The sequence below is a fragment of the Neovison vison genome, chromosome 1, assembly GCF_020171115.1.
Source record: "Neovison vison isolate M4711 chromosome 1, ASM_NN_V1, whole genome shotgun sequence".
NCBI lineage: Eukaryota > Metazoa > Chordata > Mammalia > Carnivora > Mustelidae > Neogale > Neogale vison.
In genome coordinates this window covers 117,118,929-117,263,107 of record NC_058091.1, presented here as the reverse complement: position 1 = coordinate 117,263,107, position 144,179 = coordinate 117,118,929, and the positions used below count along the sequence as shown (strand labels likewise).

The 144,179-nt window shown below is 39.6% G+C and overlaps 1 protein-coding gene and 1 non-coding gene across 3 annotated transcripts; both read right to left on the bottom strand.

The window, feature by feature from the left end:
- Nucleotides 1–23,896: 23,896 nt before the first annotated feature.
- Nucleotides 23,897–138,712, bottom strand: FKBP5 (FKBP prolyl isomerase 5). Of its 2 annotated transcripts, none has more exons than XM_044254840.1 (12): nucleotides 138,618–138,712; nucleotides 131,614–131,712; nucleotides 79,074–79,203; nucleotides 75,302–75,446; nucleotides 61,158–61,300; nucleotides 60,099–60,213; nucleotides 45,682–45,838; nucleotides 39,733–39,823; nucleotides 37,287–37,370; nucleotides 28,961–29,146; nucleotides 26,835–27,074; nucleotides 23,897–26,153 (listed from the first exon to the last, which is right to left on the bottom strand). In XM_044254840.1, exons 3-12 carry the CDS (start codon nucleotides 79,176–79,178, stop codon nucleotides 26,049–26,051), a joined length of 1,371 nt encoding a protein of 456 aa, XP_044110775.1. In that variant the 5' UTR covers nucleotides 79,179–79,203; nucleotides 131,614–131,712; nucleotides 138,618–138,712; the 3' UTR covers nucleotides 23,897–26,048. The 2 variants fall into 2 exon arrangements, with proteins under 2 accessions (XP_044110775.1, XP_044110770.1); XM_044254835.1 differs by having other exon boundaries at nucleotides 79,074–79,200.
- LOC122897965 lies at nucleotides 116,076–116,181 on the bottom strand. The gene has a single exon (XR_006382749.1). It is a non-coding gene; the product is annotated as a U6 spliceosomal RNA (small nuclear RNA).
- Nucleotides 138,713–144,179: the final 5,467 nt, after the last annotated feature.

Genomic DNA, 144,179 nt, shown 5'->3' with positions numbered 1-144,179 from the left:
TAACCCACTGAGCCACCCAGGTGCCCAGCAGGTAAAGTATTCTTAATTGTAGGTTGAATATATTGTGTCATTTTCTATTGGCTATAATGTTTCTGCTAAAGAATCAGCTGCTAATCTTATCGGTGTTTCATGTGTTTAACTAGTTGCTTTTCTGTTGCTATTTTTAAAAAAGAGTTTATTCATTTATTTGTTTGTCTATAGAGAAAGTGAGTGGGGGGAGAGGCAGAGTGAAAGAGAGAATCTCAGACGCCATTCTGAGCACAGAGCCCAACACAGAGCTCAGTCTCATGACCTGAGCTGAGATGAAGAGTCAGATGCTTAACCAGCTGAGTCACCCAGGCACTCCCCTTTCTGTTGCTGTTTTTAAGATTCTCTCCTTATCTTTAATTTTTGATTTTTAAAATTTAAATTCAATTAGCCAACATATAGTACATCATTAGTTTCAGATGTGATGTTCAGTAATTCATCAGTTACTATAACAGTGCTCAACTCTATGGTCGACTAATTCTTGACATTTAAATTACTGTGTCTTGATGTGGACATCCTTTTGGGGGCCCTCTGTGATTCATGAACTTAACTATTTCCCTTTGCAGGTTAGGGAATTTTTCAGCTATTATGTCTTCAAACACATTGTCTTCCTTCCTCTCTCTTTCTTCTTTCGGGACTCCTGAGATATGAATGTTAGTATACATTATGTTGTCCCAAAGGACACTTATTACTATCCTCATTTAAAAAAAATTCTTTTTTAAAAAAAGATTGTATTCATTTGACAGAGATCATTAGTAGGCAGAGAGGCAGGCAGAGAAAGAGGGGGAAGCAGACTCCCTGCCGAGCAGAGAGCCCGATGTGTGGCTCAATCCCAGGACCCTGAGATCATGACCTGAACTGAAGGCAGAGGCTTTAACCCACTAAGCCACCCAGGCACCCCTAAAAAAATTATTTTTGCTATTTTGCTTGAATGATCTTTCAGTACCCTTTGTTCTAGATCACTAATCTGTTCTTCTGCATCTCTAAGCTGCTCTTGATTCTCTCTACTGTATTTTTCATTTCAGTTATTGTATCCTTTAACGCTGATGGATTCCTTTTTATATTTTCTCTCTTTGACAGTTTTCACTCTGTTCATAATTCTCCTGAGTTTGGTGAGCATTTTTTTGACCATTACGTTGAACTCCTTATCAGGTACCTTGCTTATCTCCATTTCATATCATTCTTTAAAAATTTTTTTTGTCTGTTCTTTCATTTGAAGCATATTTCTCTGTCTCCTCATTTTGCTTGTGTTCTGTGTTTGTTTCTATGTATTAAATACCCAGATATCTCTACTGGTCTTTAAGGAGTGGCCTTATGTGGAAGGCATCCTGTGGGATTCAGAAAGCAGTACCTCTGGTTATGAGAACCAGGTTCCCCAGATGTATCCCTTTGTGGGCTGAGCTGTGATTGCTGCCAGCATGCTGGTGGGGCTTGCCACAGCCTGGGTGGCTTTGAGGACCACCTGTGATTTTACCATTGCACTGGTGGGTGGTGCTTGTCCTCCCTGAGGGCAGGAGCCACTTCAGTGGTGCACCTGCCCTGACTATGGGTTTGGCAGGGCGACAGCTGCTTTGGTGGAACACAGTTTCTGGCTGTGGCTGCTTCCTGGGTGTAGTGGATCAGTAGCTGCTGAGGTGGGGCTCTGGTCACTACTGAGGCCACTTGCTGGGTGTGTCAGGACATGATCTACTTTGCAGGGAAGTGACTACTTGGATGCACGTGATAGGGAGGGTGTGTCTACAGGAGAACATTTGAGTGAGGTGAGTCCACAGAGGAGGGAGTGGTGCTGGTAATATAGACGGAGAGTGCTAGAACCGGCATCAGGGCCCTTGCCTCATTTAGCTTTGAGAACAGGGACAGCTGGACTCCCACACCCCAAATCGGAAGTGGGAAAATCCTTCCCTGGGGAAATGGACCAGCTCAAGAGGAAGGAGCTATAGAGACTTCCTTATAGGGGATCCCAACCATCTTTTGTATGAAAAGATGCTCTGCCTCACCTGTAACCAGAAAAATGCAAACCAAAACAAAAATATGGGGCACCTGGGTGGTTCAGTAGATTAAGTGTCCAACTCTTGATTTCGGCTCAGGTCATGGTCTCAAGGTCGTGGGATGGAGTCCCTTGTTGGGCTCTGCACTGGGCAGGGAGCCTGCTTGGGATTCTTCTTCTTGGATCCTTGTTGGGATTCTCTCCCTCTTCCCTCCCCCCACTCATGCTTAACAAACAAACAAATAAACAAATACATAAAGTCTTTTAAAAAATGAGATCTAGGGGCGCCTGGGTGGCTCAGTGGGTTAAAGCCTCTGCCTTCAGCTTAGGTCATGATCCTAGGGTCCTGGGATCGAGCCCCACATCGGGCTCTCTGCTCAGTGGGGACCCTGCTTCCCCCTCTCTCTGCCTGCCTCTCGGCCTGCTTGTGATCTCTGTCTGTCAAATAAATAAATAAAATCTTTTAAAAAAATGAGATCTAATGTCCTATAAGATGGGAAGACATTAAGGTGTGCTAAAACCAAATGTTGGAAATATTTAGGGAAACCTGAACTGGTACACACACTACTTCGAAAACTGTTCATTAACAGTAGAAGCCCATAACCTACATGAACTTTCAGTGTGGATACAGAAAGGCAAGAATACAAGGAGATGCTTTGTGGCAGTTTATAATAGCAAAACCATGGAAACAACCTCATGTACTCAAGGAATGGGAATAAATAAATGTACAATTTATACCATGGGATAGCATGAGAGTTAAAATGAATGAATCATGTAGGGGAGGAAAATTTTCCCCCTTCTTTTTAGGTTCTTTGTCTGGTCTCATAATTAATTTTACATAAGGCAGGTTAACAGGATAAAAACCAATTTCATTTTGTATGTATGGAAGCTTCATAAAAATATGAGTCAAAGAAATGACCAAAGCAGGAAGCTTTTATACCTTGTGGACAAAGAAACAATACGTTCATCTAGAATTGACTGAACAGATGGGTTTGTGTTGGGGCAGTAGGTTGGTGAACTAAGAATGTTTGTATAGCCATTCTCAGCCCTTGTTCTTTAGTATCTGGTAATGAGTGCCTTCTACCTTCCTGGTGCAGGAAGGGTACCTTCCTTCCTCCTCTCCTCCCTACCCCTCCATTCCCCTCCCCTCTGCTTTCTCTCTCTTTCTTTCTTTCAGATTTTTAAAATTTATTTATTTATCAGAGAGAGAGCACATATGCACAAGTCCGGGGAGACTCAGGGAGAGGGAGGGGGAGAAGCAGACTCCCCTCTGAGCAGGGAACCTGATGTGGGGCTCAATCCCAAGACCCTGGGATCATGACCTGAGCCGAAGGCAGAGGCTTTAACCCACTGAGCCATGCAGGTATCACGGAAGGGGATCTTTCACGTGGGATATTTATCTCCTATTTTCAGGGAGACAAGGGAGGGTCAGATGTCCTCCTTGCTCTGGTTGTTTCTCGAGTACCTTTAGTTCCAAATAATCAATATGCCAAAGTGGCATATTTTGGAGTGGCATATTCTGTTCCCTTTCCGTTCTATATATCCCTTTGAAACTTAAAAAAAAAATGTTGAATGAAAAAAATGAATGACCAAAGTATAATTTTCAACCAGGTTCTTCACTGGAAGCAACAGAGAGTGCTTCTGACTTAAGCAGGAAAGGGTTTTGTTGAGGAGCTGACAGAGTCTCCAGGAAAGCTGGAGAAGCAGGGTCCAGAACTGAAGCCCCTGGTGGCAGCTGATCCTCGGGCTCCCTTGTGGGCAATGCCCCCACTGTCAGGGCCAGGGGTGGCTCGCAGCTCCCGTGGTCCTGTGCTTGCCCTGAGCTGCAAGCCTGCAGGCCAGCTGGGAGGGTGGAAAGCTGTCCTTTTTAGCTTTTATGGTGGAGGGGACTCTTCCTCCTCCTTGGAAGGGGTTTCCAACCCTGAGCAGCCAAAGGAATGAAGAATGGCCGCATTGCTGTCTTTCACATACAAGTTACAAACACCCACAGCCATAGCCCAGGCTGCTTGGAGATAAAGACTCAGTGAAAGGAGGAAATCATCGGTGGGGTTGGTGTGTACTGACTCTGGGGTAATAGAGGCCTCTGAGGAGGAAGGTAGGGGAGAAGATGGGGTCCTTCAATTGGATCTAAAACAGCTTCTTTCTTTTTTTTTTTTTTTAAGATTTTATTTATTTATTTGAGAGAGAGAGGACCTGAGCTCAAGCAGGGGTAGGGTCAAAGGAAGAAGCAGAAGAGGGAGCCTGATGTGGGGCTTGCTCCCAGGACCCCAAGATCACGACCTGAGCCCAAGGCAGACACTTAACCAATTGAGCCACCCAGGTGTCCCAGAACATTTTATTTCTTAAAAATAAAATCTCTGAAACAAAGACAGTAAAGATGTTAAAATCTATTTATGCTTGGTGGTGGGTTACAGGGGCATTGTTATTTTCCTCATTTATCTGTACGTTACAAATATTTCCTGATTAAAGTGACTGCAATAGGGGTGCCTGGGTGGCTCAGTCTTTAAGCCTCTGCCTTCTGCTCAGGTCATGATCTCAGGGTCCTGGGATCGAGCCCCACATCAGGCTCCCTGCTTGGCGGGAGGCCTGCTTCTCCCTCTCCCACTCCCCCTGCTTATGTTCCCTCTCTAGGTGTTGCTTTCTCTCTGTGTGTCAATTAAATAAATAAAATCTTAAAGAAATAAAGTGACTACAATAAATCTAAAGTATGGGTCAGCCACTCTGACCCACAGCAGGAGAGGATGGTTTTGCTCATTAGCACCCACCTACCTTACCATGTTTCCCTTGCTAGGGTGCAGCCTCCCCATCCCCCCCCCACTGCCCCCTCCATCAACTGAGAGCTGGCAGGGCTGCTTGGTGGAAATTGTGAGTCTTAGTAAGGCTTGGCCTGGTGTTCTTCACAGGGAAGGAGTGATTCATGTCATGATGGAAATCCTCAGCCCTGGAAGCTGCATCCCAAGAAGTTATCTGGTTTGGGAGATCTGAGACAAAAACTTGAAGGGAGAACGAAACTCTTAGAAAAGTTGGAAAGGTTTTCCTAAAAAAAAAAAAAAAAAAAAAAAATTTCAGACACTGATTCATTGATTCTACTCTGGCCAGTGGAAGTGAGTTAATGTGTCTTTCTATGTATTTTTTCTGTATAGATAATTTTCTAAATATAATTTTCTTTCTTTTTTTTTAAAGCTGATTTTTTTTAAGATTTTATTTATTTATTTGACAGACAGAGATCACAAGTAGGCAGAGAGGCGGGCAGAGAGAGAGAGGGGAAGCAGGCTCCCTGCTGAGCAGAGAGCCCGATGTGGGGCTCGATCCCAGGACCCTGAGATCAAGACCTGAGCCGAAGGCAGAGGCTTTAACCCACTGAGCCACCTAGGCACCCCTAAATATAATTTTCTATATTTTTTCTATCATTTTTCTATATGTAGTTTTTTCATAATTGAGACATAATGGATATATAACATCATACAAGTTTCAGGTGTCCCTTTGGGTGGATTCAATACATTGATATATGGCAATATGATTACAACCACAGCACTAGCTAACACCTCTATCTCATCACATAATTATCCTCTATGTGCATGTGTGTGTGGTGAGGACATTTATGATCTAGTCTCTTAACAACTTTGAAGTATATCATATATAATCAGTAAGCCGTGCATTCGATCTCCAGAACTGATTCATCTTCTCGTTGCAAATGTGTACTTTTGAACAACATCCCTCCGAGTCTACGCATGCCCCCAGCCCCTGGTATCCACCATTCTATTCTCTGTTTCTATTAATTTGACTTTTTAAAATTCCGCATGCTTGAGATCACACAATATTTGTCTTTCTCTGTCTGACTTAGCTCACTTAGCTTAAAGCCCTCAAGTTCCATCCACGTTGTTGCAAATGACAGGGTCTTCTTTGTCATAGCTGAATAATATTCTCTACCCCATCTCCATATCCGTTTATCCACTGATAGACCCTCAGGTTGTTTCCATGTCTTGGCTATTGTGAATAATGGTGCATCCAAAATAATTTTTAATAACAGGACATCAATTTCTCCCTGTCCCTCCCCACCCAAGTAAATGGTTAGCAAACATGTAAAGACTATGGGTTTGAAAAGATACCAAATTGTTAGCCTGTCAGTGTTCTCACCTGTCCAAGTTTGGTCTTTCACAAAGTTTCTAGACTATAATGTGAGCTTAAGAAATGTGAGGTATTATTATTCAACAGCAAAAAAAGCAAATAACCTGAATAAAAAAGGGACAAAGGACTTGGATAGATATTTCTGCAGAGATGATACACACAAGGCCAGCAAGCACATGGAAAAATGCTCAGCATCCCTCCTCATCTGGGAAATGCCATCTCAAAACCACAATGAGACATCACCTCACACACATTAGGGTGGCTCCTAATCAAAACCACAGAAAAGAGCAAATCTTGGCGAGGAGGTGGAGAAGTTGGAACCCTTTCTGTTGGTGAGATCGCGGTCTGGTGCAGCCTCGATGGAAAACAGGATGATGATGCCTCAAAACATTAAAAGTAGAATTACCATATGATCCAGCTGCTGGGTCTCTATTCAAAAGAACTGAAAGAGCATCACAAAGAGAGATTTGCACACCCCTGTCCCTAGCGGCATCATGCACAATCGCCAAGAGGTGGAAGCAACGAAAGCATCCATTGGTGGATGACAGACAAAACGTGGTCAAGACACACAATGGAGTATCATTCAGCCTTCAAAAGGAAGGAAATTCTGACGCTTGCTACAACGTGGAAGAAGCTGGAGAACATTGGGCTAAGTGAAATAAGCCAGACATGAAGAGATAAATGCTGCGTGATTCTGCATGTATGGGGTATGTAGAGTAGTCAGATTTGTAGAAGCAGAAAGTGGATGGGAGGTTGCCAGGGCCTGGGGGAGAGGAACGGAGAGCTGTTGGCTGATGGGTATAGAGTTTGCGTGTGATGTGAAAAAGTTCTTGGGGCACCTGGATGGCTCAGTTGGTTAAGTGCCTGGCTCTTGATTTTGGCTCAAGTCGTGAACTCAGGGTCGTGAGATCGAACCCTGTGTGGGGCTCTGCATTGGGTGTGGAGCCTGATTCCCGCCCCCCTCTCTCCCTGGGTGTGGAGCCTGATTCCCGCCCCCCTCTCTCCCTCTCTCCCTCCCTGCAGTTCGCTTGAATACCTGCGCACGTGCTCTCAATCTCTCTCTCTCTCAAAAAAAAAAAAAAAAAAAAAAAAAAAGAAGGAAAATAGACCCAAGGGCATAGCTATTCCTTGCTCCTCGGACTTCTGCTTGGAGCACCTTTTAAGAGAAAGCCCTATGTCAAGATTAAGATTCTGCCAACAAGACAGGACCTAGGGCAAGAGGGCTGGTGTGGCTCAGGGGGGCACTGGGAGTATTCCTCATCAGTGAGGGCACAGTTTGCAGCCCCGAGGCCAGGAGAGGAGCTTGGACAGGGAATGGTGGTCAGCTTAGGGAGCACAGCAGAAGGGCACATGCCTTTAGTGGGTCTGGCTGTCAGCTGTGGGGCGGGCCCTGGCTGTACTTGGCCTCTGCCGGGGCTCTGCATGAACAGGAGAGCTGGAGAGGCAGAATTAAGCTTCCCGCTCTTTCCCTCAGGTTTTGAAGGCACCAGTAGGGGATGCAGATGCTCTGCGGTGGTCCAGTCATCTGCACGCCTCATTTCCTCCTTGCGAGCTGCTCAAGCACAAGGGACCCTCTTTGCCCCTCATGGAATAGTACCCAGAAGGGCCATAAATGTTTGGGGACTGGTTGCTGGGCTGACAAGGGAGCCAGCGCGAGGGGGGTGGTCCTAGAACTATTTCTAAGGAAAACGCTCTGTTTTTTTTTCTTTCTTTTAAATACATCCACGTGTTGTACAGCACCATCTATCTCATGCCTTTTTTTTTTTTAAGATCTTAAAAAATTTTTATTTATTTGAGAGCACAGGCAGGGGGAGCATCAAGCAGAGGGAAAAGCAGACTCCCTGTGGAGCAGGGAACCTGATGACACCGGGCTCGATCCCAGGACCAGGATTGGGATGTGAGCCAAAGGCAGATGCTTCACCCACTGAGCCACCCAGGAGCTCCCCAGAAGTCATTTTATCTTGTAAACTGGAAACTCTAGCACCCATTAACCAACAACTCCCCATCTCCCCTCGTCCCAGCCCTTGGCAACTACCATTAACAATTTGTCTTTATGATTTTGATGACTCTAGATGTCTGCTGTAGGAAGAGTCATACAGTGTTTGTCTTTCTGTGACTGACTTATTTCCCTTCACATAATGTCCTCAAGTTTTATCCGTGCAGTAGCATAAGTCAGGATTTCCTTCCTTTGTTCAAGTTGAATCATATCCCATTGTAAGTATAGACCACATTTTGCTTTTCCATCCATTTACCAGTGGGTGCTTGGGTTGCTTCCACGTGTTTGCTCTTTTGAGTAATGCTGCTCTGAACATGGGTGTACGAACATCTCTTCAAGATCCTGCTCTCAGGGGCACCTGGGTGGCTCAGTGGTTTAAGCCTCTGCCTTCAGCTCGGGTCATGGTCTCAGGGTCCTGGGATCGAGCCCCACATCGGGCTCTCTGCTCAGCGGGGAGCCTGCTTCCCCCTCTCTGCCTGCCTCTCTGCCTTCTTGTGATCTCTGTCTATCAAATAAATAAATAAAAATCTTAAAAAAAAAAAAAAAGATTCTGCTCTCAGTTCTTTTGAGGATCTACCCAGAAGTGGGTTCGCCAGATCATAGGGTAGCTCCAGTTTTGCTGTTTTGAGGAACAATCATTCTGTTTTCCACAGTGGCCGCCCTGTTTTACATTCCCACCAACGGTGTTTTCTATTCCCACCAACAGTGGCAATATCCCCGCCAACCCTTGTTTTCCCTTGTTGTTTTCTTAAATTGCGGCCATCCTAATGGGTGTGAGATGGTATCTGGTTGTTGTGATTCCTGTTTCCCTGGTGATCAGTGATGGTGAGCATCTTTTCGTGCATCTCATGGCCATCTGTGTGTTATCTCTGAGGACATGTCTGTTCCGTTCCTTTGCCTGTTTGGGTCAGTTGTTTGTTTTTTGTTGTCGTGTTTTGGGAGTTCTCTACATAGTCTGGGTATTAATCCCTTACGGAGTTAGGATTTGCAAATATGTTCTCCTGTTCTGTGAGCCTTTCCACTCTGTGAATAGTGTGGTTTTTTCCTTGATTTTCCTGCTCCCCCACCCCTTGTATTGAGATCTAATTAACACACAGCACCATGTACAGCTAATGACTTTCCCACATTGTGAAGTGATTGCCACAGTAAGTTTAGCTAACACCTATTATCTCATACAGAAAGAAAATAAAATTCTCTTCCTTTTGATGAGAATTGTTAGGAAATACTCTTTTAACAACTTCTGAATAGACCGTACAGCCGTGGTACCTGCAGTCATCCCGTGGCACATTCCGTCCCGAGGACTGATTGATAGTTCTGTTTTAAAAATTTTGTTTATTTATTTATTGACAGACAGTCATCACAAGTAGTCAGAGAGGCAGGCAGAGAGAGAGGAGGAAGCAGGCTCTCTGCAGAGCAGGAAGCCTGATGTGGGGCTCCATCCCAGGACCCTGGGATCATGACCTGAGCTGAAGGCAGAGGTCTCAACCCACTGAGCCACGCAGGCGCCCCTTGATTGATCTTTCAATTGGAAATTCATACCTTGTGACCACTTTCATCCAGTTCCCCCGTCTCAGCTTCTGCTAACAACGAATCTGATCTCTTTTTCTAGGATTTGGTTTTTTGGTTTGTTTTTAAGATTCCACGTTAAGAGAGATTAGACAGTGTTTGTCTTTCTCTGACTTATTTCACTTTGCATAATCCTCTCAAGGTTCATCCATGTTATCAGAATGGCAGGAGTTCCTTTTTCTAATGTCTGAATAATATTCCACTGTGTATATATATACCACGATTTTTTTTGATGGATACTTAAGTTTCCTTGTCTTGGCTAATGTAAATAATGCTTCAACGAGCATGGGTGTACACATGTCTCTTTGATAGAGTGTTATTATTTCTATTTCTAGAGGTGATAGTGCTGGATCATATACTAGTTCTATTTTAAATGTTTCTGGGCAACCTCCTGTATTTTTTTCCATACTGGTTGCACCAATTTACAATTCCATCAGAACTATAAGAGAGTTCTCACTTCTCCAAATCTTTGCAGTGTTTGTTATCTCTTATCTTTTTAATGACAGCCATTCTAACAGGAGGGAGGTGATACCTCATTATGTTTTTGACTTAGATTTCCTTGATAGTTAGGAATATTGAGTACATTTTCTTGGTACTTGTTAGCTATTTGTATATCTTCCTTGAAAAACTGTCTATTCAGGTCCTTTGCTCATTTTTAATTGGATTATTTTTTGTTTGCGGGGTTTTGGTGGTTTTTTTTGGTGGGTTTTTGTTGCTTTCCTATTGACTTGTGTGAGTTCTTTTAATGTTTGGGATTTTAACCTTTTATTAGATATATAATTTGCAAGTGTTTTGTCTCATTCCATAGGTTACAGTTTCATTTTGTTGATAATTTCTTCTGTTGTGCAGAAGCTTTTTAGTTTGATGTAGTCCCACTTGTTGATTTTTCATTTGTTGCTTGTGCTTTAGGTGTCCTATCCAAAAAGTCATTGCCAACATCCATGTCAAGGGCCTTCTTTCTTTTTCTTATAAATATACTTTTTAAGAGTTTATTTATTTATTTGACAGAGATATCACAAGTAGGCAGAGCAGCAGGCAGAGAGAGGTGGGGAGGCAGGCTTCCTGCTGAACAGAGAGCCCAGTGCAGGGCTTGATCCCAGGACCCTGGGATCATGACCTGAGCCGAAGGCAGAGGCTTAACCCACTGAGCTACCCAGGTGGCCCGGACCTTTTTTCTTATGTTTTCTTACAAGAGATTTATGGTTTCTGATCTTACATTAAAGTCTTTAATTCTTGTCGAGTTAATTTTTGTGAGTGCTGTGAGATAGGGGTCTAGGTTCACTCTTTTCCATGGGAATATGTAATTTTATTGAAGAGACTGTGTTTTCTCCATTGAGTGTTCTTGGCTCCCTTGTCAAATATTAGTTGACCATATAATGCATGGATTTATTTCTGGACTCTTGATTCTGTCCCATTGGCATATGTGTGTATTTCATGCCAGTACCACGCTGTTTTGATTACTATAACTTTATAACATAATTCAAAATCCAGAAGTGTGATGCTCCAGCTTTGTTCTTTATCAGGATTTTTTGGCTACTGAGGGTCTTTTGTGGTTCCATATACATTTTAGGATTGTTATTTATACATCTATTAAAAAATGCTATTGGAATCTTGATAGAGATTGCATTGAATCTATAAATAACTTAGTATGGACATTTTAATAATATTAGTTTTCTTGAGAAACCATAATATTTTCATTCTAGTTCCTTAATAATTATAGGTACTTTTATTTTTTTTTATTTTTTTTTAGTTACTTTTATTTTTTTAATTGAAATGTAGTTAACATATAATATATTGGTTTCAGGTGTACAACATAATTATTTGACATTTATATACATCATGAAATGCTCAGCACAATAAGTATGGTTACCATCTGTCACCATGCAAAGTTATCACAGTATCACTGACTGTATTCGCTATGCTTTTAATTCCTGGGACTTACTTATTTCATAACTAATTTCATAATTAATTTCTTTATCATAACTATTTCATAATTAATTTCTTTATCTATTTTGCCCATCCGTCCCACACACTACCCCTCCAGCAACCATCAGCTCTCTGAATTTGAGTCTGTTTCTGTTTTTTTTTTTTTTGTTAGTTTTGGTTTTTTTTAAATTCTACATATAAGTAAAATCATATGGTATTTGCCTTTCTTTGTCTGACTTATTTCATTTAGCATTATACTTTTTGGGTCCATCCAGGTTGTCACAAATGGCAAATTTCATTGTTTATAGTTGAGTAAGATTCTACTGTATACACACACACACACACACACACATAGTGTATATATATATATATACATTGTGTATACACATATACACACATATATACATGGTGTATATATACATACGTATACACACGTGTGTTTTTATACATATATACATTGTGTGTGTGTATATAGAGATATATATACACACACACACTTCTTTATTCATTCATCTCTCAGTGGACACTTAGGCTGCTTCCATATCTTGGGTATTGTAGATAATCCTGCAGTACACATAGGGGTGCATATGTCTCTTTGGATTGGTGTTTTTGTTTGAGTAAATACCCAGAAGCAGAAATACTGAATTATATGATAATTTTGTTTTTAATTTTTTGAAGAAACACCATACTGTTTTCCTTTTTAAAAATTTTTTAAATTTTTAAATTGCTTTTTAAAAGATTTTATTTGACAGACAAAGATCACAAGTAGGCAGAGAGGTAGGTAGGGGCAGGGAGCTGTGCAGAGAGCCTGCTGGGGGGCTCGATCCCAGGACACTGGGATCATGATCTAAGTCGAAGGCAGAGGCTTTAACCCACTGAGCCACCCAGGTGCCCCCACCATACTGTTTTTTTAGTGGCTGCACCAATTTACATACCCACCAACAGTGAAAGAAGATTCCCTTTTCTCCACATTCTTGCCAGCACCTGTTATTTTTTATTGTTTTGATACTAGCCATTCTGACAAGTGTGAGCTGACAGCTCATTGTGATTTTAATTTGCATTTCCCTGATGGTCAGTGATGTTGAGTATCTTTTCATGTGTATATCTTCTTGGTAATTTGTATGCCATTTTGGGAATATGGCTATTGGGGCCCTTAGTCCATTTTTAATTTTAAAAAATATTTTGTTTATTTGAGAGAGAGCGATAGAGAGAGAACGAACAACAGCAGGGAGCCTGACCCAGTACTCAATCCCAGGACTCTGGGTTCATAACTCGAGCCAAAGGCAGATGCTTAACCGAGCCACTCAGGTGCCCCCATTTTTATATTGAATTGATTTTTTTGTTGAGTTGTATGAGTTCTTTACATATTTTGGATATTAACACCTTATCAGATAAGACATTTGCAAATTCTCTTCCTATTCAGTAGGTTGCTTTTGTTTTGTTGATGGTTTCCGCCCCTGTGCAAAAGCTTTTTAGTTTGATGTAAGCCCAATTATTTATTTTTGCTTTTGTTGTCTTTGCTGGAGAAGACAGATCCAAAAGAATATTGCTAAGACTGATGTCAAAGAGTTTACTGCTGGGGCACGTGGGTAGCTCTTTTGGTTAAACCTCCAGCTCTTGGTTTCAGCTCAGATCACAATTGATCTCAGTGACTTGAGATCAAGCCCCCATTCTGGCGCCCTGCTCAGTGGGGTCTGCTTCTTTCCCTCTCCTTTTGTCCCCTCCATCGCTTGTTCTCTCTCAAATAAATTAATCTAAAAAAAAAGTTTACTGCCTATGTTTTCTGGTTTTTGTGGTTTTTTTTTTCAGTTTTATGGTTTCAGGTTTTATATTGATCCATTTCGAGCTTATTTTTGTATATAATGTAAGAAAGTGGTATAATTTCATTCTTTTGCATGTAGCTATCTGGTTTTCCTGTCACCATTTATTGAAAAACTCTTTTCCCCATTGTATATGCCTGCCTCATTTGTCATAGATTAATTATCCATAGAAACGTGGGTTTCTCTCTTCTGTTCCATTGATATATGTGTCTTGTTTTTATGTCAGTACCATACTGTATGGGTGACTATAACTACATTGTAGTATAGTTTGAAATCTGGGATGTGATACATGTAGCCTTATTTTTTCTCAAGATTTGCTTTGACTATTTGGGGTCTCTTTTGGTTCCATACAAATTTTAGGATTGTTATTTTTACTTCTGTAAATAAATGCCTGTGGAATTTTTTTTTTTTAAAGATTTTATTTATTTATTTGACAGACGGAGATCACAAGCAGGCAGAGAGGCAGGCAGAGAGAGAGGAGGAAGCAGGCTCCCCGCTGAGCAGGGAGCCCGATGCGGGGCTCGATCCCAGGACTCTGAGATCATGACCTGAGCCGAAGGCAGTGGCTTAACCCACTGAGCCACCCAGGCGCCCCAATGCCTGTGGAATCTTGATGGGGATTGCATTGACTCTAGATGGCTTAGGTAGTGTGGACATTTTAATGATGCTAATCCTTCCAATCTATGAACCCAGGATACCTTTCCATTTATTTGTATCTTCTTCAATTTCTTTTCTTAACATTTTATAGTTTTCAGTGTAGAGATCTTCTATCTCCTTGATTAAATTTATTCCTAAGTATTTAGTGGTTTTGATGCTATTGTAAAGGAGATTGCTTTCATTTCTCTTCGTTTTTAATTTAAATTCAATTAACATATAGTGTATTATTAGTTTCAGAGGTAGAATTTAGTGATTCATCGGTTGCATGTAATACCCAGTGCTCATTCCATCAAGTATCCTCCTTAATACCTGTCACCCAATTACCCCATCCCCCACCGACTTCCCCTCCAGCAACCCTCAGTTTGTTCCCTGTAGTTGAGTCTCTTATGGTTTGTTTCTCTGTTTTCATCTTATTTTATTTTTCCTTCTCTTCCCCTATGTTCATCTGTTTTGTTTCTTAAATCCCACATATGAGTGAAATCATATAGGATTTGTCTTTCTCAGACTGACTTATTTCAGTTAGCATAATACCTCTAGTTCCATCCATGTTGCAAATGGCAAGATTCTTATTCTTTTCATTGGCTGAGTAATATACCAGTATATATAATTATATATAATGTGTATTATACATTAATATTATATAATTATATTAAGAATATTAATACACAGCAAATTCCATTGCTTAATATTCTTAATATAATTATATATATAAATATAAATATAAACATATATATATCTTCTTTATCCATTAATCTGTCAGTGGATACCTGGATTCCTTTCTTATTAGGATAATTTGTTGTTAGCGTATAAAACTATTGATTTTTTATGTTAATCTTGTGTCCTGCAACTTTACGGAATTCGTTCATTAGATCTAACAGTTTTTGGTGGCGTCTCAAGGGTTTTTTACACATAAAATCATGCCATCTGCAAACAGAGGCAATTTTCCTATTTCCTTTTTTTTTTTTTTTTAATTTTATTTATTTGAGAGAGAGTATATGAGCCAGAGGGAGGGGCAGAGGGAGAAAGACAAGCAAACTCCATGCTGCACAAGGAGCCTGTCATGGGGCTTGACCCCAGGACCCCGGGATCTCGACCTGAGCTGAAGGCAGATGCTTAATGGACTGAGCTGCTCAGGTGCTCCCTTTTTTTCTTTTTGTTGCCTGATTGCCTTAGCCAGAACTTCCAATACTGTGTTGGATAGGAGTGGGTGAGAGTGGGAATTCTGTCTTGTACTTGATCATAAAGAAAAAGCAATCAATGTTTCACTATTGAGTATGCTATTAGCTATGGGTTTGTCATATATGGCTTTTTATTATGTTGAAGTACTTTACTCCTATACCTAAGTTATAGAGTTTATCATGAATGGATGCTGAATTTTGTCAAATGCTTTTTCTGTCTATCATTTTATTAATGTGGTATATCATATTGATTTGTGTATGTTGAACCACTCTTGCATTCCCAGAATAAATTCCACTTGATTATAGTGAATGATCTTTTAATGTGCTGCTTAATTTGATTTGCTAATATTGTTTAGAATATTTTTAGGTCTATGTTCATTCATCAGGCATATTGGCGTATAGTTTTCTTTTCTTGTAGTAGACAATAATGCTGGCTTTGTAAAATGAATTTGGGACTGTTCTTTCCTCTTTTTTTTTTTTAAGACTTTGAAGGATTGGTGATAATTTTTCTTAAATTTTTGGTAGAATTCATCAGTGAAGTCATGTGGTCCTGGTCTTTTCTTTAATTGGGAGATTTTTGATTACTGAGCAATTTCCTTACTAGTAATTGATTGGTTCAGGTTTTCTATTTCTTCTTGATTTAGTTTTAGCAGATTGTATACTCCTAAGAAATACTCATTTCTTCTAGGTTGTCCAATTTGTTGGCCTAAAATTTGTCATAATAATTTCTTATGATCCCTTGTATTTCTGTAGAATTGGTAGTAATGTTCCCTTCTGATATTTGTAGTCTGAATCTTCTCTCCTTTTTAAAGTCTTAGCTACCTGAATATTTGTCAACTCTATTATATTTAAAAATAAGTTAAGTTTTGGGGCGCCTGGGTGGCTCAGTGGCTTAATCCTCTGCCTTCGGCTTGGGTTGTGATCTCAGGGTCCTGGGATCAAGCCCCACATCGGGCTCTCTGCTCGGCGGGGGGCCTGCTTCCTCCTCTCTGCCTCCTCTCTGCCTGTGTCTCTGCCTACTTGTGATCTCTGTCTGTCAAATTAAAAATAAAACCTTTAAAAAAAATCTCTCAACCCCATTTATAAAAAAAAATAAGTTAAGTTTTGGTTTCATTGATTTGTATTTTTTCTATTGTCTATTTCATTTAACCCTGCTATCATCTTTATTTTCCTCCTTCTGCTAGCTTTGGCTTTAGTTTGTTCCTTTGCTCTTGCTCCTTAAAGTTGGGTTTTTGATTCAGGATCTTTCTTGTTTTTTGAGTACCACATTTGTTGTAAAAGTGTGTTTTTCCCCCCAGTTTTGTGAATTCCCCAGTTTTCCTTTTTATTGACTTTTTAAAAAGATTTTTTATTTATTTGAAAGGGAACTTGCGAGTAGATGCATGAGTGGCAGGTGGGGAGGTGGGAAGGGGAGAGGGAGAGGGAGAAGCAGGCTCCCCGGTGAGCAGGGAGACCAATGTGGGGCCTGATCCCAGGACCCCAGTATCATGACCTGAGCCGAAGGGAGACATGTAACTGACTGAGCCACCCAGGGGCCCCTTGTTATTGATGTCTAAATTTACCCCATTTTGATCAGAAAAGGTATTTTTTATGACATTTATCTTTTAAAATCTATTGAGACTTAATTTGTGGCCAAACATGTAGTCTATCCTGGAGAATGTTCCATGTACACTTGAGAGGAATTCATATCCTTTTGTTCAGTGGATTCTGTATGTATGTGTTAGCTCTAGATGGTTTATTGTGTTAAGTCCTTTATTTCCTTATTTTTTGTCTGGTTGTTCTATCCATTCTTGTGAGTGGGGTATTAAACTCTTTAACTGTTATTATAGAGGAGTATTTCTCTCCAATTGTTTTTACTTCACATATTTTGATGGTCTCTCATTAGGCACAAAACTTCTATAGTTGTTATACCCTTTTTAAAAAAGATTTAATTATTTATTTTAGAGAGAGTGAGAGTGGGGGGAGGGGCAAAAGGAGAGGAATAATCCTCAAGCAGGATCCCTGTTGAGCATGGAGCCCGATGTGGGGCTAGCTCTCACAACCCTGAAATCATGACCTGAGCCGAAATCAAGAGTCGGATGCTTAAGCCACTGAGTTGTTCCGGTGTCCCTAGTTGTTATATCTTAATGCATTGAAACTTTTATATAATGTCCTTCTGTCTCTTAAAATCTTTTTGAAGTCCTTTTGTCTAGTGTTAGTGTAGTCCTTTTGTTGTCTTTTGGTTTTTATTTGCATGGAATATAGTTTTCCATCCTTTCATTTTCAACCTATTTTTGTTTTTGACTTTCAAGCGAGTTCCTTGTTGGCAGCATATAGTTGCATCATGTGTTTTCATCCGTTCTGCCAATCCCTATCTTTTGATGGAATTTAATTCATTTCCATTTAAAGCAATTCCTAATAAGGATGGACTTACTCATCATTGTGCTATTTGTTTTCTATATGCCCTATAGCTTTCCTTTTATTTCTTGTATCCCTGTTTTCTTTTATGCTTTTTTCTTATTGAAGAGATTTATTTATTTTAGAGAGAGAAAGAGAAAAAACAGAGGATGAGTAAGGGGGAGGAGGAAAGAATCTCAAGCAGACCCTGTGCTGAGCATGGAGTCCCATGGAGGGCTTGATCTGGGATCCTGAGTTCATAACCTGAGCTGCAACAAGTCAGACACCCAACCAACTAAGTTGCCCTGACACCTCCATTTTTTTTCTTTATATGGTGAAATGTTTGAATTTCTGACTTCCTCTTTTGTATATTCTATAGCTATCTTCTTTTTGGTTACTGTGGTGATTATATTAACATAAAGTTATAATATTCTAACTTGAATGTATAGCAGCTTAACTTCAGTAACATAGAAAAATTACTCCATTAGAGCTCTGTCCCCAACATTAATTAAATTAAAATTACAGTTTTATACATTGTGTGCCCAAATACATAAAATACTCATTTAAGTGTATTAGTCTCCTAAATTATGTGGAAAACAAGATTTGGAGTTAAATACCAAAGTTACAGTAATACAACCTTTTACATTACTAATTGTTTTCCTTCTTTAAACGTATTATTCTCTTAAATCATGTAGGGGCGCCTGGGTGGCTCAGTGGGTTAAGCCGCTGCCTTCGGCTCGGGTCATGATCTCGGGGTCCTGGGATCAAGTCCCGCATCGGGCTCTCTGCTCAGCGGGGAGCCTGCTTCCCTTCCTCTCTCTCTGCCTACTTGTGATCTCTGTCAAATAAATAAATAAAATCTTTAAAAAAAAAAAGTACTGTCACTAACCATTGTTAAAATAATAATAGCTTTTAAGTATATTTACCTTTATTTTTTTAAAAGATTTTATTTATTTATTTGACAGAGAGAGATCACAAGTAGGCAGAGAGAGAGAGAGAGAGAGAGGAAGAGAAGCAGGCTTCCCGCTGAGCAGAGCGCCCGATGCGGGGCTTGATTTCGGGACCCTGGGATCATGACCTGAGCCGAAGGCAGTGGCTTAACCCACAGAGCCACCCAGGTGCCCAGTATATTTACCTTTAATGAGACCTATATTTCTCATGGCTTCAGGATATTATCTAGTGTCCTTTCATTTCTCCTTGCTGGTATTCTGAGCATCTCTTTTGGGACTGGTCTCAGGATCACCAGCTCCCCTAGCTTTTATCTGTGAATATCTCAACTTCTCTGTTTTTGAAAGACAGTTTTGCCAGACAGGACCCTTCATTGACTTTTTTCTTCTTTGCCCACTTGAATATATTGGCCAACTATCTCCTGGCCTCCAAATTTTCTGACGAGAAATCTGCAGATAATCTTTTGAATTTCCCTTCTATGTGATAATTTGCTTCTCTTGCTGTTTTCAAGATTTGCTCTTTGTTTTTTGCTTTTGGAAGTATGATTATAATGTGTCTAGTGGTGGGTCCCTTTGAGTTCATCTAATTTGGAAGTTGTTGAACTTTATGGATTTTTATGTTTATGTGTTGCACTAGATATAGGAAGTTTTCCTCTAAGTTTAGGAAGTCAGGATTTCTTTTACAGTTCTCTTTGCCCCCCTTTCTCTTTCCTTCTAGGACTCCCATGATATGAATGTTGGTCAGCCTGATGGTCTCCCACAGGTCAATTATACTCCGTCTGCTTTTTTCAATTCTTTTTCTTTCTGCCCCTCAGTTTGGACCATTTCCACAGTCCTGTCTTTAAAGTTTGCGAATTCTCTTCTGCGGCTCAACTCTGCCTTTGACTCTATCTAGTGAGTTTTTCATGTCTATTATTGTGCTTCTTTGCTCAAAAAATTTTTTTGTTTCCTCTTTATTGATATTTCCATTTTTATTTACACAATTTTCTTTCTCTAGATCTTCAACTTTTTTTTTAAGATTTTATTATTTATTTGACAGACAGAGGTCACAAGTAGGCAGAGAGGCAGGCAGAGAGAGAGGAAGGGAAGCAGGCTTCGCTGCGGAGCAGAGAGCCCGACGTGGGGCTCAATCCCAGGACCCTGGGATCATGACGTGAGCTGAAGGCAGAGGCTTTAACCTCTGAGCCACCCAGGCGCCCCATCTTCAATTTTTTGAGCATCTTGAAGATTGTTTTAAAGTCTTTAAGTAATATACCTTCCATCCTTTTTCAGGACAGATTCTGTTTTTGTTTTTTTCCTTTGAATGGCTGCACTTTCCTGTTTCTTTGTATGCCTTGTGGTTTTTTTTTAACACTAGCATTTGAATCTAGTAATGTGGTATTAAGTCTGGAAATCAGTTTCTCCCCCTTCCCCAGTGTTTGCTGCTTGTTATTGGTTTTAATTGTTGTAGGCTGTCTCTGTGCTGAGGATCAAACTGAGGGGCAAATGTAATGTCTTTAAGGTCTTTCCTGAGCCCTTTCCTAGCCATGTACTGTCACTTGCTAATTACCCCCAATATTCACACTTGTTTCTGAATGTTCTAGTCTTTAATGGCTCAAAAGGGGAAAATGTGAAAAATGAAGAGGGGTGGGCAAAAAGGTTGCTGACCCTTTAAATCTCCCTGGAAGTCACTTTCACCAGAGTGGGAAGAGCTTGCAACAGGGGTAGGTGAAATGACGCTACCCACCTTTGCACCTCAATGAACAGAAGCAGCCATCAGGAGAATGTGATCCCCAATATTCAGGGGCAGAGTGCTTTTTGCTGTGGAAGCTGCTCCAGAAAAACCTGCAGAGCTTCCTGCCAGGCTGGGGTGGCAGATGGGTAAACTGCTATGGTGCTAAGACTTGAAATTGAGTGAAACTGACTGCAGCTTACCATCCATGCCTTCCTTGGGAAGTTGCCTTTGGTCTTCAACAGACCCCAGAGTTGCAAAATAGTTATATTAGATTCTGCCAGTGCAACTGTTGAGGGAGTACGGAGAGATTTCTGGTGCCTCCTCCTCTGTGGTCTTCCCAGAATCTTCCTCCCTGATCTATTCATGATGAACTCTTGAGTTATCAGTGTGACTGGAGGCAGATTTAAAATCAGCATAGCCTGAATACACAGATCCATTTTGCAGTTATGCCCCACCCTCTCTACTCAAGTTGCTGCTGGTTCACCATCTCAAGGACTTTAACACCAAAATCAGGTTGTAGGAATTGCTAGGAAACCACATGGTTCTGGCTTCCGTATTATCAAGACAAGTAAAGGAATAAAGGACCACTGAGATCGAGGTGTGGGGCTGCTGTATGAGAAAGGACAGGAAACTAATTTATTGAGCATCTACTGTGTACTAGATTGGTGATGGTGTACTAGGTACTGAGACAGTGAGGAGTCAAGGAATAAGTGAGTTCCTGGATCCCTCAGTGGTGGTCACATGAGTATTAACTGGATGTCCAGGCTATGTCAGACTTTGGTGTCTGTAGAGGGTGAGAGTATACATGTAGGCTTAAATTTTTAGACTGATGAGATCAGGAATTCTCAGTGGGAAAAGATGGCTGTGAGCAGACATCAGATAAGTTAACAGAGCAGCTAGAATTGGACAGGACATCCCCCAAAACCAATCATTGGTTCATTGTTCTTTCCACCTTATCTCCTTGGTCAAAAATTTTAAGGAGATAAAGGTGCAGGTCCTCCAAGTAGGAATATTTAAGTGTCTGCTCATAATGAGCAGAGTCGAAAGGAAAACCTTTGCATTTTCTTGCTTCAATCAGACTCCAAGGTGGTGGGTTGTGTTCTAATACCCAGAGAAGAAGATCTGAAAAAGAACCTAAACACCAAAATTCCTTCTCTCAACCCAGAGCATTTTCCTTTTTCTTAATGGTTTACACAGTTTTATTCAGGGTAACTTACTACAGTGGGGGGTTGGAGGAAGGATGTTCCGTGGTGGCTGTATAGTTGTTCTCTGCAAGATCCAGACCTTACCCCACAGATTTTAGGGTAGGGGGACAAGCTGAAGGGCACTGTAGCGAGACCAGGGGGTTCACATGCACCTCAAAGCGTGTACGTGGACCTAACTACAGCTAACTTTTGATCAGATCTTGTGGCACCACCTGTGCATCAGAAAGGAACAGATAACGATCTCGAACAGATTCACGGGAGGCCAAAAGAAGCCCCCCCCATCGCCTTTGATGAGCATTTCTAAGGGATGTATTAACCTCCGAGACCCAGAACACACAGCCCCAAGAGAGGTTTCTGAGCAAAGATGAACATGAGGGAGGGCTAAAGATGAAGTCAGTATTGTCAGCACTCCTATACTGTATCATTGAAAATATTTGTAAAGTATCATTTTACTAACTGTAGAATACACCACTGATGGAATGCTTCATTATACTTAACCAATCCCCTTTTATATATACTTACTTCCTATTACTATCTTAGGACTAAATCTTTGCATACATCTTAAGTTATTTCCTTAAATTACTGCAGAATTTCTGGAGCTGGGTAGAGTATTTTATCCATACACTTAGATTTATAAAAGAACTGCAAAGATGGCATGGAAAGTTCTTGAGTGCCCTTCGACCAGCTTCACCAGAGCATTCTTTAAAAAGCAAAACAAGCCTATCCTTTACATACTAGTGCATTTCCCCTATTTTCACTCCAAAGTAGAATTATGAGGCCTATGGCTCTGCTGCCATTTCAGGTTTACCAAATGCTTGGTAAATCAGCTCATTCCAGTGGTCAGGACATCCCACAGACTAGAAAGACTTACTTTGGAATTCTGAGAGCCCATCAGTTGACCTGGATGACTGTGGGTGGCCGCTTCACCATTCTGGGTCCTCCTCCACTTGGTTCTCCAAGAGCCTTCAGGAATCCCTGTATAGGGTACTATGCTCCAGTTGTCCCATCTGTAGGTAGTGGTTAGCCCCAAAGGGATGCTAACAAAGGTCCTCCTGGGAGTTACCCTCTGCAGTGTCCCTTTTCTGCAATGTATTGCTAAGGTCACACGTGTACCTGATGTGCAATTATCAATCGAGATAAATTATGCAAAGAGCAGTGATGAAATTATTGAATTATTGAATTGAAATTATTGAAAATTACTTTCTTAGTATTCTGTCCCCACCCCCCACTCCGAATGTCAGCAAAGTAGGAGAAAAATATGAAAGAAAGCGCTGAATGACGGTCCCTGAAAACTTTCTCAAGCCATGAAAGAATGTCCCTTTATGTACAATTTTGCCAGTCATTGCTATTCAAACACATAAGCAGCCAGTTGATGGAAATAATATACAGCTAGGTCAGGGAATTTGGAGCTTTGGGATTTTGACTAAACAGCTCAAATTCAATGTATTTTGTCACAAATGTTGGCGGGTCCCCCAGCGCTGCAATCTGAGAGAATACATCCCAGTGCACTGTGCTTAAGAAGGCTGAACAAGTGTGGACAAAGGTCTTCACGGATACTCCTCGTGGTCTGGAATGGACACAGACTGCCTTGAATCACCCAGGTCACAAACTTACAGCTGGGAAACTTTCTCTGGCTATCCTTAATAGCCCTACTATGATCGCTATTTGCTTAGCAAACACATGCAAATAAAGGGAATTATTTCATTCCCAGGTAACTTAGCAGCAGAGGGGTAGGAGTCGAATTCAACCTGGAGATGAAGCAAGGAATTCTGAGAGACTCAAAGGTAGCGGCCGGAGCCCACCAGGGCCGTGCGCAGGTGCCAGCGGTAAGAACTAGAGGCAGGTCGCTACCAGCCCACAGCTGTGTCGCCTTTCTTCTGCAGTCTAGGTGGGCTCTCCTTAGGACTTCAGGGTGTGTAACTATGAGTATCTGATGAAATATGCCACTTAAGGAAGAGGAAACACATGCTGAACCCAGAATATCCCTGCCACGTGTTCATGTTTTACACAGAGAGGGCACAATGAAACCTCTTCGTTTCCCAAACTGAACCTGCCTTACACAATCAGTTAACGTGGTGGAATAACCTACCAGCGGACGAGAAAACGAATTCCTCGTTTTTCTGGTGGTTGGGTTCATTTGAACAAAGATGCATCACTCCTTTAGCCCGATGCTGAGTTCCAGGTCTGCCTCAGAGCGAGGAGGACCACACTGTCTCCAGCCAATTTTCTGAGGTCGTATTTCTTCAGCTTGGCCCACACTAGTTTTCCAACGAAAACAACTTTGCCTGAGGACTATTTAAACAAAACCCAAGAATAATGGGAAATCACATTTGGTTGTTTAAGGAACACAAAAAAGTGCATCTGAATGATTTTTTTTTTTTAACAAGTTTTTAATTCATCATATGCTGCCTCAGCGCTCCAAATGCAGTCTGAAAGATGGTTCAGAGACATCTGCTGGTTTCCAGACAAATTGAGATTACTGGATTTGATACAAGAATATACGAAGTTTCTTTTTTTTAGTGGTGATGGGCACCTCACCATCCTTTGCTTAGAACCACCCGCACACCCCAGCTCTCCCCTGCCACGAGGTGACCCGTAATACACACCCAGGAGTCAACTGGCTGGGATAATCTAAGATTTGGAATCATTTTTGGGTTGTTACCTGCAAAAAGCTAACTGGCCTTTCTAGGATCAAATTTCAGTATTGGCCTCACTGGAGTCCTGCTTTAGTCAACAGAGCTACAATTACTAAGGAGTCAAGCAAACAAAGCAAAATTGACTTCTGCTTTTCATGTTTACTTGGCGAGACTGGGGCTTTTTAAAGAAATCTTATGAAAAAAGACAAGAATGGGAAATTAAAAGGATTCTAGTTGTCAAAGGAGAAACAATTTAATTTTCATTTGTTCTATGTAGAAGAAAACTGGTATAAATGGAATGGATTTTATTTTTAGATTTCGATGTGGGTCCTAACCTAACAGTTGAAGTGTTTTGCTAAAACCACCATTAAAGTAAAAACTAGTAATTGCCAGTGTTCTTTAGGATTTTACCAAGTGAGATGTTCCAGGTTGGAGCTACTGTTTCCTTCGGTTGCAAATGTGGGCCTGCAAGTGCTTCTCGGGCCGCAGGGAGAGAAAGCCACGCTCAGTCTCGCTTACCTGTGAGGACCAAGATTCCACTATGTGTATGTATTTTAAGACTTGCCCTGATTCCATGCTGTGGGACTGGAGCTTTTAGGTGAGATGTGTCTGCATGGGAAGCGGTTTTCAATTCTTTTTCACAACTCACACCAGAACAAAGAAGCCATTGGCAGGGAAAGAAAGCTACTGCGTGCCAAACCTGTGAGGAGAACCCTTAATGTACAAGAATACCACCACCTTTTTTCAACTCCACCGATACTGTTTTTAAAAAATCAAGCTACTTAGTAGTAAAAAGTCAAAAAAAAATTTTTTTTGCATGATAGAGGAGTGTAAGTAAAGTTTCATAAACCAGTATACATGTTTATGAGCCGGTAATTTTTTAAAGACAAAAAAAGAAAAAAAAAAAAGCTGCGTGGATCCTAAATGGATATGTAAATGAATCCACCCCAGGTCAGAGATATTGTAAGAACAGATCTTCAAATCTTAATAGCAAGGGTTAGAATGGTAATAGGAAACGGAGCAGCAGCAATGCTGGCCGGCAGTACTGTACTCAACATTACAATCCTACAAGGGACAGAGGAAGGGAAAAAGCACAATTCTGATTACTCTTTTCACATTTCAGCATCTCAGAACTTCATCGACAGCAGGGAAGCTAATCTAGAAACTCCCTCTGCTCATTATCATTGCTGAAGAACGTTTTGGGAAGGAAAGACTCCCTCCTCCAGGGCCAGGCTGGGTGCAGAGAGTCCCACTCTCCCAAGCAGGCTGGCTTAGTGAGGGGGGAGTTCGGCTAAGTCAGCAAGCAAGTGACCGCTGAGATTCTGGCTTTTGAGTCTGGTGCTGCCGAGGACCTGAGGGAATTCCAGACCCCTCTCCCCAATGGGTTCTATTGGATAAAAATGCTAACACTTCAGTCAATTAAAAAACAAAACCTCCTCCTCCTCTCCCCCACCCAACGGCAGGAAAGGAGAAAGTCATGAAACATTTATTTTTAGGTTTCTGCAGTGCTATTAAAGTTCAATCAGATGTAAAACCTAACAGATAGCCTCAAATTGTTAGGATTATCTCAAGGGACCCTGAATTAGATATTGAAAGTTGACAGAAACTGAAATGAGCTGGACTTAGCTGTTGGCTCAATCTCGCCACACCAACAGTCATCTCCATTTTGTTCCACCTGGAGTGGTCCCATGCCACCCCCTCAAGGAGAGCACTGGGCAGCAGCAGGGTGGCTGTTTTCTGGGAAGCTACTGGTTTTGCCATTTGCTTCCAGACTCACACAGACTCTAACAAACTTTACATTAAACACTGCTTAGTCCTGAGTTGGGTGAAAGCCCATGGAGGAGGGGGCCGAGTTCATTAGGGCTCTTCCCTCCTTTGCGTGGGGTCATACGTGGCCTCCAGCTTTTTCTTCCATCGCTTGACTTTCTGTTTCCTTTTCGTTGGTGACCCCTTCTAAGGTCTTCTTGCCCATGGCTTTACTGGCCTCTTCCTGAGGAAGAAATAAGAAATCAAAAGAACTGAAACATTCAAATAATTCCTGGCTCCTGCTGACTGCTGGCCTGGCCTCAGACAGCAGGAGAGCATGGCGCATACTGCGCCAGGCCTGCCTGGGTGGCTAAGTCAGGGCAGTGCTGCCAACAGTTAGGAGGGGGTAGCTTTCACTTTTCTTTGGTGAACGTGCCTGGCTTGGTGGAGGGAGGAGGGAGTGCGCGACTAGAGGGCTGCGGAGTGGAGGATGAGTTCAGGACCAGAATACAACTTTGCTGGAGGGGGGCTGACAATGTAAAGGTGGGGCTTCCCCATGGTGGCCAGTTTCCTGGGAATATGGGAAGTCTCGACAAAGAAGCATTATCCGAAAAAATACTTGATGTGTTTGCTTTTTAAAAACTAGCAAACTTTAGTACATCTCCAAGGAACATCCTTTTCTCCTCTCTTCCATGGACATGTCAGTGCCTCCCAACTGTGTATGTCTGGTGAGCAGAATAGCCTGTTCTACTTCTGGATCCAAACCAGCCTCAGATCGGGTCAGAAATCATCCTGTCCACTCTTGTGCCTCTTGGGTTGTCTACCTGCCTGTGTACCCTATGCTTAACCTTCTTGACACAAAAATCAAAGGGGCAAGGTCAGTTTTTGACATACCCGAAGGCAAGGTGGTTCTGTCTATACATACCTTCGCATCCTGCTCTGCAAACTTCTTGAACATGTTGGCGTATATCCTGCGGTCCCGCTCATTGTGCTCCTTAGCCTTTTTCTGGCACATGGAGATCTGCAGTCGTGCGGCCTTATTCTGGGGATTAACTTCCAGCACTTTTTCGAAGTCACCCTTGGCTGACTCAAACTCGTTCATGAGCAGCTGGGCTTCCCCCCTCCTGTACAAGCCCTTCTCATTGGCACTGTCTAGTCCAAGGGCCTAGGGACAGATGGTCTACATTTTAGAAAGCATGAATATAATTTGTGGACATTTCAAAGAAGTTCAGTATTTAAATGACTTACCAAAGCTTTCTGGCCAAGGGGACTAAAAAAAGTGTATTAAAGAGATAAGACTCAAGGTAGTTAAATACTATTGATCAAAATACAACTAACTATACCCAAATGAACTTCTGTATTTAATGCAATTTCTATAATGATCCCAAGGGGACTTGGGAGCGGCCTCTGTAGAAGTTCATTTTAAAATTCAGTGGAAGAAGTAAATGCCCAAAATGGCAGAGAAAATTTTGGGGGAAAAAAAAAAATAGGAGGGGACTGACCTACCACAAGGTAAAAAAAAACATTATGAAACCACTGAAATTAAAAGTTTGATTGCTAGTCTATGGGCAAACAGTTCCATGGAACAGAACAAAGCATTCAGAAACAGATTCCTGTGTATGTATATTAAAAGATTTAAGAGGGACAAAGGTGGGAATGTAAATCAGTAGGGAAAGGATTAACTTGGCAATAAATGGGGCCGAGACTGGCTATAAACATGAAAAATAAGAATTAAATTTTTACCTCATATCAAAACACGAAAGATTCTAGGCCAAATACACTTACATGCAATCTCCCCCATCAAAATATAATAGGGTTATTTTTTTAATCAGTTTTTTAAAAAGCACACCTAGTTAGAGTAGGTTTTGCAAGTACTTAACAGTATTATTTTTATCATCTTAGGTGGGGGAGAACTATCTAGTTAGAAAGTAAAAGATCTGACAGATATTAAAATATTAACACTTTTCTTACAAGTGAGGAGAACAAGGTTCCTACTGGCAGGCAAAGGGTTAACAGTAATAATGTACAGACTGCCTCAATCAATATAAATCAGACAAATAATCTAGATGAAGCATATGAACAGGCAATTCACAGAAGAAATGCAAATGACTAATAATGAAAAGATGTATGATTTCATTAGTAACCAAAAATAAAAACAAAAACAAGAATTTTTTTTGTTGCCAATAATAATGAGAAAAAAATACATGGATAATATTCAATAATTCTAGGTTTTAACTCTGTATTTCCATACCTGGAAATTGAGCCTGTAGAAACAATCCCAGAAGTATATGGAAGTGGCCTGTGTACATCCTCTATGGAAGCAGCTGCAAGTCTATCATACTTAAGTCTTGAAATGCTTAAGTTAAGTCTGTTCTTATTACATTGAACCTGAGGAGTTCTTATATCCAATATCAAATACCATAGATTTAAGGAAAGTCATAGATTGTAAGAACTTTTTTTTTTTTTCTTCTAAAGTAGGCTTCATGCCCAATGTGGAGCCCAATGTGGGGCTTGAAATTAGGACCCTGAGATCATGACCAGAGCCGAGAGCAAGAGTTGGATGCTTAACTCCCTGAGCCACCCAGGCACCCCAATTTTAACAAAACTACTCATAATATATTATAGTCTATGCATCAGAAAAGCCTCACTGTGTGGTGTCTGGGTGGCTCAGTCAGTTAAGCATCTGATTGTTGATTTTGGCTCAGGCCATGATCTCAGGGTTGTGGGATGCAGCCCTGTGTCAGGCTCCTTACTCAGTGGGGAGTCCGCTGGAGATTCTCCCTCTGCCTCTCCCCTCCCCCACTCTCTTGCGTGCGTGTGCACTCTTTCCCTCTAAAAGAAATAAATCTTAAAAAGAAAAATCTGAATGCAATCGCAATTTTTCTGAGTTTCCCAATTCATAATGAGAAACAAATAATCCTAAGTAAACAAGTGAATATAGGAAAGCAAAACGAAAAGCCCTCCACCCCTTGGCTAAGAAAAAGTAAAAGACGACCAAGTATGAAGATGGAGAAAAAGATCTGGAATATCTACATGCACGTCACTCGTTACCTTATCACAGCATTCCACAGCTTTGGTGTATTCTCGAAGCTTCAGGTAGCACATGGCCAGGTTCAGGAAGGCAGCAAGCAGAAATGACTCAGAAGCTTTAGACTCCTTTTCTGATAAGCCATATTCCATCTCTAGCCAGGACACGATCTTCCCATATTGAATCACTGCCTGCATGTACTTGCCTCCCTAGGAGAAAAAAAGCTAGGGATTATTTCTTGTAAAGGCTCTGGAGGGGATACCCAAGAACTGTAAGCTCAGTCCTCCCCGAGACATCCTCCAAATGAAACAATCCCCTCATACTAACCATGATATTTGATCCTTTCTTTCTGCTCTTAGGAGACGGCCATGCAGGCCCCCTTTCCCATTCTCTCTGCAGTGCCAGTGGCCTCTGAGCTGGTTGAGGACCGTGCACTCTACAATGCTGTTTGTTCTCCAGCAAGTACCATCTCATCCTTTTCCGAGGGGACAGTTCTTCCAGCAGGAGGGCGTCAAGGCTTTGGGCGACATTCTTTGGTGCTAGTGTTTATCACACTCTCATAAGGCTGGTGAGTAGTTTTAGACTCTATCACTAGTTTACTTGAAGGGTAAGTTATTTTTCCCTTTTCTCCTGACGATCAGCACTCCACAGTAGAGACTACGTGCTGGTAAGTGCAGTCACAAATACAGAAAACCTTAGTTATCTAAACCAGGAGTTGCCAAACTTTTTCTGTAAAGGGGCAGATAATAAACATTTTAGGCTTTGCAGGCCAAACAGTCTCTGTTGCAACTCGGTCAACAGTAGTGCAAAAGCAGTCACAGACAATATGTAAATATGTTTGATCCCTGAACACGGGGCTTTGGGCTGTGACTCCCCGTGTAGTTGAAAATCTGTGTAGAACTTATTTTAAATGATTTAATTACTTATCATTTTATTAATTTTTTTTTATCATGACAAGGGTACTCTTTCATTCCCCTCACCTGTTTCACCCATCCCCTCACCTAGCTCCCCTCTAGTAACTGTCAGTTTGTTCTCTATAGTTAAGTCTGCTTCTTGGTTGGTCTTCACACCCCTGCCCTTTTCTCATTTGTTTTGTTTCTTAAATTCCACTTGAATGAAATCATCTGGTGTTGTCTTTCTCTGACTTATTTCACTTAGCATCATACTGTCTAGCTGCATCTATGTCGTTGCAAATGGCAAGATTTCATTCTTTTTATGGCTGAATAATATTCTACTATATATTTACGCTGTATCTTCTTTATCTATCATGTACTGATAGACACTTGGGTCCATATCTTGGCTATTATAAATAATGCTGCAATACACATAGGGGTGCCTGTATCCCTTTGAATTACTGTTTTTGTGTGGGTAAACACCTACTAGTGTGATTACTGGATCACAGGGCAGTTCTACTTTTAACTTTCTGAGGAACCTCCACACTGTTTTCCACAGTGGCTGTACCAGTTTGCATTCCCACCAACAGTACGAGGAGGTTCCCCTTTCTCCACATCCTTGCCAATAGTTGTTGTTTCTTGTGTTGTTGATTTTAGCCATTCTAACAGGTGTGAGGTGATATCTGATTGTGGTTTTCATTTGCATTTCCCTGATGATGAGTGTTTATATAATTGTGACTTACCCCAAACTTTACTCATAGTCTACTGTTGACTGGAAGTTTTATTGATAACAGACAACTGAGCAACACATTTTACCTGTTATTTGTATTATATATGGTATTCTTACAATAAAGTAAGATTAAAACAAAATGTTATTCAGAAAACCATAAAAGAAAATACATTTATGATACTGTACTGCATTTATCAAAAAAAGTCCGTATATAATTGGACTGGTGTAGTTCAAAGCCATGTTTCTCCAGGGTTGCTTGTAAGTGTATGTGGCTGTGTCCTAGCAGAATGTTACTTCCTAAAACGGTGTAGTCTGCTGACCTCTGATCTACAGAGATCTATAGACAATGGAAATACACATAGTTGAACAGCATACAACATAAATAACTAAGACACAAATCACATAGAGGTCAGTCGGCAAACAATATGAGAAAAATCTCCTACCATATTTTTGCTCTTACATGATTGGTAGAAAATTAACAATTATGAATAACAACTATGTAGTTAATTCATGTGAATTAATTATATATATGCTCCATGCAAGAAATTATGGGGCCAGGACAATGTGTTTATTGCCATTTTAAGATGAAAGAAGTGACAGCTGGTAAATACACAAATAAAAAGGGAGTACAGGTGAGGAATCTCCTCTGAAGGATTTGACTATAAGCCTGAAAGCAGATGACACATCCTACCAGGTGGCAGAATTGTCGCCAGATCCGTCTGACCCATGAGCAGTGTTAAGATCATGTTGCTAGGACTTACCACAGTCAAAGCAGTGTATATCCCTCAATGTAGAGGTTTCTCCCCATACTCCAAAGGTCACCCAAAGACTAAGAAGAGAGAAACCCGGAGCAAATCTACGAGAATGTTCCAGTTACAAAAAACTTCAAGTGGCTGGTACAAGAAAGGAGCTCCTCTTGATGCTGATTTTTGGTGATGAGGATGGGGCAGACCAGTTCCAAATGGAAGGTCTAAGTCCAAAATAAAGGAAAGCTACATCCCCCACTGAACATCCCACTTCACAGGTGACTTGTTTAGGGAACAGAAGACTTACAGCACCCACAGGTTCTGCGATAGAAGGGCAGTGTGAAAAAATTCTGAAGAGTTTTGAAGGAAAGCGTACTAAAATCAAAGTCTATTATCCTCTTGGCCTCAGACATTTGTTATACGGTTATTTATAAGAAAATGAAATCCAGGCCCTTTTATAACAAATGCTGAAATTTTTGAGGAAATTATATTATGCATGCTATGGACTGAACTGAGTGTCTCCTGTGCCCCCAATTCACAGGGTGAAGGCCCATCTCTAATATGATTGTATCTGGAGATGGGGCCTTTGGCAAGTAATCAGGTTTCAGTGGGGTCGAGGATGGGGGCCCTCATGATGTACTTAATCCTGTTGCAAGAGACACCACAGAACTTCTTCCTTGCTTTCTCCCCTGCCGCTAGCACCTAGGAGAGTTCATTCAGGACACAGCAAGCAGGCAGCCATCTGGAACCCAAAGAGAGGACTCTCACAAGACACCAACCCTCCTGGCATCTTGATCTTAGACTTCCAGTCTCCGGAAATGTGAGTAAACTCCTGTTCTTTATATCACCCAGTCTACAAGATGTTGTTATGGCAGCCCAAGGTAATGAAGACAACACTTACATTTTATCAGAGCCTGAGGCCCACTACTTTTTGGGGCACTACAGAGAAGAAAGTCCTGCCGAGTTTCAGGGTTTGTCATTTCTTTCTTTCCCTGTCTTTTCTCTTGCTGGATGGGGAGCAACTGAGGATAGGAATCATGTCTTATTCCTTTGGAATATCCAAAGATACTTAGCACAAAGAAGCCCTAGTAAAGATCTGAAGAAATATTAAGGTCAAAGATAGAACTATGCAATCAAAACTTTCTCTATCATGGGGAGCAAAAATGGAGAAGTGCATAGAAATGAAAGGTATCATTTTATTTAGATTAGGTAAGGAGGACAAGTATTTTCTCTGTTCTGCCAGTTGCTTCTTTCTTGTCCACCTCAAATGTACCTGTTACCTTTTCTTTTTATCTCCTAATGTATTATCATAGGGAAAGAAAAAAGCCAGGGAGGACAATGACTCAGATCTTATAATAATGGTAGGTTCTGGGGTACCTGGGTGGCTCAGTCGGTTAAGCACCTGCCTTTGGCTCAGCCTGTGACCCAGGGTCCTGGGATCGAGCTCCACATTGGGCTCCTTGCTCAGCCAGGAGCCTGCTTCTCCTTCTGCCCATCCCCTTGCTTGAGCACTTTCCTGTTCTCTCTTTCAGATAAATTAATAATAATAATAATAATAATAATAATGGTAGGTTCTAAATAATCAGAATGGTAGAGGGCTATGGTTTCAAAAAACAAGCAAACAAACCAAAAAGCCAAAACCCAAAAAACCTAACAGACTTTGTAATAGTTCCTTTACATTTATACAGCGTTTTAATTTCTTGAAAGCTCTTTCATCTGTCTCTTAACTGTACTTGGAGCTCAACTTCCAACGAACAAGAATCTCGTTTTGTGGTATTTCTGCTTCTAATGTACTAAAACAAGAGTTTTCAGCGTGGGGGTGATTCTGCTCCCTGGGGGGCATCTGGCAATATTTTGTCACAACTGCAAGGAATGTGTGCAAGGAGTGTGCGCGCTACTGGCATCTGGCGGGCAGAAGCCAGGGCTGCTGCACGCACAGGACAGCCTCTCAGCATCACGGAGCTACACAGCCCCAAAGGTCAGTAGTGCCATGGCTGAGAAATGCTGTGCTAAATGAATAAAGGGAGGAGAAAGAAGGCAGGGCGGACACTTCCTTAGGAGTTTTTTTAAAAACCTGAAATTCTAGAGTGATGGCTGACTTGTTTCTAAATTACAGCATTGGTTTCTTGGTTCAGCAAAGTCAAAACACAGCAAAGCTTGGTTTGTCTGAAAAGGGTTTGGTGGTTGAACCAGGATCCTTAACGAACTTGCTCGAGAAATGCTTTTTTCGCAAGGAGCACAAGGGGGCGTGAGAGCCCCGTATCACTGCAGTGTCCTCAGCCTTCTTAACCACTGTCTCCAAGTCAGAAAAGAGAAACACTAGTCAAGTCCGATAGTTAATGCTCCTGTCCTGCAGGATGCTCTCAGCTCTGAGGGCAAAAATCAGGTCTGCTTAATTGGCTTGCACAATGCCTGGCACAATAGCATGTTGTTCTCTGTTAATTATTTTCAGAGCTAAATGAAGAGAGTCTTCTGCCTTTCTTTAGCCTTCAGAGGTTGATATGAGGGGCTGACAATCTAAACAGCAAAACGATTCCCATTTTAAAACTGAGTGCAATTCAGCTCTTTACTAAGGGGAGGAATCTACCTACTTATGTGTAAACCAAATTCACAGGTCGATGAAAATGGAGCTGTAATGTGCTAGATGGCATGAAGTGTAGATTTTTACTTCGCCCCATCTCTGCTCTCACCCACACATCTGGACTCTGTGCATGTGGTCAACGTGCCAAGTCAAACACTCAGAAATACGAAGCCCAGGAGGGCACAGTGGCAGATTGAAACCTGCCCTGGAATATTAAGAGGGAATGTGTACAGGAAACTATCTACCAACCATTTTTAAGTCTTACATCTAAAACTAGGATCACTGCTGGGATCTTTTACCTATAATTATGAAGGTGCCTCCAGGGAAGTCTCTAGTAGTACAAAATGTTCGGAGACATTCTGGGAGAAAAGTCTTAGGTCAGTGGTTTTCAACCTTACATTAATTTTCCCCCAACAGACTAATGTTTTGACAGATTTTGTCTATCAAACTGCATGTCAAAAATAATATGTTCCATATGTGTGACTGCTGATCCAGATTTTATCCAAAGATCAGTAATTTTTAGAAGGTTCTTAATATTATGAAATACACAAATCACTACTGCAATTGTGATGCTCAGAAGCGACAAAGTTAAGTAACCGTACGGACACAGAAACCCTGCTTTCTGCCACCCATCAGTAATTCTGGCCATCTCTGTGTTCAGCACACAGCAATACAACACGTGGCTTTGCCACATTACTTCATTACCAATACTGTTCCCTAAAGTTCTGAGTCATCAGCAACCAATTAGAGCTTCTGAATAGCTGAGCTGTTTTACTACACAGAGTTGATATAATTCTAGTCAAATGCCAAAACCCCAACTCCCCCATCCCCAAACTATTAATATTCTACTTATAAGTTTGGAAAATAAAAATACAGTAAGGACTTTTATAGACTCCAGGTTTATAGGAAACACCATTTGGGACCTATGGTCCTAAGGGATTTTACAAAAAAATATTTCATTCTAGCATATTGTGTATTTGAGTCTACACATAACTCATGTGGAAGCTTACTTGAATAGCTTAGAAGTAGTCAATATAGTTCAATTAGAAAAAATCAAAATTACTTTTCAAGAGTTTGGAATATCACAGAACTTTAGAGCTGAAAAAAGACTTGGGGATCATTTAATCTAACCCCATCACTTTTTAAAAAAAATTTTACTTATTTATTTATTGAGAGAGAGAGAGAGAGAGGGCACAAGCAGGCAGAGGGAGGAGCAGGTTCCCTGCTGAGCAAGGAGCCCCATGCAGGGGTCAATTCCAGGACCCTGGATCATGACCTGAGCCAAAGGCAGACGCTTAACTGACTGAGCCACCCATGTGTCCCATCATCACTTTTTTGTTTTAAGATTTTATTTATTTGAGAGAGAAAGAGAGAAAGCAGGGAGAGTAGTATTAGGAGAGGGATAAGCAGACTCCCTGATGAGTGTGGAGCCCGATGCAGAGCTTGGGCCCATGACCTTGAGATCACTGTCTGAGCTGAAATCAAAAGTTGGATGCCCAGGGCACCTGTGTGGCTCAGTTGTTAAGCGTCTGCCTTTGGCTCAGGTCATGACCCTGGGATCCTGGGATCAAGGCCTGCATCAGGCTCTCTGCTCAGCAGGAAGCCTGCTTCTCTTTCTTGCACTCCCCCTGCTTGTGTTCCCTCTCTCACGGTCTCTCTCTGTCAAACAAATAAATAAAATCTTTAAAAAAAAAAAGAGTTGGATGCCCAATTGACTGAGCCACACAGGCGCCCGTAACTCCCATCACCTTTCACACACAAAAGTAACCTCTTTGGACGTTAAATAGCTTTAAACCACTTGGAGCCATAGGGACGCTTGGGTGGCTCAGTTGGTTGGACGACTGCCTTCGGCTCAGGTCATAATCCTGGAGTCCCGGGATCGAGTCCCGCATCAGGCTCCCAGCTCCATGGGGAGTCTGCTTCGCTCTCTGGCCTTCTCCTCGCTCATGCTCTCTCTCACTGTCTCTCAAATAAATAAATAAAATCTTAAAAAAAATTTAAACAAACAAACAAACAAAAAAAACCACTTGGAGCCATAAAGCCCGGTTTTCCCAATTTGGAGCTTATTACACTATTCCCCCAAGCTTTCCGGTGATCCATACATATTACCTTAGTATATATAATAGCTATAGATAAATATAAATAATCATATATTAACTATTTCAACAGATTTCTAATGTGTTTAGCTATAACCCACAGTAAGAAATACGTTTTCAATTGTGATCCAGTGCCCACTCACAACTGAACAAATTTGATGAAACAAAATTTATCTTTACTACATAATGCAATACACTTCCACTAAATTGGTATCATGGCCCAATAATGGGTCTGTTTCCACAGTCTGAAAAACAACCACCGCATGTGTTGGCCCTTCTGTGTGAATTCTGCCTTGGTTATATAGTCTTCCATCATTCTCTAGCTGCTTCACAGGAGGTAGCACTGCTTACCCTGCCCCAGACGAGGCTGTCCGTGCAAGAGCAAGTCTCAGAGCAGATGCTCCATAAAGACTTGCTGAAGGACACTTACTGCATCACTGCTTTAGGCTGTTGAAAACATCATCCAGTATTTTGGATGGCAGTAGCAAGAAGAAAAAGAAAACCTTGACAAAACTCCATTCTTTCACTCTCTTCCTCTCTAAACCCTTTTTGCTGGACATGGAGAAGGTACTTGGTTGGGGGTGGGGAAGCAATGGCAATGGGCAGAACATTCTGATGAGAACTGCTATTTCTTTTTGTCTTATCTCTGGGGGTTTAAGATCTAAGTGAGGAAGTAACACATTCCTAGATATAACTAGAAAGGGCTTTCAAGAAGCAATCAGTAACAAATGTCATTCAGGAGTTTCTCAAGATTCCTCACAAAACCAAATGTGGCAGGGATCATGTTGGCCACTAGAGGAAATGAATATTCTCTTCATTTTGGTTTCTTCTGGAATCTGTGCGAGTTCTTTCCTTTTGTCATATGCCTCCGTGGCTCGACCGAGACAGCGGAAAGGAAGATGATGTGAAACTTACCTCCACGAATTCTCACGAATTCTCACTTGCTAACAATTATCCGATTCATTCTTTAATTCTATACTTGCTGAGTGCCAACTATGTACCAAAAAAGATGCCTTAGGTCTTGCGAGATACAGTGGAGGGTGGGCAAGCCAGACGGCCTGCCTTTGTGAATGGTTACAATCTGGAGTAGAATGTGTAAAAGAAACCTCTGTATTCTTTTTGTCACATTAATCCATTCCTTCTCACCATTTCTAATGCTGAAAATGACAGACTTGTAAAAATTCAGACTTACTCTTACCCAAAAGGGTGCTGATAGAATTCAGAGTAGGGGATGTCAGCACAACTCACTGACAACCTGAATAAATTCTTTGTGATGGAAAAGACTGTACAAGGACTCACACACCTTGAAATACACAGTTCCCTTCTCTTTGACAATGGCAGCCTGCTCCAATTTTTCTTTGGTGTCCATCTCCCAGGATTCTTTGGCCTGTTGTGTAAATTTGTAACAACGGTTAGATGAACAGAGAAGGAAAGAGCATCAGCTAATGGCTGTAAGAACACACAGCGGCTTCTTCTAGGATACCCACACCTCAAAATGCACTGGCTTTTAAAACTGGGTGCCACTGCCCACTCACTGCTAGGCTAGAACTCACCTTCCACAATGACCAAGCTGCAGTCTGGCCCATGGTGCCCAAGAAGGAAGAGCAGGCAAAAGCACAGTAAGGAACCTAAGCCATTGTGTGCTGTTAAAGAGTGCATCTTTGGAGTTATGAGGTGAGGACACACAACGAAACCCAACGTCCCTCATCTCCCTCCCACAGACTTCCCCAGCAAACTGCCATTACAATTTCAGCAAGTTGTTTCTCTCAAGCCTCAGTGTTTCAAACTCTAAAATGGGAACACTACTGTAGTCAAGTCACAGGCGTATATTCACAAACAATTTTTTAAACGCCAGGCCAGGTCATGGTCTCTCCACTGGAACAACTAAAGCTTCCAAACTGTGTCAACTTGCAGATGGATATCTGGGGGATTTCAAGTAAAACATAGATGCAGAAATATTTCCAGGGATTTCGTGACCATTTGCTATTTCGTATCATGTGTATTATCACTCTCCACCATTAGAGATAGGAATCCAGAGCCAACTGCACTTTCAGTATGAATAGCTGGATTTAAAGGGAGTGTTGAGTCAACAGAACAATCTGGGATCCTTTAGGGGAAACGACAGTGGCTGTGTCAGTGCTACTACTGCAGGAATTACGAAACTTGAGTGGGTAACTGTACAATTCTCTCTATTCAAGAAACAATTAGTGATGTATTCCTGCTGCCACCCATCCCACCAAGTGATTAATGAGAGTGACCAGTCTTTCTGGCAACCCTGTGTTGCTTCTGACAATTTAGTTGTATTATTTTGAAATCTAGTAATAAGGGCCCTCAGCTTTTTTTATATGGAGTTTGGTTTCTATGGGGTATAAGTGTGTTATTAATACTATGAGGCAGAGAATTAAAATGTTGCTTCCAACAACATCACACTTTCACATGGTTTCAAATATACACGGTTTCAGATATCCTGGAGCCACGCTCTCGGAGCAGGGAGCGCGTGGGGGCTCCTTACAGCACACAACAGTGAGAATGCACCGCGGTAAAGAAGCGTCCTCTGGGCTGTGGATGGGAGGGGGCTGGGGAGGCTTACTTGATTAAAATGGAAATGGGAAAGCCAAGGTCGAAATAACCATATGCTAAAGATTATTTTCTCTCTCTTTAATAATACAAACCATCGTGCTATGGAGGCAGCTTTGGAGGATCAGAGCTGAGCTGGCAGGCCTTCAGGAGAGATACCCGGACAATACGTGATGGTCATGACAACAGCATAATATGGTTGTTTGGGGGAACATGGAGTGTGAGGGGTATGAACAGGAACATCACTGTTGGGGGAAAATCCCAAAGCAGCCCTCCCCTGACTTTCCTGGCCCAAAGTTCCAGCCCCACAGGACAATGATTTCCTTACTAAGTTTAATAGAATATAAACAGTCACATTTCCAGTCCACAGCTTAACGTACAGAACACCGAGGTAGCGCTACAGGCCTACAGAATGCAGTTCTTAGAAGCTCTCTGGGGAGAGCGGGGCCTCGGATTTGCAGAGGGGACTTTGCTGGCCGTGATGGTATGCCTAAACACAGGCATTCGCTCTGTGTGTGTCTGGTGAAACTGCTGCTCGGAGCCTCCAGAGGTAGGCCTGAGACAAACACGCTCCAGGAGGGCTGCTGCTTCTGGAACCCAAAGCAACTGACAAACTCTCTCGTTTTTAGACTTGGACAGGTAGGAAAAGGCAAGGCTGGAGTGTCAGCAGGTTTGTCTCTTGTGTCTCTTGTCACAGAGCCTGGTGGTCCACGATGCCTTGCATTTTGGATAACTTCCTTTCCACGACTCCGAGAAGGGTACAATCCATTCAGCTTCGGAAAACTGCACCCCACTCCCCCAAGGAGCTGCTTGGCAGAACGTGAACCTTTTTGTCTTCAACCCAGGAAAAAAAGTACAGAAAGAACAAGTCTAGGAACAAATAAGGGAACAAGTCTTGGATTCTACCCAAAAAAGTTAAAAAAAAAAAGGCTGACACGTAGGAACAAAATGAGAACACTGAGCTCCTTAGCTGTGTATCGGCTGTGCAGTATCAGTTCTCCCAGACTCTGGAAGCAGTGTCAAAGGCAAGAGACAAACTTCATCACAAAAAGCACAACATACGAATAAATACCATCTCTCCACACCACTAATAATAATGTAAGATAGTCGTTTCTGGGAAGTGGACGGAGAAGAAATCTACCACGATTTAGAGAAGGTGGTTATTTTCTCACCTTTTCAAAGCTCTTAAGTGTCACTTCATACATAAGCTCAGCATTAGGTTCAATGCCAAATTTCGGCTTCCCTGCCTCTCCAAAACCGTATCTGAAATGGAGAGTAAGAAAACAAAACTTTAAAAGAACGGATGTATTTCCAGGCACTTCCTCTGGTGTTCTGAGGCGTCACGTTAGCACAGAGCTCTCATCTGCACTCTACACACATTGGGGACCCCGAGGTCAAACCAGCTGTGGGTCAGAAGGCACAGTGTAGTATCCCTGCTGGCTTTCGAAGGAACCAGGCTAGATTTCGTTTTCTTTTCTCCTTCATCATCACATGTAATGTTAACACCTGTATACCTTGGGAAAGCTTGTTTGAGGGGATTTTAAGATTTTATTTATTTGACAGAGAGATCACAAGTAGGCAGAGAGGCAGGCAGAGAGAGAGAGGAAAGCAGGCTCCCCATTGAGCAGAGAGCCTGATGCAGGGCTTGATCCCACGACACCGGGATCAGGACCTGAGCTGAAGGCAGAGGCTCTAACCCACTGTGCCACCCAGGCGCCCCTTGAGGGGATTTTAAATGTCACTGTCTTTTCCTCTGCTTTTAATATCTAGTTCTTTTTATAAAATAGCCATTGTTTGGTTATCAGGGCTTTCCCTCGAAGCTTTATCAGCAGGACAGAGACAAAAGACACTGTGACTGCTACAGTGCTCTTTATTAGCAGCTATGTTATAAGACGCTGTTAACTTTACAGGGCACTCTCCTGCCAGCAGTACCACTTCCAGTCAGATAAATGGCAGGGGTAGGGGGGGAAGGAAGGAAAAACATCAGGAAGAAAACTCATCCTACCAGTATTTCTGCAAGACATTTAAAAAGACACCAGAACACACAAATGACAGAACAAACACATAGTCAAAAAGACCAGCCCTAGCAAAGCTCTAACCCATCAAGAGAAACACTCTCAGAGCTCCGCAGCTATTGTGCCGTAAACACGACGCCTGGGAGCAAAATGTACTGAAGAAAATGACTGAGTAGCCCCTGTTTTTCTATTTTCTTTCAGATCACCAAAAGACTTTAGAAAACCCCAAAGCATTCAAGAAGCATCCATCTCCTAGAATGGAAGTTCTGGTGGTGGTTGGTCTGTCTGGTCCAGTGGATTCCCAGCGTTCAGTACAATGCCCAGCATATTTTAGAAATGTTCACTGGAATATATTCTGTTCCCGTATGTTTCAAGGCCAAACTACTCTTGAATACATGGAATGGTACTGCACGATAACTTAGTAAACGCCCACTTTTCAGGGCTGAAGGATGCCCAAACCCAGTGGCTGCTAATACCTCCCTTTCTCTGGGGCAAAACGACTAGAAGGGGGTAGACTCCTATCCTGTTGCTTATACCACTTTCTTTACCCCCTGCCGGAATTTTTCAGGAAGAAAGTGTTTACTCACCTCCACTATTACAAAAGAAAATAAAAGCTGGAGCCAGAGAGAGGCAGAGAGACACAAAGAGAGTTGGTAGGAATGTGGTAGTTTTAATAGCAGGGCAAAGGGTATCTTCAGCAAAGAAATCAAAGAGGACATAATTACCAGTGGCCAATTTTAGGCAGTCATGACTAGTTTTGTACTTCGAGCTCTTAGACCTATGTAGCTCCTATTTGCTTTCTACCATCTGGTAAATAACAGAACATTCCTTAACTGCTAGGAACTAGGTAGACAGGTGAGTCCTTGCTGATCATGTTTACCGACAGCATGTGGCATTTGGAACCTTGTGCTCAACAGGTACAAACTCAACAGACGGTATGACACTTGCCTTAGGTCAGTGACTCTCGACACGGGTGATTTTAATCCACCCACCCCCAACAGGGACATTTGGTAATATCTAGACATTTGGGGTTTGCTAGAACTACCGGGGGGCTACCAGCATGTAGTGGGTAGAACATCCTACAACATGCAGAACAGCCCCCACGACCAAGAAAGATCTGGCCCCAAATGTCAACAGTGCTGAGGATAAGACAAGCTGCTTAGAGGAACTCATGAATCAAAGTCCCACGGCTAGGGGTGGGGGAGGTGGGGGGCTTCACATGAAGGACTCTGAGAGGACTTATGTAGAGTATACCATCCTGGGGAGGCGTAAGCCCACACCAAACTCTTTTGAGAGCATCTAGTCTGACTTCCAGGTTATACAGAAAGCTGACTTATGCGGACTTCGGGCCTGGGCACCGAAGGACCCGGGGCTCACAGATTCATCTGACTGAGAGACAGAACACCACAAATGGAAATCCAGGACTTAACCCAAAGATACAAAGCTACAGTAACAGAAAGAATCTGGTAGTAATGTTCTTGAATTAACAGTTGCCTGCAGACAGCAGAGACACAAAATGTGACTATTAATGACCATTAAAGCTTTTATGTGCATACAAGAAGTATTTGTACCACAAGTGCTTACTGACTGCTTCATTTTTACAGATGAAGAAACTGAGGCTCAGAGAGTAGCGCTTCTGGAGAGTCACACAAAGTGGCAGCAGCAGAGCCAGGATTTAAATTCAGGCTGTGTCCCTGGAAAACTGTTTATTTTTTAACCTGCACTGCCTCATAACTAAGCACTATGTCTCTTGGCACCCGTGTTTTAGTCTGGGGTTGGTGCAGGACAGAAACATAAGGAAAGGGAGGGAAAAATATTTTAACTAGCCATACCTTACACCTGAAATGAATACAATATAAAAGTACTGAACAATATTAAACACAACATAAAAGATGCTGTTTGCTGAGAAGGAAAAAAATTGGTTTTGTGGATGTGTTTTAGGAATTGATTGTGAAAACATCCCACCAAATAGTCTGTCAGAGTTGCAGAGGTGTGTCCAACATCATTTAGAGAACGAAATGCAGATGACGCAAGAGAACTATAGAGCATGAGTCTGTGGCAGCCACACTCACGGCGACACTGGGACGCAGTTTTCTGTGGTGTGTGGGGATCTGAGCAACACAAGCAAGCCCACAGCAGGCACTCACAGCTGCCTGTCATGGGGATGGCCTGCCTGTCTGGACAGCATTCCGCCGGGTGCGTCCGGCTGGCCACACACTGCTTTTATGACTGAAAAGATTGGAAAAATCCACTGTATGTTAAAACGGGGTTTCCTTTTTCTTGTGGTCTGAGGGGCAAAATGGAGTAGAAAAATCGTCACCACAGTAGCAATCACAGTGAATACACCGAGAGTTTCTAGGTGTCAGGCACACTGCAGAGTTCTTCACATGCATTAATTACCTCATTCAGACCTTCACAACTTTATGTTCGTAGATCTTGTTATCCCCATTTTATGGAAGGAGAAGCTGAGGCTGAGGAGAGTTAAGTGACTTGCCCAAGCAGACACAGCTGGTAAGGTACAGAGCGGGGTGGGGGGCGCTAACCATTAATGACACAACAAACAATTTAAGTGTGCAAGGAACTATTTGCCTGGATGTATGTAAGGATGATTTCTGTATCTCTTTGCCTTTAAACTTAAGACAGCTGCCTCCCACGCTGTCTTGTTAGCTGGCTCAAAATATAATGAACTGATTCATATAATCTACGCTTGCATGTATGCAGAATTATCTATCCTCAAGGAGCTTAAATCAGCAAGCACACAGGGAACATAAATACCACTCTCTTCATATGAGTCTGGAACTACAATTTTAGAAAGCTACATTAAAAATAATTAGCTATTACCTGGATATGGAGGAGACAGCCTTCTCTGTGCTCTGAGTAAAAAACAGTTCCTTCTAGAATGAGAGAAATAAGTTCACCTGAAGTGAACTACAACTATAGGGTAAATGTAAATAAAACACACTAAAATAGGAATATAGCTGTGGAAAACGGATGACAGAGAAAAAAGCATGAAATAAAAGGTGCCTCCATGAAGGCGGTATAATGGGGCAAGGCGTAGAGCATTTGCAGGCCTGGCCAAACCCTCACTTGGGAAATAGAATTAGGGCTAGAGTATGAGGGCAAAGAGGAATATGCTACTGGATTACTCCTGAGGCTCCACAAAGGTAAGCAACTGTATAAAAGGCCAACTGTACCTACTGGTGAGTGCAGGCCATCCGGATCCTCAAGAACTCAGAATCCTAGGGGCTGAAATCCAAGCAGCCAGAGAGGGAGGAGACTGCAGATAAGCAGATGCGCTTTCATGCAAACAGAATCAAAACACCCTGGTTTCTCTCAAGGGTCTATTTCTCAAGATAGAAGGGTTAGATTCATGGTATAATTTTAGGTCTAAAAATAATACCAAACATGTTTTCACAAGAGAGCTGTTGGTGTCTGATAGTTCTAAGCTGGGAAGTGCTAATGGATATCCTTATGATGGGAAAAATTTAGGCAAAAATGAGTCATCTCCGCTGCCTTTAGATCCAGGAAGAACACTTTTTTTTTTTTTTTTCAGGGACTCTGTATAAGAACAGGTGGCACAAATTCAAGTGGTAATAAATCATCCAAGTGCTTCTTCTACTTCCAACCCTCACATGTTTTACTGCCTCCCATCTAATTTAGAGAAAAGGAAGAAGAGAGGCAGGAGAATCATGTGAGATGGCCAATAGCTTCCTGTCTTGGCAATATGGCAGGCAAAACAAATAAGCAGCAAAACTTGCCTGTCAGTCCTCTCTTTGACACACAACAGTGAAGTAATCAGGCTCGCAGATCTTTGTGATATTATATGGCCCATTAATTCACTCCATGACTAACTGATTTAATTGTTTCCACTATTAGCATTAACTTCATTGAAAACTCTAAAATGCTGATTGAAAAAACAAGTATACACATATTCTTTGTTTTTACTGAAGTACAGCGGAGTACAATGTTCTCAGGTGTACAGCACAGTGATGTGACAAGTCTACATGTTATATTAGGCTTGCCATGATAAATTCAGTTATCTATTAGCATATAATATTAGCACAATATTATTTACTATATTCCCTATGCTATATATTTCATCCCTGTGACTTATTTTATAACCATAAATTTGTACCTCTTAATTCCCCCTTCGCCTTGTGCTCAACAGGTACCCCTCACCCCCAAATCCTCTGGCAACCACGAGTTTGTTCTATTTATGATTCTGTTTCTGTTTTGTTTGTTCATTTGGGCTTTTTTTTTTTTTTTTTTAGAGTCCACATGTAACTGAAATCATATGGTATTTTTCTCAGTCTGGCTTCTCTCACTTAAGCATAATGCCTTCTGTGTCCATCCATGTTGTCACAAATATAAAATACTGATGAAAGAAATTGAAGAGGACACAAATGGAAAAGATATACCATGCTTATGGATTGGAAGTATTAATATTATTAATATCCATACTGGCCAAAGCAATCTACAGATTCAATGCAATCTCTATCAAGATATCAATAGTATTTTGGGGCACCTGGGTGGCTCAGTGGGTTAAGCCTCTGTTTTCAGCTCAGGTCATGGTCCCAGGGTCTTGGGATTGAGCCCTGCATCAGGCTCTCTGCTCAGCAGGGAGCCTGCTTCCTCCTCTCTCTCTGCTTACTTGTGATCTCTGTTTGTCAAATAAATAAAATCTTAAAAAAAAAAAGATATCAATAGTATTTTTTACAGAACTAGAATAATCCTAAAATTTATAAGGAACTGCACAAGACCCTGCATAGTCAAAGCAATCTTGAGAAAGAAGAACAAAGGTGAAGGTATCACACTCCCAGACTTTAAGATAGACTACAAAACTGCAGTAATACTGGCACAAAATAGATAAATGTAACAAGATAGAGAGCCCAGAAATAATCCACATTTATTTGGTCAATTGATCTGTGCCAAAAGGGGCAAGACTATATAGCAGAGAAAAGACAGTCTCTTCAGTAAATGGTGTGGGGAAAACTGAAGAACTATATGCAAAAGAATGAAAGTAGACCTCCTTCTTATACCACACACACACTAAAATCCCTGTCCTTTAGATAACTTCACTGTGTACTGAGCTCGTATGCTGCTTACCGTGGTCCAAGATATAAAATACATTGTTCTTCCCGTTGCATTTTCTCCAGGGCTTTGTCAATTCCAATTGGAATGTCATGGTCTTCTCCTTCCCCAACAATGAATACCACATCTCTGCAATCAAACGTCCTTCCATCACAGCGGCCTTCTAGGTGAACTGAGGGCAAGGAGACAGGTCAGTCAATAATGCTGCTCCACAGGTCTGGCTAATTTAGAGAAGTGAAAAATGATTATTTCCCCTTTCTCATTTCATTTAGAGACACATAGGGTATGTCCTGTTGACACTTTACCTACCCAGTCTGAAAATTTAAGAGCAATCCTATTTCTCAGTTTAAACTTGTAATTACCAACAACTCTATCAATAAGATAGTTCAGGGCGGGGGTGGGATGGGGAGGGCACCTGGGTGGCTCAGTTGGTTATGTGGCCAACTCTTGATTTCAATTCAGGTCATGCTCTCGGGGTCCTGGGATAGAGCATGGTGTCAGGCTCCCTGTTCAGCAGTGGGGAGTCTGCTTGAGGAGTCCTTCTCGCCCTCTCCCTCTGCCCTCCATCATCTCTATATAAAATAAATAAATAAATCTTGGGAAAAAAAAAAGATAACTTAGGGGATAATAAAGCAGAACACAGGTTTAATTTAAACCTACTACATGACAGAAATTTCCTTACCTATAACATAGGATCAAGAAATGCTAGAATATTTAATAGATAATTATCAAGGTGCAATGAACTTAGTATCAAGTATATAATGACGTAAACATTTGTAACTACATTTTGACTTCAGATGCTTGGGGGAAAAAAAAAACCTAAATGACTATTTCCCCAAAGATAAACAAAAGTTAACTGAATAAAGCAGCTCTTTTTTCTTTCTTAAGTCTTAATCTCATTCACAAATATATTTGAGTAAAAACAGAAAACTCAAAGCCAGCATCACCAATAACTGTATCATAGCTATATGCCATAGTGGAGTGATAACTGTAAAGTGTGAAGGAATCACCAGTCTACTATAACTTCACAAATCAAATTATTTAACAACTCTTCTGAAACGTTAAGAGGTCACTTTCTTGGGGCCTAATTTCCTGTTCCACTTAGACTCACTCACCTCATTCCCACAGTGATTTCCTATCAGATAAAAAGCTTTTGTTTCAAGACAAAATAGGAAAAATGCATATAGATATGTATTTTTTCTTGATCCATTACTTTTTTTTCTAGGATAAGCAACTCTCTGAATCTTTCCAACTACTTTTCATATGAAGGACATTCATTCTCTTCCACTTGGGTCTTTGACTCAGTAAGAAAAGATGGATGGCTCACCCAATAGCACGGCAGTCACCAAGCAATGTAATAATTGGTCTTTCCTAAGAAAATTCTTTATTCTAAACTCTGTAATGGCCTAGATTCAAATGTAACAATTTCCTAAAATTCTTCTTTTCTAACAGTTAACATTTATTCTTCTTTTCTAAGTTTCTCTAACTTTAACTTGCTTTAGAAGACTAAAAATTACTCATTCTGTTATACTTGTTTCATGAGACAATTAATTATTAGTTTCCAAACACAAATTCAATTCCAACTTACTCTACTTTTGAATTACATGATCTCAAAGGTCCTCTGAAGCTCTACAATTCTATGATACTATGACCCAGTGATACAGTTCTCTGATACAGGCCAGAAACCAGCTTCAAAGCCAATTCCTGCAGTTAATTATTTGATCAGATTACCTTTAAGCCCAAGCCTGAAAAATTCGAGAAACCCTGAAAAGCAAATGGTAGTGGTATAGTTGTCAAGAGTCACAATGTCACATGGACATTTATGCTTTAAAGCTCTCTATCCTGGGGTGCCTGGGTGGCTCAGTGGGTTAAGCATCTGCCTTTGGCTCAGGTCATGATCCCAGGATCCTGGGATTGAGGCCCACATCGGGCTCTCTGCTCAGCGGGGAGCCTGCTTCTCTCTCTCCCTCTACCTGCCGCTCTGCCTTTCTCTCTCACACTCTGTCAAATAAATAAAATCTTAAAAATAGATAAATAAAGTTCTCTATCCTTTTCTGTTTTACTAGGGTAAGACCATCCTGATGTGCTTCCAACAAAGACGTAGGATGGAGTCCAAGAAACTTGGGCCAAATTAGAGAGAGGTGTGACTTTCCAAACAAGGGCAAGAAATACACTGGCTCTCAGGGTGGAGTTGATATACAGGAATTTTGCTCCATGTCCCACAGTCATAAAAGTAGATGATCCTCTCTATTACAATCACTCTTGGAATGTTCTAGATCATATAAAACTCAATCAATTGATAGCACATTGAAAATTCTTTTATATTGGAAAACAGTCTCAAAATAAATTCAGCTTTATTATTTTCAGATACATCTAGAGAGCTTCTGCAGGGTGTCTAAGGCTTAAGATATTTTTACTTAAATAAATACTGATGTTGCTAAAGGAATTCAAAGTCCTGAGAAGTTTATGCTCTTACATATTTTAAAATCTGCCCAAGAAATTTGATGTAGACTAATGTGATGATACTTTTCATGAAAAAAAAAAAAAAATTGCTGAGCAAAGTGAGTTTCAGCTCATGAATTGAGGAATATTCTCAAGTCTTGAGACTTATTATCCTATTATATCACAACTCAGCTGACAGATTTTTCTGTCTGAGGTTTATTGTTAGAAATGTCTTCCTCCCTAAAGGAGAGTACATTTCGTCGGGGAGGAAACTATCAGTACATTCATTGTGGTTTTTGGTTGATCAAGTTTGAATGTGTTTTCAAAACAGGAAATCCAGAGACTCTGCAAAGGATTCCTGCCTGTGTGTCAGTTTCCTAGGCTAGTTTTCAGCTTGATGCATGTACTTGATGTTAAAATTATATAAATAATTTTAGAAGTTCTCTTTATGTGGGACAACCCATATTAGGGGGAAAAAAAGACTGGCTACTAATAAACGTGTTGGGAAAGATAAGTGAAGTAAGCAAGCAAAAAAAGACTTCAAATTACAAGGAAGGTAAGGAAACTATAATGAAAGCAAGACAATAAAAGACAATAAATGACAGAACCAATTTTTATGGCTACCTTACAGGAAAATAAAAATCCTCAATAATTCTCATATTTAGTACCTTTCATATGGACTAATCTTTTTTTGTTGTTGTTATAAATACAACTCTTTTAAGTTGGACCTGAACACTACCTACACTGCCATCAAATCTTCAACTGATACATACACGCATACTCACACACACATACCAGTTCATATGTACAAAGAAAACCACAGCCTTTTCAAATCTGGAATGTCAGTGTGAGAGAAGGTGTCACAGGCTCAAGGAGTATATAACCCACTGGTTCTTTACATCTACAAGTAGCAAAGGCTATCTCTCTGTTAACTGATTTCTAAACTCGGAACACTGGTGTGACAAGTTCTGCAAGACTGCTGACCAGAATTTACACACCACCCTGGAGCCACAGAAATGCCACCAACTGCCACAGCAGGGGCCCCCTTCATGGTGACAGATCAAACATGCCTGGCTCCTCCAGGTCCAATGCTTGGGTTTTGTTTTTTTTTTTTTTAATTGTCTCAACAACTGATACAAAAGAAAACCGTGGCAGCTCTGGCTAGGAAGACCTGTGGTTGCTTTTGACCTTGCATCTCTTAGTACAAATACTCACTTAATAAATATTTAATAATAACCATCATGACTCACTGGGAGCTCAGCCTCTAGGGCTCAGGAGGTCTGTTGCTAATTCCAACCAGCATGATTTACGGGAAGTAAATGATCTATGACGTGTCCAAAGAGAATAAAAGTACATACAGGATGCTTCTACTTAGGGCTTTTTCGGTAGAGAAAAAAAAAAAAAGACACAAAAAGGAACATTTTCTCTTGACTTAAAGTCCATGGAACTTGGAGGAGGGAGGTTCTCCAAACCCCATGAAGTCAAACCAAATGAAATTACCCGAGCTTTGCTGAGCAATCCGAGTGTAACCACATCAAGTAAGCCGGGTCTGCTGCAAAACATCACTTAAACTGGAGCTCTGACTTATTGTTCTCTTACTGCCCTAGAGCAATTTTGTTTTGAAGAGCACAGAACACTCTGTTCTGAATGTGGCTGGCACATGAACTCGATGTGCTGACAGCAATTTGTACTCCGATTAAAATAGGGGGGAAAAGGAGAGTATACTGCAGTAACAAAAACTGGAATGCGAGAACCCAAAAACTAGACTTTGTATTTTAGGAAGCAAAACTGAGAAGGAGGCTCCATAACCTAAAAAAAAAAAAAAAGTGCCGTAAAATGCTCCAGCCTAAAGACGTTAGCTCTGGTGAGTGTCTGTTTTCCCCTTTTCTAATTATAGTAGCTGGTGTCTGATAGCTTTGCACTCGTTCCCAAAACAATTACTGGGTCATGGGGATCTGAATGGGAATGTTGTAATGGCATTACTACTAGACAAGACCAGTCATCTGGCCAGAGAAAACCAGGTTGTGACAGGTTACTCCCACATGGCAAGGGTTTTTTCTGCTGCCTAGTTCATGCCAAATGAGTTTCTCTCTGCCTGCCTAATAGAGCAGAACATCCAAGAGATAGTGGATTCTTAATGACCCCCTGAAAAGGCAAATAAGGAAACAGAGATGGAGTTCTAAATCAGGAGAGGCATATTAATCACTGATTAGAAGAGAAACTGCAAGCATGGTGGTCAGATTTCCCCCAAACTGCCTTCCTCCTCCTCTGCACCACTTTCTACTGTGCAAGATGACCAAACATCATCGTGCGATCGCTGAAAGAACTGAGGGGCAACGGCTAACTGCAGGCAGGCAGATACCCCAGCTACCTAACTAGAAGAATTCATGCAAATGGATGAGAGGTGATAGATCTTAGTCTAAATAGGGACCATACACACAGCAACAAATCCTACACGAACACATATCTGCACCACTCCTGTCTTTACAGGGGGAGAGCACTTTAGTCAGACCTGGATTCCAATCCCATTCTGCCACTTAACAGTTGTGGCTTTGGGCAAGGTCATCTAAATTATCTGAAGCTCAGTTTCTCCATCCACAAAATAGAGAAAACAATACTAGCTAACTAATAATTGCAGAGAGGATTAAGTCAGGGCCCGAATGAAAGCTGTTAGCCCAACACCTGGCATTTGTTCATTCTTTTTTTTTTTTGCATTCATTCATTCTTATGTCAGGGTACCTACTATATGAAGACATTGTGATACACAGAGGTGAACTCAATGGAAGTTGGCTATGATTATTTTTCTGCAGAGGTAAATTATACCGGATTAAACATGTTTTTGAACTTTTGCTCAAGAAGCCACTTAATGGCTCCACAGAGAGGGCTGTCGCAATATGAATAAAACTCAGAGTTCGTAGACAAAGACAATGTCTTCCCCTTCTTTTGTACCTTACAGTGCCTAACACACAGTTCAAGGCCAGATAGTAAATATTTATTTAAGTTAGTTTGAAAACAGGGCCTTAAGGAAAACGGTAGTGATTTTCACTTACTTCTGGTAATTCTTCTTTTTGAATACTAGTCAGTACTCCTATTTTTAATAAATTCCAAGAGCTATTTAATTTTTTTTACTGATATGGAGCTTCTGTATTTTAATACTATTTTAAAATAAATGATCCATTGGCTGGATTTTTTAAATTAACAAAAAAGACTATTTTCTACTAAGATTTTACTCTACCTGAAGACTTGAAGCTGCCTTTTTTACAAGGAGCTACATAAATTCAAGATATTTGAAAGAATAAACAGTGTCCATTTTAGACCAAGTGGCACACTACTTTATTTTGTGAAAACATATAATAAAGTGGTTTCAAGAATTTGCTCTCTCTCACTGGACCAAATTTACCAGAACATTCACAAATACTTCAAAGCATATGAAAAACAAAACCAAAAAAACCTCATAGCTCTATCAGATCTCAACACGGGCATACATGAACTCATTCCTCTATTTTCAATTTTTGGTACCACTTGGTTTTTGATACTTATCTATTTATTGAGAGAAAGAGAGAGGGAACATGTGAGAGAGGGAGGATGGTGATGGAAAGGGAGAGATGGAGAGTGAATCTCAAGCAGGCTCCATGCCCAGTGTGAGCCTGATGCAGGGTTCGATCATACCACCCTGAGATCATGACCTGAGCCAAAATTAAGAGTTGGACATTTAATGGACTGAGCCACCGGGGTGCCCCAAGAAATTCATTTGTGGCAATTTTGCCTCCCCTTCCATTTCCCATCTGCATGGCATTTTGTTGAAATGACCCAGAACCTAGTTCCAGATTGTTAAACTACTATTACTTGTATTATAGTTTTGCCATTTCAGGATCTGTCAAGTTAAATGCATCCAACTTTACTGACATGTTATGGAAATTACTTTTTTGCTCACTAATGTTGCTTATGCCTTGAAGTCTTCACTTCTTGCCTTTATTTTTTTGTGATATTTTAGTACATTCTACAGTTGTTTTTTTGTTTTTTTCAAAAAGGACATGAGTCTGCATATTCCAAAAAGTTAATTTTGTTCTTCCACTTAAAGGAACTGACTGAGTATACAACTCTAGGTTCAAAATACTCGTAATCGCAATGCTCAAAGCATTGCCATGTAGTGTTTAGTATCATGAGTAAGTCTGATGTCATTGTGATTCTTACTGCTTTGCACAGAGCTTGTTCCTCCGTGGAAAAGCTCAAAATTTTCTTCTAAGCTGTGGATTAAGAAATTTTATCAGAATGTAGCTAGGGGAAAAAGCATTCTTTACTGCTGTAGGCCCCTCTCAACTGGCACTTTAGGCTCTTAAGCCTCTTCTATCTTTAGGAAATTTTCTTCTATCACGTTTGATTGGATTCAATTGGTCTATCTTTGATTTTTTCATCCCTATCTTCTTTCTTCCACCTTCCATATCTTGGGTTTTCTGAAGATGGTAATAAGTATTGTATTTTTAAAAGATTTTTAATTTATTTGAGAGATAGAGAGTACATGTGTTCGCATGGGGGTGAGGGAGGAGCAGGGGGAGAGGGATGAATATATCTCTGTGCTGAATGCTGAGCCCAATATGGTGCTTGATTCCAGGACCCTGAGACCATGACCTAAGCTGAAATCAACAGTTCGGCGCTTAACTGACTGAGCCACCCAGGCACCCCAGTAATAATAAATATTTTAAAAGTTCTCTTCTATTTCTTCTTAGTCTATCTTGGTGCTTCTTTTTCTCATGGGTACTTGCTGACATTTCTTTGTTATCTAGTCATATTATAAAGGATGGATTCAAAAAGATCAATTGATTGTTGATATCTGGCACTGGTTTCCAGTTTTTCTAAGCAGTCGGATACATTTCCATGGTAGTCTTTCCCCCAAAGGGGTGGGCTGATTATGGGAAACTAGGGGTGGAGTTTCCAGAAACATTTACTAAGTATTTACTATGAACTGAGCACGATGCGCCCATGAAGGCTGGGGAAACCTTTCCCCAGTTGTGATCTACGAAAAGGTCTTATTTCAGGAATAAAACACTTGAGCCTCTTTACTGTTGCACAGAACTATTTCACATTCCTTCCCCTTCAAATCTGCTTTATAAGTTCAAGCCATTCAATATGTTCTCATTCTCTAGTCCAACTCCTAATACAGGGAGTCTTTTGAGGCAGAGATCCCTATTTTATTTTAGAAATCTGGCCTTACTGACTTTAGCCCAGGAGCAAAAACACAGCTAGACCCTAGAGTAATTCTCAATCCTTGGTTGCAAATTAGAATCACCCAGGGAGTTTAAAAATGTGTGCCTGGAGTTCCAGCCTATGAGATTTAAGATTCTTATTTAGCTGGTCTGGGCATCAGGATTTTAAAAGCTCCCCAGGTAATTCTAAATTCAGCCAAAGTTGAATACTGCTACTAAAGTTTACTACCCCAGCTGTTCCATATTGTTTTATAAGAAACCTGATGATTGCCCCATAGCCTGCTTTCGCTCCCTTGCACCAGCTGACTATGAGCTTGGAGTTCTGCCCAAGTTTGTTGAGAAGAATGGTATGTACCTCTGCAGAGATCTTCTCTACACCTGTTTTGAGTTCGGTTTCCTAAGTCTAGTTTCCAACCGTCCAATTTTATCTACTTTATTCTAGAAATTCTTCATAATTCCTGATCCACTTCTTGTATTCTATTTTCCAGCACAATTTTGGATTTCTTACTCTTTCTTAAAAATCATTCTCCAAACCCCTTGCCCATCTCTTAGGAATTCAGTGGAATCTGGGTAGGGAAAGGACGTGAGAAGGAAGGGTATTCCAGTAAACTGAATCCTGCAGGTGGTTCTGCTGAAATGTTCATATTTGAAAACAGTGATGACTGTCTGCATTTTTTGCATTCAAATGAGGTTGAAGGTAGTGTGAAGCGAGAGAATCACAAACAACCAGCATTTTGATATATCTACTCGAAGTACTGAAATTAACAAATCTAAAAAAAAAAAAAAGTGACCCGACAGGGAACTTGGGGAAGGAGTGTTAGCTATTTAGAGCCTTATGTCAGATTTCTAAGAAAGCAAAACTTAAAGGTAACCATGTAGCTACTGTTGGCAACTAAAGTATGATGACTAAAGGATCAGTCTTCATCCCACTGTCAAACAGACTACCTTAGAACACTGACTTTTTTTTTTAATGGACAAAGAACAAGACTGAAGAAAAATGACAAGATGGTCATCTTAATTGACATAAGAAAAACACACTGGAACAGAATCTAAAAATTGATCTGCAATTATTAGGATCCTGACAGAGAGGGTAAAATTTTTTTGAGGGGTATCTAGGCGGTTCAATTAAGTGTCTGCCTTCAGCTCAGGTCATGATCCCAGGGTCCTGGGATCCAGTCTCGTGTCGGGCTCCCTGCTCCGTGGTGCTTCACACCCTTTCCTTCTGCCCCTCCTCCTGCTTGAGTTCTCTCTCTCTCTCTCAAATAAATAAGATCTTTAAAAAATTCTTTGAGGAAGAATAAATCCTGTCAACGAACATAAGTTCTCTCCCCTTCCACATACAAAATAATTAAAAGGAAGCAAAAGTTCGTAATTCAATAAAAGCCTTTTGATTCAGTCCGTAACTTTATTCTTCAAAACCCAAACAAATGGCAATCCTGGAGAAATAGGATTTAGATACAATTAGTATTAAGAAGCTATAAAATTAATTTGAAGACTATTGTTAACAAAGGCAAATTAGGGGTTCTAGGTCAACTCTGGTAGAGTCAAAAGAATTTGGTGATGAATTGGACATAGGATATAAGAGGAGTCAAGGATTTCCTTCCTTAAATCTACTTTCAGGAAGCAAAACAAATTATATAAGCAGAATATAGGGTAGAAAAAGAAATTAAATGTCCTGTATTAGGCAACTTTCTTCACTTAACTGTCACAACAACCTGTGTGAGTATAAAGATTATCATTCCTGTTTTACAGATGACAAATCTGGATGCCCAAGGTAGTCAAGTAACTTGTCTAAAGTCCTAAGAATATCAAGTAGTGATTCCAAGATTCAGAATTCAAGTCCATCACTTCCAAAACTTGTGTGTCCCTCCTCAACTATTCACAGTCCCTTTTCACAGAAGTGACAGGCACTCTTAACTCTTGTGTGTCTATAATGATGTATGATGGATCATCACCGTCTCCTGTTCCCTTCACTGCAGAACTGGTTTTAGTTCTGGGATGTCTTCCTGGCCTTGAATCTAAATGTATAGGTGATGCTATCAGAAATGGCAAACTGGTAAAGACGGAGAAGCCTTTTCCAGAACAAGGTGATCGTGGTTTCAGACAGAGTCAACCTTCTGTCTTCCTCCCACACACGGTGAACTTGTTTCAAAGAGGGAAAGCAGGACACCTTACCCTTGATAAGTGAAAATACATTTTTATATAACTGATTTGTTCCAGAAAACCAAAAAGGGCTTTTGGGAGAAAAAGTAAAAATAAACCATTTACTCTAAAATTTCCCAGGAAAGTACAATCCTAACAAGATGAGAGACAAAAATCAGTCATAACCCTGTCTTAAGATATTTGGAAATAGAAAAAGTAAAATGAGATAAAGAATTAATCAAATATTTCTAAAATCCATTTATAGTAATGTTAAGGGAAGGGGATATAAGAGGGAAAAAACTCAGATATTAGCTCATTTTTGCAGAAGAAATACAAGAAGTATAAACCAGGAACTGTGACTAGTGGTCAAAGGAGGTAGGTAGGAGGGAAGGTGGAAATAATGGGAAAATGAGAACAAGTTAGTAGAGATGAGGGAGGAAAACATTTCTGTGTATATCTTATTGTATAGTTTAGAATCATGGGGGATGCCTGGGTGGCTCAGTTGGTTAAGCAGCTGCCTTCGGCTCAGGTCATGATCCCAGCATCCTGGGATCGAGTCCCACATGAGGCTCCTTGCTCAGCCTGCTTCTACCTCTGCCTCCATCTGCCAGTGCTCTCTCTCTCTGACAAATAAATAAGTAAATAAATAAAATCTTAAAAAAAAATCATGGTAATGTTTCATCTACCCCAAACATAAATAAATAGTTAACATCAACCAGTATGTGCTGGACACAAACATAACAAATGAACATAACTGCAATATAAAGGAATAGCATGACCACACTGGAGGGAGTGAGGAAAAGGAACTATCGGAAGTTGGAAAGCAGTGTTTTCAAGTGTACGCTTGAAGGCTCATGACTAAAGGAACTATGCACAAGTATTTCCTATATTTAGAAAGTTTGTTTTTCACAGGGTGTGGGTTAGCAATTTAAAAACTACTTTCTGTATAAACTACAATTAAATAAATATATTGTGGATAATGAGAGTGAGGTTTCTCACTGCTGGAGAAAGCAGTTTTAAATAAGCAAAGGGAGGTGAGAATGAACCAGTGGTATTGGACTGGAACTGTGAGTGTTAGTATGTACTCATAGTTTGTAATATATATACAGACTGAGAAAGAATACCTGTAGTTGGTTATAGATGCATATTGAGGCACATACATTTCCTAGCTCTGTCTGCTTAAGAGGTTCTAGAAGCAGTAACATTCCATAGTGTGAGTATACCTAGCACCTGGATCTTGGTTTCTAAATACCCTTCTCTAATAAATCAGAGCTCCTCAGCGAATTAGCTAATTCCAGCCCCGGGGCAAGGAAGTTACAAAATGAGCCTAGAGCATCTTGTACCAAAAGTAAGGAAATACTAGGGCACCTGGTGGCTCAGCTGGTTAAGCGTCCAACTGTTGGTTTCAGCTAGGGTCACGGTTGGGGTCATGAGACTGAGCCCTGGGTAGGGCTCTGCATTTAGCATGGAGTCTGCTTGGGATTCTCTCCCTCTGTTTGTTCTCTCTAAAACAATTAAGTAAAATTGCTTTTTAAAAAGATTTTATTTATTTACTTGAGAGAGAGAAAACAAGCAGGAGAGAGGCAGAGGGAGATGGAGAAGCAGACTCCCTGTTGAGCAGGAAGCCTGACATGGGGCTCAATCCCAGGACCCAGAGATTGTGACCTGAGCTGAAGGCAGAGACTTAACCATCTGAACCATCCAGGCACCTTATAAATAAAATCTTAAAAAAAAAAAAAGGAAGTGCTTAAAAATCAAGGTACATTGAAAAGAAGGTACATTGAAAAGAATCTTCTAATGGCCAAATGGGACAATTTGAGCAACAAATAAGAATAGCAATGAATAATAACCTACAGAATAAAATAAATTCCCATAAGTCCACACTATTGAAAATAACTGAATAAACAGGGGAGGAGAGGCAGCTCTTCCTTATAGCAGAATTCCAATTAAACTGTAGAAGAACAATGGAAGTAGAAAAATTACCACTGGGAAAGTACTACAGTAATAACTGCTACATATAAAAATTATTCATGGATGTTAAAATCAGCATGTGAAGATTTGATATAAAAAACCTCCACATAGTCTCCTAGTAGTTCTCTGCCAGTGAGATACTTAGTAAGGCAAAAATAGGAACTTGACAAAGGAGAAACATGGAAGACCCCACTTTAACCAAGGGACCCAAGTTAGTATCATCACTAACATGTACCTCCTGATAATGAAGAACTGAGAAGGGCACAACATCACTTATATGGTATTTTTCAAAACAATGTGTAACTTCAATCTAATCAGACAAACCCAAACTGAAGTATATTCTATATCAGCCAGTTGTCTTCAAAAGTGTTAAAGTCATGAAAATCACAGAAAGATTTACCAACTGTCACACACTGGAGAGGCTACTATTAGAGGGACTAAATACAATAATAATGGTGGATCCTGAATCTGACCATGGACCAGAAAAAGGACATCGGTGTGGGAACTGATGAAATTCACATAAGATCTGCAGAACAGTTAATAGTATTGCATCAAGGTTAATTTCCTGACTTTGATAGATGTACTGTGGCAAGGGAAGATGTGAACATTAGGGGAAGCTGGGTGAAGCATATAGGAGATATTCTCTGTACTAGTTTCACGGTTTGTCTGTAAGTTGAAAATTATTTTAAAATGGAAAGCTAAAAATAAAGACTCCCACTGAAAATACTACTAAAAGCAAGATCTGATTGAATTTAGCCTGCCCCAAAGTTAACTCTGCAGTGGTGGCTTTGTGGCATTGTCAATAATCAGGAAAAGTTTTTCCTTTTATTTTGGTTGCCAAAAACCTCCAGTTTAAAAATATTCATTATAAATTGTTGAATTTGGGGAGTTACTACATCATACAGGGAAAAATCTCTATTGTATATGTTTGAAAATTTTCATAATAAAAAATTAAAATATATGTTATAGATAACCTTTTGTGGTTACCTTTTGCTAAAGGTAATTTTCTTTTTATTTATATATATATTTATTTATTTAAAGATTTTATTATTTATTTGACAGAGAGAGATGACAAGCAGGCAGAGAGGCAGGCAGAGAGAGAGGAGGAAGCAGGCTCCCTGCTGAGCAGAGAGCCCGATGTGGGGCTCGATCCCAGGACCCTGAGATCATGACCTGAGCGGAAGGCAGCGGCTTAACTCACTGAGCCACCCAGGCGCCTCTCAAGGTAATTTTCTATCATCCCTGTAACTTTCCTAGAATTCTGTCACAGAATGTTCAGTGCTAGTAGGACCTTACAAATCAAGATGTCTACCCCTGTGTCATTAGAAAGGAAGGAAGCGAACACTCAGAGAGGCAAGGGCTAGTTAGAGTCAGCTGAAGCCAGAATCCTATCTCTGACTCCTGGTCTAGCTATTTCTCCAACATGTGAGATCCTCTTCATTTTTTCCAAAAGTTACCATGATAATAGTCACCTAAACATTTCAACTATAATAGTACAGTATTACTATTTATAACTGGTTCCAATTAAATGAGTAACTCAATCTGAACTAATTTGCCAGACTCTGAGAAATGAAACATGGGTCTCAAATAGTATAAACAATGGTAAAGATAAGAAGATCAACCATTCTAGTTTACTGTTCCAAATGAACTCTTTATTTTAAATAAAATATTTTAAATAAAATAAAAATTTTATATAAAACTTTTATCATAGTTCATTTGCCATCCTATTTTAGTGCTTTGAGTGTTTTCTTAGTGGAAGTATTTTTCCATGTGTTCTCACAACTTTTTGAAAGTACTTCAGCCCAGCGAATGGCATCTTTCAAACATCTGTCCATGTAGAGAGCATCTACCTTATACCTACAGAGGAGAGCACTGTAGGTGATGCTGGAAACAAAAAAATGAAGGAAGATTCTGGTGCTCAAGCTGGATACTGGGCAAAGGGGCAAGCACTGATTATAGTATAGGGTACAAGATAACAAATGGGGTATATGACGGTATGTCGAACGTACTCTAGGAGGGAAGGAGGAGTGATCAGTATGCCAGTCCTCAGTAGTATCCTTACTCCCAACTTAGCAAATAAAAAATGGAATAGCTTTAAGTCATCCAATAAATGGCAAAGGAGAACTTGAACCAAGATCTCCTAGAATAGAATGAACAATTTTATCCAATTTTGATATAAGATGAACTTTTTCATCTTGAGAAAAGCCAGTGAAATGGGTTTGAGAGTTCTGAAGTGCACTACAATCTAACTGCTCTGTTTAGTAACTCTGTAACCTTGGGCAATTTATGTAACTTCCCTCAACTTACTTTTCTTACCTGGGGATAATAAATCTTATCTTATAATGTTATTGGGAGAAATAAATGAATAAATAAATATGTAAGGCAGCTAACTTAGTTGCTGGCACATGAAGGAGTCCATAGATTTGGACTTGATGGATGGGATTACCTTTTATTCACTTTCTGGGTCTACGAAGCTGGCACAGGACCTGGCATGGACATGCTGGAATGAATATTTACCAAATAAATTCACTATTTAATAAATGTTCAATTTGAAACTATTCTTGGGCTATATTTATTACTATAAACCCATTTTTAGAAAGAAATCTTCATTTTATCCCCATAAATTGAACCCAGCTTTTAAGGACTAAGTATTGTTGTCACAGCAACACTTACTTTCTACTGTTGCTCCTTCATTTGGGTTTGAATATCCTTCTCCCTTCCGTTTGATTCTTCGGATAATGCCTCCATCTTCAAATAAATCCTCTCCTTTGAAATCAAGAAGCTCAATCTAGAAAAGAAAAAAAGGATCTGGCTAAGAAAAGACCAAACAGAGCCAACAGAACATACTTAAAGACAAGGGCAACCAATTCTCCTTTCATTTTACAAAATAAAACTCTTTTATATTTATCTATGCATCTCAGTTATTGGAAAAGTAGGGAAAAAGGAACACTGCACTTTCAATACCTGGAAAGAGCCTTCACGTAATGACAATGTCTAGGACTACATCCTGTGGGGCTGCAGTGCAAAGACAGACAGGAAATACTAGGAAAGCTGCCTTGTGGGCAAAAAGCCAGAACTACAAGGTGCTGGCCCAGAACTGTTTTGTCTGACTCTAGAGGCCACCACCTTTCCACCCCAGATTCATGGAATTCCCTTTTTCAATGTAAAAATAAATCTTTTGAATCAGGCCTATGATCAACTAAAGGTGTTTTTTACCTAGTTATGATGTTTCAGGCATTTCCTCCCTTAATTTTTAAAATCAGATTTGGACAAATATATAAAAGTCAACACAGGGTGAATAAGATTATTACCACCTACCACTTCTAATGAAGGAGTGAGATCTGTGACAAAGAGTAAACCTGTATAATATGAGAATACCTTACAATTCGGTTTGGGTACACTTCAACACTTACCTCCCCTTTTCCAATCTATCTTCTGGGCAATTTCAAGTAGGTTATACTCACGCCACTGACCAGAACCTTTATTTCTTAAGCCTGGTGTCTTTTGTTTATTTGGATACGACCTTTCTGTGCCAGAAACACGTTTCTAAGAAAGCACTGGCACACACCCCTTGGGTTTGTGGGAAACAATTCAAGAAGCCAAGCTCCAAAATAAATAAGTTGGATCTGATTCTCAGTGGCAAGCCTAGCTACTTGTTCCACTGCCTGTTGCTTCAGAGCCAGCACTATAGTAGAACAGATGCTAACAAGGCAACATCGAACACGTACTTACCTCAAAAAAGAGAGTTGCATTCGAGGGAATTTTAGGAAGACTGCCAGCCGATCCATATGCATACTCTGGTTTGCAGAGTAAATGGCAGATCTCTCCTTTCTTCATGGTAGCCACCCCAATGTCCCATGCCTTGATAACTTGGCCTAAGAGAAAGAAAAATGTGGTTGAAAGCTACAGGCCCTATTTAAAAATATTTAACCATCAAAAACACAAGTTCAAACAAATTTCCTATTCTCTTTACATTACACACTCAGTAAATAGGGGCTATAAAAGAACCTGGTAACATTTACCCACTAAGAAATAAATTGTGATTTTTGAGGGTGATCAGAGTAGATTCCCTGCTGAGAAGAATGAAAGTAGGATCAATTTCTATATTGCTCAAAGACTGTATCTCTGAAAAGGGGCAATAACATAATCTTTGAAATGTAGCTGGGTTGTAGTTGTTGCTTAATTTATAATTTCAACTATAATAAGGGCATTTTTCTAGGTATAGATAGAACAAAAATAGTTTGGAATAAAATGGAATTTGTCCTAAGGAAGTTGATAATTTAGTTGGATAAACAGAAACACCAAACAACTGGAGAAGTATAAATTGCATAAAAGGGCCCATGAAAGATGTCTTCTCAAAATTTAGAAAAATAAAAAAAGAATTTATTTTTTATTTTTTATTTACTTTTTTTTTTTTTAAAGATTTTATTTATTTATTTGTCAGAGAGAGAGGGAGAGAGAGCGAGCACAGGCAGACAGAGAGGCAGGCAGAGGCAGAGGGAGAAGCAGGCTCCCCGCCGAGCAAGGAGCCCGATGTGGGACTCGATCCCAGGACGCTGAGATCATGACCTGAGCCGAAGGCAGCTGCTTAACCAACTGAGCCACCCAGGCGTCCCAAGAATTTTTTTTTTTTTAAATGATTATGTGTAATTTGTCAAATCACAAGAACTACTGAACTCAGAATTTCTTCTCCCCTTCCAGGAAACAGAAGTTGATTTTACTCCTCAACTGTAGAACTATATTAACTTATATAATTGGGTTTTTTATTTGTTTTATTTGAGAGAGAGAGCGAGAGCAAGCGAGCGAGCGAGCATGTGAGCACGCAAGTAGGGAGAGTGGAAGGCAGAGGGAGAGGGAGAAGCAGGCTCCATCCCAGGTCCCTGAGATCATGACCTGAGCCGAAGGCAGACGTTTAACTGACTGAGCCACCTACATGCCCCTGGCTTATATAATTGTAATTATATCTTACAATAAGCAGTCTCAAATCCTTTGGGAAACAATAAAAAACGTAGGTGAGTTAAAGGAATAAAATAGGAAAATAAGGTACAACGTCAATCAAAAACATAAGGATAGCAAATTCAGGTAAACAATGAATCCCAGTGGAAGTAAATTTTGAAGAAAGCTATTATCCTGAAGTGAGAGTGGATGACAGGATATTAGAATAAGGGGAACTCTATACTTACGTAGGTAAGTAGAGATGGATTAAACATTCATGACTTGTGACTACAGCTTAAGTATTACAATCTTTCAAAAGATCAGACACTTATTTTAGTTAAAAATTTCTAAGTTATATATAACTATTATATTAAAGCACACACAAGAGAGAAAGATATAAAGTGAAACGGTATCCATTCTTTCCATGTAAGAAGCCACTATTGTTCTTTTTATATCCTTCCGGTGTGTGCTGTCACTTCTCAAAAGATTTAAGAAACAAATGACAGCAGACTATACAGTCAGTTTGGCTTTTCATTTAATATACATCTTGGGGCACCTGTGTGGCTCAGTCAGTTGGGCAACTTACTCTTGGTTTTGGCTCAGGTCATGATCTCATAGTTGTGAGATGAAGCCCTGAGCTGGGCTCCACGCTGGGTATGGAGTCTGCTTGGTATTCTCTCTGCCCCACCCCCTCAATAATATATATCTTGATCTTTCCCCATGTGTAGAAAGAATGTACATTTTAGAGGGTAAAAGTTCAGCCTGTTTTAACCTCAAACTATATGGATTCAAATACCAGGTCCGCACCTTACAGGTGATGGGCAAATTATTTAACCACTGCCTCAGTTTCTCATCTGCAAAAGGTAGATAATAATAGTGCCTTCCATATAGTTGTTATAAGAATTACTAGATAAAAAGAACAGCAATCATACTGGGGAAGTCTGGCTCAGTTGGTAGAGCATGCAACTCTTGATCTTGGGGTTGTGAGTTCAAGCCTGTGCTTGGTGTAGAGCCTACTTATAAAAATAATAAATAGGGGCGCCTGGGTGGCTCAGTGGGTTAAAGCCTCTGCCTTCGGCTCAGGTCATGATCCCAGGGCCCTGGGATCGAGCCCTGCAACCGGCTCTCTGCTCAGCAGGAAGCCTGCTTCTTTTCCTCTCTCTCTGTCTGCCTACTTGTGATCTCTGTCAAATAAATAAACTCTTTAAAAAATAAAAAAATAATAATAAATAATAAAAGGACAGCCGCCATCAACATCATCATCATCATCATCATCATCATCAATACAAATAGATCTACCTCTTTCTAAATGGCAGGATAATGTTCCACTCCCTCTTGTATTGAGAAACATATTAACAACAATATTGTAAATAAGGATATCTGTCCATATAGGATTGTCTAGCTTGTGCAAGTAAATCTGGAGGGTAAATTCCTAGAAATGCAATGTTGACGTGCATTTTTTATTTGATAGACATATTGCCCAAATGCCCTTCCAAAATGGCTACATCAATTTATATGCTCATACATGGTTCTACTATGAAAACAGTCCAGAATCTTCAGACAAAATGTAAAGCCTGCCATTGATAGGTTGGCTTTCCTGTCACTGATTCTCCTCAAAGATTGCTAGGTTTTAGAGAGGGCTCTCAAGAACATTTTTTTTTTCCACTATTAACTAACTCTCATACTTTAAGACATACTCCTTCAGGAAATCTTCATATTGTGGGGGTTACTACCGTACATTTGTTCAAGACATTTAGCCAATTACCAAGGAACAAAGGTATAGGTATTAATACAAAGGTGGTCATTCCCTTTTTCATTCTAAGGACCATGCAATGTAGTATGGCTAGTGGAAGAGAAAGACACATATTGTTTTTATTTTAAACAAAGAATAGTAAACACTAACACAGACTACAAACAAGGGGCTTTTGCTTTTGGGTGGGGATTAGAGCAATCTGCCAAAGTTTAATTCACAGATAAGGTCTACACTAGGCCTTAGAAGTCAGAAGCATTTGCCTGTCAGTTAAATCCATAGGAGCCTCAAGCTAAAAAAAAAAAAAAAAAATCATACCCATGCCTTTGCTTTTTTTCTCATTTGGGAACATGAAGCTTCTCTTACAGCGAGCTCCCATTACTGAATGAAACACACTGAGGAAAAAGCCACATGGGTATGAACAGAGGTATATATTTCTAAAATTGCCAATCCAGGGACTCTTCTTAAAAAGTATTCCCCTCCCTCCCCCAAAAAACTATTTCCTTTTGGACTCCTGGGTGGCTCAGTCAGTTAAGCGTCTGCCTTTGGCTTAGGTCATGATCCCAGGGTTCTGGGATTGAGTCCTGCATCAGGCGCCCTGCTCCACAGGGAGTCTGCTTCTCCCTCTGCCCCTCCTCCCACTCATCTTCTCAATCTCTCTGTCTCTCAAATAATAAATAAGATCTTTTCTATTATTATTTGCCAGAGGGAGACACGGTGAGATAGGGAACACAAGCAGGGAGAGTGGGAGAAGGAGAAGCAGGCCTCCTGCTGAGCAGGGAGCCCAATGTGGGGCATGATCCCAGGACTGAGCCACCCAGGGGCCCTGCTAAATAAATAAAATCTTAAAAAAAAAAAAAAAACACCAACAACCAGGAGCGCCTGGGTGGCTCAGTGGGTTAAGCCTCTGCCTTTGGCTCATGTCATAATCTCAAGGTCCTGGAATAGAGCCCCACATCCAGTTCTCTGCTCAGCAGGGAGCCTGCAGTCTGCATCCCACAGAGGGGGATCTACTTGTGATCTTTCTCTCTGTCAAATAAATAAATAAATAAAATCTTTTTAAAAAACCCAACAACAACCCATAGTATTTCCCCTTGTGATAACTACCAAATATTGTATCGAAATACTGAATCACTAAATTGTATATCTGAAACTAATATTACACTGTATGTTAACTAATTAGAATTCAAATAAAAACTTTTAAAAAAGAAATGTACTTCCCCTGATTAAGAAAAGGTATTCTACTTATCATAGAATACCTGGAAAGTATAGAGGAGCATAGAAAATAAAATTTAAAACCTCTGAAATCCCAGTATTTGGGGTAAACTGTCAATTTCCTGGTTCATTTTCTTCCAAATTATAAATGTACACTGTTTGCATTTAAAATTTTTACATATTCATTCTTAAAATTCTGGTTATAGTTTATTTGGTTTTGTGATTTACTCTTTACATTTCATACTGTATGAGCATTTTTCTTATTAAAAGATAGTATCTGAAAAATGACTTTTAATAACTATATACTATTTCACCTTTTGATTATAATTTCATCACCTCCATCAATAAACAGGTTCTTCCTTTTTTCTTATTTTAAATTTTATTTTTCATTTTTTTAAGGTTTTTGTTTTTATTTATTTGACAGAGATCACAAGTAGGCAGAGAGGCAGGCAGAGAGAAAGGTGGGGGAGGCAGGCTCCCTGCTGAGCAGAGAGCCCAATGTGGGGGCTCAATCCCAGGACCCTGGAATCATGACCGGAGCCAAAAGCAGGGGCTTAACCCACTGAGCCACCCAGGCACTATTATTTTAAATTTCAATGAACAATTCTGCACCTAAATCTTAATGGAGCTTTTTTTTTTTTTTCTTGCATAGTAAAGGCCTGTTACCTGAAAATCAGAACGATAGTTGGTAGGTTAATTTAAAATGTTGCTTTGAGTGAGGAATCAAAAAAAGAACATATACATGTCTCAAACATTTATTTTAAATTAAAACATATCAAAGTATGTTAATTCACTAATCTTTGTAACAAAGTTAACTCCTTGTCTGTAGGTATGGCTTTGGTGATAAAAAGTTTCACATCATCTTTACTGTATACATCATAATTATGATATATCATTTCAATTTATAATGTGGGTTTCTTTAAAGTGGACTGAGAATCAGAAGATACTTGTAAAGCAATCAGTAAAATTCTGGTAAAAATGTGGTCTAAATGGCCTACTTGTTTTTGCCTTTTATCCACCTCTAATTCAATAGCAATTTAAAAAATGCTTTCAGCGGGGCTCCTGGGTGGCTCAGTGGGATAAAGCCTCTGCCTTCGGCTCAGGTCATGATCCCAGGGTCCTGGGATTGAGCCCCGCATCGGGCTCTCTGGTCAGCAGGGAGCCTGCTTCCACCTCTCTCTCTCTCTCTGCCTACTTGTGATTTCTGTCTGTCAAATAAATAATAAATAAAAATCTAAAAAAAAAAATGCTTTTAGCAATTCATCTTAGTGAGTCTTTCCAAAAATGCTCAAGTTTTCATTGAAATAATCCTTTCTTTCTACATGAATTGTTTTATGTAACACACGAAGTATTTTATATATGATCTAATTAAATTCTATAATTACAAAAAGCACAATAGAGATAAACAGATTTCAACTGATTCTTACTAAGAGGAAGAAAAATCAGCCCCTAACATCTGGAAACTGCTTGACACTGACAGCTAGGCCTTAATGATGTCTGAAGCAGGCTGGGGGGAAGCTAGGCCATGCTATTTTCCTGTTGGACATAAACAATCTCACAAAACATCAACATCAGACAAGGTCACTCCGAGACCATGAAAAAGTGAGACAAAACAAAAACACTTCAAAATTTTGTCTGGACAAAAAATAAGGTCATTTTGCAACCTACCAAATACCAAACATCCCCCTCTCCTGGCTGACAGGGGTGACTGCTGCTTCTCCAGCAGGTGTAGCTTTTAGTCTCTGTCTATTCAGCCTTCCCCCTAGATAAGACTTACTAAGATACCCAAAGACTCAGCCCACATCCTAACAATATCCCATCGAGAGCAAAGACCCTCTTCCTTAAACCCTTCCCCAAATCACCTAATACAAGCTCAAATTCCATAATAAATCCTTTTGAACACTCCTACTAAAATACCCCACAATTTCCCATATGCATTTTCCCTCCCTACAATGAGTAATAAACCCAACTTGTTCTATAACCTCTGTGTCCCCAGTGGTCTGTGGCTGGAGGGCATTGACAAGGCCCACTTGAACTGGCTGAAGCAGAGTGTAGAACCATACCACAGAGTAAGAACACAGCAGTACCATTCAACATATTTGCAAACAGAATGGAGAGCATAGTCTGGAGTTTGTTAAGCAAGCTTCTACCATACTTTCTTCTCAGATTGAATTCTTAGAAGCAGAATTAAACATTTGTAAGATTTTTAATCTTTAGGCTCTTTTGAGCTTTAGGATCGTAATAATAGGTATAATACACCAAGAATATGGATTTTGTTCTAACACTTGACCTGGACTTCCATTAGCTCAAACACGATTTATCAATTTCAGGAGTCCTATTTCTAACACTATCTGAAGTAAAAATACAAATTTAAACAAATGTATAATGTAGCTATCCCTAAGTTCAAATGCTTTCCATATATACCTAACTGTAGGCAACTGGAAAAGTTTAAAAGTATATAAACAGCCCAGTATAAAAGCAATGAACTGTACTTTTTTCTTCTTCTGCAAAGGAATACATTTTAAAATACAAAATTTGGGGGCACCTGGATGGCTCAAGTAAGTTAAGTGTCCGACTCATGGTTTCAGCTCATGACATGATCTCAGGGTTGTGAGACTGAGCCCCTTGTCAGGCTTCATCAGGCTCTGTGCTAGGGGTGCAGCCAGCTTTGGATTCTTGCTCTCTCTCTCTCTCTCTCTGCCCCCCCCACTCCCCTCTCTAAAAACAAACAAACAAGAAAACTCATAAAATTGGGGCACCTGGGTGACTCAGCTGGTTAAGTGTCTGCCTTCGGCTCAGGTCATGATACTGGGATCCTGGGATCAAGCCCCACATCAGGTTCCCTGCTCATTGGGGAGCCTGCTTCTCCCTCTCCCTGCCACAATCCCTGCTTGTGCTCTCTGTAAAATAAATAAAATCTTTTAAAAAGCCCATAAAATTTTATAGGTTCAATGTAGGTTCATCAATTTCAGTAAGTGTACTGCTCTGGTGGGGTATGCTATTAAGGAGGGGAGGGGATGCTGTGCATGTGTGAGCACGGGGCATGTATCAGAACTCTATAACTTCTGCTCAATTTTACTATGAACCTAAGAGTGCTCTAAGACTAAAGTCTATTAAAAATCATATTAATACATTTTAATGGAAGCAACCCAAGTGTCCATCAATAGATGAATGGATAAACATGTAGATAAAGATAGATATATACACATACACATGATGGAATATTACTCAGCCATAAAAAAGAACGAAATCTTCCCATTTGCAACAATATGGATGGATCTAGACGGTATAATGCTAAGGAAAATAAATGTCAGCAGGGCACTGGGGTGGCTCAATCTAGATGTCCGTCTCTTGATTTTGGCTCAGGTCATAATCTCAGGGTTGTGGGATCAAGCCCCATGTTGGGCTCTGCACTGGGTGTGGAGCCAGCTTAAGATTCTCTCTCTCCCTGTCCCATCCCCGTTTCTCCCCCTCTGTAAAAAAAGAAAGAAGTCACTGGGCGCCTGGGTGGCTCAGTGGGTTAAAGCCTCTGCCTTTGGCTCAGGTTATAATCTCGGGATCCTGGGATTGAGCCCCGCATTGGGCTCTCTGCTCAGCAGGGAGCCTGCTTCCTCCTCTCTCTCTCTCTGCCTGCCTCTCTGCCCACTTGTGATCTCTATCTGTCAAATAAATAAATAAAATCTTTAAGGAAAAAAAAAAGAAATCAGTCAGAGAAAGAAAAATACTGTATGATTTCAGTCATATGTGAAATTTAAGAAATAAAACAAATGAACAAAGAAAAAAGACAAACAAACAGACAAACAAAAACCAGAATCTTGAATATAGAGAAATGGTAGTTACCAGAAGGAAGGTGGTTGGGCGTATGGGTAAAATAGGTGAAGGAGATTAAGAGTACACTTATGACGAGCTCTGAATGTACAGAATTGTTGAATCACTATATTGTAACCTGACACCAATGTAACACTGTATGTTAATTATACTGGAATTTAAATAAACAGATTTCTAAAATAAAGAAAAAATTTAAAAATCATATAATACATTTAAAAATATAACATTTTAATTTAATCATGGAATACTTTCATCCACAATAAAAACTATAGTGACCACTTTAGAACATTCTAACATTTTTCTTTATTTATTTAAAACATTTTTAAGGGGCGCCTGGGTGGCTCAGTGGGTTAAAGCCTCTGCCTTCAGCTTGGGTCATGATCCCAGGGTCCTGGGATCGAGCCCCACATCAGGCTCTCTGCTCAGCAGGGAGCCTGCTTCCTCCTCTCTCTGTCTCTGCCTGCCTCTCTGCCTACTTGTGATCTCTATCTGTCAAATAAATCAAATCTTTAAAAAAAATTTTTTTTAAATTGTGGTAAAATACATGCAAAATTTCCATCACATACACATACAAATTTACCATCACAACCCTTTTTAAGTGTGCAGGTCAGTACTGTTAAGTATATTCACTGTTGTACAACCAGTCTCTGCAACTTTGTCATCTTGTAGTGTTAAAACTCTACCCATTAAACAACTCCCCATTTCCCTTTAGTATTAGCTATTAGTCTTTCAACATAGACTTTCTCCCTCTTACTCCAATGTACTAATGACTGACAAAATTAACAGTTGGTTTTACTAGTGATCATGGGTCATCACACAGCAGAGAAGACTATATTAATGTTATAGGCAGACTGCTGATATTACTTCATTATAATTTAATCTCAATAGTAAGAGAGAAGTATAGGTATGTGAAGAATCCAAAATGATTGGTTTCTTTGTTTCTCTTCTCAGATCTGGAGGAAGAATATAACAGGAGTTTTCACTTCATAATTCCCAGCCATGTTTGTTACATACCAAGAACATCAAAAATAACTTCACTGAAGCAGCTCTCCATAAGAAATCACTAGATCTAGATAAGGGTAGGTGGGGATGGGCAAAACCTAAGCATACCTGGATTTACTTCAAAGAACTGAAAGATATAATTCTTTCATTTCCCAAATCGATCCCTTCCCAATTTTAGTGAAAATATACTTGTTGGAGGGAGGGAGGGGGAAAAACCAGAACTTCTACCATGGAAGTATATTGGAAAATGTTGAGTCCTTATTTCAACTTCTTTTAAAATGAGTTATGAACACAATTCTAGGAATTCAGAACATGTAATATTTAGTTAAGAAAACCCAATATGCAGAGAGCTTGGGTGGCTCAGTCAGTTAAGTGTCTGCCCTTGGCTCAGGTCATGATCCCTGGGTTCTGGGATTGGGCCCCACGCCGGGCTCTTTGCTTAGCAGTGAGCCTGCTTCTCCCTCTCCCTGCCGTTCCCCCTGCTTGTACTCTCTCTCAAGTAAATAAATAAAATCTTTTTAAAAAAGGAAAAAAGAAAAGAAAGAAAACCCAATGAGGGAAACCACCATCTCTTCATTCTAATTTGTGTAACATATTTTGAAGTAGTAATAATCAGTTGTCTTAGATTGATTCGGTTTTTGTCTTTCCAGACTTCCTGGGGCTAAAAGAGATGGATAAGCATTATTTCACAAAGTCTGTACGCAGGCAGAGCAAACAGAGTTAGGACCCAAACTGCTGTAGCATAGTTTCTGACATTCCATTAGGAAGCCAATAATCCCAACACTATAACAACAGTAACAAACATGTGAGTGCTTACTATGTGCTAAACAATGGTGTGCAATGTCTTACTTACTCCTCAGTGTATAACCGTATATATTATCATTATCATGACTTTACAAATGGAGAAATGAGGCACACAGTTTAAAAGATGGCACAGGAAGAGCAATAGACACATAGACAACGAACCTGTAGGTAAAGCTCAAATATATGTGGATGTATAAATGGTATGTGTATTTTTATGGCAATTTTTTACAGACAAGCACTCATAATTCTTTTTTTTTAAATTTTTATTTATAAATTTATTTATTTGACAGAGAGACTCAGAGAGAGAGAGAGAGGGAGCATAAGCAGGGGACATGGGAGAAGGAGAGGCAGGCTTCCCACAGAGGAGGGAGCCTGATGTGGGCCTCGATCCCAGGACCCTGGGATCTTGACCTGGGCTGAAGGCAGACGCTTAACAACTGAGCCACCCAGATACCCCATAATTCTATTTTAAATACTGAAATCACAACAGAATCTCCAAATCAGTGTGACTTTCCACTGAAATATTTCTATTTATTCCCTTGGGAGAGGTGAATTTTAAGGAATCAAGAGAGCTCAAATATAGAGTATTTATGCTACTGTCCATTTATGTTATTTTTCTTCATTTTGGTGAAGTAGCTACTGCCATAACATATAGGTATAAAAGTATAAACTGTCTAACCAATGTTTCTTGCTTTACAGTCAACTGAACACATTCTGCTACAGAAGATTTACCAGAAGTATATTGCTCTTTTCTCATATTTCTAATTATCATCTAACAGAGGCCTCTAAATTTCTGCCATTGTTTTGGTTTTTAGCCTTTATACAGTTTTTTTTTACACAGTACCTCGCCATACCCTTTACAGAAGGTCCAAGAATGAAATCATAGCCAGGATTAATCTTCAAGCTTTTCCACAGAGGTCTCCTTTTTAGAGGAGGAGGGAAGGTTAGGTGGCTTACTCGTGTTGAAATGACACAGGAAAGGGGCGCCTGAATTTAGTGGGTTAAGCCTCTACCTTCAGCTCAGGTCATGATCTCAGGGTCCTGGAATTGAGCCCTGCATTGGTCTCACTGCTCAGCAGGGAGTCTGCTTCCCCCCTCCCTCTGCCTGCCCTCTCTGCATACTTATGATCTTTCTCTCTGTCAAAAAAAAAAAAAAAAAAAAAAGAGTCTGTTAAAAAAAAAAATGACACAGAAATAGTGACAACAGGAGCCCTGGCTTCCGAACACCCAGGTGGATGCTCCTCTCCCCATGAAACCCGTGTCTCTAGAGAGGCGTGCCCTAAGTACCAAGTTAACTGGAAGTCGACTATTTTATCTCGGCTCCAAATTCTAGGAAACATAAAAGACTCATTCATCATAGGGTAGTTTATCAAGAAAATGTGGGTAGAGAAGATAGTAGTGTAAGTTCCTAGCAATTTTTTTTTCTTAGCAATTTTTAAGTCTACTTGCAAAGATAGCTGCTGAGAGAAGGTATGTTCTCTTAACTCCATCAACTTCTTCAAGACGGAAATTCAAAGGGTAGAGTAAGAATTTGGGGGACAGGGCAGTGGGAAGAAAGATGTCTAAGATGTCTGATGAGGCCATTTACTCTGAGGTCATCTCAATTAAATACGATGGCACAGCCATGCTGGTGGCCCTGAAAGTTCACATCCCTAAATCAACAGAAAAAGAGACAAATTCTAATTTAACTGTCAATCATTATCTGCTTTATCAAGAAAGGGAATGTGTATTTCATTTTGACTGGTAGCATACTGAAACACAAGATTAATCTCACATTCTCACATGACCACTAACTCACTCAAGACCCAAAGGAGAAGGGAGCAGTGGCCTAGCCAACACCAGGGCTTGGAAAGAATACAGTTGGACAGGAAGCAGAAGTCACCATGACCTATGCCTATGAGTACCAGGGAAGGGAGAGTATAAGAAGGGCAGAAAGAGTTTAACTCCAGGGGTGCCTGGGTGCCTCAGTGGGTTGAGCCTCCACCTTTGGCTAGGGTTGTGATCTCAGAGTCCTGGGATCAGGCACCGCATCGGGCTCTCTGCTTGGCAGGGAGCCTGCTTCCCCCCACTCCCGCCTGCCTCTCTGCCTGCTTATGATCTCTGTCAAATAAATGAATAAAATCTTAAAAAAAAAAAAAAAAGTGTTTAACTCCATAGTTCCTGTTTGCAGTTTCCTTTCTCAGATCCATGCTTAATTAAAAATTCATCTAAAATGGTACAATCAGAAGAAGAAGAGCACCTGGGTGGCTCAGTGGGTTAAAGCCTCTGCCTGCAGCTCAGGTCATGATCCCAGGGTCCTGGGATGGAGCCCAGCATCTGGCTCTCTGCTCAGCAGGGAGCCTGCTTCCCTTCCTCTCTCTCTGCGTGCCTCTCTGCCTACTTGTGATCTCTGTCAAATAAATAAATAAATAATCTTTAAAAAAAGAAGAAAGGGATGATAATCAACACAGAGCCTCAGTGGTAGATAGGGGGATTACTCCTTTTCTCTCACACTTAATCTGGAAACCAACTAGAAGTCCGTTATATCTGTAGCAGATAAGAATAAAAAAACTTTGGTAATTCAGCCACTAACTTTCAATAAGCCACATGGCCCATAAAGTTCAATTTGATGTATGGGCTTCTATTCTCCTTACAAGACTAAAAAACAAAACAAAACAAAACAAAAAACAAACAAACAATTGAAATTAACTGAAGACATTTAAAAGCATTCGAAAATAATTAGTATAAACCACATTTAAGACCCGAAAACAGTGGTTCTCAACATTTTTTCCTCAGGACCCTCTTTAAATCTTGAAAATTTAGGACATGAAGGAACTTCTAATTATTTATTGATATTTATCGCACTGAAATTTAAAGAAAATAATTATTTACCAACTCACTGAAAAATAGTAGTAACCTCATTATATGTTAACACAAGGTATTTTTATGAAAAGTAACTATATTTAAAAAAAATTATTAGTGAGGATGGCATTGTTTTTACAAATTTATAAGTGTAAAATGTGTCTACCTTAATAAAAGACAACCAGATTCTCATACCTACTTTTTTTTTTCTTAAGATTTTATTTATTTATTTGACAGACAGAGATCACAAGTAGGCAGAGAGAGAGGAAGGGAAGCAGGCTCCCTGCTGAGCAGAGAGCCCAATGTGGGGCTTGATCCCAGGATGCTGGGATCATGACCTAAGCTGAAGGCAGAGGCTTTAACCCACTGAGACACCCAGGCGCCCCTCTCATACCTACTTTTGCATTCACCTGTTGCAATTCTGGTTTAAGTGTATGGAAGAAATCCAAACCCCAAAAGATAAATAGTTGGAAAAGGTAAGAGTACTTTACTTTAATAGCCTTTCAAGGTAATTATGAATATAACCATCTGATATGACATCAAAGCTGGACTAGAGGTAGTTTCATAACGGTGAGCTGTAGTATGGAATGTGAAAGCATATCAATGAACTTTTCATATCATATTACATTAAAATCCACTGGTCTGGCTTGCACAATGAATGAATGGATCTTTTAGTCAGGCATGATCTTGTAACATCTAGTACTGGGAAAATATTGGTTCACTGAGTTACGCAGATCTTCCAAATGTTAGCATATTTCATTATATAATGTTTTTAAAATCTCATTCGTTAAAACCCACTGATCTTATCAGAACTCTTAAGTTTTGGAAAGCTGCCAAGGTCAGAGCGGCAGATACACATTTCCCAAAACCATAATTTTTATTTGAAAACTTGATAGTTTTCGATAGGCTTACTTCCTTCATTTTTAAGAAAGTATCTTCCAAATACTAAATAATCAAGTCTAAATAACAAGTTTGCCCTTTCAAATAAAAATGGTGCTTTCTGAAAAAATGTTCTCAAGTTAAGTGCACAAGCGCTTCTCCATGCGATAACCACTACACTTGGATCTGCAGGAGCACTCAATGTGTGCTTCCGATCTGTTACAAAGCAGCGAAACAATGTGAAACTCAAGGATTAGGATTTAATAAAATTAGTATTTCTTACACTTCATCAAGCACATTAAGTGAAACTGGCTTCCCTTTTTTTTCTTATTTACACAGTGAATGAGGGCAGCGAGGCATAAATGATTACTGGCAGAGCTCGGTGTTGCGCCTAGACCTGTGCCGGGGCCCTGGCCGCCCTCTACCACTGCAGCTTGTGTGTCTTCCGTGCAAGTGTCAATACAGCAAAAAGATAAACAACATCTTAGTAGTATTAAGAAAATAATTTTGACATTATGGACCCTCTAAAAATCCACTAGGTCCTAGACAGAACTGACTAGATCCTCTATGTTATAAATGGCAATAAATCCAAGCAAAACACAACTCAAAAATACCCTCTTACCTTTGCCAAGACTAAAGACAAATGGTTCATTTCTATCATGACTGGAATCAAACTTCTTTCCATTTGACAACTTCCCTTTGTAATGGACATAAACTTTGTCTCCAATCATTGGTGTTTCCTCACTATTCCCCACTCTTTTGACAATCTAGAAAAGACAAACATTAAGAAAAAGGAGCTGATTTCATTATCATCGGAGAATAGAAATATCACACAATCCATTCCACATTACCCAGGCAGGTTTACAGACAATTATGCCCTTTCTAAAGGCTTCCCTCCCAGTTCTCTCAATAACCCCCACTGTTAGAAAACTGTCCTGGTACTAATCTCAATCTTTATTGCTATATTTAATTATTCCCTCAAAATAACATAATAATATAACCAACAGATCCTGCTTCATGCTAAAGTCTCTCAAAACACAGAGCTAGTTCATACACAAATTAAATTAGATCAAAAAGATTAGTGGACTTTCAAAACCATTCAAAAAGAAGTCCAAAGCAAAATTACAACAGTGAGATTTTATTTACTTCCCTCCTTTGCTAAAAACATTACCTTTTGACTAGATTCCACTAGTTTGGTTTAATTTCAAAAAGCTCGATTTCCTGATAGAACAGGTTATACTTCCTCTTTTGTAAGGACTATTTAACATGTAAAAAAAACAGTATCACTGCATAGTTTGATATGATACTGAACAACCTGTTTTCTAGTAAAACTAATGCCAAAAAAGCTCCAGGCTGAAAAACAGTTAGCTGTCATAAAATTCAGTGTATTTATTTTGTTCTTGGCAGAGCAGACCACTAATGCAGTTGGTCAGTTCTGGGAAAAGAAAAGAAAATCCAAGCATGTGGTGGTATAATTCATTCCATCAATCACCTATGCTAAATTAATCATTTTTTTAGGCAACAGGCATTGGTAGCTCATGTCCAAGAAATGTCATTTTAGGGGAAGAGTCTGAATTTTTATAAAAGAATTCAATTATCCACTCCGAAATTCCTTAAGATGTGTCCTCCCAGGCCCACTCTCATAATATCACATAAACACTGTAAATTTATATTCTACAACTTTCTTAGTTCAAAAGTCCAGACATTCTTTAAAGGAAAAGAATCATTACCGCAACTCCACCAAACACCTGTTAGAATGGATCAATGAGTTCAGTCAAGTGGAAGGATATAAAATCAACACACAGAAATCAGTTGTGTTTCTATACACTCCTAGCAAGGAAAGAACTGAAAAAGAAATGAAACAAGCACAGAAATGCAAATCAAACCTGCAGGATACCACCTCACCTGTTCGAATGGCTATGATCAAAAAGACAAGAAATAATAAGTGTTGGCAAGGTTGTGGAGAAAAGGGAACACTCATGTACTGTTGGTGGGAATGTAAACCGGTGTAGCCACTGTGGAAAACAGTGTGCAGATTCCTCAAAAAATTAAAAACAGAACTACCATATAATCCAGCAATTCCACTTCTGGGTATTTCTTTGAGGGAAAGGAAAACACTATATCAAAAAGATATTTGTACCTCCATGTTCAGTGCAGCATTATTCACAATGCCTAAGCTACGTAAACAACCTAAATGTCCACAGATAGATGAATGGATAAAGAAAATGGGGTATATACACACACAGTGAAATGTTAATTTAGTGATTAAAAAAGAATAAAATCTTGCCATCTGTGACAACAGGGATGGACTTGAGAGCATTATGCTAAGTAATAGAAAAAGACAAATCCTGTAGGATCTCACTAATATATGGAATCTAAAAAAGCTGATCTCACAAAACCAGAGAGTAGAATGTTAGTTGCTAGGGGCTCTAGATTGGGAGAAATGAGAAGATGTGAAAAGTTACCTTAAGGAGATACTTTAAGGATAAAATCTAGTCTAGATTCATTTTAAAAATGTAAGCTCCACAATGTAATTTTATCCTCCTGAGCTAGTCACTGATTTCCCAGATGTGCCTTGGTCTTTAAAAAAAAAAAATAAAACATACACATACTGAAAATGTATATATGTATGCATATGTGTATGTCTGTATAACATGTATATATATGTATATAATATATATTTATATGTATATATATAATATAATCTCCATATATATATGGAGATTACTACAGATGAGTCACTGTGCCAAATGCTTTATATAATCCCAATAATTGTATGAAGTAGATAGTAGTGTTCCAATATTACAAATGAGGAAATTTCAACACACAGAGGTTAACTAAATTGCCCTAGGTCACACAGTTAGTAGACCTATTTAATCTAAACCAAAAGCCCCACAGTGAAACCCAAGGTTGTAGATAGGAATAAATGATATGATTTAAAGGGCTTACAATCTCAAAATATTTCTTACAAGCCTGAAAATCTTAGCAGATTTACTCCCTGGACCAAAGCAGGGCTGAAGGCAGACTGGGGACTATGTTCTTTGTACGGGTACACTGAAAAATGAAAGAGAAGGACTGTCATAGAGCAGGGAGATGCTGAGGACAGCCTGCAAAATACCTACTGTCTCCAGAAGTATCCTGGAGTTTGGGAGAAGTGATTCATATAGTTATGGGTTGAGAGGCCCTCTGAAAGAGAGCAGGATATAAATATAGGGCATAAAGTCCCTCATTCTAGAGTTGAAACACTCTGAAATTTACCTTGGCATATAGCAAGCTAACAGTAAAACATGTATATTTAGAAGATCCAGGCACAGAAAAAAAGCTTTCATATAAGCGAGATTAGAAAAACAAACTAAGAAATTCTCATTTGCTGCTGCTGACATAAGGAGATATTAAAACTCAGCTTAGTGGTAATATTAGAGCAAGAAAAAAATTATATAAAACTTGCATGAGTAACAACAGTGTAGGAGAAATAATGACTTAATACGACTAAAATCATTTAATCTCTCTCAGCTCTGCTTTATTTACTTACATGGAATACCAATATACACCTTCCATAAATGGAAGGGTCAAGATGTGCTCATTGTCTCACAAGACTATTGTGAGACACAAAAACACACATGTAGAAATGGTTAATTACAGAGTAAAAAATATACAGTGTGTTTTAACGAGGAAAGCTAATTCAAAAGATATATTCTCTGATGAAACCTCAAAAAATATCTTCACTGTACAAAACAATAATTGTATGTAAAAACAAACCCTTTTGAACTCTGCAAGTCAGCTTTTCATTTTCCTCTAATACGTCTCAAATTGAATTGTCACCAGCTAGCTTTAATACACTTAAATATTATGTTAAAATAATAACCCGTGTGTATACTCTTGAGAACTGGGAGACACAGACTTTTAGAGTCACACAGAACTTGGATCTGGATCCCAGACCTGCCTTTATTTACCCAGCTAGGCCTCGGTTTCACCATCTATAATCTGGGATAAAAAATAAACCTTGGGGGCGCCTGGGTTGCTCAGTGGGTTAAAGCCTCTGCCTTCGGCTCAGGTCATGATCCCAGGGTCCTGGTATTGAGCCCCGCATCGCCAGGCATCAGGCTCTCTGCTCAGCAGGGAGCCTGCTTCCTCCTCTCTCTGACTGCCTCTCTGCCTACTTGTGATCTCTGTCTATCAAATAAATAAATAAAATCTTTTTAAAAAATAAATAAAGAAATAAATAAAAATAAACCTTGGGTCATGCAGATGAACTTGACTGCAGTGTTTAACACTTAGTAAACCCCAATAAACATTAGTCACCTCTACCTCCAGCCAAAAGAAACAAAGGTTTTTATATGTAATCCTTCCAGATAGCAAATTTCCCTGCATGTCATTCATCCTTGTAACCTTACCTTCAATACTCCTCTATCTTTTTTAGAGGTGATATCCTCTCCACGTTCAGCCACAGCTGCTGCTGGGTTTTCTCCATTGTTCTTGGCACCCTCATCAGTAGTCATGGTCTTTTATAAGTAAGAAAACCTGCTGAGAAGAAACATATTTTAGCTAGGTAAAATAGCATTGCTTTAAGCATCTGAAAATGTCCCTAGGAACAGGCCTTCCCCGATTTAAGATTTACACAGGGCCAATAAGGTTAAACATTGAACATGAAAACAAAAACATCTGCCATGAGCATGTACTGATGTCAAGAGGCATGTACATAAAATATCATTCAACTCTTCAATTTCCCTTCCAGCACTGGTGTCAAATTAGAGAGCAGTACAGGTCAGGTTTGGTAGTCATTATATTCCTTAACGTGATTACACACCCACAGGCAGTACTTTCAGAACTTTGAAAATGTCTTTTTTCCTATAGTGATATTCTTGACGGAGAATTAAGAACCCATTAGATGATCTGATTTTAAAAATGACAATATACAGGGATGCCTGGATGGCTCAGTCATTAAAACTTCCAACTCTTGATTTCAGCTCAGGTTGTGATCTCATGGCTCCTGGGATGGAGCCCCAAGCTGGGCTCTGCACTCAGATGGAAATCTCCTTGACAATCCTCTCCCCCTGCTCCTCCCGCCACCCATGCACACTCACCCTATCACGTGCCCTTTCTCTAAAATAAATAAATAAACAATTTTTTTTGTTTTAAATGGCAAAATGTCATAGTGGTAAACAGAACATGTGTTAGAAGCTGAGGGACCCCAGTCCACGTCTCAGCTCCAGCAGTATCTGTCTGACACCGGCAAACTTAATCTGGCTGAGCCTCAACTTCACATCCGTAAAAGGGAGAGACTGCATTGTTCCTGGAGTTCCTGTGAGGCGTTAATGAGATAATGTATGTGAAGAGATTAGTACAGAATCATAACTTACATAAAAACGTAAGAATTTGTCATGCTTATTATTGGGTCCCTTGTAGAGATACCGCTCAAAATATCTACCTAGAATGAGGTTCTTCTCTGGCATGGCATTCGAGGCCCTTCACAATCTGATCCTAACCTAGCTTTCACAGGTCTAGCTTCCACTGCTTTCTTTTACTTTCTTTCATGCAGTTCATGCTCTAGTCAAACCAGAGCAATTCCTCAGCCGTAACAAACCCTCTGCTTTCCCATCTCCATGCTTTGGTCACTCTTTTTTGCCCCCTCCAAATACTCCTCCCTCTCAAATTCTTCCTCTATCATGCCAATCTTGACTCTATGCATAGAAGTTGTCTGCACTTTTCTGTGATCCCTGAACTCTTCCCTCAATGTGCTACCATATATTTCTAAGAAGACACATTTGCTAGATTTGAAAGATTCTTGAGGGGTGCCTGGGTGGCTCAGACAGTTAAGCGTCTGCTTTTGGCTCAGGTTCTGGGATCGAGCCTTGTGTTGAGCTCTCTGATAAGCTTCTCCCTCTCCCTTTCTACCCTGCTGCTTGTGCTCTCTCACTCTCCCTTTCCCAATCTCCTCCCCCCAAAATAAATAAATAACATCTTGAAAAAAATTAAAAGAAAGGTCCTTGAGAGCAAGGGCCATGCTTTGCTCATAGGTAGATCCCCTAGACTGTCTCTACCTTTCAGACTGCTACAACAAAACAAGCAAGGAATTTGGAGCCCCTTACAAGCTGTTTGATGTTGGCTATCTTTAACTTCTCTAAGCCTTTCTCCCCACCTGTGTGATTGGAATAATAACATCTACTTTCACAGAGTGACCTTCTGGATTAAATGGTATAACGTGTATTTTTAGGAGTAAACATTCCAATGTTAGCTTTTACTATCAGTCACTCAAATGACAGATACTTTTCATGCAAGGCAAACCAAACCAATGGGCCAATGAATAGATGAAACAAAACACACCTCACTGGCTGTTGCCATGATTGATTCCACACCGCTCTCCTGGTTAAGTGGGGGAAAGTCAAGGATTAATCATGCTACAGCTATTCCCTATTAGGCTAATAATAATGGATAAAGCTCCCTAAAGTCAATATATAATAATAACACACTGCAGTGTTTTCACTCATTTCCAACTGACCTAAATTTACTTTAGTGTCAACAAAGACAAATCAAATTCTGCTGTGTCCAAAAATCTTCAAAGAGAACACCAAAGACCAGGGGCTAAGCCCCTTTGCTTTATTTTCTAGTACAGTTTATACCAAACACAAAAGATCCAAATGCTTGGCTCGGGATAAGGGAGAGGCCAGAACAAAGCATTCTCAAACAAACAACAACAGAAATTATGTACCCAGCTGTATGTGATGCTAGGCTAGATAATTAGGAAAATTACATGAAGAGGGTTGGTTCTCAGCTTCTAGTAACCAGCTGCTTATGACAGACTTCTCTAATGCATGGGGACTTGTAGAAGGCGCCTCCAAAACAGAGAGGAAAAGATCTTTTAAATATTTGGGGAGTCATGAATCTTACTCCTGGAAAAATACATTGAAATTTAAAAATGCCCTGGCCTTCATAGATAAATTGACATCCGTCAATAGTCCCCTGGCAAATCTTGAATTAAATCAATGACAGGGGCACCTGGGTGGCTCAGTGGGTTAAAGCCTCTGCCTTCAGCTCAGGTCATGATCCCAGGGTCCTGGGATCGAGCCCCACATCGGGCTCTCTGCTCAGGAGGGAACCTGCTCCCCACTCTCTCTGTCTCTGCCTGCCTCTCTGCCTACTTGTGATCTCTCTCTGTCAAAAAAATAAAATCTTAAAAAAAAAATAAATCAATGAGAAAATTAAACAGGTGGAAGGTTATAGGGAATAGGACAGCCATACAGTCTCAAAGGATGAACCTTCAGATTACTAAATAAAGAAAAAGTGCTTTCCAATGATCTGACAGATACCCCTTAGCACAAGCAGTCTGCATCATGACCAAACGGTGCATTACCAAAAAATAAAACACGGCAATCACTGTGCCTCCTGGATGGAATGGGAACTACATTGTGATGTGATGTGATGGAATGGGAACTACACATATAGTATTCCTACTAAAAGTATTTAATCCAAAACTAATCAAGAAGACAAGACAAGGGTGCCTGGATGGCTCAGTTGTTAAGCGGCTGCCTTTGGCTCAGGTCATGATCCCAGGGTCCTGGGACAGAGTTCCACATCAGGCTCCCTGCTCAGAGGGAAGCCTGCTTCTCCCTCTTCTGCTCTCGCTCCCCCTGCTTTGTGTTCCCTCTCCTCTCTGTCTCTCTCTGCCAAACAAATAAATAAAATCTTTAAAAAAAAAAAAAAAAAGAAGAAGAAGAAAAATACAAAATCAGTTGTGGAATATCATATAAGACCACTGGACTAGATGCCTCAAAATGTTAATGTTATGAATGTATCCCTCACTCGAAAAAAGATAGGGGGCCTGTCCCAGTTTAAAGGAGACTAAAGAGATAAAACAATCATTAGGAGAAGGAAAGGAAAAGTGAATTGAGGCAAACTGGAGGAGGAGACGAACCATGAGACACTATGAACTCTGAGAAACAATCTGAGGGTTTTAGAGGGGAGGGAGGTGGGGGAATGGGTAAGCCTGGTGGTGGGTATTGCAGAGGGCCCATATTGTATAGAGCACTGGGTGTGGTGCATAAACAATGAATCTTGGAACACTGCATCAAAAACTAATGATGTGTTTTATGGTGACTAACACACACACACACACACACACACACACGACTAAAGAGATACAACAACCAAATAAGATGTGTGATCTATGGCTAGATACTGGGTTGGGGGACGAAAGTGTTATAAAAGCACATTTTGGGGAGAATTAGAAAGACTTAAAAAATGAGACTGTACATTAGATATTATTACTTTATAAGGTTAACTTTCTAGAGTTTGATACAGTATTGTGGTCCTATGTAGAATAATATCCTCATTCTTAGGAGACACATACTGAATTATTTAGGTGTAAGATGTCATGATGTCTGCTACTTACTTTCAAATCATTTAAGGGGGAGAGTGAGAGAGAGAGAGAGTGTGTGTGTGTGTGTGTGTGTGCGCACGCAAGCACAAATACCACAAAAAAACTAAAAGTTCTGAAAAAGCATGACTACCCCACATCCGAAGGCACTGCCTTTCTTTTTAATTCTTATCAATTGGGGATCCACTACATTTTTAAATGAAAATATTGTCAATCAAAAAACAGCTCAGTCAGTTAAGTGTCTGACTCTTGATCTTAGCTTAGGTCATAATCTCAGGGTCATTAGACTGTGCTCAGCCAGGAGTTTGCTTGAGAATCTCTGCCCTTCCCGCTACCCGCACCACCTCCCCCTGACCCCAGCCATTCCTACTTGCTCACATCAAATAAATCAATCTTTAAAAAGCCATTTCTTTTGGTTCTAACCTTACCCCTTGGAAACAATAGCTTGCTAAAATTAATAACTTGTAAATTGATTTGCTAACTTGGTAAGTCTCATTTGATAAAGGAATTTGGTCTTCACATTTGGTTCTAACACTTAAAGGGATGCAAGTAATTGTAATCTCAGACAATAGTTCCGAGTAGTATGGAGTATATAAAAAGGGGTAGCACGAGTAATTAAAACACAAAGATAAAAAACAATGAAACATCTTTCAACTTTCAAAGGCAGATAAATATGGAACAATGAAGAAATAAACTGAACTCTTCAAGTTTCTCCCAACAATTTCAGTTTGTCCTTTGGGGTACAGATTTTTATAAACAAACAAAACAAATTTTTAAAAAACCTTCTTCCTTGACCTAGTCTTATATGAAAAAAGGCAGTAAGATGAGACAATTCCTGAAAATCTGCAAGACACACTGAGAAAGCTTCCCTTTTTTCATAAGGGAACCTTTTCTTCTGTCCCCTACTCTAGGTTTATTCTGGATTTAAAATCACTATGTAACTATGGATATTAATCTATGATAAAGCTCACTGTTCTGATCTGTCCAAAGGGGGGAAACTCCTACCCAGTACATCAGAGAGGGAACACACAGTTCTGTTATGGACATGCCAGATAAGCAGGCACTCTCCAAAGTGCAAGTCAGCAAACACCTGAGACATAACAAGAAAAATGAGAATGCGCTTAAAATTTCACCAACACTGTATTGAAAAACTCAGTTAACATAACTAAATTGTCAGATCCCCCAAATGAGAATTCGTTTTTTTTGAAAAATCATTTTAAAGCATTATCCACTAGTTCTCCATGTGTATTACTCACTGTGTTGTTCTCTGTTAAAATATAGATAACTTGAATCAGATTATCCTACTAACAGGAGAGTTTTCAGAGAGAAGACAAAAAAAGAATATCAGAACTGGAATCTTTGTTAATGGCAAAGAAAAACAACAGTAGCATTCTTTCTAAGTACCACAGATGCCTGAGCCATAACAGCTTTCAGCCTCTTAAAACTAAAACACAAAAGAAAGAAAACACACAAGGAAATAGGTAAACCCTAGGACTTGTAACTAAATGCAATAATTTATCTTAATTTTGAAAATACCCATGTAAGGATGAACCAGAAAGCCCTCATTGACTTTCAACACCATGACTGTCAAAACATTCAAGCCCATTAACACATGGGAGTGTCAAGAGGAATTATCTCTTTGTAGACAAGATACACATACAAAAAGGATAAATATGCAAGCAGAGGAACCAAGATCACATAAGAGGACAGACTACACATCTACATGAAGCTGCACACTGTGTTTAGCCATCTATTTTCCCCAAGCTAACTTCCTTCCTCCACACTAGTATGGGGAATGGGAAGATGATGAATGATATTCCCACACATGCCCATACATTTTTTTCTCCTTCAAAAAAGGAACCTGTGAAAAGATGTACAAATGGCCAATAAACACACGAAAAGATGTTCAACATCATTAGTTTTTAGGGAAATGCAAATCAAAATCACAATGAAATATGTAAGGGAGAAAACTTTCCCCTTCTTCCCTTCCAGGTTCTTTCGCTGATCTAATAATTAAGTTGACATAAGATAGAGTAAGAAGAAAAAAAAAACCCAAATTTCGAATCTACGGGAACTGCAAAGATATGAAGTTGCCAGACACACAAGCAACTGAGTGTTATGGGCCATCCTGAGCGAAGGAGAAGGGAGTAGGGGTGTGGGGCTTCCAAGGGGAGGAAGACAATTCACAGGATGATGGGAGGAACAAATGTTTGGTAAACAAATGTTTGCCCTGCCATGCAGATAAGTCTTATAAGATAACTTATAAAAAGTTATCTCTAGTATTAGCTCTCATCCTGGTACAGGCCCTCCATGTAAATTCTTTTAGGCAGTGCAGGGAGAGGTATGTATGTATGTATGACTGAATCGATCAATCAACCTACCTCTTCCTCAATCTGTTAGACCTCGATTGCCTTCCGCTCAAAATAGTCCACATGCCCAAGTGGCATATTTTGGGATCATATGTTATGCTCCCCCTTAGATACCTTCACACCCATTAGAATAGCTATTTTCAAAAAAGGGAAAATAGCAAATGTCTGGGGAGACTGTAGAGAAACTGGAACCCTCATGCATTGCTGGTGGGAATATAAAATGGCACATCCTTTGTGGTTCATCAAAATGTTCCACACAGAATTACAATTATGATCCAGCTATTCCACTCCTGGATATACACTCAAAATGAATGAAAGTAGAGACCTGCGCAACAATCTCCATAGCAGCACTATTCACAACAGCCTAAAGGTGGAAACAATCCAAGTGTCTATAAACAAAATATGGTGCCTGTGCTTATATGTATGATTAAACCATCCAGCCATAAAAATAAAATGCTGACACATGCTACAATATGGATAAACCTTAAAAACATTATGCTAAGTGAAATAAACCAGAAACAAAACAGCAAATATTCTAGGACTCTACTTCTAATGAGGTACTTCTAATGAGGTACCTGTGTCTAATAGACACAGGAAAGTAAAAAAGAGGTTAGTAGGGGCTGGAAGAAGGGGGAATGGACTGCTGTTTAATGGGTGCAGAGTTTCTTTTTGGGAAGGTGAAAACATTCTGGAGAACAAATGTGGTAATAATAGCAGAACAGTATGAATGTACTTACTGTCACTGCACTGTACATTTAATACTGGTAAAAACTGTAAATTTTATGTTATGTATATTTAAGCACAACTGAAAAAAGAAAAAAGAGGGGTCTGGGTGGCTCAGTTGGTTAAGCGTCTGCCTTCAGCTCTGGTCATGATCTTGGAGTCCTGGATGACTTCAGAGTTCTGGGATGGAGGCCCCATGTGGGGCTCCCTGCTCGGTAGGGAGCCTACTTCTACCTTTCCCTCTGCCCTTCCCCGCTCTTTTAAAAAAGAATAAGTCTGAGGCCAGAGCAAGACAGAAATGAACAGAACAGTCAGCCAGACTTAACTTCTCTAATCCTCTTATTTTCCCCTTAACTTAAGATGCCTTGCTCACTTCCAGTGCACATCCTCAGTGTACATCAAAAGTGCTGAGCCTGGCCTCCAGCAGGGACCGCTGCATCAACTCTTCAGGGGCCTAGGGCTCAGATGTCCAGTTAAGAAGACAGGAGAGGAAAAAGAATCCTCAAGAGAATTACCGCTTTATAGCTACAAACTACTTCCTCCTTTATTCCATCTCTTAGATACATCCAATGTTTTTCTACACTTGGTTTTCTCAGGTCAAGTAGTTACTGAAGAAAGCAAAGTTAACAGACCCAATTTATAATTTTTTAAAAGATTTTTATTTTTTATTTGACAGAGAGAGAGAACACAAACAGGGGGAGTAGGAGCAGTAGAAGCAGTCTTCCCACTGAGCAGGGAGCCTGATGCAGGACTCGATCTCAGGACCCTGGGATCATGACCCGAGCCAAAAGCAGATGCTTAATGACTGAGCCCCCAAATTTATAATTACTCTGTCACTGACTACTTCGATGAATTGCTGTTCTCAATTATATTAGTATTATATTAGTATTAAAACAAAAAAAAATCTAGAAAATATTAGACCATCCAAATTCCAAAGGTTGAAAGACAGTACTAAATTATCAACTTTCTCCAAGAGGGCCTTGGAATTACAGAAAAATCGATAAAGCTCTAACTGAGCTGGAAAACAAGAAAAGGTGTGTCACTGAATTAGAAGGCAGAAGGGATTAGACTGAAGGAGAGGACAAAGAAGCACAAACTGGCTTTTAAACAGCAACTGTAAGAATAGCTCTTCCCAAGGGAGTCTTGGGTGAGCATTATCAAAAGCAGAAGAGGACAAGAGAAATTAAGCAGAGAACCACGTCTAGGGAAGAAAGCAGAAGCCATGTTTGGGTCAAGAAGCCATGTTTGGACCAATTAGGTCGGGTAGGTTTCTTTCTCTCCCTAGTGTACAAGGTGGCTCCCATTCTTTATAAAGGGTATAAGGATTTTCTTTATTCCTGGGGTTCAGACTTATCACAAGATATATTGTGGTATTTGTCTTCTTTCCTTAATTCCCACAGAAGCCTTGATATCCTGGTCTTTAATTGCTTAAGATGAGTCTTTGGGGATCTCAGGGAAGCTTGTACTATTATTTCATTTCCTTCATTGTCTGTCCTCTACTTCAAAGTCTTACTAGACAGACTGTACACATCTCAGTTTTATCCTTCAAATCTCTTAAGCATATTTCTAAACATGGGATAAGCATGAGAATCATCTGGGAAGCTTTTTAAAAAGCCACTGATGCCAGCACCCCACTCACAGAGAATCTGCATTTAATTGGTCTGGGGTGGGGTCGGGGCCTCAGTGGGGTTTTTTGTTTGAGATGTATTTATTTGTTTGAGAGACAGAGCACACATGCGTGGGAGGGACAAAAGGAGAGAGAGAGAATATCAAGCAGATACCACGCTGAGCACGGAGCCTAACTCAGGGCTCTATCTCATGACCCTGAGATCATGACCTGGGCAGAAAACAAGAGCTGGATGATGCTCAACTGAATGGGGCACCCAGGTGCCCTAAAGGCATTAGCATTTTTATTTTATTATTATTTTTATTAACATACACTGTGTTTGTCCCAGGGGTACAGGTCTGTGAATCGTCAGGCTTACACACTTCACAGCACTCACCATAGCACGTACTCTCCCCAATGTCCATAACCCAACAACCCTCGCCACATCCCCCCTTCCCACAGCAAACCTCAGTTTGTTTTGTGAGATTAAGAGTCTCTTATGGCTTGTCTCCCTCCCGATCCCGTCTTGTTTCATTTCTTCTTTTCCTACCCCCCAAACCCCCAACGCTGCCTCTCAAATTCCTCATATCAGGGAGATCATATAATTGCCTTTCTCTGATTGACTTATTTCACTAAGCACAATACCCTCTACTTTCATCCAAATCGTTGCAAATGGCAAGATTTCATTCCTTTTCATGGTTGCATAGTATTCCATTGTATGGAATACTATGCAACACACCACATCTTCTTTATCCATTCATCTGTTCATGGACAGTTAGGTTTCTTCCATAGTTTGTCTATCGTGGACATTGTTGCTATAAACATTTGGGTTCACGTGCCCCTTCAGATCACTACATTTGTATCTTCGGGGTAAATACCCAGTAGTGCAATTGCACTTGCAATAGTGCACTACTGCACTTGCAGTAGTGCAAGATCTATCTATCTATATCTGTCCACACACACACACACACACACAATGGAATACCATGCAGTCACGAAAAGGAATGAAATCTTGCCATTTGAGACAATGTGGTTGGAACTAGAGGGTATTTTGCTTAGCAAAATAAGTCAATCAGAGAAAGACAATTATGATATGATCTCCCTCATAAGAGGAAGTAGAGAGGCAATGTGGGGGGTTTGGGGGATAGGAAAAGAATAAATGAAACAAGATGGGATTGGGAGGGAGACAAACCATAAGAGACTCTTAATCTCACAAAAGAAACTGAGGGTTGCTGGGGGAGTGGGGAGGGAGAGGGTGGTGGGGTTATAGACACTGGGGAAGGTATGTGCTATGGTGAGTGCTGTGAAGTGTGTAAACCTTGCGAGTCACAGACCTGTACCTCTGAGGCTAATAATACATTACATGTAAATTTAAAAAATTAGAAGTTATAAAAAGAAAAGAAAAAAAGAAACAACCTCCCAAAATTTTAAAGAAAGAAAAAATATATATACACACACACATATATGTGTGTGTGTGAATATACAACATATATACATATACACGTATGTGTGTATATATATACATACATATATACACAAAAATAAGGGTAAACATGATGAAGGGATGGAATATGACTGTCAAGATGAAAATTTTTTTAAAATTCTAAAAAAGGAATTGATAAATTCATTCAAAAAAAGAAAACAGGAGGGAATGTGCTCAGGCTGGAGACAAAAACAAAACCATGTGCTAGATTAGGGTATATTTTGATCTATTGTAAGAAATTGTATCCGAAAATTTTTTAAGAAAAAAACCCTATATGTATACAAAAAATAAGGTTAAATACAATGAAGGGATAAAATATGACTGTAACAATGAAGGTTTAAAAAGTTTTTGTTTTTTTTTTTTAGAAAGGTATTGTTAAGATAAACTAGTTAAAAACGTTAAGAGGAAAGAAAAAAAGTTAAAAAAATAGAATAAGAGGGGTGCCTGGGTGGTTCAGTTGGTTAAGCCACTGCCTTCAGCTCAGGTCATGATCCCAGGGTCCTGGGACCAAGCCCCATGTTAGGATCCTTACTCAGCAGGGAGCCTGCTTCTCCCTCTCCCTCTGCCTGCTACTCTGCCTGCTTGTTCTCGCTCGCTTTCTGTCAAATAAACTAAACAAAACAAAACAAAAAATAAATAGAATAAGAAATAAAAATAAAATTTAAAAAATTTAATTTGGAAGACTAAAGGATCATGGGGGAAAAGCCAGGAATTCTATGGGTTGCTTTCCCCTAACTCTGGAGTTACGTTATTCTCCTTGATCAGTGAGCTTGGTCTTGGCTAGACGTTCTTGCTAATCTTCTGGGGGAGGGGCCTGTTGCAGTGATTCTCAAATGTCTTTGCCTGGAGGCAGAATTGCACCACCCTTGCTAGGGGCCAGGCTAAGTAATCTGCTCAGGTTAGCTCTTGGAGCTTTTTTTCCCTGAATGCTTTCCATAGAGCTCTGGAGGACGGGAATGAAGATGGCAGCCTCCCAATCTCTGGCCCGGAGGAGGCGAGAGCTCGGGGCCCTACTCCTCAGTGCACCCTCAGAGAAAAGTAGTCAGTTCCTCTCATCTCCCTGGTCTCTAGCCATGCTCCAAGCTCATCCAGCCCGTGACCGAGCACTTGTGTCTGACGCATGGCCCTGTTTGGAGTCTCCAAACCCAGCAGATTCCTGCCTCCAGAGAAGGAAGGTGAGTCTCCCCAGATCTCCCACTTGTGGAGTCCCTACTCAAAGAGCAGCAGTGGGACTGTGCCGAGGATCACAGTTTAATGTAACCCCAAGCTGAGAGCTCACTCCTCGGCTCTGTCTCTATAGTCGGCTTCTCCGCTCCGATACCTGGGAGCTCTGCTACACTCAGACACCTCTGATCCTTCCTTCTGAGACCCCGCGGGACCTGAGACCACACTGTCCCTGTGAGGGCTCCACCCCCACTTAGTCTCAGTGGAGCAGACTTCTAAAAGTTCCGATTTTGTGCTCTGTTGCTCCCCCGCTTCCCGGGAGCAGGCCCCTCCCCTTGCAGTCTATGTTCCCGCTGCTTCGGATTCACTTCTCTGCACTTCCTACCTTTCAGAAAGCGATAAATTTTCTGTTCCTAGAATTGCTGCTCTTCTTCTATTTCCTGCTGAGTTTGTACGTGTTCGGAATGGTTTAATATCTATCTAGCTGAACTCCTGCGATCTGATGTCATTTCTGTCTGCTACTCCTCCACCATCTTCCCTCTCCCACATCAGTTTTTAAAAAGCATCTCAGATTATTCTAACGTGCACAAAAAGTTAAGAAACATTAAGCTTTTCTCTTAGATTCCATCATTGGCTTTTTGCTCTATATTCTGAGATTTTCTTTAATGGAATGTCTAGATCACCATTTGATTATCAGCTATGTCCATTATTCCATTTACTCTGTTCAAAGGATCTTTTAAAGCAAGGTTTTTGATTTTTGTATACTCTTAATATCTGGTTGCACATTTTTCTTACATGTCTTTATTTTGTGGATACGATTACTTCTCAAATATTCAGGGATTCTACTTAGAATAAAATGGGACATCTATGAATAAGTATTTGGCTAAATTTTTTTTTTCATTTTGTGCAGGGGAATTGCTGGGAGATCCAGGGATTCCCCTAGGATCTCCCATAGGCACTGGGCGGAGGTAAAGGCTAAGGTTAAGAAACTGAAATAAGAAGACAGCATATTATGAGTTACAAGTTAAGTAGAAGAGGAATGCATAAAGATGCAAAAGTGACAGGTGAGCCATGTGATACTTGCACTAGGCTTACCAAAGGAAAAGGTGAAATGCTTTAGGTAAAAGGGAAAAAGAAAGCAAAGGCTTAAGAAGAAGAAAGGATCAGAAAAACTTAAATACATAGGGGAAAGAGTCAAGCATGGATTTGTTCATCAAACACTTAGACTGCTTAAGTTACCACTAAGTTTACCATAGGGCTAAATAAAAGCATGCTAAAGTTTTTCCTCAATAAAAGGTTGTGGGAGTATTTAAATAAAATCTGGCAAATTCATACCACAAAAATACAGTCTTTGAAAAGGATTAGAAATCTAGACAGTAAAGAATCATTAAGAGTCTAAATACCAAAAACATCCAAACAGCTGAATTAAATTTTATAAATGTTCATTCACTGAAAAAGAATACTATTGTAATAAGTGACGTGTATTGTTATGGTACACAGTGCCCAGTGATAACTTGGTCCACTGGGCTATTAAAAAAGTAAATAAATAAAATTCAGTTGATAATATCACAGGGGGATAATACATGTGACAATGTGCCATACTGTAATTACAAGCAGCAACCAACCATGGTCCCCAGCTGTTTGTAGATTTTGGTATGTGCAATCATTTTACAGCACTAGATTACAAATTATGTGAGTATTACATGCCTTTTTTAAATTATTTTTTTCCTTAGAATTAAGAATGCTAAACTCTGGAAATATTAATATAGAACAGGTAAGGTCTTAGCCATTCCAGATAAAATGACTTTCTAATAATGACATGAAAAGATGGGAAGATGTCCAAAATGTACTATTAAGTAAATGGTGAGCTGCAAACAATCTACAATATGATCTTATTTTCAGAAGGAAAATGGCATATATGTTAAACAAAAAGTTTGGAAAGATACCTACTATCAAAATAGCCAGTAAAATTAACTCTGGAGAATGAGATCTGGGAGAAGGGGGAAGACAGAAATTTCCACTTCTTAAATTTTATTTTAGGTCATTTAAATCATTTAACAATAAGCATATATTACTTTCATGATTCTTTTTTTAAACTTAGGACAAAAAGATGAAACAATTCCCGGTTCCACTCATCAGGACTTTTGTTATTTTTTCAAAACAAATTACTAAGGTTAATGTAAAACCACGGAAATATTTTTTTAATTAAAAAAAAAGATTTTATTTATTTGAGAGAGAGTGGGAAAGAATGCACGAGTGGGGTGAGAGGGAGAAGCAGACTCCCCACCGAGCAGAGAGCCTGACATTGGTCTCCATCCCAGGGACTCCAGGATCATGAACTAAGCCAAAGGCAGATAGATGCTCAACTGACTGGGCTACGCAGGCATCCCTCATCAGGAATTTTTATTTTTACTGTTAAATTTAATTCAAACATTTTGGAGCACCTTCAATGTAGAGGAAGAGATCTCTGGTTGAGCAAAGAGTATTTGTGAAATATCCAGAGGGCAGTCAGAGAGACAAGGACTGAACGCAGGGGAGAAGTCTGGGTGTTCGTTGGGGAGTTATGAGACTCTACGTGGAAATTAAGATAAAAGTATACAGCAATTTCTACCAAGTAAATAAAACCATGTTCTCAAACTTCTAATGTCTAAGCCTCATTTCTGATTACTAGGACTCTTAGCAATACAGCTGAACAGTTTAAAAACTGCAAGCCATCCCTGAAGCAGCCAGCATTATTACAATTGACAGATCAAAAAGCTCTCTCAGCACTTCGAAAGCACAGTTCCTCTCATTCCCTTAATCCATACCATTGTTCAAATAAAATTATTTACTGCTCTTTCTCCACCTCAGGGAAACATGTGAATCCTTCTCTGGTACCTTCTTGACTTTACGCACTGCCTTGTAGCCATCACTAGCTGTAGCCTACTCCATACCAAATCGTGGCACCTCTTAGCTCAAAGGTACATCTCTGACAGATATCACTGGTTAGAGTTATGGAAGAGACTGCCAGTAATTCCCAAGTCTCTTTTTCTTCACATCTTCCTTGTTAATAAGACCTCTATTTTTTTAACAGGACACAAAGCTTCCTAGACAAACCTGTGTCCTACCCTGCATGTAAGTATGGCCATGCAACTAAATTCATGACACTGTGAGATAAGGTAAATGTATCCATAGAGGAACAGGTAGCCAAAGCATTATACACACACACCTGAGTTCAAAGCTGAAAGATAAGGAGGCATCAACAAACAGCTACTGAGTACCTACTGTGTGCTACTGTTCTAGGCAATGGAGGCACAGCAATAAATAACAGAAAACAATTTCTATCTTCTCAGAACTCACATTCTGCTAAGGGTAAAGACAGGAGTAAGCCTCTATTACTTCATGTTCTGAACATGTTTGTTCATGTTTTTGACAGAAAAATCAAATTCTAGCTGTATCACATTGGTAGATTATCACCATGGGTTGACTCACAGGGTCAAACAGTTTGCTTCCAAGTTGGCTGATGATTTCTAAGAACAAGCCAACAAGGTAACATGACAAAGATCTATGAACATTACAGACAGGTCCATAAGTAGACAATGTGTCCTATTCATCTTTATACCTCCACCATGTAGTGTAAGTGAATGGAGTAGAAGAGGCACTCAACAAACATTGAAGTGAATTGATTTTCAATAGCAGCAATATAAAAAGGGCTAAATATCAGACACTAGGGTAAGGAATTAGTGTTGAAATATCATTACCAGTTGACTACATTCCTTCTCCAAATCTACTCTGAAAAATCTAGAGAATTACACTGTACCTGAGTGTTCAACTATTAAAAAAAAAAGTCAAAATAACATTCTGTTCTAATAAAATGCTGGCAAATGCATACATACATACATACACACAGCAGGTTCATCTTGTGAATTTTATCTTTAAACATGGGCAGTCAAGAGCAGAAGACTACTGGCAGCTGTCAATCTGAGGATACATTAAATCACAACTGGAGGAAAAGGTGGTTTAGAGAGCTAAAATGCAGAGGGAAGAAAGGTAGGATAAAAGTTCTGTGTCATACTGTATCCTCTTCTAGTACCGTCTTATTAAAGCACTGTAATATACATTAAGCAGATTTAAGACATGACTTTAATATATTCTTTCCAAAGGTCATTATGTCCAAGAGAAAAACTATATGAGAAGAGCATTTTTGGTCTGTGAACAAAACCTTATATAGAAGGAATAAAAGCCTTGGCCAACTTAAATCCCCACCATAAAGGTGCCAAAGGAGAACAGCAAAGGAGGACAGAGAAGGGAAAGAGTGCTGCTGTCAAGTCTGATGTCTAGAAGCCTCTGTGGCCACTGGGTTCTGAGAACGAGCAGATATTCCATTACAGAACAGATGCAGTGTCTGGGGAGAAGCCTGACAAAAACAGAATCTGTAATACTGTAACAGATCTAGGCAAGAATAAGGAAAATTTATTTTATTACTTATTTTTGTTAAAGATTTTATTTGTCAGAGAAAGAGAGCACAAGCAGAGGGAGCAGCAAGCGGAGGGAGAACCAGGCTCCCCACTGAGCAAGGAGCCTGATGCAGGACTCGATCAACCTGAGCTGAAGGCAGAGTTTAACTGACTGAGCCACCCAGATGTCCCAGAAAATTTATTTTCTCCCAAAGCCCTCCATTTTGAGCTGGTACCTTCCCCCACATGCATGTCAAGTTACTGACCAGTGAAGTCTGTTACTGTGACTTATTCCATCTCTTAAGGATCAGGTTCTTAGGGCCTTCCAAGGTGACAAATAAATCCCACAATTCATCTTGTCAACTAGACAAAGATTCATCTATCTCCCTAAGTAAACACCCTTTTCCAAAAAGTGACTCAGATATCCCACAATTCCAGAACAAATTTCTAAGGGCATATATGATAGAACACTGAACTATGCCTGAATTTAAGCTCCGATCTACTGCCAACTAGCTATGGAATCTTTGGCTGTTGCTCAGTTTCTCCAACTGTAAATTTCAGGAGATCAAACCAGAATGATAGCTAAGATTTATTCCAACTATAATATTTTATGTTTAGAATTACTTTTTAATGAATAAATACACATTTTACTTTATGGAAAAATGAGATTTGAAATGCGGAAGAGAAAACAAGTCCCAAGCAATGGAAAAAGTTATTTTGGTATTACAGAGTTCACTTTCCATTGCAATGCTCTGGCAAAACACTATTAATTCTGAGCTCTACAACCTTGGACACTATATTTGTATTTTATAGCTGCAGTAACAAATTACAAATTTAACCGCTTATATAAAACATATGTATTATCTTATAGTTCTGGAGTCAGAAATAGAGCCCTCTGGACAAAAAAAATCAAGCTGTTAGCAGGGCTGTATTCCTTCTAGAGACTCTATAAGAAAATCTACTTCCTTGCCTTTTTTTTTTTTTTTTTCAGATTCTAGAGGCCACCCACATTCCTTGGCTCACGGCTTCTTCCTATTTTCGAAACAGCAATACTGTATGTCTCTGATCTATCTTCTGTAGTCACATCTCCTTCTGGCCACAGCCAGGAAAGTTTCTCTGCTTTCTTAAATTTCTTAGGAAGGCCTATGATTATGTTGGGCCTGTCTGTATAATCCAGGATAATCTCCCCATCTCAAAATCACATCTGCAAAGTCCTTTCAACTATGTAAGGTAACATATTAACAAATTCCAGAGATTAGGATGTGGACGTATCTGAGGGGCCATTATTTACATAAATACCTAGTCATCCAAACAAAATCCTAAGAATTTCTCCCAAGCCTAGAATTCTGTTAACTTCCTCCATTTTCTCTTTAGGGTTCTTGTAACATTCTTTCCCATCTCTCTATCATCCAGTTGAACAATGTTCTAATCTAACAGCAAAATTAAATCTAATTATTTTATATATATCATTCTGAAAATTCCTTCAGAATTTCAGAAAGCCCAAGTTGGTACATTTATTACAGTTTTTCAGTTTTGTGTTAAGTTAAAACATTAAGTGAACTTGATAACACACAGTGCATGTTTTCCCACCTCAAACTTAACCACTGAAGAATTACAGTTGAGTCCCTTATGTGATCCTGAAATTTGAGCAGCAAAATATAAACACTGAAAAACACTCAAGTACATTTTTAAAACAAATGTAGTGACATAGACTCTACAATAAATTGTACATATTTAAAGTAAACAACTTGGGGCACTTGAGTGGCTCAGTAGGTTAAAGCCTCTGCCTGTTAAAGCTTCTCTCTCTGCCTTTCTACCTACTAGTCATCTCTGTCAAGTGAATAAATAAAAATCTTTATAAAAAATTATTTATTTTATTTTATTTTTTAAATATTTATTTATTTGACAGAGATCACAAGTAGGCAGAGAGGCAGGCAGAGAGAGAAGGAGGGGAAGCAGGCTCTCTGCTGAGCAGAGAGCCCGATGTGGGGCTCGATCCCAGGCCCCTGGGATCATGACCTGAGCCGAAGGCAGAGGCTTATTAACCCACTGAGCCACCCAGATGCCCCAAAATAAATGATTTTATAGTTCATTCTTCTCCAGCTCATGTCTCCAGACAACCTCTCATCTGCTTTCTGAATAGTTTGTATTTTATAGAATTTCATATAAGTGGAAACATGTCTCTTTATTTTTTAATTCTTTGTTTTTTAAAGATTTTATTTATTCATTTGAAAGAGAGAGCAAGCAAGCAGGGGAGGGGCAGAGGAAGAGGGAGAAACAGACACCCCAATGAACGCAAAGCCCAACAAGAGACTTGATACCCGGACCTTGAGATCATGATCTGAGCTGAATCAGATGTCTAACAAACTGAGCCAGCCAGGTACCCCAATTTTGAATTAACTTTTAAATATGATGAAAAGTATGGATTAAGCTATGATTCAGGGTGTTTGGTTTTGTATAGGAATATCATTGTTCCACTTATTGAAAAGACTATTCTTTTTCCATTTAATTTCCTTGGCACCACACTCAAAAATTAACTGTCCATATTTTTTTTCTAGACTCTCTGCCCATGAATCTATTTGTTTATATTTACATCAATATCATTGTTTTGATTATTATAGCTATAATAATTTTTAGAAGCATTTAGATAGCGTTAAATCCTCTCTGTTCATCAAGATTGTCTTGGTTATTCTAGACCTTCATTTCCATATGAATTTTAAAACCAGCTTAAACCTCACTTTCTACAAATTGCCTGCTGGGATTCTGATTGGTATTGTACTGAATCTACATTTTTAGAGAGAAGTGACAATACTGAATCTTCCAATCCTTGAACATAATAGCTCTTCATTTACTTATGTTTTTTTAAATTTTTTTCTCAGTAATATTTTATAAAAGCTTCCAGTGTAAACATTTTACACATCCTTTACATAATTTATCCCTAGGTATTGAATGTTTAATATTTAACTATAATAATATTCTTTTTAATTTTTTTCTCTTTTTTGTTAATGTGGTACATAGTATGCCCCTCCCAACCTTATCTGCAGGAGATATAACTAAGACCCCCAGTGGATGCCTGAAACTACAAATAGTAGCAAACGCTATATTTACTATGGTTTTTTTCTATACATACATATCTGCGATAAAGATTAATTTATAAATTAGGCACAGTAAGAGATTAGCAACATAATAATAAACTAGAACAATTACAACATACTATAATAAAAGTTACAGGAATGTGGTCTCTCTCTCTCAAAATATCTTAATTGAACTGTACTCACCCTTCTTGGGAAGATGTAAGACCATAAAATCCCTACACAATGAGAGGAAAGGTGGTGAATGATGTAGGCATTGTGATGTAGTGTTAAGCGACTATTGAACTTCTAAGGATATATCAGGAGAATCATATGCTTCCAGATTGAGGTTGACCACAGGTAACTGAAATCATGGGAAGCAAAACCACAAATAATGAGGGATTACTATCTGCATTCCTCAGACAAATCCCATTTCGTCATTGTACTTTATCCATCTTATATGTTGTTGGAATCAATTTGCTAAAATTTCATTAAGAATTTTATGACTGTTCTCATAAGGAATATTGGTCTCTAATTTTTTTTTCTTGCAATGTACTTGGATGGATGGAATATTTATTACTTATTTTTTTTAAGTAATCTCTACACCCAACTTGGTGCTTGAACTTACAACCCTGAGGTCAAGAGTCCCATGCTCTACCAACTGAGCTAGGCAGGCACCAGTGTCTGGTTTAATACCAAGATAATACCAGTATCATAGAGTGAGTTAAGTATTCCCTCCTCATCAACATTATGGAGGAATTTATGTAAAACTGGCATTATGACTTCTTAAAATGTTCAGTAGAATTTATCAGGGAAGTCACCTGGGTCCACAATTTTATTTGGGGGAATATAATGTCTTTAATAGGTAAAGGACTACTCAGGTTATTTCTTCCTGAGTAAGGGCTGGTATTTTGTGTCTTTTAAGGAATCTGCCCATTTCATCCATCTAACATACTGGCATGAAGTAATTAATATCACTGTCTTATTTATTCTTTAAATACCTACAGGATCTGCAGCGTTTACCAACTCTTTGTTCCTGATTTTGGTGACTTGTATTGTCTCTTTTTCCTGATCCATTAGGCTGGAGGTTTATCAATTTTACTGGTCTTCTCAAAAAGCCAGCTTTTCATTTCAATGATTTTCTACTTTTCCTTGGGTTTCAGCTTTTATCATTAACTTTTTTCTTCTGCTTACTTTGGGTTTTATTTTCTCTTCTTTTTCTAGTTTAAGGTGGAGGCTCAACATACTGATTTACAACCTTACTTCTTCTCTAACATATATATGTGTATATATATATGTTATATATATAACATATAATGTTATCTATAATTAATATATATGGCATATAATGTTAAGAATTTCCGTGAGCACTTGCATTAGCTACTTCCCACAAATTCTGAACAGTTTTCATTTCCACTCAGTACAAAATACTTTGTAAATTCACCTTTGACTTTTTTCTTTTGACCTATAAATTTCTTTTTTAAAAGTATTTTAAAAGGATGAATACCCAACTTTTGTAGCAACATGGACAGGACTGGAAGAGATTATGCTGAGTGAAATAAGTCAAGCAGAGAGAGTCAATTATCATATGGTTTCACTTATTTGTGGAGCATAACAAATAGCATGGAGGACAAGGGGCGGTGAACCATGAGAGACTATGGACTCTGAAAATCAATCTGAGGGGTTTGAAGTGGCAGGGGGGTGGGAGGTTGGGGTACCAGGTGGTGGGTATTATAGAGGGCACGGCTTGCATGGAGCACTGGGTGTGGTGAAAAAATAATGAATAATGTTTTTCTGAAAATAAATAAATTGAAAAAAAAAAAAGGTATTTTATTTATTTATTTATTTATTAACAGAGAGAGAGAGATCACAAGTAGGGAGAGGGGCGGGGGGGGCAGGCTCCCCATGGAGTAGAGAGCCCTATACAGGGCTTGATCCCAGGACCCTGAGATCATGACCTAAGCTGAAGGCAAAGGCTTAACCCACTGAGCCACCCAGGCACCCTGACTCATAAATTTCTTAAAGATGTATTAGTTTATAAATATTTAGGGGTTTTCCAGAATGTTTTCTGTTATCAATTTTAAATTTAATTCCATTTTGGTCAGATGACTTGCTTTTTATGATGTAAGTAATTTTTAAATTATTGACATTATTTTAGGGACCAAAATGGGTCATATTACACTAGTAAAATGTTCTCTGTGCAACTGAACAAAATGTGTATTCTGCTGTATTGGACAGACATCAAATAAATGTCAATTAGGTTAATTGGATAATAGAGTTTAAATCACCTAAATCATTACTGATATTTTGTCTTCTTGTTCTATCAGTTGAAAGGGAAGATAGTGAAATTCCCAACTGTAATGTGGATCTGTTTCTCCTTTCAGTTCTGTCAGTTTTGATTCATGTATTCTGAAGTGTATTAGCTGTATAAATATTTAGGACTATTAATTCCACTTTTTTTTTTAAGATTTTTTTTTTTTATTTATTTGACAGAGATCACAAGTAGGCAGAGAGGCAGGCAGAGAGAGAGAGGAGGAAGCAGGCTTCCCACCGAGCAGAGAGCCCGATGTGGGGCTTGATCCCAGGACCCTGAGATCATGATCTGAGCTGAAGGCAGAGGCTTTAACCCATTGAGCCACTCAGGCGCCCCCATTAACTCCACTTTTTGAACTGGCTACTTTACCAATGAAATGGTCTTCTTTATTCCTGTTAATATTCTTTGCTCTAAAATCTAGTTTGTCTGAAACTGATATAGTTATTCCAACTTTCCTGACTAGCATTAGCATGGAATATCATTTGCAAACCTTTTACGTTTAGCCTATTTGAATCTTAATATGAACAGTAGGTTTCTGTAGGCAGCATACCCAATCTACTATGTACCCAATCTACAAAATTCTGCCTTTTAACTGGGTTGTTTAGGTCATTTACAGTTAGTGCGATTATTAATATAGCTCAGTATAAATGTAACATTTTGCTATTTGTTTTCTATTTGTCACATCTGTTTTTGTTCCCCTTTCCTCTTTTTCTTGGATCTCTGAACTTCCAGTTTTTAACAAATCTGGAAAAATTTGGCCATTGTTTCTTTAAAATTATTTTATGTACCCTCTCCTCTCAAGACTACAATTACATTTATATTAGACCACCTGAAGTTGTCTCATAGCTAACTGATAACTCTATTGATTTTTTTCCCAGTCTTTATTTCCTTTTATTTTGGATGACTTGTATTGATTTTGCTTCAAGTTTACTAATCTTTTCTCCTGCACTAATTTGCTGTAAATCCCATGAAGTATATTTTTCATCTCACACATTGTAGTTTTCATATGTAGATGTTCAATTTTGGACTTTAAAATATATTACATATCTATATTTGACATTCACAATCTTTCCTATAATATTCTGAACATAAGGAATATACTCATAATAAATGTTTTAATGTTTTTGTCCACTAATTGTATCATCTATGCCTCTGTTTTGACATATTGATTTTCCTCCTCGGGGGCTGTATTTTCCTGCTTCATTCCAAGTCTGATATTTTTTTATTGGAAGCCAAATGTGAATTTTACCTCGGTGAGTACTAAATATTTTTGTAGAAGTATAAATATTAAGCTTTGTTCTGGGATGCAGTTAAACTACTTGGAGGTCTGTTTTTATGCTTTGTTAGAAGGGACCAGAACGGTCTTTAGTTTAAGGCATTTGCCCCACTGCTAATCTGAGTATTCTATCCAATATCCTGGACTTATATTTTCCTCTCTGGCTGTTGGGAATACAAACTGAGAATCAGAAATTGTTCCCTGTAATCCTTTAAGGTGTTTTTTTCCTTGGCTTTGGGTAGCTTCCGTAAAATACATGCCCTGATTAGCACTCACCTGAAGACTTTAGAGGGACTTTGCAGACCGATGGAGTTCTCTCTTTGTGCAGTTCTTTCCTTTCCTAACTGTAGCAACCCTGGCCTCCTTGAACTCCAGCTCTCTATCCTCAACTCAAGGCAACAGCTGAGCTCCCCACTCCTTACACCGCATCCTGGAAACTCTCTCCACCAAGTAAGCTAAGATAATTGTAGGGCTCATCTGTTTCTGGTTTCTCGGTGATCACTGTCTTGTGCTGCCTGTTGTTCAGTGTTTGAAACTTCATATATTTTTTCTGGGGTTTTTGTTATGTGATTACAGCCAAGAGAGTAAATCAATCTCTCTTAATCCATCTTGGCCGGAAGTACAAGTCCTTAAGTACATTTTCAAGCCAGAGAAAGGAGACACAGTAAAAAAACACAAGTATTATGGATGGAGTTTCAAGTGGGAGAAAAGATATTTGATAAAATAAAGCACTGTTTAGAACAAATTTGAGTCTGAAATTTGAAGGGTATATAGGCTTTCCATGATGTTAAAAAAGTCAAAGCCTACAACTGATAATGGCCCTACCTCCAAAAATGGCAGCTACTTTTTAAAAAAAATGGCAGTCATAACTATAGTTTTGTGTTTATTTCTGGAAATCTGGATAATTGCAATCTTTTTTTTTCTTTTAATCTATGTGAGAAATGACTGTTTTAAACCTTAGAAGAATGAAAAAAGTGTGACTTTACATTTCTAAAGGCCATATACCACAATTTTTAAACATCTGAAGAACTGTTTTTCCTCTTCTTTTAATTCACCTGAAAATTACATAGTAAAAATCACCTTAATACTTCAAATACTTCATAATGTCACAAAAGTTGGCTTGTAATTGACATTACTCTTTAGTGTGTCTATAAAACTTGCTTTTGTTTTACAACAAACTTCAAATGGACACTGATTATATGCAAAACCTATAAAGTATCAGTATACTGAGATTTTTTTTAAAGATTTTATTTATTTATAAATAAATAAAGAGATCGCAAGTAGGCAGAGAGGCAGACAGAGAGAGAGAGGGATGCAGGCCCCCTGCTGAGCAGAGAGCCCGATGAGGGACTTGATCCCAGGACCCCGGGATCATGACCTGAGCCAAAGGCAGGGGCTTAACCCACTGAGCCACCCAGGTGCCCGTATACTGAGATTTTAATATTGCTTAAACTGGAAAGGAAATCCCCAAACTATTTAGAACACACACACACACACACACTGTAGCAGCACTTAAAAACAACATATGAACAGCAGTCATATGAGTCAGCAAGCCACATGGCTTGATTCTCTGTGTATCTATTTAAACTTCTAACTAGCTCTGGCACCATTTGCAGGTGTCTGCTCTTAAAAAGCATACAGTATCATAAAAAAACAACAAATACAGACACAAAGAAACTGACAGAACACAAGAAGGGCAGAGAAGGCTCTTAAAGAGTGCTGCTTGGATGGCTTCCTCTCCCCTCCCCTTTATTTTCCATCAAAGTAGCTTCTGTGGCTCAGATTGCATTATCTGGCTCCTTGCCCTCATGCTACTCACCTGCCAATCATTCCAGTTATCAACGGCAATTATACAAACTAGCCAGAGTCCCAAAATTTCATCTAATTGTTCTGAGTAAAGTCTTAAGCTGGGGTGTAAGGGAGGGTAAAAAGGCAGAGAATAAACTGAAGGAAGCTGGAGAGATAAAGGAGAATAAAAAAACTGAACACTAAATATGAGACTAGCTCATATCTACCCATAACCTTATATCCTCACCTTCACACACTCTTCCTGGAAAGTTAGGTAGCTTGACTTTTTATCTACAGAACTAAAAGTTGCCTCTTGAGTTAAACTTATTCTCTTAAACAAGACTTTGTTAAAATTATAAAATTTGACATAGTTATATATTACACAAAGTTTGGGGAATGAAGAAAGGAAGAAAGAATTTACCACAATCCCAATTATTACAACATAAGAGTACTTTTTTTTTAATGGACATTGTTTTTTAAAATTATTGTAGGTTCACAGCAAAACTGAGTAAAATAGCCAAACAACCACAAAAACTACAAAGTTGAGAGGACTCACACTTCGTGGTTTACTTACTACAAAGCTACAATAATCAAGCTACAATAATCAAGACCATGTGGTACTAGGATAAGGAGAGGCACAGATCAATGGGAGAAAACGGAAAGCTGAGAAATAAACTTTTATATTTATGGTTTTTTTTTAAAGATTTTATTTATTTATTTGGCAGAGAGAGATCACAAGTAGATGGAGAGGCAGGCAGAGAGAGAGAGAGGGAAGCAGGCTCCCTGCTGAGCAGAGAGCCCGATGGGGGACTCGATCCCAGGACCCTGAGATCATGACCTGAGCCGAAGGCAGTGGCTTAACCCACTGAGCCACCCAGGCGCCCCTATATTTATGTTTAACTGATATTCAAAATGGTTGCTATGACAATTCAATGGGAGAAATAATAGTCTTTTCAACAAATGGTGCTGGGACAAATGGATTTCCGCAAGTAAAAATTACAGTTTGATACCTCACACCATATACGAAAAGGAACTCAAGATGGATCAATGACTACAGTGTAAGAGCTAAGATGACCTCCTAGAAGAAAGCACAGGGACTGTGAATCTTCATTGACCTTTGATTAGGTAAAGTTTCTTTTTTTTTTTTAAACTCAAATGATATATTTTTTAATTAACATATAATGTATTATTTGTTTCAGGAGTACAGGCCTGTGATTCATCAGTCTTACACAATTCACAGCACTCACCATAGAACATACCCTCCCCAGTGTCCATCACTCAGCCATCCCATCCCTTCCATCCCCCTCCCCTCCAGCAACCCTCAGTTTGTTTCTTGAGATTAAGAGTCTCTTTTTTTAATTTTTAATTTTTTATTTTTTATAAAGATTAAGAGTCTCTTACAGTTTGTCTCCCTCTCTGGTTTTGCCTTATTTCATTTTTCCCTAGGTAATGTTTTCTTATGTGAAACAAGGTACAAGAAACAACAAAAATCGATAAATGAGACCTTATGAAAATTAAAAATGTCTGTGTTTCCAAGAACACCATGAACAAAGTGAAAAATTATTACAAAGGATGGGATGAATATTTTGCAAATCCCGTATCTGGTAATGGCATTGTTATCTAGAATATGTTAACATCTTGGTGTCTAGAAGAGGGAAAAGAAAGAATAGGAGGATCCTGAGCTCACCTCTTATCAAGGACATACAGGGGGAACAACTACTTGTGATAAAACTCACTCTGAAAAGGAACTAAAGACTGGCAGAACAAATCTTTTACAGCTAAAGACATAAGGAGAAGACCACATCAAGATGGGGAGGAGTGAGAGGCACCTGGGAGGCTCAGTCAGTTAAGCATCTGCCTTTGGTTCAGGTCATGATCCCAGAATCCTGTGATCAAGCCCTGCATCAGCTCCCTGTTCAGCCAGGAGTCTTGTTTGTCCCTCTCCCTCTGCCACTCCCCAACTTGTGCATATATATGCACATGCGTGCGCTCTCTCAAATAAATAATCTTCAAAAAGAAGAGGAGAAGAAGAAGAGGAGGAAGGGCAGATACATAGTTGGTGAACCAAACTCCCAAGGCTGCAACCCCCAGCAGGAGGGAGAGATATCATAGGCATGGAGAAGCCAGGAGATCAAGCCCACAGTGGACACCCCTGGCCCTGGGACCTGCACCAGAAAGATAAGACCCCATAATATTGGATTCTGAAAATGAGGGGGCTTATTTCTGGGAGAGCCACAAGGCTATAGGAAACTGAGACTCCTCTGTTAAAGGGCCAGGGCACTAGTATCAACAGTTCAAACCCAGCACAGAAGCAGGGTCTGGAAAGTGCCTAGTACCTGGGTTTTACGTGAAGGAGATTTACTGACTAATTTTGGAAACGTGTGTTGGAGGGGATAGGAATCTGCAGGAACTTTCTTGGAAAATGGAAGTGCTGGAGGGCACCGTTTTTCTTGCCCTTCTTCAACCTAGCTGGCCAGATACTTGTGGGAGCCTGTTCTGGCACTCTCTACCTACCTAGTAAGCATGCTAGCCCAGCCCCAGCATTCCCCTGTGGACCTGCCCAACCTGGCAGGTGCCCCTCCCTGATGGCTCCCACCCCACCATACCTGGAGGGCAGTCTCAATATTCCCCTGGGGCAACTACTGCTCAGTCATACCTGACAGGCAGCTCTAGCTAGGAGGTACCCCTCCAAGCGCACCTCCAGACTCCTGCCCTGAAGAATGAGGGAGCTAGCCCCACACACCAGCATGCTCTTACTAGCCACAGTGGGGTCTTTCAGGTAGCCATGGGAATAAAGTGGGGGAGTGGGGGAGCCCTGCCCACCAGTGTACCCAGAGGTAGATGCCAGTCATTGCAGATAACAGGGCTGAGGGCTGTCCCCACTCACTAGCATGTCCCCAAAAGCTACAGCAGAACCACTCAGCAACCATGCAAGGGGCAAAACCTGCACACCAGTGCCCCCTGCTAGAGGGTGCAGCCCGTCATTGCTGACAGCCAGGCTGAGGGTCAGCCATGTCCAACAGTAATGGAGGATAACTGGAAGGCAGGCAGGCAGGGACAAGGGGTTCCCCCTGCCCTAAGATGAAACCACCCTTAAAAGGATTTTACACCACCCTGGAAGGAACCCTCCACCCTTTCCCATATGATAGGTGAAAAAAATCTGGATGACAGGAGCAGGGAGGGTTAATCAGATTGAAACAGCTGCCAACAAACCCATAAAAACCCCTACACCTAGAAACTCCAGACAATCCTTTCAGGTCCCCTCCCTCCTTGGGAGCTTTGTACTATCACTTTGCTATCACTCAATAAATTGCTCAACAAACCTTGCTTTGCTTTTCTACCACTCTGGTCTACCTCTTCATTCTTTGAAGTGGAGTGACCAAGAACCGTGGGCACTGAAGGAGAAAAAAAAATCCTCCAACACAAGCACAGCCTACAGGAGAGCATATGCAGCCAACACAGGGGACACCCTTGGAACACGTGGTTATGGTGACCAGGGGGGACCACACTACTGGATACCAAAGATTATCTTCTACATAAAACCACTACTTTCAGACCAGGAGATGTAGCTGACCTAAATAATACATAGAAACACAGATTTAGACACAATGAAGGGACAGAGAAATATGTTCAAAATGAGAGAACAAACAAAACCAAAATTAAATGAAACAGAGATAAGCAATCAGCTTGAAGTAATGGTCATAAATTAACTCACCACGCTTGAGAGAAGACTGAATGAAATGAGAACTGGAACAACAAAATAGAAAATACAAAAAAGAACCACTCAGAGCTGAAGAATACAATAACTGAAATGAAAAAATACACTAGAGGGAATCAACAAATTAAAAGATGCAGAAGAATGGACCAGAGAGCTGGAAGACAGAAAAGTGGAAAACAATAAAGCTTAATAGTGAAAAGGAAAAACAATTTATAAAATGAGGATTAATTAAGGGGATTCTGTGAAAACATCAAGCATATCCACATTCATATTATAGGGGTCCAAGAAGGAGAAGACAATGAGAAAGGAGCAGAAAACTTACTCGAACATATAATACCTAAGAACAGTCTTAACCTAGAAAAAGAAACAGACATCCAAGTCCAGGAAGGAAAGAGTGCCCCAAACAAGATGAACCCAAAGAGATCCATGCCAAGACACATAATAATTAAAATGGCAAAAGTTAAAGAAAATTTTAAAAGCAGGAAGAGAAAAGCAAACAGTTACATACAATGGAAATTCCATAAGGCTGTCAGCTGATTTCCCAGCACAAAATTTGCAGGCCAGAAGGGGCTGGAGCCTGATACATTCAAACTTCTGAAAGGAAAAAACCTAAAACCAAAAGTACTCTACCTGGCAAGGTTATTATTCAGAATTGAAGGAGTAATAGCTTCCTAGACAACAAAAGTTAAAGATGTTCATCACCAGTAATTCAACCTTACAAGAAATGTTAAAGAGAGTTCTTTAAGTGGAAAAGAAAAGGCCATAAATAAAATTATGAAAGGAAAAAATTTCACCAGTAAAAGCAAACATATATTAAAAGGTAGGAGCAGATCTGGATGGGGGAATGGGATGACTGGGTGATGAGCATTAAGGAGGGCATGTGATGTAATGAGCACTGGGTGTTAATATGCAACTGATGAATCACTGAACTCTACCTCTGAAAGTAATAATACACCATATGTTAATTAATTGAATCTAAATAAAATGAATTTTTTGAACGTCCATTAAAAAAGGCAGATTACTTGGGGTGCCTGGGTGGCTCAGTGGGTTAAAGCCTCTGCCTTCAGCTCAGGTCATGATCTCAGGGTCCTGGGATCGAGTCCCACGTTGGGCTCTCTGCTTGGTGGGGAGCCTGCTTCCGCCTTTCTCTCTGCTTGCCTCTCTGCCTACTTGTGATCTCTGTCTGTCAAATAAATAAAATTTTTTTTAAAAAGGCAGATTACTTATAAAAATAGTATAAAGTTTAAAAGATAAAATTAGTAAAATTATAAAAAGATATAAAACATTACATATAAAAACTTGGAGGAGGAAGTAAAAATGTAGTGCTTTTAGAATGTGTTCAAACTTAAGTGACCATCAACTTAATATACACTGTCATGTACCCAGATTGTTATATATGAACCTCATGGTAACCACAGACCAAAAACCTGGAATATATATACACAAATAGTAAAGAGAAAGAAATCCAAACATAACACGAAGAAAAGGCATCAAATCACAAAGGAAGAGAGCAGAGAACTATAAAAACAACCAAAAAACAATGGACAGAAATGGCAATAAATATATACCCATCAGTAACTTTAAATGGAAATGGACTAAATGCTCCAATCAAAAGAAACAGGGGGAAAGAATGGATAAAAAAGATCCATTTATATGCTGCCTAAAAGAGACTCACTTCAGACCTAAAAAAATATATAGACTGAAAGCAATATAAAGATATTCCATGTAAAACAAAGTGGGGGAAAAAAAACTCAGATAATAATATTTGTATCGGACAAAATAGACTTTGAAAGAAAGACTGTAACAAGAGACAAAAAAGGGCATTACATAATGATAAAGGGGTCAATCCAATAAGAGGATATAACAATTGTAAATATCTATGCACCACACATATAGGAGCACCTAAATATATGAAACAAATATTAACAGATACAAAGGGAGAAATTGACAGGAACACAATTAACAGCAGGAGACTTTAACACTCCATTTATATCAATAGATCACTCAGACAAAAAAAAAAAATCAGTAAGTAAACAGTGGCTTTGAACAACGCATTACACCAGACAAACTTAACAGATATATACAGAACATTCTATCCAAAAACAGCAGAATATACATTCTTTTCAGGTACACATGGAACATTTCCAGGGTAGATTACATGTTAGGGCATAAAACAAGTCTCAATAAATTTAAGAAGATTAAAATCATATAAACATCTTTTCCAACCACAACAGTATGAAAATAGAAATCAATTACAAGAAGAAAACTGGGAAAAAAACCCACAAATATGTGGATACTAAAAAACATGCTATAATCAACCACTGGATCAAATGAAATCAAAGAGGAAAAATAAAAAAATACCTGGAGATGAATGAAAATGGAAACACAATGGTTCCAAATATTTGGGATGCACAAAAACAGTTCTTAGAAGGAAGTTTATTAGTGATACAGGCCTACCTCAAGAAATAAGAAAAATCTCAAATATATAATCTAACCTTACACCAAAATGAATGAAAAAAAGACTAAAGACCAAAGTTAGTAGATGGAAGAAAACAATAAACATCAGAGGAGAAATAAATTAAATATAGACTACAAAAAAACAAAAGAAAAACCCAGAACAGACCAATGAGACTAAGCTGGTTCATTGAAAAGATAAACAAAATTGACAAACATTTAATCAACGTCTTCTTTTTTTTTTTTTAAGATTATTTATTTATTTATTTGACAGAGATCACAAGTAGGCAGAGAGGCAGGCGGGGGGGGGGCGGGCGGGGGAAGCAGGTTCCCCACTGAGCAGAGAGCCTGATGCGGGGCTTGATCCCAGGACCCTGAGATCATGTCCTGAGCTGAAGGCAGAGGCTTTAACCCACTGAGCCACCCAGGTGCCCCCATTTAATCAACTTCTTAAAGAAAAAATGAGAGAACTCAAATATATAAAATCAGAAATGAAAGACCAAAATGAGACCACAAAATACAAAGGATTATAAGATACCACAATGAAAAATTATAGGCCAACAAACCGAACAACCTAGAAGAAATGGATAAATTCCTAGAAACACACAGTTTTCAAAGACTGAGTCAAGAAGGAATAGAAAATCTCAACAGACCAATTATTAGGAACAAAATTCAACTGATAGTCAAAAAAACTCCCCATAAACAAAAGTCCAGGACCAGATGGCTTCACAAGTGAACTCTATCAAACACATATAAGTTACAGTATCTATCCTTCTCAAACTATTTCAAAAAAACAGAAGAGGAAGGAATGTTTTCAGATTCATTCTACAAGGCCAGCATTACCCTACTGCCAAACCAGACAAAGACACTACCCCACCCTGAAAAAACTTAGACTAATATCCTTGATGAACATAAATTTAAAAATCCTCAATGAAATATTAGCAAACTAAACCTGAAAACACATTAAAAGGATCATTCAACAGTATCCAGTGGGATTTGATCTAGCAATGCAGGATAGTTCAATATCTGCAAATCAATCATCATGGTACAACATGTTAACAAAGTGAAGAATAAAAATTACAATCATCTCAATAGATGCACGAGTATTTGACAAAATTCAACATCCATTCATGACAGAAACTCTTAACAATGTGAGTACAGAAGAAATATACCTCAAAATAATAAAGGCCATGTATAAACCCACAGCTAACATCATACTCAATATCCTCTAACGTCAGGAACAAGACAGGGATCCCCATTCTCACTTTTATTCACTGTAGTACTGGAAGTCCTAGTCACAGTAATTAGACAAGAAAAAGAAATAAAAAGCATCCAAACTGGTAAGAAAGAAGTTAAACTGTCACTATTTGCAGATGACATGATACTATATATAGAAAACCTTAAAGACTCCACCAAAAAAAAAAAAAAATTAGAATAAACGAATTCAGTAAAATTGCAAGATACAGAAGTCAACATAAGGAAATCTGTTGTGTTTCTACAGACTAATAACTATCAGAAAAAAGAAATTAAGAAAATAAATGCATCAGGGGCACCTGGGTGGCTCAGTCATTGGGCATCTGCCTTCAGCTCAAGTCATGATCCCAGGGTCCCAGGATCTAGCTCCACACTGAGCTCCCTGCTCCAGGGCAAGCCTGCTCCTCCCTCTCCCAATACCCCTGCTTCTGTTCCCTCTCTCCCTGTGTCTCTGTCAAGTCAATAAATAAAATCTTAAAAAAAAAAAAAAAAAAAGAAAGAAAAGAAATGCATCAAAAATAATAATATACCTAGGAATAAATTTAACCAAGGAGGTGAGAGATCTGTACTCTGAAAACTATAAGACAATGATGAAGGAAATTACAGATGACACAAACAAATAAAAAGATATACCATGCTCAGAGATTGGGAAAATTGGTATTGTTAAAATATCCAGGGACACTTGGGTGGTTCAGTTGATTAAGTGTCCGACTTTTGATTTTTGGCTCAGGCCATGATATCAAGGTCCTGAGATCAAGCCCTGTATCAGGTTCCACACTTAGTGCAGAGTCCTCTTGGCCCTCCCCCTCCCCCACTTGCTGTCAGTATCTCCCTCTCTCTCTCTCTCAAACACATAAATAAAATCTTTAAAAAAAGAAGTAAAATAAAATGTCCATTCTACCCAAAGCAATCCACAGATTCAATACAATCCCTAACAAAATACCAGTAGCATTTCCCACAAAACTAGAATGATCCTAAAGTTTGTGTGGAACCATAAGAGAACCCAAATAGCCAAAGCAATCTTGAGAAAGGCACAAATATGGAGGTATCACAATACCAGATTTCAACTATAACTACAAAGCTACAGTAATCTAAACCATATGATACTGGCACAAAAAGAGACACACAGGAGAGAAAGCCCAGAAATAAACCCTAGGTTATATGGTGAAATTAATTTATGACAAAAGAGACAAAAATATACAATGGGGAAAAGACAGTTCTTCAATAAATGCGGTTGAGAAAACTGGACAGTTACATGCAAAAGAATGAAACTGGACTACTTTTTTATATCATACACAAAAATAAACTCAAAATGTATCAAAGACCTAAATATAAGACCTCAAACCCTAAAACTTTTTTTTTTAAGATTTTATTTATTCATCTGACAGAGATCACAAGTAGGCAGAGAGGCAGGCAGAGAAAGAGAGGAGGAAGCAGGCTCCCCACTGAGCAGAGAGCCCGATGTGGGGCTCCATCCCAGGACTCTAGGATCATGACCCGACCGAAAGCAGAGGCTTTAACCCACTGAGCCACCCAGGTGCCTCAAACCATAAAACTTCTAAAGCACAGGCAGTAAACTCTTGGACATCAGCTTTAGCAATATTTTTTGTATATGTCTCCCCAGGAAAGGAAAACAAAGGCAAAAACAAACAACTTGGGGGGGTGCCAGGGTGGCTCAGTGGGTTAGAGCCTCTGTCTTCAGCTCAGGTCACAATCCCAGGGTCCTGGGATCAAGTCCCACATCGGACTCTCTGCTCAGCAGGGAGCCTTCTCCCCCACCCCCCTCTGCCTGTCTCTCTGCCTACCTGTGATCTCTGTCAAATAAATAAATAAAATTTTAAACAACAACAACAAAAAAAACCCAACTGGGACATCAATCAAACTAAAAAGCTTTTACACGGTGACAGAAACCACCAACAAACCAAAAAAAGGCAACCTGCTGAATGGGAGAAGACATCTGCAGCAAATATATTCAATAAGGGATTAACATGCAAATATAGAACTCCTACAACTTAACACTGAAAAACCAAACTGATTAAAATCTGGGCAGAGAAGATTGGAAATGCTATACCAAGCCCAAACTTCTTTGTCTTGTCAATTCTTCAAAAATTTATTGTTTCTTCTTTTTCTAAAAGGTATAAAAGCTCCCTGCTTTGGTTACTTCTTTGAGTTTCCTATTTTTATGAGCTTCCACACAAGAAAAATTAAATGTTTCTCTCTTGTTTAAAAAAAAAAAAAATTGGGCAGAGGACCTGAATAGACAGATATTTTTCCAAAGATGACATATAAATGGCCAACAGGTACGTGAAAAGATGCTCAACATCACTTATCAGGGAAAGTAAAATCAAAACCACAGTGAAATATCACCTAACACCTATAGTTAGAAAGGCTATTATCAAAAAGACAAAAAATAATAAGTGTTGGTGATGATGTGGAGAAAAGGGAACCTCTTTGCATTAGTTGTTGGAAATGTAAATTGGTGCAGCCACTACAAAAAACAGTATGGAGGTTCCTCAAAAAACTGAAAGTCAGAAATACCATAAGACCTAGTAATTCCATTTCTGGGTATTTAGTCAAAGAAAACAAAAATACTAATTGAAAAACATACAGGCACCCTTATGTTTATTGCAGCATTAGTTACGATAAGGAAGATATGGAAGCAAACTGAGTGTCTACCAATGGATGAATGACTAAAGACAATGTGGTATGTATCTACAATGGAATATTACTCAGCCCTAAAAAAGACTGAAATCATATATTTGCAACAACATGTATGAACCTAGAGGGTATTATGCTAAATAAGTCAGACAGAGAAAGACAAATACCACATGTTTTCATATATATAGAATCTAATAAAGAAAGCAAGTGGAAACAGACTCAAATACAGAAAAAAGAAACCTGATGGCTACAAGAGAGGAGGGGGTTAGGGAGAGGTGAAATAGGTGAAGGGAATTAAAATGAGCAAACTTCCAGTTACAATTTCGTCCCAGATGAAACATAGAGCATAAGGAATACAGTCAATAATACTGTAACTTTATATTTGTAATAGATAACTACACTTATCATGGTGAGCATTTCATAATGTAGTTAACTACATTAACACTATATTGTATACCTTCAACTAATATATTATCTCAACAAGACTTCAATAAAAAAAAATCTACAACTCAGTAACAAAGAAACAAATAACCCAATTAAATGGGCAGGAGGGGCACCTGGGTGGCTCAGTAAGTTAAGCCGCTGCCTTCGGCTCAGGTCATGATCTCAGGGTCCTGGGATCGAGTCCCGCATCGGGCTCTCTGCTCAGCAGGGAGCCTGCTTCCTCCTCTCTCTCTCTCTGCCTCTCTGCCTACTTGTGATCTCTCTCTGTCAAATAAATAAATAAAATCTTTAAAAAAAAAAAATGGGCAGGAGTGTCTGGCTGGCCCAGTCAGTGGAACATGCGACTCTTGATCTCAGGGGTAGGAGTTCAAGCCCTACGCTGAACACCCTTAAGGGTCACTCATTCAGTTAAGTGTCTTGATTTCAACTCAGGTCATGATCTCAGGGTTGTGGGCTCCACACTCAGTAGGGAGTCCACTTGAAATTCTTTCTCTCTCTCTCTCCCCCTCTGCCCCTTGACCCCCATCCTACTTGCTCTAAAATAAACCTTATAAATAAATAAATCTTTTAAAAATGGGCAAAGTATTCAAACAGACATTACTGCAAGGAAGATATAAAAATAGCAAATAATTACATGAAAATATGCTATAGTCCGTATGGAAATGCAAATCAAAGCCACTCCAGAGACGCCAGGAAAAGGACACATCATAGCAAGTATTGACCAAGATGTGGAAAAAGTAGAACCCTCACACACTGCTAGCGGGAGTATAAAATGGTGCAGGTGCTTTGAAAAATAGTGTGGCAGTTCTCTAAAAGTTAAAGTTATCATTTGATCAATTCCAAGAAAAATGAAAACATATGTCCACACAAAAACTTGTGCATCAATGTTTATAACAGCATTATTCAGAATAGCGAAAGAGTAGAAACAATCCAAATGTCCATTAACTATTGAATGGTTAAATAAAATGTAGTGTATCTATACAACACATTATTGAAAAGCAACGAAGTACTGATAACATGCTACATGAATGAACCCTGAAAATATGCTAAATGAGAGAGACACAAAATACCATATATTGTAGCATTCCATTTATATGAAATGTCCGTAAATCCACAGAGACAGAAAGTAGATTGGTGGTTACCTAGGGTAATGGTAGAAGTAGGAGTGACTGACTGCTAATGGGTGTGTGATTTCTTTTGGGGGCGATAAAATGCTCTTAAGTGGGATAATGGTAATAACTGCATAATTCTGTAAATATACTGGAAACCACTGAGTTATACACTTTAAAGAGGGGAATACCAGGGCGCCTGGGTGGCCCACGTCATGATCTCAGGGTCCTGGGATCGAGCCCCGCATCGGGCTCTCTGCTCCGCAAGGGAACCTGCTTCTCCCTCTCTCTCTGCCTGCCTCTCTGCCTACTTGTGATCTCTGCCTGTCAAATAAATAAATAAAATGTTTAAAAAAAAAAAAAAAGAGAATACCATGCTATGTGAATTTTATGTCAATAAAGCTTTTAGAAAAACTACCCCATTGAATAGATGGAGATTAATTCCTAACATAGATTGCTTCCAATATACCTATACTATGTAACACTGCTGTGAACATTTTTGTGCCTAGGCTTTTATCATATAATTAAGAGCATGGATTCTTGGGGTACCTGCCGGGCTCAGCTGGTGGAATGTGCAACTCTATCTCAGGGTTGTGGGTTCAAGCCCCATGTTGGGTATAGAGATTATTTAAAGACACAATCTTAAAAAGAAAAAAAAAAAAGGTATGACTTCTTTAAAGATTTATTTTAGAGAGAGAGAGAGAGAGTGCACATGCACAGAAAGAAGGAGGGGCAGTGGGAGAGGGAGAGAATTTCAAGCAGACTCCCTGCTGAGCGTGGAGTCTGACACAGGGCTGGATGCCACAATGCTGAGATCATGACCTGAGACGAAATCGAGTCGGACACTTAACCAATTGAGCCACCCAGGCATATGGATTCTTTAAACACACTGCTTCAGTGAGATTCTTGGGTTGACAACATAGCAGTTACAGGAGTGGTGCTTGGGCAAGTTGTTCAACTACTTTGTGTAATTTCCTCCTCTACCATGTGAAATAACAGTAGTCACCCCTCTTGGAATTTTGAGGAGTAAATTAAGTAAGGGCTTTGCATGGTGTCTGTCACATAATAAACTTTCAATATTAGTAGTTGAAATCGTCATTCTGGTTTATTTTCTTTTTTTGGTTTTTCTTTTTTTTAATTGAGTTATTACTTACAAGAAATATAGGACACTTCACAAATTTGTGTGTCTTCCTTACAGAGGGGCCATGCTAACCTTTTCTGTATTATTCCAGTTCTGGTGCATGTGCTGAGAAGTGACCACTGGAAGTGGTGTCACTGGGTCAAAACCCACGAAACATTTGTGTCTGAATACATTTTGCCAAACTACATTTCAAAGGGGGGTACACTAATTTTTCGTACCAATAGCAAATATAAAAGAGAACCAAGATGGCCATGCCATCACCAACATTACGTTACAGTAAATTTTTGTTAATTTAACAGATGTCTCAACTTTCCTTGTGGTCCTGAGCATCTTCAAACCCAACGGTTTTCTAATAATCCTATGAATCCTGCATACCATGAGTACCTACCAAGTGTGAACTCTGCACAAGACCCTACACTGGGAGCCACAATGGAAACTAAAATGAATAAGGTCAAGGATTTTGTGTGAGGTAAAACAAAGAAACATTTCAATTCAAGATAACTGTGATTAAGTACGACAGAGCTACAAAGTATTTATAAGCGTAGGGAAAAGATGGCAGTTTATAAAGCTGGCAAAGGGGGGCAGTGCTCCAGCTGGTTCTTGAAAGATGGACATTAATTTCAACTGGCAAGGGTGTGGCAAGAGTAAAATCAAGGCTGGTAAAAGAACACTGCACACAGCACATTCCAGGACCTTGGCTTGAGTAGGAAGTTGCTAGGGGGGAGAATGGGAAGAGAACAAGGCACAGGGTCTCTAGGAGCACAAAAAGGGCCTTCTAAAACACTGCCAATGACTCTGTGAGCTGGGAGGGAGGGTTTCTCACAGGGCAATAACCCTATGCAGAAAGACACAAAGACGTGAATCATCATGACCCATCCAAGGACCCGCATGTAATCCAATTTGGCTAAAGTGGAGGGTACATGCGAAATGGATGCAGATGATGCTAACTAAATAGGCAGAAGCTAACTGTGAAGGACTTGGTGTGCCAGAATAAGCATTTGAACTTTATTCCAAAGGAAACAGAGAACTGAAGCATTCTTAAGGGAAGAGGTGACAATCAGAGTAGCTCAAAAAAAAAAAAAAAAAAAAAAAATTACTCTGGCAACCCTCCAACAGTTTCCCAGCTCACACAGAATAAAATCCAAAGTCCTTATACTTAACACCCTACATGCTGGTCAGTGGCTAGCTCTGAAATTACTTTCCTATTCCTTCTCTTTTCACTTACTCTGTTTCTGCCACACCAGCCTTGTTATACCCCCACCAACATGCCTCTCACCATGGCTTTTGCACCTGCTGTCCCCTCTAGCACCATTCCCCACCCCAAAACACAGAGTTTGTTCCCTCACTTCCTTCAGGTCTTTGTTCAAACACTTTCTTATCAGAGAGGGCTTCCCTATTACCCAACATTTAAGAACAAGAAACAACCGCAATCCACCCTACCATTTTTCCCCTCCATTTACCACCTGGTACATAGATTTACTTGGCTATTTCTTGTCTCCCCTTACTAGAATGTAAGTTCCAAGATGGAGCCTCTCTCAATAACCCTATGCTATAGGAAGTGTTATTGCCATTTCCAGATGGTGAAATTAAGAGGCACAATATTGCTAGTGAACAGAGGAACCAGGTAGAATGACTCCTGAACTTGCAACTATAATCATTTCACATAGTGTCAGAGGTTCTGACTTTGATCCTAGATCATTTCCTGTGAATTGGCTCCATCCTGACAAGTGCTATGACAGATTTTACTATGTCCTAAAAGGATGAATTCTTAACAGTGGTTATTAGCCATGTTTCATAAGCCAGGAAACATTTTTTTAAATGACCAATTAAACTGCACAAGGTATCTGGACTTTACCCAGCAGTAAGCAATATTTTTTCTTGTTTAGGACCTAGAGATACTAAAACAAGATGAAAAAATTTTATAAAACTAAAAAGAACATAGCATATAACACCAAAACTACTTTTCCAAGACCCTTTTTCAAGTAGAATATTAACATCAAATCCATCTTTAAAATAACTATTACAATTTTCTGAGGTATCCCTACCAAAGGAAGAACAAAGTATCTACCTGGAAAATACCAAGTAAATACTGTACCATATGCAGATACATACCCTACACATCAGATTACTAATGTCTTCTTTCCCGGATTCTTTTTTTTTTTTTTTAAGATTGTATTCATTGCTTTGACAGAGAGAGATCACAAGTAGGCAGAGAGGCAAGCAGAGAGAGAGAGAGAGGAAGAAGCAGGCTCCTTGCCGAGCAGAGAGCCCAATGTGGGACTCGATCCCAGGACCCTGAGATCATGACCGGAGCTGAAGGCAGAGGCTCAACCCACTGAGCCACCCAGGCACCCTCCCTGATTCTTTCAACCCATTTTCCATTATTGAGAGCGTGCCTTTCTGAAACGTAGTTCTCAATCAACATCTTTTCCCATCAGCTACTTCATACCGGAACTTACCACTCTTAATTCACCGCTACCTCTATTATAACCAAATCTAGTTATAATTGCTCGTTCTTCCCTTTTGCAGTTTCTGATCTCTAATTGCCTAACCTTAGATACTTCAGTACCTCCTTTTATATCCCTACTTTTTTAAAGAAAATCAACTTTTCCAAAATTGGCCTATTCTCTATTTATTTCATTAATCTGTGTCATCTTGCTATTCTCCTAGGTTTAGAACTTTAATATATTTTTTCTCCATTTTATCAACAGGACCTGCAAACTGTTCACTGTATTTCCTACTACTTTACTTTCAAATTCGTATCTATCACCATATTCAGGGTTTTCTTTATTGCCTTCCTGAATTACCACAGTTGTCCCACTGATCTACCTACTTCCAGCACATTCACTTCTATTCACTCTATACATACTACCAGTAAAGCCTCACACACACAGTACACTCCCAAATCAAGGACTTTAAATGGCTCCCCAGCACAACAAATTCAAAACTTCTCAAACCAGCACTCAGGGCCTTCTACTCCTTTGGAATACCACTAATAAATGTTTATCTAAAAACATTCTAAGACAAAACTCGAGAAAACCGGGGGAACCTGGGTGGCTCAGTGGGTTAAAGCCTCTGCCTTCGGCTCAGGGTCCTTGGATCGAGCCCCAAGTCGGGCTCTCTGCTCAGCAGGGAGCCTTCTTCCCCTTCTCTCTCTGCCTGCCTCTCTGCCTACTTGTAATCTCTTCCTGTCAAATAAATAAATAAAATCTTTAAATAAATAAATAAAAACTCGAGAAAACATCTTGATCTCTCTGATCTGAATCAGTGCAATGTACACTATAGGTCTCTAGACCACACAGACCAACATCGTCCACATGACTTCAGCTAATTACATCAGGCAATGGGACTATATTAATCTATCATCTTCTAAACACCTCAAATTACTATGGGAAGGATTAATATTTAAAAGTTGAACTCTTTGGGGCACCTGGGTGGCTCAGTGGGTTAAAGCCTCTGCCTTCGGCTCAGGTCATGATCCCGGGGTCCTGGGATCAAGTCCCACATGGGTCCCTCTGCTCAGCAGGGAGCCTGCTTCCTCCATTCTCTCTGCCTGCCTCTCTGCCTACTTGTGATCTGTCAAACAAATAAACAAAATCTTTAAAAAAGAAAAAAACAGTTGAACTCTTTTAATCAGCAAAATGAAAGTGTGTAGTTATTAGAAAATAACACCTCATATTCCTAGTGAAAGTACAAAGTAGTAAAGTATTTTAAAGGTGAATTTGCCAATATCTATAAAGTTTAAGTGCAAAGTATCATTTAGTCCAGCAATACTTCCAGGAAATTATTGTAGATATTCTCACAGAAGAAAAATTATGCAGAAGGATATTAAGCACAACATAGTTGTAATAGTATAAAAAAGGAAATAGGACAAACTAAAACTTCCTTACTAGACTTTTTTTTTTTTTAAAGTAGGCTCCATGCCCAGTGACCTCAAGATCAAGAGTCGGATGCTCAACAGACTGAGCCACGTATGTGTCCCCTTACTGGACTATTATTATCCATCCCATAGTGGAATATTATACAGCAAATAAAAATAAAGAAGCAGCTATATGTGAATTAATACAGAAAGATATTTAAGAATGACCTGAAGGGAGGGGAAAAAAGCAAGTCACAAAACAGATGTACATTATTATTCTATTTGTGTAAAGGAAATTCATTTATTTGTGAATGCGAGAAAATATCTAAAAAGAAAAAGTAACAAACCACTAATAGTCAATCCTGAAATGAGATTTAGGGGAAGAAACAAGGGATTTTCTCTTTTGGGGCTGTATATGTGTGTATAGGTACATACCTATACATCCTTTTTTTAACTGAAGTATGGTTGGACATACAATATTAGTTTCAGTATACCATCAGTGATTTGATATTTATATACATTATGAAATCTTACCATAATAAGCAGTTACCACGTCACCATCCAAAGTTACTACAATGTTATTGACTATATTTCCTATGCTGTACTTTACATCCCCTAATTTATAACTATAAATTCGTACCTCTTAATCCCCTTCAGCTATTTCATCCATCCTCCCACCCTCTCCCTTCTGGTAACTACCAGTTTGCTCTCTCTACTTAGGAGTCTGTTTCTGTTTTGTTTACAGATTCCACCTAAGTGAAATCAAAGGTATGTGTCTTTGTCTAATTCACATAATACCCTTTAGGTTCATCCATGTTGTTGCAAATGGCAAGATTTCATTCTTTTTTATGGCTGAGTAATAATCATGTGCATCATGCCTTCTTCATCCATTCATCTATCGATGGATACTTAAGTGGCTTCCATATTTTGGCTATTGTAAATAATGCTTCAATGAACACAGGGGTGCATGTATGTTTTCAGGTCATACGTATCATTTTTTAAAAATCAGTATTAAATTTTCACTTAAAAAGAGAAAGAAAAAGGGGTGTCTGGGTGGCTCAGTCTATTAAGCCTCTGACGCTTGATTTTGGTTCAGGTCATGAGGTCAGGGTCATGAGACTGAACCCCACATCTGGCTTCACACTGGGCATGGAGCCTGCCTATGATTTTTTCTCTCCTTCTTCCTCTGACCCTCCTCCAAAAAAAGTAAATAAAAAAAGAAATAAAAGACAAGACTCTTTTAAAAAAATTATTTATTTATTTGAGAGCGAGAAGACACAAGTCTGTGAGCTTGGGTGGCGGGAAGGGGCAGAAGGGGAGGAGAATCTTAAGCAGACTCCATGCCCAGCATGGAGCCTGATGTGGGGCTTGATCTCAGGACCCTGAGATCATGACCTGAGTTGAAATCAAGAGTTGGATGCTTGGGCGCCTGGGTGGCTCAGTGGGTTAAGCCGCTGCCTTCGGCTCAGGTCATGATCTCAGGGTCCTGGGATCGAGTCCCGCATCGCGCTCTCTGCTCAGCAGGGAGCCTGCTTCCCTCTCTCTCTCTCTCTGCCTGCCTCTCTGCCTACTTGTGATTTCTCTCTGTCAAATAAATAAATAAAATCTTAAAAAAAAAAAAAAAATTTTTAAAAAAGAGTTGGACGCTTAACTGACTGAGTCACACTGGTACCCCCTAAAACAGATTCTTAAATTCATAGAACAACATAGTGGTTGCCAGAGAAGAGGTGGGTGGGAGGATGGGTGAAATAGATGAAATGGATTAAGAGGTACAAAATTTCAGTTATAAAATAATTAAGTCATGAAGATGAAAAGTACAGCATAGAGAATATAGTCAGAATAGTCAATAGTCAAGAATAACTTTGTATGGTCACAGAGGGTGACTACACTTATTATGGAGGGCACTGAGCAGTGCAATGAATTGCTGAATCAACATATACACCCGAGGAGCACCTAGGCAGCTCAGTTGGTTAGGTGGTCAACTCATAAATTCAGTTCAGGTCATGGACTCAGTGCCAAACCAACTTGAGATTGTGCTTGAGATTCTCTCTGCCCTCCCTCAATACATGCCTTCCTGTGCACACACTCTAATAAATAAAAATTTAAAAAATATATATAGTACACCTGAAACTAATATAACATTGCATGTCAATTATAAATTTTAATTGAAATTTAAAATTTAAAATTTTTAATTCAATAATAAATTTTAAAAAGAATAAAAGGCTGTACATAGCAGAAGTTCTTAATGTTGGATACACATAACCAATCTCGATCACCCACAGTGCAGGAAATACAAGCCACTCAATGCTTAATGAAAAACTCAACCATTCATTCAACAATCATTTACGGAACAATTCCTATGTGCCAAGCACTGTGCCTGAGGATACAGACATAATGATGAACAAGACAAACCTAGATCAAGCTCTCAAAGAGCTAACAAAGGAATTTAGGTCTCTATTTTTCCCATTTTCCCAGTAAAAGCCACTCTGACTTCTAGGTATCTATCTGCTCTCATGCTTACAGTTCCCCATAAAATAGATACAAATTAATAGGTAAATTATATCAAATAAAAACAAAATCTTTAAAAATGGACTCCTATTCCTGTCATAATTAATTTTAAGTTATCAGAAGCACAATTTATAAAAAGAATAGTGCAACAAGCACACTTCCAAATAAATAAGAATTAGGCTAGATGCTAAATGAAGTTTAAGAGAAATTAAGAACATCTGAGGGAAAAAATGTTATACAAAATATTAATTTTCATCACTAATTTATACACATTAACTAAATTTTTGTACAATGAACATGTACTGTATAAGAAGCTCTAGAATAGCGGGTGCCTGGGTGGCTCAGAGCATTAAAGCCTCTGCCTTCGGCTCAGGTCATGATCCCAGGGTCCTGGGATCAAGGCCCACATAGGGCTCTCTGCTCTGCAAGTCGTCTGCTTCCTCTACTCTCTCTGCCTGCCTCTCTGCCTATTGTGATCTCTGTCAAATAAATAAATAAAATCTTTAAAGAAAAAAAAGAAGAAGCTATAGAATAGAACATATATGAGAAGTATAATAACAGTAAATTCTTGTTCTTGAAAAAACTGTCTACTGCAACAACAGAGCAACTACCATATGAAGTTCAACTTCTTATCCTTCCATCCCAGTCTGTTTGTGGTCTGACCTTATTGAGACTCCTTGTCTTATCAGCCCCAAGTCCATTTCTCCCCCTCTTCTTCTAGAAACAGCATTCTGAGACTTTCTAGTAGGGAGCCACTGCTCACCTCCTGGAGTGGAACCAGTAGTCTCGAATCTTTGCCAAGCCATTGCTTTCTATTCCCTTAGCTGCCAAAATGGTTTAGAGGTGAACATATGACCTTAACAGATACAAACCAAAATCAATCCTGAAAAGAGGCTAATTTTAATGAGACTACTAAAGTGACCATAACCACAGACATATAATGCAGCTAAATTCCTAAAAAGAACATTGTAATAAATAGAATTCTCATTTCATGTGGCTGTGAAATAGTCATGAGTCACCTCTTTTGTTGAAATATACAATAGAACAGCAACGAAAATACAATATTCAAAAAATTCCCCATTTCTAAGATTTAAAACTTCCTACTTGTCTCAAAGAGTAAGAATGTTGAATCCATATAAACCACAACCTGTTAAAATAGGTAAGTACAGTAAGAGAAAATACAGGTTACCAGGCATATACATTAATCACATCTCCTCTGACGAAAATTTTAAAAAATAAGTTCAAAAATAAAGGTTACTATGTATAGTATTTTATGAGGCGCCTAAAATGCCTCATTAAAAAAAAACCTTGCATACATTTAAATTTTTAAGTAATTTCAGTAATTTTGATCAATTAATTATCTTATTTTCAACACTAAAAAAATTACAGAATAGATATATTAATAAATTATAGGGAAACAAAGTTCAATTCAAAATGAGAAAATAAAACTTAAGCCATCAGAACTTCCTAAGAGTAAAATGGGCTACCTTGTAATATAGAGACCTCCCCTTCCCAAAAACTAAACTATAACCAAAATTGCAAGTCTCTGAAAATATGACATCCGTGAAGAATTTGACAGATGTGCCAGCTGTTTTTTTTTCTTGAAAGCATATAGTTGAACACATATAATAATCTGTTGCATTTTTCTCTAGCATTGCATAACTTTCCTGGCCTACAATGCACATGCTGCATCTATTACCATACTTAAGCATCTGACAGCATTGTTTTAAGAATCCACAATATTCATCTCTAACTAAACTCATATATAAACATTTTAATCTTCAAATGCCTATGAATTTTAGCAGTTAAGTATCATATATATTTTTTCCACAAAGTCTCAATACATTTCCTGAACTTTCAGCTTTCAGTTTCCTATTCGTCAATGGCTACAACTCCAGAGGCAATATATAAACACACCCCAGCCATGGTGTTTCCACTTTTGCCAACAGTGGATGAACTCAGTATGACCAAACATAACTATAGCGTATGTAAATGGCACATGACAGTTAACATAGCAATAACAGGAATTTAATGATTTATAAAAATGGAAATGTAAATCATATTACTGATATAAAAGTTACAACATCAACAGTCTCTTTCTTTCTCAAATGTATAAGAATTGCAGGGCTTCTACCTAAAGGATCCTCCGAATACAAAAGAAGTTGCAGATTATAAGACAGAGAAAAAAAAATTCCCTTCTCCCTTCAAAAAAATGAAGACAGGAAAAAAGAAACCAAACCATGGGAAATAGAAGTAAGCGATCTGACTGATACAAAGCTTTGAGGACATGAAAAAAAAATTTTTTGTATACACTTGGATTATACAATTCAACTTCACAGTATTTGAAAATAAGAAAAATTAGTATTTTAGTAAAAATGAATCTAGTCCAGAAGCCTACTATCTTTGAAGGAATATAGCAGGATAAGCAAAGGTCTGGGGCATCTTTATGTAACCCATACCTGTTTCTTTCTGTAATCATGGGGAAGAATACAGAACATTATTACCAGCTACAAAATGATTTCATGATAAAATTATGCTTAAAGTGACAAAAAAGTATTTGTACACCATGCAAATTTTCCAAATGCAGGAAGGCCATCTTGCCAAAGTTTAAACAATACATTTCAAGGGGGGAAAAAAACAAGTTTGATAATGATTTATTTGCTGGCTAGGAAGAGACATTATTTATATATGAGGAAAAAAATTACTCTGTAAAAAGGGAGTATTTATTGAGCATCTAGAGTGAAACTAAGCTTAGGATTTTACAAATCTTCCACCCCACTGCATCTCCACAGGAAAACAGTGTACAAAACAATGTTTAAACAAGTTTCTCACCATGATGTGTGGCATATACTAAAATCTAAGAAGCTAGAAAAGGAGTAAACTTAAGAGACTACTGTACTACAAGTATTGGGTTGGAGGCCCGGAGGTCAAAGTACAACAGCTCCCAACTCTTCATGCTAATCTTACCAGCACATCAATCTGTAAAATGATAGAAACAAAAAGCCCACTTCTTTTTGAAAATGCTATTTATGATTACAACACAATTGTATTTATAATTTAAATCTCTAAAAACGAAAGAAAAAAACCCTTTTCTTCTTAAGGCAGATTTTGGAGCCTTGGTGTCAAATATTACTTTAAGAATAGTAATGCTCATACAAGAAATGTAATCATGGACTTCTCATTAAGAAGTGTGAATTACTATCACATTTTTCCCAGTGGTAAAATTATTTTTTATCTTGGTTTTTAATAGCAATTAGTAGAAAAATTATCAGTAGTACTACTATAATTTCCACCCACACGGCTGAGAATCACACTAGGCACGACAGTTAAAAAAAAAAAAAAAAAAACAGCCCTTAGTTTAGCTCTAAAAGGTACAGGCCTGCTCAGTAATTAGCTGTGGATCTTGAACATGTGATTTTACTTCCTCTGGACCTCGATGTCCTCATCTGAAAGGCAAGATGGCTGGACTAGAGGTTATTTCCCTCCCTTCCTCTCTGTCTCCCTGACTTTACTTTAAGGCTCTAGCGATTTAGGATCCAGCCTGGGGCTTCTGAGGATGAAGACAAAAATCTGCAGAAAAGGAATAAGGATAATGTAAACAACTGGAACATGGAGAGAAAAAAGTCCAAAATTCATGTTTATAAAAAGAAGTGGACAAACGGTTCATGATAGAAGATCATGAGCTTTATTGTCAAAATTAGTTTGAATACAAGTTTCAGTTATACTGCAATCAGGAAATAAAGTGAGAAATGCCAGAGATAACAGACTTAGAAACATTGTCTATAACACACAAGAATGCCTCACAAATAACCCAAGAAATCCTCCCCACGTTCCCTCAGTACATACAGAAAGGACCTCATAATACCTGGTTTGATCATTCATAACTCTGCCCTAACATAATCACCAACTATCTTCCCACAGATTATTCCTCTCAGTCAATCTGACTTCATCACTTCAAACAAACCTAGACTACCTCCCCTTCAATATCACTCAATGCTTTCTGAAATGTATTTTCTCTTCTCTCAACTTATACTAATAATTTATCATGCTTTAACCATATTTGAAGCACCATTCTCAGTATTTGACATGTATCAGCTCATTTAATTCTCTCAACAATCCTAGGAGGGAGGTCATGTAACTCGCTTAAGGTTACACAGCAGCAGAGCTAGGATTCCAACACGGTTCCAAGGAGACTGTCCTCTGAACTTGCTAACTAGTCCTTCAAAGCTCAGATCAAGTTCTGTCACCTTTCTGAAGTTCTCAGCTGCTTAACAATCATTCTTGTCTCTTGAGTTCTTAAGTAAACCACTCATTTATGACTTACCATTGAACCTAGGTTGTTATTTATCTTTTGTGCACATATTCTAAGAACAGGCTTTTTTTCTCACTTATTCTGCAACAGCGCTACTTAGAACCTAAGAGAAGCTAGTATCTGAAATCTAAAAGTGCTTATTAATGTAACTATAAATGACATTTTGTCAACATATCGGAGATATATACCAGACTCTGGTTTGAGTGCCTTTATATGTACAGTTTTATTTAATGCTTACAACTGCCCCTCCTCAATACTGCAAATGAGGAAATGCGGCTCAGAGAAGCTATATATGTTATTCAATTTCACAGTGTAGTGATAGTCTTATTTAAGAGTCTGTACCACACTCTTCATCTGCAGTGCACCATAGAACACCTTGAAGAATCAGTCCTAACCACAATGAAGTTCAACTTGCACTTACTCTGTGGCATGACTCTGAACAATAAGGATTCAGGACCAGAGGTGCAGCTGTTGCCCTCAAGAAATTTGTAGTTCAGTAGGACTTCGGGACCAAACTGTCCTATCACTGGCAGAGTCACCATCACCAACTTAAAAATGTTAACTTATATTTTAAATCAAAATATCAGAATAGGGGTGCCTGTGTGCCTCAGTGGGTTAAAGTCTCTGCCTTCAGCTCAGGCCATGATCCCAGGGTCCTGGGATCGAGTCCCACATCAGGCTCTCTGCTCAGTGGGGAGCCTGCTTCCCTCTATCTCTCTGCCTGCCTCTCTGCCTACTTGTGATCTGTCTCTCTGTCAAATAAGTAAATAAAATCTTTAAAAATATATATAGCAGAACAATCCTGGGAAACTCTCTTCCACATCACTCACACTCCCTTCAGGGTCCCTCACTTCCTTTATGCTCAGACTCCTCTCTCTAAACTTTTGTATTATAGAGTAGAAGGGTCCCATTAATCCTAACAACCATTAGGATATCTAAATTTAATTCAGTGATATCTCAGACTCAAAGGTATATCTGATAAATTCCATGCCCATAATGAAATGAGTACTGAAAAACAGCTAGAAAAAAGCAGTAGCGAAAAGAGGGATATGAAAGTTACAGTGTAAAGGAAAGAAAAAGCAAGAAAATGTGCACAAATATAAGGTAGAAAGTAGAGTCCAACATAAATTAAGTGGAGAAACACAGATAAATAATACCAAAATCTAATCCATTTTAGATATCTGGCTTTTTTCCTTTTCCTAGCCTCTAAAGGAAAAGGAAGAAAAAATATATATACATATATACATATATATATGTATATATATATGTGTGTGTGTATATATATAACAACTGAAAAACCATTTACTTCTAAGAAACCATTCATTTTAGAATTTCAGAGCTGCAAAGAAACCTTAAAATACTTACCTAATCCAACCCACCCATTTTACAATTAAAATAAGGCTCAGAAAGGTTGATTTTAAGTTGCCTAAGAACAAATGGCTACTGAATCTCACCCCAATGTCTACACCTACCAAACTAAGCTTCCTAGAAATGTATTTTACTCCTCCATTTTCCTTAATAGCTCTTAATAACTATTAATTAGTTTCAGCATAAGCATCTCACAATCTACTTATTATTCCTAATTCCCTTAGAAGAAAATAACCATTCTGGATTAGGTTAAAGCAATATGGAATTTTATTCATTTATTCCCAAAGTCAGTAATCTCAAATAGGGTCCTGGTTCTTACCAGGAGATTCAAACATTTCCCAGAAGAGCATAAAGAAAAAAGATCTCCGAAAGCTGATCAAAAGCAAGCCAAACTGATAAACTACAATCCACTGGGAAAGGAATCAAGCCCAAGACCCCTGGAGGCTGGATGACAGCTAGTGGGAAATGCAATGGATAGAACTTATTTTCCCGTTTCTATTTTATACCCTCCTAACTAACCATAGGTTCCTATCTTTCTGACAAACATCAATGCCAGGAGTCTGTAAAGAAAAGAAATGAAGAGAGTATCCTGTCACTTTCAGCAAAGGTGGCTTTTAGACAGAAACTATCTTGACCAGGAAATATGGCGTGAGGGATAAGTTTTAACGTAAACCCATAGACTCATACCTTTAGCCTTAAAAACACCAGGAAGTCCTGAAAATGTGTTATGTACACTTAGAATTTCCTCCACTGAAAAGCACTTCAAGATATGTTGGGCTGGAAGGAACTCATCCTAGGCTGTGGCCTCATGAAGTCTGTTGTTTACACACTGCCCCCCCTCCATAAACTGTGGGCCCTGCCAGCCACTGTACTCCAGGGTATTTGAACTGATCCTGAAGTCTAAAATAGAACCTTAGCTTAAATACAGTGAACACATAGGCCTTAATACTGAAGTGTTTGCCTATAGAAGGCTGACTGAAACCTTCTCTGGAAGGGAAGAAAATGTCTTAGTTTACTTTAGGAACATAGCTTCCTTTATTATGCACATGAAGTTCATTATAGATTAGGAACAATCTCCTGCTTTAACATCTTAACCAAATCAAGATCATTATACTGAAAATGAAAAGGACAAAAAGATTAAAAGAGTCATTATAAAGTTAGAAACAAACTGTTTTAGTGACTCAATGAACTTAGGAAGTAAGAGTAAAAATAACTAACAAGAATAATGAAGTTACTAACAGCTGAAGAGGAAAACTGGGAAGAGCTTTTCAGCTGGGGGTAAGGGGAGGGGTGTTCGTGTGCAGCTGCTACAGGGATGGTATTTAAACATATTTAGTTTCAAGACATAGGTAAAAATTTGGGCCTCAAGTTTAGACAAAAGATAGAGATTTCCGGTCTAGTAAAGCAGAGCAATGATTAAGTTTATAGAGAAAGAGAAGGTTATAGAAAAAACATTTAAAACAATAGCAACCCTCAGATATTATACTTTGAATATAACCTAACCTTTCAGATGAATAATACTTATCATACAGATATGAAATATTTGGACTGCTTTGTTCTAAATGAAAAGCTAAAAAAATTAATTTTTTTCTCAGGCTATGAATTAACAGAAAAAAAACTAACGATTAAAATAGTTTCATAATTATGGTTTGTCCAAAATCAAGTCTCTGAACTAAAACACAATGCTTCTGAAGTTTCTCTATTTGTAAGAAAACTTTTGGAAAAAAAAGAAAAATCTGATGCACCAATACTACTACTATTTTACAACAGTGGTGAGAACTTAAAAGTGCATTACCAAAATGCGGATAATTAATAAATCTGGAGAACAGGTATATGGAAGTTCATAATACTATTCTCCCCAGTTCTGTGTAGTTTAAAACTTCCATAGTTAAAAAAAAAGTCTTTAAAAAGCCTACCTACAGATATTTTAAAAATTCTTTTCAATTAAAAGAACTTTTCTGGGGCGCCTGGGTGGCTCAGTGGGTTAAAGCCTCTGCCTCCGGCTTGAGTCAGGATTCCAGGGTCCTGGGATCGAGCCCCACATCAGGCTCTCTGCTCAGCGGGGAGCCTGCTTCCCCTCCTCTCTCTCTGCCTGCCTCTGGGCCTACTTGTGATCTCTATCTGTCAAATAAATAAATAAAATCTTTAAAAAAATAAAACTTTTTTTGAGAAAGCATGAACACAAGTCGGGGAGGGGCAGGGAGGGGGAGAGAAAGACTTCCAAGAAGGCTCCACCCCCAGCAAGAGCCCAAGGTGGGGCTCCATCTCATCACCTGAGCCAAAAATCAAGACCAACTGAGCCACCCAGGCACTCCAGATATCTTAAAAATTCTATCTGTCGTTAAGGGTTGACAACTCAAAACAAAATTCTAACAGAAAAAAACTTTTCAAATAATGTTTTATTGATTCTCAATAGATTAATGAAATTTAATGTGTATGAAAGGGAGAAAAGATCCTGTGTCATTTTAGAGGACTATAAATATGTTCATTAAAAGGGAAAAAATCCATTTACCCATGTTGGCTGACGCTGAAGAACTGTTATTTTTCTCTTCAAAGAACTTTTAATTTTTGTTAAAAATATATATATAGTCCATATAAACATATGGTTTTAGTTAGGAAAAGCAAAATAAACATTTATTCCCAGTATCAATGATTAATTCATTGGACATGCTGGTTAGCTATCATATTATTTCAAACATCTTCCACTCTAGTAAATAATCAAATAAACAACTTTTTACAGAAATGCAAAAAAAAAAAAAAAAAGGACCAATATCCATAAATTAGAAACAAATATTTAAAATTACATAAACTAATGGGGGGGAAGTTGAAAGTTTTTAACAATGATCATAGTTTAAGCTAGGATTTAAATAGATGAAATTTAAGTCGTATCACTCTACTGAGACTATGATAGTACCGCAACTAGCAGAGAACAAATTGACCGCTTAGATTTACCACTTACTGATAAGCAAGAGTAGTATATATGGTTTACGAGCGCATATCTTTCCTCTCTATGATAAACAGCACCACCCAAAAATGATAAGTAGATTTGTTTGCCTTCTCTTCATCTGTAAGTTCCAAGAAATAAAAACTATACATGTCTGTGAAAAACCTGGCACGCTGTAGGGGTACAACTCTTCTAACAGGAATAATCACTACCTTCAATTCCCAGAAAAGTATTGCTAGCTATCAGTCTCACTTCCTAGGTGATGTGCATAGGATAACAAAATCAAGCAGGGTTTCCTTGCTGGCAGTTCTGCCTTGAATCATTTTCAGAATCTTATTTCTTCTAATGAAACAGGTCATTAGGAAACTTTAGAGAGAATCCGCGTGTATATATCTATGTAAAGACAAAAGAAGGCTGACAGAGATTCTCTTTTTCCCCATCACTATGAAAGCACTGATGAAGTCTGAATTGAGGTATTTCACTTTATGCAGGTAACAAGATCACTGTCCTCTTCAACAAATTGTTGTAGCTTTTTTCCTAATTAAAGTAAAAATTACATACCGTAAAGTGTCCAGATCTTAAGTAGTCAGCTCAATAAGTTTGATCAAGCGCAACAACTGGTCAATCTTGATGTTCCTTGTATTAGGCCTTGCAACTTCTCTGTAAGTTAAAAATTATATGAAAATAAGAAGTTACACAACAAGTATACACTGAATTAGCATTACCTAAGTTACAGAATACTTCTATCTCCCCAGAAAGGTCCCTTTTGCCCCCTTCCAGTCAACCACAGCCCTTACCCAGAAGCCAATGTCCTGATTTCTATCACCACACCTAAAGTTTTGCCTGTTCTTATATTTCTCATAAATGGCATCATTTGGTACATACTTGTGCCTCGCTTCTCTTGCTCTGAATAATATTTCTGAGATTCATTTATGTTGTGTGAATCAGTAGTCAGTTCCTATTATGAAAAAAGCTGCACTAACATTTTACATCAATCTATTTGCAAACATGTACTTTATTCCCCTTAATGCAATAAAATTTCACTTAAAAAGGGGAGGGTTCCCACATATAAATGAGCCCATAAAGTCATATAGTATAGAAAAATGGACTGATTGCCCATAAACATATCACAAAAATATATAGTTATATAAAATACAAAAAATATAGGTGTTTTATCTGTGTGAGTATGTGTATAAATGAATAGATTCTGAGAAGTCCACCTGGAACCAACAAAGATATTTTTTAAAAACTTATAAGTTCATAGTGAAAATAAATCTAAGATGGGAATGCTGTCTAATTTTTCTTAGTAAGTATTATGTATTAACCCAAGAATGCTTCAAAAGAGAAACAGATTTCTTTCGATCTAAGTTGCCCTGTTCTGCTTCAATGAAATAGCTCCTTCTCATAACAAATCTCCTCTCCAAACTAGAACTTCAAAATATTAAATGTTACCTCCACTACATAATAATTTTTTATGCACGGTGTAAAACCCAAAATATGTGTTAAAATTACAAGTTTTATCTTATTGTCTTGCTTTTTAAAAAAGTTAAACGGGAAATAATCCATTGGCTAATACTTAACATGGGTAAAAAACATTCCATCTTCATGGAGAATATATTCTGAAAAGGATTCAATCTCTAGAATGTTTTCTCCATCCCAAAAAGTAATTTACTATAGCATTAAGTCTATGACAAACACATCTTGACTTTGAAATCCCACTGCGTATTTTTCAGCTGAAAGCAGAGGAGGTTCTTTAACTTCCAGAGGTAGTAACATTAAGGAACATACATACAAATCTGATTTTTTAAAAGATCGGTTTGAAATTCCCAGCCCTGCTTTTGATAATTAGGTGATCATTTTTAGGGACTAGAAGTGGATCCTCATTTAACATCACTTATAAATTGCCAAGATGGAGGCAGAATGCTACAAATGGTTCTAGAAATTTACCACTGCTTGCTTTAGGAAGAGTTTGCAACTATAAAAGGAGGAAGCAATCCTGTTTTAAAGGTGTTTGATCTTTGTTCATCTTTTATTCCTCCTCCTCCAAAATGAGCAACTTCAAGGACACACAATTCTAATGTACTACGTTTTTAAAAAACATTCTTAGCATTTGGATGTTCCTTAACTTTCACAGATGTGTGATTATTCACTTAACCCATTATTCACTCTGAAAATACATCATTTTCACTTTTCTAATAATTATACCATTTTCTAAAACTAGGAAAACAGTTTCGATTAACTTACAAAAAACGACAGCAGCTCTAAACAGCTACAACCTCCAACTTTCATTATCTTTTTCCTGTTTTAAAGAATTACAATCTTATTCTTATTCTGAAAGTGTTTTTCTTCCAGACCAAGAGTAGAAAACAGATACAGCAAATGTGTAGACCCCATACTCCCTCTGGTGGTCCTTTATTCTCATTAACTAGCTGTTTTCCAAAAGACTGGAAGTAAATACTAAATTAAGCATAAAATGAACTTGCTCCATTTAAGGATTATATATAGCCTTAAATGTTTAAGTTTCAACTGAGTACAGGCCCATTCTTTTCATTAAAAAACATGAGATATAATCATTTTGAGTACTTGAATTTTAGTGTTTCAAATACTGCTAAAATATCCTTAGTAACCTGTTACACAGATTAGTTACAAGGGTGCATAAGGACCTACTATAACTAATTTTAAGCTGTCTCTTCTGACAGAAGAGTCTTTTACCTGGTATGTATCTTTTTCATAAATTAAGTCGCACTTAAGTAGTTATTGATTTTTTTTTTAAGATTTTATTTATTTATTTGACAGAGAGAGAGAGAGATCACAAGTAGGCAGAGAGAGAGGAGAAGCAGGCTCCCCGCTGAGCATAGAGGCTGATGCCGGGCTCAATCCCAGGACCCTGAGACCATGACCTGAGCTGAAGGCAGAGGTTGAACCCACTGAGTCACCGAGGCGCCCTTGGTTACTGTTTTTAAATCAATAGTTACTTTCATACTAACAACCACTTAATCTCCTATGTGTGTAGATTTCATTTTCTTTTACACTTTGGGGATATATTATCAGAAGTTAAAAATGCCCTGTAGGTCGTTCCTCTCTCCTTGGCCATCTTGGCGACTGCTCTTGGTTGGGGTTTGTCCTGCATCTAAATAGCAAGAAGATGGTGGCTGCACAGAAGAAAAAGTCACTGGAGTGGATTATCTCTGGGCTCCAACTCAATATAAGTGGACAGTACATGATGGGGTACAAGCAGACAAAATGATCAGAGATGGCCAAGCAAAACTGGTAATCCTAGCCAACAACTGCCTGCCTTGAGGAACTCTGAAATACAGTACTACATCACGTTGGCCAAAACGTGTTCATTACTAAAGTGGCATTAATATTGGACACAGCATGTGGAAAATACCAAAGTGTGCACCCTTGTTATCAACGATCCAGGCGATTCTGGTATCATCAAAAGCATGCCACAAAAGACTGGTAAAAAGTAAATCATGCAAAATTTTTCTTTAATAGGGGTGCCTGTGTGGCTTAGTGGGTTAGGCCTCTGTCTTCGGCTCAGGTCATGATCTCGATGGATCGAACCCCACATCTGGCTCTCTGCTCAGCAGGGAGCCTGCTTCCCCCTCTCTCTCTGCTTGCCTCTCTGTCTACTTGTGATCTGTCAAATAAATAAAATCTTAAAAATTTTTTTTCTTTAATAAAACTGGCCAGAGATTGTTTGATAAAACAAAATGCACTGTAGAAAATTCAGAAATGTATAATTAAAAAATCTAATTTATTAATCAGCTAGGTTAAAAAGTTTAAATAGTTTCAGGGTGCCTGTCTGGCTCTGTCGGTGGAGCATGTTACTCTTGACCTCCAGGTTGTGGGTTCAAGCACAACACCGGGTGTACAGATTTCTTTAAATCTTTTTTTTTTTTTTTAAGATTTTATTTATTTATTTGACAGACGGAGATCACAAGTAGGCAGAGAGGCAGGCAGGGGGGTGGGGGGAGCAGGCTCCCTGCTGAACAAAGAGCCTGATATATGGCTTGCTCCCAGGGCCCTAGGATCATGACCAGGGCAGAAGGCAGAGGCTTTAACCCACTGAGCCACCCAGGTGCCCCAGATTACTTAAATCTTAAAAAAAAAAAAAAAGTTCAAATAGTTTCAGAATTATAAAATATACATATTTGGTTGTTCAGTATTAAATAATTACAGAATTTGGTGTGGCAAAATATGTACAATATAGATTTTTTTCTTGGGGTGCCTGGGTGGCTCAGCCAGTAAAGCATCTGCTTGCTGCTCAGGTTAATGATACCAGGGTCCTGGGACCAAGTCCCAGTCGAACTCCCTGCTCACAGGGAGCCTGCGTTCTCCCTCTGCCTCTCTCATTAATAAATAATAAAATCTTTTTTAAAAAAGTACAGATTTTTTCTTTAGGAATTGTGAAAAAATACAGTAAGGGCCTGTATAGAGATATTCCAGTATGACATGCATATTACTGTCAAATAAAGCCACATTGATGTCTAAGAGGATCATCTGATTTATTCCTCAAATTAGCTATTTTAATAAATGTCCTTGTTTTTTGTGGTTCTATTCATTCAAAAATATTTGCCCACTCCCAAATTCAAAATTCAAAAGGAACCACACCTGAGGATAAATGACTTAAACACACTCACAATGTTTACCATATAGATGTGAGACTTCAACTTATGCTTAATTTTGAAACTGAAATGTGGTTGATAATTTTATGATATGGTCTACCACAAGTTAAAGTGGACCAAAAAACCCAGTAAAATACCTAAAAACTGAATCTGAAAATGGGTTATTAATTACAGTTACTTTATAAAGTTCTTAATTTATGCTTTTATACAAATAAAACTGTGAAATATAAGTTTAATTTATCATACGTGGTATATTTAAATATCACCATAGGATACAGATTATAATACTTATTATACATAGTAAATTACACATAGTAGTTAAAACTAGTATATTCCTATACACTTTAAAGAACAATCACCTAAATCATCCAAAACATGAGGACCCCCAGACTTATAAGATTCCTTACAACTATCTATATAGAATAAAACCCACTCTACAGGACAAATCACTGTTCAGCCAACCTACCGTAAGCATCAAAAAGACAACTTAGCTTTTTTTTTTTTTTTTAAAGATTTTATTTATTTATTTGACAGAGAGAGATTACAAGTAGGCAGAGAGGCAGGCAGAGAGAGAGGAGGAAGCAGGCTCCCTGCCGAGCAGAGAGCCTGATGCGGGACTCGATCCCAGGACCCTGAGATCATGACCTGAGCCGAAGGCAGCGGCTTAACCCACTGAGCCACCCAGGCGCCCCACAACTTAGCTTTAATAGCAATAATTTCTTCTACAGCTACAGAAAGACGATGTTCTTTCTTCTCTAGACTGATTCATTCTAAGCTAAGAAACTTTTAGGAAACTAAATAACCCAAAGTATGTGTTCTCTTCCAATCCAAGAATAAACAAAAAATTGAAGTTTTGATTAGTTGCCTAATCCAGTACTTTGCGTTTTTCATGTTGAACTGGTTAAAATTATATTTTAAAAAAGAAATTCATCTAAACTACCATAACTAAAAAATTAAAGATTCAGAAAAATATTTGTTCTGTTAAATGTTGTAAAGACAAGGACCTCATAACTTTAAGCCCGTTGTTTTAGTGATAGAAAACATTTCATAAAACCATCTTTGATTTTGTTTTTAAAAATCCCAGTCACAACAAGTCTATTGGTTAAAGCATACAGCTTTAAATGGTGTTATTAATTAGCTAGGTAAATAGTAAAATTACAATTCAGTAAAATACTAATAAAGTAGCATAATTAAATCAAAACTATAACTTTGTTCTTAAGAAGTTACACTTCTATTAAATATAAATCATCCCCAGAAGATAGTAAAGACACAGCAGAAAAAAATCGAGCTAAATCAGGTGTTATAAATAAATTTAAATATGTAAAAACTACATTTTAAAAATTGTTATGTATTTTTTTCTGTAGATGCCTTATATTGGTCAGAGCCGTAACTGTAGATTAAGTGGAGGTCAGTTGGGAGAGAGACAAAGAGAAAATGGTAAGTGAAAGTATCACAAATAAAGATTTCCCTAAAAGAATAAAAAATCTTTCAAGTCTATCCTTGAATTTTGATTCAAACACCAAGAAAGAAAGCTACTATAATTCTCTAAAGTAAAAACCCTCGGGAGTGGGGGGGGGGCAGAATTCCATAGACTATTAAAAATACTTAACCGAAATATGCCTTAACTTTTCCCTTGTCCACAATCTAACAAAATGGTAAGACAATGAAAATAAACACTCCTGCCTATCCTCAGCGAGGCAAAGAAAGCTCCCATTCAACGCTAAGCCTTATTCCAATGGAAAACATCCTCCTGAAAAGTAAATCCAAAACCACGAGCTCAAACTACTTCATGCAGAATTTACTGAATGGCGGCCAAACGTTGTACACGCTGTCCTGAACCACAGATATCTAGAGTTCTGCATTCTCCATTTACTTTGTACCTTACTATGCTTTTGCCACCACTGCAGAAACCGAACTGTTAAGTAAGACTACAATGTTCCCCAAGCTCGTCCTACACGCTGACCCCATCGAATGGTTGGGTTTGTTTTTAATCAATACTGGGTTTGGCTTCTATACGATCGCCAGCACAGCTTTCCAGACATCAGTGGAAGCAGTTCTAACATTCTAGGAGTGAACCGAATGAGGAGCCCTAGAACAAGTTTTAACTGGCTTTCACCTGGCAAGAGAATAATCACCTGTTAGAACGGCGCTGCAATGGCACCCTCCAAGAGCGGCCGAGCACCGGGATGCCGTATCCCAGCCACTTGTCCCATGGCGGCAGGTGAAGGCGGAGAACACGCATCCACACCCACCGCCCGGGGAGCGCAAACCGAAAGCGAGGAGCGCAGCCGCGGGACACTCCGTTATCCTCGCCCGCCACGGGCCCCGCCAGGTGTGCGCGGCTCCATCGCGCCCGCGGCGTCCCGGCGCACCGCTCACCCCGGCTCCACTTCGCCCGCCGCCCGGGCCCCAGAAGGCGAAGTTTCTCTCCCGCCCGCGGCAGCTGCTGCTCACGCGCCGCCCGGCTCTCGGCGGGTCCCGCAGCCTGCTCCGGGCGGTCGCGGTCACAGGCGCCGGGCCTCGGGCGAGTCGGGGGCCGCCGACGGGAGCCGGAGCCGGGACCTGTCACCTCGGGCGGGAAACAAAAGCCGGGTGAGGACAAGCCGGCGCGACCGGCCTCGCCTCCGCGAGGGGGAGAGCGGCGGGGGCGGGGAGCGGCTCTCGCGGCCGCCGGACTCCGCGCCTCCCAAAGGGAGCACCGGCCCCGCGGGCCGGCGGGGCACAGAGGGGCTCCGCAGTGGGGCTAGGGGCACCCGGCGCGCTCGCCTCGAGGCTTGCCCGGCACCGTTCTCCCCGAAGCGCCGCTCCGGGGGGCTGGGAACCCATGCGTGAGGGTGCGCCGCAGCGCGGCGGCCCCCGGACCGCGAAGGAGGGAATTCGGCTCCCGGGGCGCTGCGGCCGCCCGCCCCATCCCTACGGCCATGGCGCCGGTACCTGTCGCAGTGGTTGCTCCTCGGCCCTGTCTCTCTCTGCCTCACCCGCGCGCTGCTCTGCCCCCAGCCCGCCCGGCAGGCCGTCCGCGCGCTGGACGCCGCCGCCCGAGACTGGCAGCGCCCGCGAACCGGCCCGAATCCCCCGGGCAGCGCCCGGCACGGTCCCGCCCCTGCCGGCCGCAGGACCCGCCTTCCATAGGGCCCTGGGGCTGTCAGTCCGCCCCCAAAAGGCGCGCGGGCTGTCGCTCCGCCTGTCCGGATTGGTGGCCGCGCGCCGTCCATGCAAATGAGACCCCGCCCCCGTCCATTTGCACCTCCGCCTTAGTGTAAACTCCGCCTCTCCACAGCTGCCCACGTGTCTGGCCCTTGGCCTTTGTGGGGCCTGAGGGAAGGGATGGAGGAAACTGACCGACGCCCCCTCACACCATCTCTTACCTCCAGAGAAACTCATGCCTAAACAAGCTAGTTGACTTCACATCTGAATAGTATCTCTGAAAACTCTACCCTCCTGTTTACCCGGCCTACCCCTCAGAGGATGGAGAGGGGTAGGCCTGGCTGCTTGCGTCAGGTAATCGGACTAGGTTAGCGCCAGGAAGTCAAAGATGCCCAGTTGAGCCTGGGGAAATCCCACTTTGAGACCGAGTTTAGCACGCAGCATTTCTCTATGGACACTAAGTGACTGTGAAGACAGTGGTTGGCCGTGGCTTTCTGCCTTTTAAGCGTGAGATACGAGGCGATTGAGACGGCAAAGGTCCTTAAAAATGTTTGTGTTCTCTGATGGGGCCTCCTGTCGCACCCCACCCCTGCCATCAACAAAGGGGTAGACCTGCTGCACAAACTCTCCTTAAGGAGGGGCCAAACTCCTCCAGCTGGAAGGCTGGCTCCCTCTGTGTAGTTCCCCATAGAGATTCAGATGAGGGTCTTGAGAGTTGGCCGCACCTGGCCTTTAGGGGATAACTAAGTCAATCCCCTCACTGTTAAGAAAACTGAAACCTAAAGTCCCATAGCTATGGAGCTTAATAGTCACCTGTGGAAACCTGATGTCTCATAACCAGATCAGAAGCCACATCTCTGAGCTCCAAATCTGCTCTCTGCATTATGTCATGTTGGTCATTTAGGTATTTCTGAGAAACTTCTTCAACAAATCACCATCACCGCCTTCAGGAGGTGGTGCCTGCAGAGAGGGCAACTAGAACCAACACTGAAACCTCAAGGGCAAGGGACCTGACTTAATGCCTGGAAGTTTCGCTCTTTACCAGATGCCACTGAAACAATTTATTCATGCATTAATTCAAAAAGACACTAGTGATTAAACCCAAACTCAACCTTTTATCCTTCAATGATTTGTTCTAAAAGTTTCCAACACAAGTTGATTAAGAATCTACCAACAGGGGAGCCTTGATAAAGCTTGGGGCTCTTGGCTTGATAAAGCGTGGGGCTCTTGGTTTCATCTCAGGTCATGATCTAAGGGTTGTGAAATCAATCCCCCCGACCTGCTCTGGGAGTCTGCCTGTCCTCTCCCTCTGCTCCTCCCCCTTTCTCGTGTGCATGCGCTCTCTCAAATAAATTAATCAATTTAAGAAAAGAATCTACTAATAACAAATGCTGTGCGCAGAGTATACATAGGTGAAAAGACACTGTGACAGCTCTTGAAAGCTTTAGCCAGGGAAATAGTAACATCCACAGCACCTGTCAATACCACTTACGTTACAGTGGGTAGCTCCAAGAAGAAGCAATTGGCTCTTCCTGGGAAAGGCAGGGAAGGCTTCACGGAAGAGGTGACAGTAGAGCTGACTCCTAAAGATGGAGTCTTCAAAGATGGTGTTTGCCAAACAGAGGGATGTGGAAGAGGAAGGAAGGGGATTCCCGGACTCCAGAGGATAGTGTGAGCAGAAAGCACGCAGACCTGGAAAAGCCTAGTAATTGAGGGAACAGCGAGGAGAAATATGGGCAAATCTGCAGGGCTGTGTGGTCATGTCACATGCTCTGGGACCAGGCTCTTCCAGGAGGAAGACAGAAAGGCCCTGGAGGCTGCCAGGCTGTGTTGTAACACACCGCAGCAAACAACAACAGGGCCTGTAGATACAGCTGCAGGCTTTTTTTTTTCTAGGCCAGAGTCTGTGGGGAACAGTCAGTTCCACAGTTCTGATGGCAGCCTGGCTGGCCCCACCCACTCTCTCAGAAAACCACTCCGGTCACTGCACTTGCCCTCCTTGGCATTTGGAAACACGTGTGCTTGCAATTTCCCCAAACACTGCTGCCCTTCAGAACTCAAAGATAACGTGGGCTATGGCTGCAGACACCTTGGTGTGGGACGGACAGCCCTTTCCTAATGCACAGAGTGGTTCTTTTCAGGGCCTGTTACCAAGGCTGGCTTCAGGGGCATGTGACCTGCACTTGGTTTCATGCTCTGCTGTCACTGTCTTGAGATTCTTCATAATTTTTCAACATTGCATTTTCATTTTGCTCTGGGACCTGCAAATTATGTAGCCGGTCCTACCTGTCACTGTCACTGGGAATACTGTGATCCTGCTCAAATCATATCTCATTTTTAAAGTACTTGGCATTCACTAGGTTTATTCACATGCACTGTATCACTTGAGTCTCACAATGGCAATGTGGGGTAGGTCTGCGTTACTAGCCCTATTTATTAGCCAAGAAAACTGAAGTTTGGCTAACTTCTCCAGGTAGCACCTCAAGGAGTGGCAAAGCTTGTATTTGAACTCAGCCCACACAAGCCCTATTCCATCTGCTATGGAGCTACCTATTGTTGATTTCAAAATCCTTTCAAAGACAGATTTGCACAGGAAGGATGTACTGGGGTTTTTTGTTTTTGTTTTTGCTTTAAGTAAGCTCTACACCCAACATGGGGCTTGAACTCATGACCCTGAGATCAAGAGTTGCACGCTCTAACGGCTGAGGCAGCCAGGTGCCCCAAGGATGCATTGTTTTAAGAGTCAGAACACATGGTGGAGTGAATATATGTCATTTCATGGCTTCTTATCACATCTGCACAATTTTTCATTAATTTTGAAAAAAATTCAGCCATTGTATGTTTCAATACTGTTTCTTACTCTTTCCTTCTGGGCCCCCAGCTGAAATACCTTTTAGACCTTCTCACTACATCCTTTTATTTTTCATTTTTTCTATCTTTTGTTCTTCAATGCTATGTTCTAAAAGTTTCTTGTGACTACTTTTCATTTCACTAATTCTGTCTTCAGCTTTTAATTTTTTTTATTTTTAAAATATTTTATGTATTTATTTAACAGAGAGCGATACACGCAAGAGGGAACATAAGCCAGGGGGTTGGGGGAGGCGTGGTGAGAAAGGGAGAAACAGGCTTCCCACAGAGCAGAGAGCCTGATGTGGGGCTCCATGCAGGGCTGGATGCAGGGCTCTATATGGAGATCGATGTAGGGCTCGATCCCAAGAGCAGAATCATGACCTGAGTTGAAGGCAGACACTTAATGACTGAGCCACCCAGGCACCCCTTTAAAAAGCCTTTACCTTTGGGGCACCTGGGCGGCTCAGTGGGTTAAAACCTCTGCCTTCAGCTCAGGTCATGATCCCAGGGTCCTGAGATCAAGCCCCACATCTGGCTCTCTGCTTAGCAGGGGGCCTGCTTCCTCCTCTCTCTGTCTGCCTCTCTGCCTACTTGTGATCTCTGTCTGTCACATAAATAAATAAAATCTTTAAAAAAAATAAAAAGCCTTTAGCTTTTTAAAAAATTCTCCTCTTGGGGTGCCTGACACGCAACTCTTGATCTCAGGCTTATGAGTTCAAGCCCCACGTTGGGTGTGGAGTCTACTTAAAAAAAAAAAAAAAAAAAAAAATTATCTTTTAAACCCATCCATCAAGCTCTTAATTTGTTTTTTGGTTTGTCTGGGTTTGGTTTGGTTTTTTGTTTTGTTTTATTTTTTATATTTTTTTATTATTTTTTAAAGATTTTGTTTATTTATTTGACAGAGAGAGATCACAAGTAGGCAGAGAGGCAGGCAGAGAGAGAGAGGGAAGGAGGCTCCCCGCCCAGCTGAGAACCCAATGTGGGACTCGATCCCAGTACCCTGAGATCATGATCTGAGCCGAAGGCAGAGGCTTAATCCACTGAGCCACCGAGGCTCCCCTTGTTTTGTTTTTTAGTTCCAAAATTCCTAATTGGGTCTTTTTCAGATCTGCTGTGTCACTTCTTATATTTCTTATATCTCTTGTCTTGCTATAATTTTAAAGCTCAGCTTTTCTCTCTTTAAGCAGAGAAAGTGTAGTTGTTTTATGTTTTCTGTCTATTAATTTCAATCTAGTGTCCCTATGGGCCTGCTTCTGTTGTCAGTTTTAAACTACTGGTTCTTCCTCATGTTGTTTTATCTCCTCATGTACCTGGTTATATTTTGGACATTGTATTTGAAAAATCATTTGAGGGAACAATAATAATATCTTCCTCCCAAAAGGATTTCCATTGGTTTCTGCAGGCATCTGAGGACACTAGCAAGCTAGGATCACCTTAACTCAGTTTCGGGGCTTCTGATTTTCTGAGCATCCCAGATGACTTGAAGCTGGAGGACAGTTTGTGGGACAGTTTGTTTATTTATGTTTCCTCCTTACCCCATGTTGCAGTTCTTTGAGGTTCTAGTCAAAGATTGGGGGTTGTTTTAGTCATATATTGTTTCACAGCAAACTATCCCAAAATTCAGCAGTTTAATTGTCAGTGGACTTTTTCTTAAAGGGCCAGATGGTAAATATTTTAGATTTGCAGGCCATATGGTCTCTGTTACAACTACTCAGCTCTGTCATTATAGTTCAAATTAACCATAGACCATACATGAATGAATGGAATGGCTGTGTTCTAATAAAACTTTATTTGCAAAGCCAGGCAGTCATTCCCAAGCTTATAAAAAAAAAATGAGTGAAAAACCCACAACTAACATCATGCTTAATAGTGAAAGAGTAGATACCTTCTCCAAGAAAAAGACAAGGAAAAAGACAAGGATATCCCCTCTTGCCACTTCTATTTAGTATTGTATTGGAGGTTTTAGCCAGATGATTAGGCAAGAAATAGAAATTAAAAGGCATCCAGATTGGAAAGGAAGAAATAAATCTACCTCTCCTCACAGATGACATGACCTTGTATACAGAAAATACTAAAGAGGAGTACCTCGTTGGTTCAGACTGTTAAGTGTCCGACTCTTGATTTCAGCTCAGGTCATGGTCTCAAGATCCTGAGATAGAGCCCTGTGTTGGGCTCCTGCTCAGCAGGGAGTCTACTTCTCTCCCTTTCCCTCTGCTCCTCCCCTAGCTCACTCTCCTGTGCTTGTGCGCTCTCTCTAAAATAAATAAATAAATAATCTTTTTCAAATAAAAACTTAAAAGAAAGAAAATACTGGGTCGTCTGGGTGGCTCAGTCGTTAAGTGTCTGTCTTTGCCTCAAGTCGAAGCCCCGCATCCAGCTCGCTGCTCCACTGGAAGCCTGCTTCTCCCTCTCCTACTCCCCCTGCTTGTGTTCCTTCTCTCACTGTGTCTCTCTGTCAAATAAAGAAATAAAAAAATAATAAAAAGAAAGAAGAAAATA

Coding starts and splice junctions, on each gene's coding strand:
- FKBP5 (XM_044254840.1), bottom strand. CDS start 79,178: ATGACTACTGATGAGGGTGCCAAGAACAATGGAGAAAACCCAGCAGCA. Junction 75,447..79,073: donor AAGATAGAGGAGTATTGAAG/GTAAGGTTACAA, acceptor TGTCTTTTCTAG/ATTGTCAAAAGAGTGGGGAA. Junction 29,147..37,286: donor AGGGAACTGTGTATTTCAAG/GTGTGTGAGTCC, acceptor TTTTTCTCCTAG/GGAGGCAAGTACATGCAGGC.